The following is a 143,561-nucleotide window of genomic DNA, read 5'->3' as shown; positions in this document are numbered from 1 at the left end:
CATATTTCAAGTAAGGAATGCTGATGCAATAGACTTGCAAAAATAAGGAATGAACATGGCTACAAAAGAATTGAAACAAATCTGGAACAATGTAGTTGCAGTAGCAATCCTGGAACAACGACAGAGACAATTTCGCACGTAGAATCGCAATATGTAGTTTTCTAATCTGACTTATGCACGCCTTAAGCTTCTGTTTACCATAATTTTCAAGTATAAAATGAACACGCATCATATAGAAACGGGTGGTGAATTAACATCAAAGAAATCAAGAGAAAAAAAAGGAAGAAGCATAATTCAAGGAAGAACAAATTTAAACCATTGAAGAAATCTGCAGAACTATTTGGATTCAATTTTCATCATTCTTTACTTATTTCCTTACTTATTCTCTAATTGAGACGATGTATTTCATGACTGATATTTTATTGTTAGTTTTTCTTTTACAAGTTATAAACTAAATTTGATTGTAATTGAGTGACAAACAATCTTAATGGGTTCTTGACTGTTCTTTTGAGTTGCTGCAAGATTGCTGTAGCATTTTGCTTTAATGGATTATATTACAATCATTATTTTGGTTGACCTCTCATTTAATGGTTGAAGTTAAGAAAGAGCTGCAAAATGGCCTGTCTTGGTGGAAATTATTAGAGTAATACTTGATCTTAATTTAAGTTTTCTGGATTGAGTTTAACTTGAATCCCAAAAGGACCACACTTGAGTTAAGATTTGTGAAGAACTAGATATAGGGATTCACCTTATAGGATAGAGAGAGTACATGTTTGTAATGTCATTTCTTATGTGATATAACAACTGGTCATTGCTAGAGTGCATAAGGGTATAAGAAGTCCAACAAGCGACAGCTGAGGATGCAAAATAATTCTGCCAAGTGCTGTAGGAATTGCTGTAGCAACTGGTGCTAGTTTGAGCAAAACAGTCAGCCATGTTAGCCTAAAGGGCTACACATATTATAATTTTGATGATAACAAACATGTGTCTTAAGTAAATTTAATAGATATTGTATTTCACATTTTCACTAGTTTTTTAAGGGTAATATTTATGCAAGTGAATCAAGTGAAATCAAGATTGAAGACACTCAACGGATAACAGTGACATCAAGAATATAGTTTAGAGTTCAACGAATAAATTAGTACGATAAATTCTTGTAAAGCCGGTATGATTTAATTGATGCATGATTTAGCATTTGAGAAGCTCAAGAGATTAATTCAATTAAATACTTTTCATAAACTAAAATGTTTTATTTTTATAAAGTAAAGTATTTTGTGGATTTGAGTAATTTGGACTTAAATGTAAAGTTTTGAAATTTTTGATTTTAATAAGTATTATTATTAAATTTCAGAGTTGGACGTTTTTACAAACATTTTAAATGTTTTGGGCCATACTATAATTTGTGAATATTTTGGACTAAAGTGAAAGGTTTTGAGAACTTTAAAAAATATGGGTATTATGTTAAAAAGGACCTTTTTGCAAAATAATAATATCTTTGGGGCCATATCATAATTGCAAAAAGTTTTAGAAAGACAATTATTCTTAGGAAATTCTGAAATTGGACCTATTTGCAAAGTTTTATGATGTTTTGGGCCGTATTATAATTATAAAAAGTTTTAGGCTAAAATGTAATTTTAGTGAACAATATTACTGTAGCAAAATTCAAAAATAACGGTAATATCACTGTTCTTGAGCGGCTAGTCGGATAAATTAAGCGGCTAACCGCTTGGGCGCGGGAATTTACTTATAACGGCTAGTTTTCGGGCTTTAACTATAAAAACTCAACTCAAACTTCATTTTAAGAACTAATGCAAGCATAAACAAGATCATATAACATATATTGAGCTTCCATTTCGTAAATCATCATTTATTGAATCATCATTGAGCTATAATTTGTTATCTACTCTTAAAGTGAGTTTCATTGTTGTGATTTTCATTTCTCATCAAATTGTGAGTGTACAAGTGTGAGAAACACTTGCGGTGAAGAGATTGAGGAGATAATATCTTGTTGTAAAGATCAATTGACACATTGGAAGTCAATTGTAAACATTTAAAGTCTTGGGAGGCTTGTGTTGTGCAAATTTTAATGTACTCGCAAGCGCACGAATCTATTGTAGTATAGATCTATGGTGACGAGTGTCGATCCCACGAGGAGGTGGATTTTAATTATATATAGAATTAATTTTGTAAATGGGTGGTTGGAATTATGGTGGAAATGATTTGGAATATGCTAAAACTTAAATTAAAATGGCGAGAATAAATTCTAAAATTGGAATTGCAATGGAGAGAATAAATTGAAGAGAAAATCTATTAAATTGACGTACTTGGGTATCTGGATCCGTATCAACATGCATCATGGGCTAAATAATCCGTATTAATGTCAATTAAATCATGAGGGGGGAATCCACACCTCATGAACCACGTTCTAATCAATATGGTGCTAAGGGCTTATCGTGCCAAATAATAATAACCTTGTACTAGAGGGCCGGTGAAACCAAGGCGGTACTAGACAAGATTAGTATTATTTGTCGACGAGAAGTCAAAACATCCACAAAAACTAGAGGGGAAGAGAAAATAAATTTACCAAATTAAGCCCATGACACATGTTGAGACTTCACCTTCAACCCAAGCTTGAAAGAAAATTAGCCACTCATAATTGAACTAGGGGCAAAATGAGAATTTATTAAAATACGAAGAAAATACAAGATGGAGAGGGAATTACAGAAAATGGATCCCAAAAATGGATTCAGAGCTATCAAATTAGGGGGGGGAGGCCCCCTTTTTATAGATACATGGAGTAAATCATGGCCATCGGATTAAAAACAGTTTGGACGCTCAGGATTGCGCCACGTCATCAGTCAACAGTCCACGGTTTGACCACGCGGATGAACAGTAACACGGTTTGACCCGACTTTGAACAGTAACGCGGTTTGACCCGGATGAACAGTAACGCGGTTTGGTTGAAAATAATCCTGTGTGATGCATGCACCGTACACGAGATTTTTCGTCCACTGATATGCTGCCACGTCACCATCAACAGTACATAAGAATTTTAGTCCAACAGGATCGTGACACCTCATCAGTCAATGCCACATCATCGGTCAATGCCACGTCATCATCCGTCTATGTGAACAGTGTCGTGAACAGTAACGTAGACAGTACCGTACACGTGAATAGTACCGTACATGTGAATAGTGCCATTTTTCCTTTTATGCTCCTCCTAAGGTTTTCGACCGTCCTGAGTTCAAAAGTGATGTCCGTTTTGCCGTCTGATCTCTCCTTTATTGTGAAATGACTATAATGCCCCTAAAATACATAAATTACTTAATTAAAATAAAACACACGTAATTAAATCACAAGAATGTTAAATACATAAAAGTAAGGGTTGTTAGTAAGACTTGAAATGTAAAATGACGGTTTTCTCCTTTATAAATATGCATTTTCTAACACTCAACACACCCCCCAACCAGCTTATTGCTAGTCCCTAGCAAATAAAGCGAAAACAAAATTCAAATTCAAAATGATTTTTTTTTTTTAAAAAAAAACACTTGTGTTTATTCAATCAGATTAATGATAGCAATCAAATAAAAGTATAAGCATTATCTCCAGTCTAAAGCAACATCACACCCACATCAACCATCCACATGAATCAGCCCAGTAGACTTTGTTATAGCTACTTTCAAGAATGACATGTCAAACCCCAAAATCTCACTGGAAGTAGTGACACTCTTACAAATAAATTAAACCCAATAAAAATAATCACTCCAATGAATGGTAATTGAGAGAAAATAATGAAGAAGTGATATCACATGCTCTCACCAAGATGAAATAAATATGCCCTCAGCTTAAAAATAATACGATCTCAAGTCAAATAAAAACTGTTAGTCAACCCAATTTATTTATTTTTATTTTTTTTTATGCACCACTACATCTTTTTAGCCCATATAACTAGCTTCTACTTCAGATTATAGTTCCCTAAAATCAGGAAGGACTTTTATTAGGATGTAACGTAGGCTAGGGACATGGTTAACAAAGAAAGGAAATAAGGAAAACAAAGTGTATGTTTGAGAAAAATGTAGAGAATTTTTTTTATTTTTTGGAAGTTGCAAGGTGGATTTCACCTATTATTGTTATTTTTATTCTTTTGAAACAACAACTTTTGTTTTGTTGTTGTTGTTTTTTTTTTTTTTTTTTTTTTTTTTTTTTTTTTTTGGTATAACTTCACTGAACAACATAATTATTTACATTTTCTCAAACATAAATAGGTGATGGAACTTATAAGATATCGGATAATACTCCAAATCGGAGTGGGTCAAGATGATAAGTTGACAAAGAAAATGTTTTTTTTTTTTTTTTTTTTTTTTTTTTTTTTAAGGCTCAAAAGGGTTAACTATGGATATATCACAAAAGGGATGGCTAGAAAAGCTCAAACGGATCAAAGATGGCCTTTCCATCGTCTTTTAGGGCTCTAAATAATCATCCATATCTACTAGTTAGATGGGTCTCCCAATGTAGCAACACACATTTTTTTTTTCTCTTTTTTTTTTAATTTTACCATTTTTTTAAGGGTTAACTCAAAAGAAATCTAGAGATCGTGTATAAAATAATAAACTGCTAAGCTGTATAGAGAATGGGCAAAAGGGTTACTCTCCAAAAAAAATGATAGGCTCAAAAACTCACTTGGTATTTATTATGACATGTTCATTCCTTCAAGCAACTCATATTTGTCTCCAACATCAACATGTAGAGTAGCAAACATAATGTAACATCATTTAAGACCAAAGATAATACAAATACTAAAATTTGAAATTAATCATGTCATCCAATGTTAAAATAAATCATACAATTTTTTTATTTTTATTTTTAAAACAACATTCTACCCCCCAATCTATTCTAAGCATGAAAGGAAAATATGCATGCAGAAATGTGAAAATGATGCATAAAAACTAATTAGAAAAGTTACACGTAAAATGATAAAAAACGAAAATGATTTTTTTTTTTTTTTAAAGAAGATGCGTTTCTAGAGGAACTACACTCCATATTCAGCCATCTTCGACTCAAAAGTTAGAAAATATATATTTATAGAGGAGAAATTAAAAAGAAGAAAAATAAACATAAACACATAATAAAGAAAAAGAAAATGTCTGAATTTTTTTTTAAAGTTTTTTTTTTAATTTTTTTTTTAAACGATGAAGATGCGTTTCTAGAGTCACTACACTCCATATTCAGCCATCTTCAACACAAAAAGTTAGCAACAGTTAGTTTCTACAACAAAAAATTAGTAAAAACTTAACCAAAATTCCACAATTGTCGACTATTCCCTCCCCCCAACCAGAACGAAACATTGTCCTCAATGTTTGAAATGAAAGTAGAGTTTAGAAGACATCACCTGGGTGGTGCAACACAGAAGAAAATATTTACAGGCGGAGAGTTAAATCTAATTTGTACTTCTTACTGCGGCTACTGTTACCATCATTATTTGGGCGCTCCAACACAAAGGTCCAGGGGTCTGGCTCCGGTTTATAAGCTTGTAACATATCAAGTAGCTCATTAGCAGTGTGAGCACAAATAAAGAGTTTTTTCACATTAGCGGGAATGAAATAGTTTTTTATTGCATGGTTAAGAAATGCGATAAAGCCATCATAAAAGTTATTGACATTTAACAAACCGATGGGTTTCTGGTGGATGTGCAGATGGGCCCAAGATGCTAGCGTGATAAGTGCCTCTAATGTTGCAAGATCTCCTGGAAGGAAAATAAAAGCATCAGCATGATTAAGCATTTCAGTTATTCTTTCTTGCATACCTGAGACGACTAACTCTTCTCCAGTTGATGAGTCAGACGAACTGCCCAAAGGTTTTAGGGCTCTTGGGATGATGCCTAACACTTGACTTCCTCTGATAAAAGCTGCTTCTGAGACCATTTTGGATAACCCTCGGTTACCTCCTCCATACACCAAGTGTAATTTTCTCGCTGCTATGCTTCGACCAAGATCTATGGCTGCCTCAACGAACTCTTTATGTTTGCCATATGTAAATCCGGAAAGCACACAAATGTTCTTGAATTGTCTATTGGGAGTAGCTGCCATTGTGATATTTCTCAAAAACAATTTGTGAGTGCTTGACAAAAAAAATCACATTTAAGAGTCTTGGTGACAGTGGGTCATGGTTGTGTATGAGGTAATATGTCAGTGTCAAATAACGCGTAAAGCACGTGGCTCGCGAGTCAAAAAGGAAACAGTAAAAAGGAAAAAGTAAACAGTAATAAGAAAAAAATAAACAGTAATAAAATTATTAGAGACAATAATGCACACAATAAAACAAAAATAACAGTAAAGTAAAAGGATATTTACAGGTAGTTGCGACTGTGGCTCACATCTTCCTCTGGTTTTACGTCCAGAAACGGCTTGAACGCCCTCTATGGGTCGAGGATAGGCTTCCTATCCAGTTTTCTTATAAACTGGCAAACAGGGTCGTTTATAGTCAGATTCCCAAGACTATATCGTGCATGCTCTTTCTGGAATAATGACCATAATTGGAGAATCGCTCCTTGCACATATCCACTGGGATGCGTTTCAAGAGACAAAATGATATCATCCAATGACTCCTTATTCAAGCCATCCCTAATGAATTGAATCTTATCTTCCCTATTATCAGACACCATTCCTAAAGAACATGGGTTTTTATTGCAACTCATTCTGGCACACTTATGACAAGCGACAGAAATTCTTCGAGCTCGTCGTTTTCTTGCATAATTTCCTTTACCACAACCAGGCATGTATGCAATAAATTTTGGAGGTAACTCACCCGCCGATCGTACTTTAGCCTCGATTAACCAACGGATGTCAGCAGGTATGTTATTCCTCATGAGTAATCGCATGCGTTCGGACCGAGCTTTATAGATCGTAAGGAGGGCATTCTGAGGAAGTGAAGGGAATCGCTTGTGAAGCTTCGCTAGAATCTCGTTTCTGTCCATACTTTCGCCTCAGAATATCAGTTATTATGGGAAACTGAAGTAACCGACTTGATTATCACGGAGTACCGTTATCCGCCACTTCACCGGGGTAACAAACTAAAGCACACAAATAGAAAAACAAATTAAAACACACAAAGAAAATTAAAATCGTCCTCTTATTGAATTTACCTCAAGCTCCAACTGGATGTCGTAAACACTTCTCTCAATGTCTCTGAGTTGGCGTTCTAAACCCTCAACATAGGCTACTAACTCTGGTGGTTGTAGAGCCCAAATGCGTTGTGTCTTACAAAATTGAATCTGCCTTTTGAGATGAGTTTTGACACGTTGAAGTGGTTTAAGAATGTTCAGGAGGAACGGTCTAAGTATGAGACTCATGATTAAAAATGATAAGAGAAAACTTAATGGTAAGATAAACACACTTATGCAAAAACAATTTCAATTAGCAAAAGAATAATAATAAAAAGAAAGAAAGAAAAATCAAATCAACGAAAAGAAGAAAAAAAAAAAAAATCAATTCAAATTTGGTGGGTCACTCAAATTTATTTCGGTGTCTTCTTCATGTGGTTGGTACTCTAGATATGGCTTTAATCTTTGACCATTAACTTTAAACGTGACACCGTTCTTTGGGTCCTTAATTTCAATTGCCCCATGTGGAAAAACAGTATGAACAATAAAGGGACCAGACCAACGAGAGCGTAACTTACCTGGGAATAGGTGCAAGCGAGAATTGAATAAAAGCACTTTCTGACCTGGAGTGAACGTTTTTCTCATAATTTGCTTGTCATGAAAGACTTTCATCCGTTGCTTGTAAATCTTGGCATTTTCGTATGCATCGTTGCGAATTTCTTCAAGTTCTGCCAGCTGTAATCTTCTTTCTGAGCTGGCTTGCTGCATGTCAAAATTGAATTTCTTGATGGCCCAATATGCACGATGCTCGAGTTCCACAGGTAGGTGGCAAGCTTTTCCATACACTAGCCTGTAGGGTGACATCCCAATCGGGGTCTTGAAAGCCGTTCTATATGCCCATAAGGCATCATCAAGTCTTAATGACCAATCTTTTCTGTCTGGCCTCACCGTTTTTTCTAATATGTGCTTTATTTCTCGATTGGAGATCTCAACTTGGCCACTGGTTTGCGGATGATACGGGGTCGCCACTTTGTGTGTGATTGAATACTTTGTCAAAAGAGCTTTGAATGCTTTGTTACAAAAGTGGGCACCACCATCACTGATTATCGCTCGAGGGAATCCAAAGCGTGAAACAATGTTGCTTTTCAAAAATGCTATCACCACCTTGTGATCATTGGTCCTACATGGAATTGCTTCTACCCATTTCGATACATAGTCAACAGCAACCAATATGTATTGATGGCCAAAAGACGGGGGAAATGGTCCCATGAAGTCGATACCCCATACGTCAAAAATCTCAACCACTAAAATTGGATTTAGTGGCATCATGTTCCTTCGTGTAATGCTCCCCATTCGTTGACACCTATCACATGAAGAACAGAAAGTGTAAGCATCTCGAAATATAGTTGGCCAATAGAAACCACATTGTAAAACTTTAGTCGCTGTTTTCTTAGCACTGAAATGGCCTCCACAAGCTTGTTCATGGCAGAATGAAAGGATATTCGGAATTTCACTTTCTGGGACGCATCGTCTAACAATTTGGTCTGCACAATACTTGAACAAATACGGGTCATCCCAAAAGAAATTCTTTATTTCTGCAAAGAATTTAGCCTTGTCTTGCTTGGTCCAATGCTCTGGAAGTTTACCTGTAACAAGATAATTAACTATATCAGCATACCAAGGTAATAATTCCACACTCATTAATTGTTCATCTGGAAATGACTCATTCAATATTAATGGCTCTGTAATTGAGTCAAAATGGAGACGAGAGAGGTGGTCCGCCACAACATTTTCTGTCCCTTTCTTATCTTTGAATTCCAAGTCAAATTCCTGCAAAAGTAACACCCAACGAATTAGCCTAGCTTTTGCATCTTTCTTTGTGAGAAGATATTTAAGAGCAGCATGATCTGTGAACACGATTATTTTACAACCAATGAGATAAGATCGAAATTTCTCTAATGCAAACACTACTGCTAGCATTTCTTTTTCAGTAGTTGAATAGTTCAACTGTGCATCATTCAATGTCATACTAGCATAGTAAATAACGTGGGGAATTCGATCAACTCTTTGTCCTAATACTGCTCCTACTGCATAATCAGATGCATCACACATGAGTTCAAATGGTAAGCTCCAGTTTGGGGCCTGAATGATGGGTGATGATGTCAACAACTGCTTTAATTTTTCAAACGCCATAAGACATGAATCATTAAAGATAAAAGGTACATCCTTAGCAAGTAAATTGCATAAGGGTCTAGAAACTTTGCTAAAATCTTTAATAAAACGTCTATAGAAACCAGCATGCCCAAGGAAAGATCTTACTTCTCTGACTGTTTTGGGTGGAGGAAGATTAGAAATGAGATCCACCTTGGCTTTGTCAACCTCAATACCTTTGCTCGAAATGATGTGACCGAGAACAATACCTTGTTTTACCATAAAATGACATTTCTCCCAATTTAAGACCAAGTTCTTCTCGACACATCTCTGCAGAACTAGTGTTAGATGATGTAAACATTGATCAAACGAGTCACCAAAGACAGAAAAGTCATCCATAAAGACTTCAAGGAATCGTTCAACCATATCAGAAAAAATGCTCAACATGCATCGTTGAAATGTAGCAGGTGCATTGCATAATCCAAATGGCATTCTCCTATATGCAAATGTGTCAAAAGGGCAAGTGAAAGTAGTTTTCTCCTGATCTTTTGGTGCTATGGGGATCTGATTGTATCCTGAGTAGCCATCTAGAAAGCAATAAAATTCATGACCTGCTAATCTATCAAGCATTTGATCAATAAATGGTAAAGGGAAATGGTCTTTACGTGTGACAGAATTCAACTTTCTATAATCAATGCATACACGCCATCCTGTAGTCACTCTAGTGGGTATCAATTCATTATCAGCATTCGTAACTACTGTAACTCCTGACTTTTTGGGGACAACTTGTACAGGACTGACCCATGAACTATCAGAAATGGGGTAAATGATACCTGCATCTAATAGCTTAAGGACTTCAGTTCTAATAACTTCTTTCATATTAGGATTTAACCGACGTTGCATTTCCCTAGTAGATTTAGCATTTTCATCAAGGTGAATGTAATGCATGCAGTCTACTGGATTTATACCTTTAATGTCTGCTATGGTCCATCCTAATGCTCCTTTATGCTCTTTTAAAACATCCAACAACTTACCTTTTTGTTCGTCATTGAGGGATGATGAGATGATTACCGGCAGAGTACTTTCTTCCCCCAAAAATGCATATTCCAAAGTGTTGGGTAATGGTTTGAGCTCGAGTTTCGGTGGTGATTCTGATGATGGGATGAGTTTCTTCTCTGATGGTGCTAGTTGTTCAACTCTTGACTTCCATTCATTAGTGTCCATGGATGGTACTGAGTCAAGCAGGGCGCTGACCTCTTCGACCGATCTGTCAATATCAAAATTAAAACCAAAGTGAGTTAAACATGTTTGTAAAGGATCATCACTAAGGTTTGAAACAAAAGTATCATCAACTAATGCTTCAATTAAATCCACATCAACAATTCCATCATCTGCACTGTGAGGTTGTTTGGCAATGTTGAAGATGTTCAGTTCCATAGTCATGTTGCCGAAGGACAACTGCATATTTCCAGTCCTGCATTGAATGTGAGCATCCGCAGTTGCCAAGAAAGGTCGGCCTAGAATAATGGGGATGTGCTTCCTTGAATCCTGTATTGGTTGAGTGTCAATTACAATGAAATCAACAGGAAAATAAAACTTGTCTACCTGGATAAGCACGTCCTCCACAATACCACGAGGTATTTTCGTGGACCGATCTGCAAGCTGTAACACCACTGGAGTTGGGTGTAATTCTCCAAGTCCAAGTTTCACAAACACTGAATAAGGTAACAAATTTACACTAGCTCCTAAATCCAACAAAGCATTCTCAATTGTGTGGTTCCCTATGCTACATGAGATAGTGGGGGAGCCTGGGTCTTTGCATTTTAAAGGAATTTTATGTTGGAGTATAGAACTAACGTTTTCTGTTAAAAATGCCTTCTTTTGAACATGCATATTTCTCTTTTTAGTACAAAGGTCTTTAAGAAACTTGGCATAAGATGGAACTTGTTTAATAGCATCAAGTAAAGGGATGTTAACACTTACCTGTTTGAAGATTTCGAGAATCTCACCTGTGGATTTTCCCTTTTTGCCTTTTGCTAACCTCTGAGGAAATGGAGCTTTAGGAACATATTCTCGTGGGTTGGTTTCTTCTTTTTCCTCCGGTGGTGAGTCCTCAACATTCACAGGTACAATTTGATTTTCTTTTGTCACCGGCATCTCCACTTTGTTGTCGACTTCCTTTCCTTTTCGCAAGGTCATTACTGCTTTGACCTCTCCATGCTGTTGTGGTGAACTGGCACTTGCTTCATGTACTCCTTTAGGATTAGGCACTGGTTGACTTGGAAACTTACCTTTCTCAACAGTCATTGCCAAGGTCTGAACTGAAGAAGCAAGCTGTCCCACCATCTTCTCAAGGCTTGAAACTGATTGAGCTTGTGAATTGAAGCCTGTTCTCAACTCATTTCGTAGTCCATCAATAGTGCGGTTCTGTTGCTCAATCGTGGAGTGAGTAACATTCCTGAAATTCTGGAATGCATCCTCCCATGGTCTAGGTTGAGAGTGGTTCTGGTTTTGATTGTATGGTCTAAATGGTGGCTGAGAGGCTTGAGGAACTTGAGGAATTTGTTGCATTGGTGGAGCTGGAGCTGCTGGTCCATTCTGTTGGAATCCTTAAGACCATGAAAAATTGGGGTGGTCTCTCCATCCAGGGTTATATGTGTTGGAGTATGGGTTGTAATTTGATGGCTTTCTCATTACACCTATGGCATTGGCTTGATCTGAGTATGAGTCATGGTCATGTGGTTCTGTTGATTTAGCAGTTGATAACGATGCTATTTGTCGAGCAAGACCTTCAACCATCTCCTTGACTTCTTTGATTCCCGAAGTTGACTCGCCAATTTGAACCTCATTTACTCCCTTAATTCTTCTAGTATTCCTGATTGATCGACTCCGTTGTTGGGAATTATCCGCTTGTCGCTGGAAGAATTCCCAAATTTCTGATGCACTTTTTGACATTAGCTCTCCTCCACTTGTTGCCATTAGCCATTCTTGCACATTTGGCAATAATCCCTCCAAAAAGTATTGGCATTGGTGCCATTTTTCGTACCCATGATGTGGACACTTCAAGAGTAGCCCATTGAATCGCTCCCATGTTTCAAAAAACTGCTCGTCCTCTCTCTGAGTAAACTCTGAGATTTCCCTGCGAATAGCATTGGTTTTATGCACTGGGAAATATTTATTCAAAAATTTAGTTACCATTTGTTCCCATGATGAAATGCTATTAGCAGGCAATGTATTAAGCCATGAACGAGCTCTATCCTTTAAAGAAAATGGGAATAATCTGAGTTTAACATCATCGTCTGAAAAATTTTCATATTTAAAAGTTTGACAAATGGCATGAAAATCATTCAGATGATTATATGGATCCTCATTTTCTAGGCCATAAAATGTGGGGAGACAATTTAGCACACTAGGTTTTAGTTCAAAGCTCCTAGCAGCTACATTAGGGTATCTTATGCATGATGTGCTCAAATTAGCTAAAGGACTGAAGTAGTCCTTAAATGGCCTCTCCTGTGGTTGCAAATCCATTTTATTTTTAATATGTTTGTGTGTGCGAAGTGTTTTCTCAAGTTCAAGGTCTATAGGTTCAAGATTGGGTAATAATGACCTACGACCATGCATGCAAAACAAATAAAATAAAAATAAAGATGGGAACAAAACAAATAAAAATAAAGAAGAGGGAGAAATTACGATACTAACCTTATTGCGCTATTACAACCTTTCTATAAAAATACACAAAAATAAATACGTGAAAGAAATTAACTAAAAATTAAATTAATAAGATAAACAAAAAAAAAATTACAAAGAAAAATAAATGGAAAATTAAATTACATAATTTTAAAGAAGAGAAAAAGAAAAGAAATACTAACCTTTAAATGTAGATTCACTTTTTTTTTCTTTTTTTTTTTAATTTAATAAAAAAAATACAAGAAAACAAATAAAAGAAATTATTCACAAAAATTAATTCTATGAATTAAAATTACTTACCTCCCCGGCAACGGCGCCAAAAACTTGTTGTGCAAATTTTAATGTACTCGCAAGCGCACGAATCTATTGTAGTATAGATCTATGGTGACGAGTGTCGATCCCACGAGGAGGTGGATTTTAATTATATATAGAATTAATTTTGTAAATGGGTGGTTGGAATTATGGTGGAAATGATTTGGAATATGCTAAAACTTAAATTAAAATGGCGAGAATAAATTCTAAAATTGGAATTGCAATGGAGAGAATAAATTGAAGAGAAAATCTATTAAATTGACGTACTTGGGTATCTGGATCCGTATCAACATGCATCATGGGCTAAATAATCCGTATTAATGTCAATTAAATCATGAGGGGGGAATCCACACCTCATGAACCACGTTCTAATCAATATGGTGCTAAGGGCTTATCGTGCCAAATAATAATAACCTTGTACTAGAGGGCCGGTGAAACCAAGGCGGTACTAGACAAGATTAGTATTATTTGTCGACGAGAAGTCAAAACATCCACAAAAACTAGAGGGGAAGAGAAAATAAATTTACCAAATTAAGCCCATGACACATGTTGAGACTTCACCTTCAACCCAAGCTTGAAAGAAAATTAGCCACTCATAATTGAACTAGGGGCAAAATGAGAATTTATTAAAATACGAAGAAAATACAAGATGGAGAGGGAATTACAGAAAATGGATCCCAAAAATGGATTCAGAGCTATCAAATTAGGGGGGGGAGGCCCCCTTTTTATAGATACATGGAGTAAATCATGGCCATCGGATTAAAAACAGTTTGGACGCTCAGGATTGCGCCACGTCATCAGTCAACAGTCCACGGTTTGACCACGCGGATGAACAGTAACACGGTTTGACCCGACTTTGAACAGTAACGCGGTTTGACCCGGATGAACAGTAACGCGGTTTGGTTGAAAATAATCCTGTGTGATGCATGCACCGTACACGAGATTTTTCGTCCACTGATATGCTGCCACGTCACCATCAACAGTACATAAGAATTTTAGTCCAACAGGATCGTGACACCTCATCAGTCAATGCCACATCATCGGTCAATGCCACGTCATCATCCGTCTATGTGAACAGTGTCGTGAACAGTAACGTAGACAGTACCGTACACGTGAATAGTACCGTACATGTGAATAGTGCCATTTTTCCTTTTATGCTCCTCCTAAGGTTTTCGACCGTCCTGAGTTCAAAAGTGATGTCCGTTTTGCCGTCTGATCTCTCCTTTATTGTGAAATGACTATAATGCCCCTAAAATACATAAATTACTTAATTAAAATAAAACACACGTAATTAAATCACAAGAATGTTAAATACATAAAAGTAAGGGTTGTTAGTAAGACTTGAAATGTAAAATGACGGTTTTCTCCTTTATAAATATGCATTTTCTAACACTCAACAGCTTGGATAGTGAAATCCTCAAGCCGGGTGTACTTGGAGGCGTGGATGTAGGCGGGGATAGCCGAACAACGTAAAAATACTTTTGTTTGTTTTCTCTTCCCTTACTCTTTTAATATTGTGCTTGATTGAATTTATTGTTTTTTATTTGATTAAGGCAATAGATTAAATTGTTGTGCGAATTGTATTGCATAATTTTAAAATCTCAATTCACCCCCCCTCTTGGGTTGCATAACTTGTATTTCATTTGGCATCAGAGTAAGGTGCTCTTGTGTAGACTTAACCGTCTAGAGTTAAAGATCCATGACAACCCATAATGACTCAACCTTTAGGGAAGGACAATCTGCAATTAGACCACCATTTTTTTACGGTAATGACTACCCATATTGGAAAACTAGGATGAGAATTTATTTACAAGCTTTACATTATGAAATTTGGGAAATTGTTTGTGATGGTCCATTTATGCCTTTGACTAAAAACGAAGTCGGGGATGATATTCCAAAACCTTCACGGGAATGGAATGAATTGGAAAAGAAAAAAGCTTCTCTAAACTCCAAAGCTATTAATGCCTTATTTTGTGCACTAGATAAAAAAGAGTTTTATAGAGTATCTAGTTGTGAAAGTGCTAATGAAATTTGGCACAAACTTGAAGTTGTTTATGAAGGCACGAATCAAGTGAAAGAGTCTAAAATTAGTAGGTACACTCGACAATATGAATTGTTTCAAATGGAACAAAATGAGAGTGTGTATTCTATGTATACTAGATTTACAAACATAGTGAACACTCTAGGAGCCCTAGGAAAGACCTTTTCAAATAACGAGAAAGTTAAGAAAATTATTAGGTCGCTACCTAAGGAATGGAGACCAAAAAAGACTGTCATTGAGGAAGCCAAATATTTAAATATTTTACCTATTGATGATTTAATTGGTTCTCTTATTTCTTATGAGGAAGACTTGGCAGCCGAAAGAGGCAATGAGGAGTAGAAGAAAAGCATTGCTCTCAAAGCCTCGAAACATGAAAGTAATGAGGAAAGCGAGCTGGATGAGGAGGAGATGGATATGCTAGCTAGGAGGTTTAGAAAACTTTTTAAGAAACCCGGTGAGCGAAGAAAATTTAGAGACCTCAAGAACCGAAAGGAGAAAAAGGAAGTAATAAAATGTTATGAGTGCAAGAAGCCTGGCCATATAAGAACGGAATGCCCTTTTCTCAACAAGCTCAAGAAGAAAGCAATGGTAGCCACATGGGATGATAGAGATGAGGAAACAAGTGATGATGAAGAGCATCAAGAAATGACAAATCTAGCTCTCATGGCAATTGGAGACAAATTAGATGATGAACTTGATGAGGTAAATGATATTTCTACTTATGATGAATTATATGATGCTTTTAAAGAATTGCATGATAATTGGATAAAAATTGGTAAAAAGAATGCATGTCTTAAAAAGAAAATAGTAAAGCTCACAAATGAGAATGAATCTCTAAGTGCAAAGATTACGTGCCTAGAATTAGAGAATAAAACATTGCATGATAAAGTTGCATTATCAAATGAGAAACTTAGTACTTCACATGAGCATCTAGAATCATATGTAGATAACTTGAAAAATGAAAATGATGCTTTACAAAAATGCAATGATTCATTAAATAAAAAAATTAAAAGACTAGAGTTAGATAATAAAATGTTGCATGATAGAATTGCATCATTTAAATGCAAACAAAGTACTTCATATGAGCATGAGAAATCACATGTTGATGAATTAATGAAAGAAAATGAAGTGCTTAAGAAGAAGAGCAATGAGCTAAATCAAATTGTATTAAAATTCACAAATGGGCAAAAGATGTTGATAACTTGCTTAATTCACAAAAATGTGTGTTTGATAAAAGAGGTATTGGTTATAAGCCAAATTTAAAAAAAAAAATATTATAAGAGTTATTTTGTTAAAACTACCTCCATTAATGATAAAATTGTATGCCATTATTGCAATCAAAATGGTCACATAAAGCTTAGATGTCCGATTAAAAAAAATGCATATTATGGAGTAACATGTATTTGGGTTCCAAAAGGAACCATTGCTAACACTCAAAGACCTAAGAATATTTGGGTACCAAAGCACACAACTTGAATATTTTTTGTAGGCACCACAATCAAGGAATGGAGAAGAGTTCCTTGATAAAAGCTTATGAGAATAATCATTTGATTATGGTGTAAGCAAAAATGATGAAACAATATGATTTAATAGTTTTGGTAACAATTATTGCCTTATTGATTATAAATGATGGTCTTTTAAGCTTAGTAAGTATTTAATAATTTATTTGGTATCATGTTGAGTGAATCATGAAAAATGGATAGGAACTTGAATTTATGAAAGTATACTTGTATGTTTACATGATTGAATTATCATTGTGTTTAACATTGAGTGCTTTATCATGATGCATGGTTATATATATATGATGATAGCTTATCAACTCATCATGATGGATTTGTTTGATTTTAATGATTATGTAATGCCTAAGCATGATAAATGAGTGATATGCTTATTAATCTTTGAATGCATATATGTTTAATAATTGTGTAAAATATATGCATGATGGATGAATTATATGTGTGAATTAATCATGTTTTAAATGTTTATAATTCCAACCATAAAGTGTTATTGTATCTCATAATTGTGATGTATATGCATGATGAATATGTTATAAATTTGAATTAATCATCTTTTGAATGTTTAAAATCATGAATCATGCATTAAATTCGATCTTGAGAAGTTTCGGGATCACAAAATGGTCACGGAATTGACCGAAACTAGCCGGAAAGCAAGTATTGTGCAGATGGACAGCCACCAGGCAGCTAGCCGCTTGGAAACTATCCCAAACCCGAGAGCAAGCGGCTAGCCACTTGCCCCCAAGCGGCTAGACGCTTGGTCACGGGTTGGAGTCATTTTTTTTGCTTCTTCTTCTTCCTTCATTATTTTTCCGCACTTGTTCTTTCTCTCACCCAAACTGTGAAACACCTTTCCATTTTCACTTCCAATTTCTTCTTTTTTCATCCATTTTTATGCCCAAATCAATCATTCAAACTAAAACCCATACATCTCATCTTCATTAATCACTTCTCCATCATCTTTTCTTCACTTGTTCTTCACTCATTTCTTTTTCTCTCTCACGCGTGAATAGTGCCCCTCCATTTCTCTCTCAAATTTCTTCATCTTTCACTCATTCTCTTGCCAAAATCAATCATCCAACTTATTATTCATCCATTACTCCTTCAATTTTCACTCTCAAAACTTGATTTCATCATCTCTCCATATAAAACCCAAAATCAAAAACTTAACTTACCCATTTCTTTCTCTTCCAATTTAAGCTCTTTTTAGCCCACTTTTGATCCAATTAACACCATCCATTATCTTAAATCATCTCTTGGATCAATATAATCGGTTTAAAATCATCCATTTCACTCATTATTTTACAAAATCGAATTTGTGCATTTTGGGTATTTTAAATTACCACTTCCATAGTGTGCTCTCCTTACGGATTTTACCATAGTTCCTTATTATATTATGCACCTACATTTTCATATGCATAATTTTTTTAATTGTGGATTACGGATAATGGTTGTTTAATATTTGGATAATTTATATTTGGATGATATTTTCTGAATTCTTAGGATGAATATGACTCTTTGAATTAATTGCATGCTTTATTTTTATATGCTTCTTGATTAGTCATTGAGATGTTATTTTTGGTGTGAGCATCCAATTTATAGTAATTTTGATGATGAAGGGGGAGAGATCATGTATTTTGAATACGGAGACGTGTAATACGTATTTTGCATTTCAAGTATTTATGCATGGTTTTGAAATATTAAGGGAGAGCTTACAAATTATCATAAATCATATATTCAGGGGGAGTTTTTGTTTTCAAAACATGTGAAGTAGAAATAGAAAAGTTTGATGGGAGAATAAATTTTGGCTTGAGGTAGATTGAAGTCGATATATATATTGATCCAATATATGTTTAATAAGAAAATCAAGGGTAATGTAAATCTCAAAACACCTAAAGGTGTATAGACAATCAAGATAATTTAAAGAAGATTGTTGGAATAGAACTTGTTCGGCAAGTAGCTCTAAATTAGTTGATACAAATACTAATAGTGACAGCTAGCTGTATGACACTTTTCTCCATGAGAGACTAGTCTATTGTTTTTGGTGTGCTATAGAAGAGGATGTGTAACTGCTCGCGGGTCTACAAGGTTTGCACACAAGGCATAGTTTGGCATTTATGCAAAATGCATAGAGGAATTTTTATGTTAATGGTTGAGGGCGCTTAAGGAAGCCAAACATGAGAATGGGTATTTTTATCAATGTGATCGACATGAGCTGAATAAATGCACTTTGCCTACGATGGAGTATGATAATTCTTGATATGAAGAATTAAAGTTGCTGGATAAAGTATAAGATTTCATCCATAGTTGAGCGATTCTTATAAGCCCTATGCAAGTGTGGTTTTGGTGGAGTAAAGATGGTGGAGACAACATGGTTATGTGCATAGATGGTGGATCATGTTTTATTATGTAATTAAAAAAACTCGCGAAGGTGAGGATTGTTAGGAAATATGTCTCTTTAATAAGAATTTTTAAATCCTAAATTATAATATTTCCCAGATTTTTCTTATTTAGTGGTCTTCTTATTTAAAAGGATTCATATTTAAGGAATAACTAATTTTTTTAGGACTTAACTTATTCAAGGAAGAATAAAATTTAGAAAGAAATACTACTTGAACAAAAAATAATCACTATATATAAAGAGGTTGGGTTCACTCGGTAATTACTCAGTTTTCTCCATAAGTAGATAATTTCAGTGTGAGAGATACAACAAGTGTACTGCGAGCCTTGGGTATTATTAGGGTTTTGTAATAATTTTTTTCATGTAATAAATTTTTCTCTCGTCATCCTTGGCAACCACAACTTTATTGGTATTACTAGAATGTGGTGGTAGAATAAACTCATATGTGTCGGACGAAAGGATAAGGATCTAGCAGTTGTTTCAACTGGAGGGCATTGTTGAGTTATTTTGCTATTATTACTTTATTATTGTTATCTGAAATACTATCTAAGCAACCCAAGAGAGGGGGTGAATTGGGTTATTAAAACTTATACAAAACAAATCACACAACAATTTAAATCTATTGCATTAATAAGAGCAAAAACAATAAATTTAATCAAGCAAGATAATACAAGAGTAAGGGAAGAGAAATTAAACACGTGATTTTTATGTGGTTCGGCTAACCGTGCCTACGTCCACGCCTCCAAGCTCATCAGGCCTGAGGAATCCACTAAGCAAGTTTCTAAGGCTTCAACCGCTCTTACAATTGACTTCCAAGGTGTCAATAAACTTTTACAACAAGAGATTATCCTCAATTTCTTAACCCAAGTGTATCCCAACACTTACAATCTCTCAATTTGAATTTCAAGAATATTACAAAATAAATCTCTCACACAATGTGTTTGATTACAAATAAAAATCTAAAGTGTGAGTAAACGAGATGAATACAAGAATTTAAAGCTCAATGAAAGTTGTATGCTCAATAATTTGCTCAAATAATAATTGTTGGAATCGTTGTTTTTTGAATTTGATTGAGTTTATTTATAGTTGGAGCTGAAAAATATCCGTTATTGACTTTCTGCTCGAAGTCGGATCGCCGTTAACTCGAAGTCGGATTTCCGTTATGACTTGAGCAAGTTACCGTTGGACAAAATTTGAAATTGTTCGATCGCCGTTTTCAAGATGTCGGATCCCCATTAATGTCCAGAGGCTACTCTTCAATTCTGTTCGATGTCGGCTAGCCGTCATCAAGATGTCGATTAGCCGTTTGCTACAGTGAGTTATTTTCCACAATTAAAAGTTTTTAAAATTATACTATGACTCAAAACTTTATAAAACTCGTCAAATAAGTCCACTTTCAGAATTTTAATCAATACTTGTTAATTTCAAAATTCGCAAAACATTTTCAATTTAAACCATGGAAATTAGTAATATCATAAAATCACTTTTCATTGAATATAAAACCTTTATAATATGAAAATATATGAAAAAATAATTTGAGCCTTTAAAAATTAAATCAATCTTGATCAAGTTTGTTATCATCAAAATCAATATTGAAGAAATATTTATGTTAACATTATCTTGGTTATTATTATTTCATTACTTTTGGTATTGCAAAATAGCAAAAAAACACAAATAAATTATTTCTAATTAGTTAAAAAATTAAAAATTAAAAATTTATGATTTAGAAGATACTATATAGTTCCAAAAAACTTCTATCTATATATTATTTTAGTTTAAAATAAATTAAGTTGTGCTTCTCATCAACCAATTAAAAGTTGGGTTTGAAGTTATTGACCAAGCCAAAAATCAACCTTATCCCTTTAACCATATATATTAAACTAAACCTTAATTACTCAAAACTAAAAAGATTTACTGACATTTGGTAAATAACCTAAAACTAACGAATTAAATTACCAAAGTAAATTGCACCAGATGTCTCATTATTTTTGTCAGTTTTCTTTAATTTTTTTTTTTCAATTAACAAAGTAAATTGGACCAGGTATATTGTTATTTTCTTGAGGCGAATTCAAGACTGTTCAAATTGTAAAATCATCAATTACTGACATTGGTAAATGACCTAAAGCAATATGATTATAATTCAATTTGTAACAATCGTAAGTAGCAAGTTCATATTTCTTTAGTCATTGATAAACAATTTGTTGGATCATACACAATGCATTGATCCAAAAAATATAAGGGAAAATATCCACCGTCCATCCGTTTTTTCCAACTTTTTTTAAAATACACAATTCCTTTTTTTTTTTTACTGGAATCCACCTAAAGTTACATTATGTTTCACTTTTCCACTTCTGTTTGGAATCCGTTAAGAAAACTAACGAAAACTTTAAAAAATGACAATTTTACCCCCCAAAACGAAAATTACAATTTCACCTTAAAAATTATAAAAAGTAATCAGATTAAATCTAATTATTTTCCCCATCGGTCAATAAAGAAATTAATTGTACAACCATCAAATGCAGAGTTTTTTTTAATATGTCTATAATTAGAATACTAAATTATAACAGTAGTATTAAAAATAGCTCAATCTCGCAAACCATCAATTGAATTTAAAATAAGTAGAGTTTTATTATTCATTGAGTTATAATCTCTAGTAGTTAAGATTTTTTTGTACTTCATTAACATACCAATAATGATATTCATCATTAAATCTGATTATTTTTTGCATTTTTTAGGGTGAAATTGTAATTTTCGTTTTAGGGGTAAAATTGTCATTTTTTTAAGTTTCCGTTAGTTTTCTTAACGGATTCCAAATGGAAGTGGAAAAGTGAAATAAAATGTAACTTTAGGTGGATTCCAGCCAAAAAAAGAAAGAATTGTGTATGTTTGAAAAAGTTGGAAAAATGGGTGGACGATGGATATTTTCCCAAAATATAATTCCAAAATCAATTCTCTCAAATATCTATTTTAATTTTCCAATCAACAATACGCAAATCTATATGACATATGCCAATGCATACTTGAGAAGCAATACACTTACCGAATTTAAAATGGATTTGACCGAGAAAATAATCCAAGGTGGGTAAAACTTCTATGTTTATGAGTTTATGACTTCTTTGTTTGTACTTATGGTCCTACAATTAGTTATGTAGACCTATATATAACTAGTCAACAAAAATATAATATAATATTTTGTAAACATGACATAATTTTATTAGCTAATCTTATAAAAAATTTAAAAGAAAGCCGAGGAAAGTAAAAATACACATGGTCCAATTTACTTTGTTAATTTGAAAAAAAAATGATAAACGAACTGAGTGTACTGATATTTCTAACAGCTAATTAGCCAAATTTTATTATGGGTAATTTTTACTTTCCTTCCCTGAGCTTTGGGTCTTTTGCGCTTAGATGACCAAGATCCATTTATTAGTAAAGACCCTCATACCGTCAGTTAATTTTGTACTTGACTGTTAGTTGAATTCAAAAAGACTGAAATACCCCCAATTGGATTTTCAAGACTGAACATGCTATACATTTGGTGCGAAAATTATAACAACCATAATATTACCATTATACCCCTTCAAATTGGGTTATTTACAATCGCATTCAACAAATAAAATGATAATATTCACTGTTGCAATTTGGCTGTTGGATCCCAACGGTCACATTGCCATAGATTTGCCTATTTAAAGGCTTAAATACAAAGCTTTGTTTACAAGCATCCCTACCTCTTCTTAACACTTTGCAAACTCAACTACATTTCTCTCAATCTTTCAATCTCAACAACATGGATTCAGAGGGCTGAAGTACAGTAACTAACAAGAAGAATAGATATAATAAAGGCAGTATGAAATGGAGGAGTCAAGTTAATGGAAATCTGATCAAGTTCAGGAACTTGAAATGTGATTGCAGAGTATGTGCTGCTGTTCAGATTTCAAAGACTGAAGATAATCCAAACAAGCTATTCTACAACTGTCCTTATGATGTCTGTGACTTTTTCCAGTGGTGGTGTCCAGAACCAAGTGATTTCGACAATGGGGCATTCTTTGAAGGTCATAGAAGTGTACAGTACCACAACAACAAGTGCATGTAGAACTTGAAGAAATACTAAGTGCCCTGAATGAAGTGAAGATTCTACCAAAAAAAACTTATCAAACTCAAAATGTTTGTGACCAAGACCTAAGTGATGTGCATAAACTCACTTCAACGAAAACCGAACAAGGTGGAGTGATATGTGGGCTACTGAAGGCTGTGCTCTGTTTGAATGCCTTATTTTTTTTACTGAGTGTTCTTGTGGTTATTTTTCCTAAAGTGATGAACCTAAATTACTAGCATGAATTCTTTAATAAGTTGTACTCTAACTACTGCAATGAGTAATGATAAGATGAAAATGTAATGAACTTGTAATGCTCTATTTTCATAATGCTTATCTTTGCTAACTAAGTGTATATAATGTGAAGTATCATGTTTGATTTGAGCATACGGCCTAGTCTTCAATACTGCAATTCCTATGTAATAACTTAACATAAGCATTCTGCACATATAACTAAAAATAAGAGGGATTACAATACTTTAGTTATAATACTACCTACTAACAGTAGCAAAATTAACTTGTGAGTAAAACTTTAACACTAACAAGCAAACCAATCCAGAACGAGTGAGAAGAGAATCCATTAATTGCATTCCAGCATTAAAATTCTTAAGCAGTATCATACATAGTTACATTCAAGTGGCCGTCACAAAGCATGAAGCAGCTGAATATAAATAGCTTCCTATAAACTCATGTATAATTTGCAAGTATTCACTAAGCAAGCTTATCACATTACTTGTCTTTGGCATCACAAATAATATCATGTACAAAAAACAAAATAACAAAATGCTCAAACCTATAGTCAGTCTGAGTGAAAGATGATACGTCAGCTCCATTCTTCTGCCCATGACAAGATGTTGTATCATCTTATCCCTTCAAAAAATTAATTAGTGGGAATAGTCTTGATCTGCTTCACATGTTGGATGCCATCACTTTAATGGGTTCATTCTTGAGTAACATGTCCTGGCATGAATAAAACAAACACTTACATATGAAAATTAAAAAAATAGATGTTGATTACTAAAATTATTTAAAGAATTATAAATAAAAATCACAATTGTCATGGACAGTAAGTTGAGATAGTGCACTACAAGCAACCTTTTGAGTTATAGGCTGATTATAACTAGAATTACCTTCACCATTCACAGCCTATGCCACACCCCTTACATCATGAGCAATTAAATTAATTAAACTTAACTACTAAATCAAAGAGAGATGATAATTAACTTGTTTGCTAGATACTTTTGTTCTTTTGCATGTTTTCTTGTTATGACCCCAATGCTCACACTTAGAACATTTGACACTTGAACGCCTCTTGAATGCAACTCGTTCATCAGCTTCTTTCCTCCTCTTGATCTATGGTCGGCCAACAAACTTGATGATAATAGGTGGCTACAAATTATCATATAGAACCAGTGGCCACATCTTCTCATCAGGCAAAAAAAAGTATTGATACTTGTAGGTGTTGATAAAAGCTGGACATTTTAGATAATTATGGATATAATCTTTAATGTTGAGCCTTTTTGCATCAATGGAATAAACACTATGCTTACAAGGTAAGCTGGGTATCTGCCATTCCCCACAATCACAAGTTTTATTACCTAAATCTACTACAAATACTTTAGAGAGATCTTCCATCACTTCGAATGTGTTTTCATGACCAAATATCACTGTTAAACCTCTCGCTGCAGTTCTTGCTTCCACAACCTTTCTCCTAACAAGAGGTGGTAGATGTCCATTCAACTTCTTTGCATCCTTATTCCTTTTATGAATAAGTTTCATGATCTTTCTCATTATCTCTTCAAGCATCCTAACAATAGGCATGCTTCTAAAACTGTCGATCCAATCATTGAACGATTCAATCATGTTATTGGTCACATGATTGCACTTGGTGTGGTTAGGAAAAGTGTGTTAAGCCCAATCTACAGTTGGAATGTTCATGAGCCTTCGGTGAGCTGCATCACTAATTTTCTTTAATTCCTCAATGCTTTCACTAAATTCTAAGTAGTTTGGACTTCTACATGCCTTCCAAAAGACCTTTTTCAACAAAGTGCCAGGAAACTTTTGCTTGAAATTGGCATGAATATGCCTACAACAGTATCTTTTGATTGCATTAGGAAACACTCTACCAATTGCATTGATCACTCCTTTTTGCCGATCACTTATGAAACATAAGCCTTCTCCACCATTACAACCAATCTAGTCATATAGCTTTGCCATGAAAAACTCCCAAGAGTAAGTGTTTTCGCTTTCTACTACACATAAGGCTAGTGGATATATACCATAATTAACATCAATCCCAATTATAGTCAATAAAACTCCTTTATATGACCCCTTTAGATGGCAGCCATCAACCCCTACAAATTGTCTACAACCTTAAAAAAAAACCTCTCCTACTTGCATCAAGCATCATGAAAAATCTTTTGAATACTGGATGAGTGTTGTGCAAATTTTATTGAACTCACAAGTGCACGAATCTATTGCAGAATAGATTAATGGTAACGAGTGTCGATCCCAGGAGGAGGTGGATTTTAATTATGTGTAGAATTAATTTTCTAAGTGGGTGGTTGAATTTATGGTAAAAATGAGTTGTGATATCCTAAAATTTAAATTGAAATGACATAATAAAATTAAAGTGGAAACTATTATAATTAAAGCGCTTGGGTATCTGGATATCTATCAACACGCACCATGGGCTAAATATTCCTTATTAGTGCCAATTAAATCATGAGGGGGGTTATCCACTCCTCATGAACCACACTCTAATCAATATGGTGCTAAGGGCTTATCGTGCCAAATAATAATAACCTTGTACTAGGGAGCCAGTTAAACCAGTGCGGTATCTAGACAATATTATTACTATTTGTCGACAAAAAGTCAAAACATCCACAAAAATTAGAGGGGAAGAGAAAGTAAATTTATCAAATAAAGCTCATGGCACATGTTGAGACGTCACATTCAACCCAAGCTTCAAAGAAAATTAGCTACTCATAATTAAACTAGAGGCAAAATGAGAATTTATTAAAATACATAGAAAATACAAGATGGAGAAGGAATTACAGAAAATTAAACTAAAAAATGAATTCATGGATGCCAAATTAAGGGGGGAGAGCCCCTTTTTTATAGATACACTGAGTAAATCATGGTCATCGGATTAAAAATATTTTGGACGCTCAGGATTGCGCCACGTCATCAATCAACAATACGTGCTTTGACCACACGGTTTGAATAATGACACGGTTTGACCACGCGGTTTGAACAGTCAGGCGGCTTGAATAGTGACGCGGTTTGGTTGTAAATAATCTCGTGTATATACATGTACCGTACACACGATTTTTAGTCTACTGACATGCTGCCACGTCACCGATCAACAGTACATAAGAATTTTAGTCCAATAGGATCGTGACACCTTATCAATCAATGTCACATCATCGGTCAATGCCACGTCATTATTCCATATATGTGAACAGTATTGTGAACAGTAACATAGACATTACCGTATATGTGAATAGTACCGTACATGTGAACAATGTCATTTTCCTTTTATACTCCTCCTAAGGTTTTCGACTGTCCTGAATTCAAAGGTGATGTCTGTTTTGCTGTTTGATCTCTTGTTTATTGTGAAATGACAATGATACCCCTAAAATACATAAAATACTTAATTAAAATAAAACACACATAATTAAATTACAAGAGACTTAAATACATAAAAGTAAGGGTGTTAGTAAGATTTGAAATGTAAAATGACAATTTTCTCTTTTATAAATATACACTTTCTAACACTCAACAATGAGCTGTATCTCCATTCAATTCCCTCTCAATAGCTACTGTGGATCCAAGGTAACTTTATCAAAGCTTGTTGGTATCTATTCAGTTTGTTGTAACTTTTCTTCTAATCTTGGCCAAGTAACTCAAGTGCTTTTTGTTTTGCTCTGTATAACCTATGCACACTGCACTCAATGCCATACTTTTTCAAAAGATCAGCTGCTATCAACTTGACACTGACTTCAGGAGTTGACTTGAAGATATGATGATAAGTGGTTGCAATCCAAGTTGAAGTAGCTTCTCTATTATCATCATTAATCCCACCACATGTATGAACATCACATAAGGTCTTAATTTGGAATGACTTGCTGTTCCAGTTTGGACTAGCATGAATTCTCCATGTACATCCTGACTTTAGCACATCTAGCTGTCACTCTGGCTTTTTCATTCTTAAGTCTATAAAACCTGAACCCATTTCTGATGGCATATACCCTCAACACCTTCCTAAACTCATAAACATCTACAAACAGCTGACCAGGCCGTAGAACAAGGTTATCTCCATCTTATGTGAACTCAAATCCACCTGAATTGGTGTCATATCTTACACAAGCAGCAATTTCCTCATCAAACGAATCAAATTCATCACCAGTCTCATCACCTGACTGATAATCATTAAGAACATAGTCACGTTATTCATCATCTGATCTTGCATTCTCTTCATCACTTGAAGTTGATTTAAAAGTATAAATTGTGTCAATTGAACCTTTGCCATTTTTTCCAGAATTCTTAGAGCTAAAGTGTACTGCCATATCATCTTCGAGTAAATAACCACTCCCAATGCTGAATTGTGTCATATTATTCTCTTTGTTAATTTCTTCAACATCATCTAGTTCATTCCAATTAATTTCAGGATCAGCATTGAGGTTGACAGAAAATTGATTTTTAGGAGCTATCTCAGTCACCTTGCCATCAACTACTGCTTCAACATCATAATGCACAACATTGTAATGCAATAAAACAACATAAATAAATGCTATTAATGCTAAAGAAAAAGCTAAAATTTAGTAAATAGAAAATGCAAAGTGTAGTTGACTGGTAGTAACACAAAAATGCAGCATATCATCTATTTGATGCCAGCAAATTCAGTACATAACAAGACTATACAGATTCAACAACATCTAACTAATTTAAAGAGACTAATCATTCTATATGGAAACAATTCAAGTTGTCGAAATAACAATTTATCAATTATCTAATTAAAGACTATTGAGGCATATCTTACATTATGCAATTAAAAAAAATGATCATTAAGTGTTTTAAACTTCAGTTTTTGTAGCTCTGTATAACTGTCATTAAGACAAAAAAAATTGTTTATACTTTCATACATATTTCGGGCCTATTAAAACTCACTTTAAAAAGTACATCATGAATATTACAACGCATAAATCAAATGCATAATCTACCGTAACATAAGTTGAAACCATATGCTTGCAAAATACCCAAAATAGCGTTGAAAATTTTATTCTCGATTTTATATTTCACAGTTCCATAAACATTATCAAAGATGTGTCAATGAACAAAGAATGAAGGACAAACTTGATATTTACAAACAACTCACAATAATATCAATACGCTCTAAATGGAGCCCAAAAAAAGAAAAGTTTTATTCAAAACTAACATATTATTAGTTTCAATATAGCGATTCAAATATTTCGAGTATCGGTGAAATTCAGAGCGAAACATGATGCAGGTTTGGTGTTTCTTCTTCACTTCACACAAATAATAGATATTGCTTTGCTAGAAATAAAGAATTTTTTTGCCTTCTAAATAGAGCTTTCGTATGAGCTTCATGAAAGAGAAACGCTTAGTTTGAGAGAAAAGAGAAAAAAGTTTTAAGCTTTGATTGTTTTTATAATTTTTTATTTATATGAATGATCACAAGACATGATTTTTTCACAATGATTTGACAATTCATTGTACTCATGTCAATTAAAATATATAAAAGTTATGCTTGTCAAATTAAATTACTAAATTACCCATAACTAACCATATGAGATCTACCGTTGACATTCCGTAAGGGGGTCTTTACTAATAAATGGATCTTGGCTATCTAAGTGCAAAAGACCCAAAGCTCAAGGGAGAAAAGTAAAAATTACCCATTTTATTATCTCCCCGAAGAAATTTTCTCTCATTGTTTTAGTTTTTTTTTTTTCCCCCGACACATTTCAGCTGATGATGTTCCTGTGATGAGTTGAAGTTGCAAAATGAACCCGCACGAAATTTATTCCTTTACCAAGCTGTAAAAGGCATATGTTCGCACTAAATTTCGTTCAGACCTGCACAGGGATATCAATTATTATTAATAATACTTTTGTGTCATGTGATTTATTGAATGAGACATTTTAGAATACACTTATTGTATTTCATCACATATGACATGCGGAAATAAATTAAATATAATTATTAATTACATAATAACTTTTAAAAATAAGTATATATATATCACACATATATTGAGTCGGTGCAATACAATAGAATTACTTTAGAATATCTCCATCGCTCTGCTAATTAGTTGTGATTTTGTGAGAAATAATTTAGATTTTTTTTAGGATCTAGAAATCTCACATATTGCTCTGTTTTTTATTCTGATAGTGAGGCTTCTATGAAGCGATAATTCTGAGGACCTGATAGAATATTGTAAGAGTACGTTTTTGAAAGACATGACTGTCGCTTCTTTTGGTGACATGACGAGAAGTTGAGAACATCTGGTTTCCTTAGTTATAATGATTTGGAGAAAGCTCAATGTAAGTGTTTGATCAAATGCATTATATTACCCAAAAAGAAGAAAAAAAATCACGCTGCTATGTTTTAATAATGCTGCCCAATATTACATTCCTATTATTGGCTGGAAGAGTTATAATTGGTTACAAAACTTATCAAATGCATTATGCTCCTGAACCTCGTCGCACTCTATATTTTAAAAAAAAAAAACACACACACAAATACTGCCGATGGTTTTATAATTGGTTAAGTGAACAAAGTGGTTCTATGGCGATTACTGATAGTAATTGAGAACGAAAATGTCATCATACATATCATAAACAATCACTAAATTATAAATAGTTTTATAAATAGTAATACAAAAGCATACACAATATTTTTACACACTGAAGTCAATAGAAGGCATAATTAATTATTTGTCTTGATTTTTTGATTTTTATGCAGTGGGGTAAGAGGCTTGCATCGCAATTCCACAGAGGCCTTGCTTGGCATCAATATCCCTTTGCATCCTTATGTATCCTTCCTCTCCCCAGGTTGCGCCCCATGAATTTTTCACCAGCCAATACTTGGTCCCATCATCAGCAGCTCCATAACCAACAGCAGTGACACCATGGTCCAATTCAGTGCCACAGTCTCCGGTGAACACGCCGCTGGAGTAGAACTGGAAATCAAAGCCTCCGGCATCAATTGCAACTGAAACCGGTTGATTAGCAACGGCCTTCATCAGTGCTGTCTCACTGTTGGCCGGCACATCCTCGTGTCCATTAATCTTGGCCGCATGATTTGCTTCCTCTTTAGCGTTGCATTTTCCATCAACTCCCTTGTAAGGATAGTTTATCTCAGTTGTTATCCCCTTGTTCTTTTGAACGAATTGGAATGCATTGTCCATCAAACCACCGTTGCATCCTTCATCTTCACCCTTGACATCACAATCCACCAACTCTTGCTCCGACAGAGAGGCTAATTTTCCAGTTGTTAGCTGATTAATTCCTTCGATAGCTGCCACTGCCGAAAATGCCCAGCAGCATCCTGTATACACACATTTATATATATCATTCTGCAAAGTGTTTGATAAATATATAATATGCTCGTCCTTGTTATTTGGACGCAGCTAAAGAAAACGAACTCCAATATACTAAATGCCAAAATGAAAAAACTGACCGCATTGTCCTTGATCCTTGACGGGTGTGACAGCGCCTTTCTTCCGCCAGTCCATGGTGGAAGGCACCGCAGTAACATTTTCGTACTTGAATGGACCTGTTTGTTCGGAACACATGTGGCCCTTGAATCTGTTTCGTGAGGCTTTGAACTCTTCATTAGTAAGATCAGCAAATTCATTGACGGCTAGCTTGTAAGGTTTCTCACTAGCCTTGTTGAAAGCTTCAATATTTGCAACGTTTTGTTTGAAAATGGTGAACCGCTTCTCCTTCTCAGCGTTGTCCCTGTACACGCGTCCGTAGCGAGCCGTCCATTGCTCGTACCTCTCGTACATAGCTGCATCTTGCAGCGTACGAGACGACATGGCTTGTGGACTCCAAGCTCCTAATAAGATCAGGGCCAAACAAAGGCATTGCTGCTGGCTTGTGAATGCCATTTCAATTACTAGTATTAGTTTAGCTGCTGTGAATAGAGTAATTGATCAAAGTGAAGAGATACATGGAAACAAGGATCACTCCTGGGATTTATAGGCAAGTTCTTAGGCCCCATTGACGATTGTGATTATTAGTATCAAACGAAAGCTTCGATTATCAGCGTGGCTGAGAGGATATTCTGATTTTGACCCATAAAATTAACTGAGTTGAACCAACAAGACGTACAAACCGTTATGCAAGCTCTTGCCGTACCGTTACATTCTTTGTGTTGAAGGTTTGACATAAGAATTGGATGCAAGTTTGAGCAATATATAGATGATTGAGACGTTGAGTAGCTGAAGAATAAGTTACATATTCACAATTGCTGAAACGTACGTCTACATTTAGGCCCGAAAAGACAGACATCTTGAGATTGGATTGGTTTTTGCTTTTTGAAAACATTTTCAACGGTATTTAAAAAATAAAATAAAATAAATTTGAATCTGATGCCGTTTTTGTTTTGCCAAACTCAGCCAGGGGCCCAGGGCCAACAAATGAGCTGGGCCTGAATCCATCGGTAAGAAGTTAGCTTAGGTTCCGACATATATTACATTTTATATATAGATTAATATGATCCATATTTTTCAAGTAACAGTATGTTTAATTTATAATTTTTTTTTATGCCTTTGTTTATCACTTTATTGCGCTTCATTTGCACATTTGGGGTCGTTCGATTAAATTATTAGGGCGTGTGTATATATAGAATTTTGGATCAAAGTGCTGATGTTTATAGATATCGTGTCAAGTGTGTATTTATAAGAACATATACTTTTCATTTTTTTTAAGAACATACAGTTAATATTCAAATATATGTATTTTCTTTTCTTTTTTTTAATCATAAAAGGGCTCTTAAGAGAGTTAAGGCAACACTAAGCGGGAGTGTGCAACCCCATAAACATCATTATTCAATATGCTAAGCATATTTGGAGGAATATATTGAAAGCATTGTAAACCCAAAGGAAACGAAAAGCTGTATGAAGCAAGGAAATCTGCTGCTGCATTGCCTTCCGGTAGATATGGTCCACTTTGATCAGCCAATCACGATGGAGGAGATCTTGGATGGCCTAAATGAGAGTAAAATAGAAAAGTTTGATGGGAGAATAAAATTTTGGCTTGAAATTTTCAAAGCCTATGAACTAAAAAATAGAAAAGTTTAGAAGAATGAGTTTTGGCCTGAAGTTTTCAAAACATGTGAAGTAGAACTAGAAAAGTTTGATGGGATAATAAATTTTGGCTTGAGGTAGATTGAAGTCAAGATATATATACTGATCCAATATATGTTTTATAAGAAAATCAAGGGTAATGTAAATCTCAAAACACCTAAAGTTGTATAGACAATCAAGACAATTTAAAAAAGATTGTTGGAATAGAGCAGGTTCAGCAAGTAGCTCTAAATTAGTTGATACAAATACTAATAGTGTCAGCTAGCTGTATGGCACTTTTCTCCATGAGAGACTAGTCTATTGTTTTTGGTGTGCTATGGAAGAGGATGTGTAACTAATAGTGAGTCTACAAGGTTTACACTTAAGGCATAGTTGGGCATTTATGCAAAATGTATGGAGGAATTTTTATGTTGATGGTTGAGAACTCTTAAGGAAGCCGAACATGAGAATGGGTATTTTCAGCAATGTGATCGACATGTATTGAATATATGCACTCTGCGCACGATGGAGTATGATAATTCTTGATATAAAGAATTATAGTTGCTGGATAAAGTATAAGATTTCATCCACAGTGGAGCGATTCTTATAAGCCCTATGCAAGTGTGGTTTGGTGAAGTAAAGATGGTGGGGACAACATGGTTATATGCATAAATGGTGGGTCATATTTTATCATGTTATTAAAAAAACTCGCAAAGGTGAAGATTGTTAGGAAATATGTCTCTTCAATAAGGATTTGTAAATCCTAAATTATAATATTTCCTAGGTTTTTCTTATTTAGTGGTTTTCTAATTTAAAAGGATTTTTTATCTAAGGAATAACTAATTTTTTTAGGACTTAACTTATTCAAGGAAGAATTCAATTTAAAAAGAAATACTACTTGAACAAGAAATAATTACTATATATAAAGAGGTTGGGTTCACTCGGTAATCACTCAGTTTTCTCTACAAGTAGATAATTTCAGTGTGAGAGAAACAACAAGTGTACTGAGAGCCTTGGGTATTATTAGGGTTTTGTAATAAATTTTTTCACGTAATAAAATTTTCACTCGTCATCCTTGGCAACCACAACTTTATTGGTATTACTGCAATGTGGTGGTAGAACAAACTCAGATCTGTTGGACGAAAGGATAGGGATCTAGCAATGGCTTCGACCGAAGGGCATTGTTGAGTTATTTTACTATTATTACTTTATTATTATTGTTATCTTGGTTATTATTATTTCATTACTTTCAGCTAGAGCTGGCAAAATTTGACACGACCCGATTACCCGACACGAACACGACATAAATAAATGGGTATGGGTCGTCAAATTTAACACGATTATTAAATGGGTCGGGTCCGGGTCAACACGATTTCTTTCCGTGTCGAGTTTGGGTTAAAATTCTTGACCCATTTACCCGATCAATAACCTGATTATATTTTCTATTTTAAAATAATTTACATATTTTTATAAAACTCAAATATTAGAGATGATTTTCTTTTTTTTATTCTTTAAAAGGGTGAATATAAACACAATGTTTTATTTATAAAATTTTACATACATTTAGAGCTTCAATAGTGTAAATGTGTAAAAATTGATAGACATGTATATTTTATAATATTGATATATAATATTATATATATATAATTAAAACATCAATAGTGTACATGTGTAATATATTGGTAGATATGTATATTTTATAATATCGATAAATTATGTATGTATGTATGTATGTATGTATTTATGTACATACGCATATATGATAGTGTGTAAATATTTAATGTAACTTTTGTTCAATATATAGATATTAAACGAGTTATTGGGTAACCCGATTATTTTTCCGTGTTGGGTTTGGGTCTCAATATTTTGACACGATTATTAAATGGGTCGGGTTTGGGTCGACGTAAATTTGACACGACACAAAACTGACACGACACGAACACGACCCGATTACCCGTTTTGCCAGCTCTACTTTCAGCATTGCAAAATAGTAAAACAGCACAAATAAATGATTTCTAATTAGTTAAAAAATTAATAAATTAAAATTTGTGATTTAGAGGATAATTTTTCCTTCAAATTTTATTATAAATATAAAATGTTGGGAAAAAATTTAGTAAAAGTCATTCTTTTCCTAGTAATGTCAATATGATGTCAGCATTTTAGTAACAGGGTTAATGAAAATGTAGTAAAATCTATAATTTTTTAAAATATAGTAATGAAAAACTTTACAAAGGAGGACTTCTTGCACTGTTTTTTTTTTCCCCGCAATAACTTAAAATGGATGTGGATACAATTCTAGGATCAATTTTGTTTTTCGTTATTCTATATGACAATTTGAAATTGATGCTATCTAGTTTGAAAAAGCTTCTATCTATATATTAGGGGTGGGCAAAATATCCGACCCGACCCGATCCGATCCGACTTGATCCGAAAAATTTCGGGTTCAGATCGGATCGGGTTATAAAGAACACCCGATCGGATGAAAATGGTGAAACCTGATCGGGTTGTGATCGGATCGGGTCAAATCCGATCCTATCCGAAAACCCAATCGGGTTGCTTTAAAAAAAAAAACCTAAATCTAAACACACACGCCACACACAAACAACCTAAATGGCTAAACAGAACAGATACGAACACTATGGCTCACAGCCTCACACCAACACTCTCCGTGTTCTTTCTCTTCACTCTCTTCTTTCTCTTCTTTCTCACAACTCACACAAACAACTCTCTTTTTTCTCTTCATTGTCTTCTTTCTCTTCTTTCTCGCAACAACAAAACTACAGACGGTTAGCACAGCAGCGGGCCACATGCAGCACACCACTCGACTAGATCTACTGCACTGACGACAGGATCTGCTTGCTGCTGCATCGACGGTTGCTGCACTTCACTTCGATCTGATCTGCTTTTTCGGTAGCCACCGACAAAACCTGTGAAGCCATGAGCCATCGACGAAACCCGTTGCCGCTTGATCCATCGGCTGCCGCTTGACCCGCGCGAAGCGATCCATGGTTGTTCTTCCAACGAGACCGAGACTGAGATTCATGACACCAAGTCCTCCAAGCTCACAACTTTTTCGATTCTATTTCAGTTTATATTTTTTTATGACAGTCACTGGAAAGTGGAAATGGACTAAAATGAACTAGTGATCTTGTAATTATTAAATAATTATTAAACAACCCAAAATTAACACAAATGACTCTTTTTTGTCCTTAACCCGAATTAATCCGAAATTGATCCGAATTTTAGATCCGATCCGACCCGACCCGAATATAACCCGATCCGATCCGATCCGATCTAAAATTCGGGTTGAGTTCGGATGAGTTTCTCTCTAACCCGATCAACCCGAAATCCGATCGGGTTGATCCGAACCCGATTTTGCCCACCCCTACTATATATCATTTTAGTTTAATATAAATTAAGTTGTGCTTGTCATCAACCAATTAAAAGTTGGGTTTGAAGTTATTGACCAAGCCAAAAAGCAACCTTATCCCTTTATACCATATATATTAAACTAAATCTTAATAATTCAAAATTAAAAAGATTTACTGACATTTGGTAAATCACCTAAAGCTGACAAATTAAATTACCAAAGTAAATTACACCAGGTGTATCGTTATTTTCGTCAGCTTTCTTTAAATTTTTTTTTTCAATTAACAAAGTAAATTGGACAAGGTGTATTGTCATTTTCTTGAGGTGAATTCAAGATTGTTCAAATTGTAAAATCATTAATTACTGACACTGGTAAATGACCTAAAGCAATATGATTATAATTCAATTCGTGACAATCATAAGTAGCAAGTTCATATTTCTTTAATCATTGATAAATAATTTGTTGGATACTACACAATGTAGTTACCCCAAAAAATATAATTCCAAACTCAATTCTCTCAAATATCTATTTAAAATCTCCAATCAACAATACGCAAATCTATATGACATGCCAATGCATACTTGAGAAGCAATACACTTATCAAATTCAAAATGGATTTGACCGAAAAAGTAATCTGAGGTGGGTAAAACATCTATATTTATGAGTCTATGACTGCTTGTTTGTACTAATTATGGTCCTATAATTAATTTTGTAGATCTATATATAACTAATCAATGAAAGTATAATATAATATTTTGTAAACATGACATAATTTTATTCGTTAATCTTATAAAAAATTTAAAAGAAAGTTAAGGAAAATAAAAATACACCTGGTCCAATTTACTTTGTTAATTTGAAAAAGGAAAAATGATAAACGGACCGAGTGTACTGATATTTCTAACAGCCAAATAGCCAAATCGCCGAAACCCTAACGATCTGCTCGACGTTGGTGCAAATCTCCTTATAAGTCGAATGCTCCCTTTGCCTCAGCTGGATGCCGGTCTGGCGGCGGTGTCTAACTGGCAAACTTTTCTTCCTTTGTTCTATGGCTTACTACTCTCTTTGTTTCGGAGTTTCTAGTTGATGTTTGCACTTAACATTAATTTAGCTGCATTTATAAATCCATCTTACCTTGTTTTAAGCTCCACGTTAAGAAGCTATTTTATTATCTCTCTGAAGAAATTTTCTCTCTCATTTCTTAATTTTCTTTTTTTTTTCCCCGACACATTTCAGCTGATGATGTTCCTGTGACGAGTTGAAAGTTGCAAAATGAACCCGCACGAAATTTATTCCTTTACCAAGCTGTAAAAGGCATGTGTTCGCACTAAACTTCGTACGGACTTGTACAAGGATATCAATTATTATTAATAATATTTTTATGCCATGTGATTTATTGTATGAGATATTTTAGAATATATTTATTTTATTTCATCACATATGACATGCGGATAAAAATTAAATATAATTATCAATTGCATAATAATTTTTTAAAATAAATACATATATGTCACGGTGCAATACAATAAAATTACTCTTGAATATCTCCATTGCTCTGCTAATTAGCTGTGATTTTTGTGAGAAATAATTTAGATTTCTTTTAGGATCTAGAAATCTCACCTATTGCTCTGTTTTTATTCTGATAGTGAGGCTTTTATGGAGCGATAATTCTGAGGACCTGATAAGAATATTGTAAGAGTACGTTTTTTAAAGACATGACTGTCGCCTCTTTTGGTGACATGACGAGAAGTTGAGAACATCTGGTTTCCTGAGTTATAATGATTTGGAGAAAGCTCAATATAAGTGTTTGATCAAATGCGTTATATTACCCAAAAAGAAGAAAAAAAATCACGCTGCTATGTTTTAATTATGCTGCCCAATATTACATTCCTATTATTGGCTAGAAGAGTTACAAGCTCCTGAACCACTTCGCACTCTATTTTTTTTTTTTTAAATAAAAAAAAAAAAACACAAATACTGCCGATGGTGTTATAATTGGTATAAGTGAACAAAGATGGTTCTATGGCGATTGCTGATAGTAATTGAGAACGAAAATGTCATCATACATATTATAAACAATCACTTAATTATACATAGTTTTACGAACTCATGTCAGCAATCAGCTAGACGAATTTCTCCAGTTGTAATAATACAAAAGCATACACAATATTTTTACACACTGAAGTGAAATAGAAGGCATAATTAATTATTTGCCTCGATATTTTGATATTTATGCAGTGGGGTAAGAGGCTTGCATGGCAATTCCACAGAGGCCTTCCTTGGCATCAATATCCCTTTGCATCCTTATGTATCCTTCCTCTCCCCAGCTTGTGCCCCATGAATTTTTCACCAGCCAATACTTGGTCCCATCATCAGCAGCTCCATAACCAACAGCAGTGACACCATGGTCCAATTCAGTGCCACAGTCTCCGGTAAACACGCCGCTGGAGTAGAACTGGAAATCAGAGCCTCCGGCATCAATTGCAACCGAAACCGGTTGATTAGCAACAGCATTCATCAGTGCTGTCTCACTGTTGGCCGGCACATCCTCGTGTCCATTAATCTTGGCCGCATGATTTGCTTCCTCTTTAGCGTTGCATTTTCCATCAACTCCCTTGTAAGGATAGTTTGTTTCAGTTGTTATCCCCTTGTTCTTTTGAACGAATTGGAATGCATTGTCCATCAAACCACCGTTGCATCCTTCATCTTCACCCTTGACGTCACAATCCACCAACTCTTGCTCCGACAGAGAGGCTAATTTTCCAGTTGTTAGCTGATTAATTCCTTCGATAGCTGCCACTGCCGAAAATGCCCAGCAGCATCCTATATACACACATTTATATATATCATTATGCAAAGTGTTATATAAGTATTTAATATGCTCGTCCTTGTTACTCGGACGCAGCTAAAGAAAACAAACTCCAATATACAAAATGAAAAAACTGACCGCACTGTCCTTGATCCTTGACGGGTGTGACAGCGCCTTTCTTCCGCCAGTCCATGGTGGAAGGCACCGCAGTAACATTTTCGTACTTGAATGGACCTGTTTGTTCGGAACACATGTGGCCCTTGAATCTGTTTCGTGAGACTTTGAACTCTTCATTAGTAAGATCAGCAAATTCATTGACGGCTAGCTTGTAAGGTTTCTTACTAGCCTTGTTGAAAGCTTCAATATGTGCAACGTTTTGTTTGAAAATGGTGAACCGCTTCTCCTTCTCAGCGTTGTCCCTGTACACGCGTCCGTAGCGAGCCGTCCATTGCTCGTACCTCTCGTACATAGCTGCATCTTGCAGCGCACGAGACGACAAGGCTTGTGGAATCCAAGCTCCTAATAGGATCAGGGCCAAACAAAGGCATTGCTGCTGGCTTGTGAATGCCATTTCAATTACTCGTATTAGTTTAGCTGCTATGAATAGAGTAATTGATCAAGTGAAGAGATACATGGAAACAAGGATCACTCCTGGGATTTATAGGCAAGTTCTTAGGCCCCATTGACGATTGTGATTATTAGTATCAAATGAAAGCTTCGATTATCAGCGCGGCTGAGAGGATATTCTGATTTTGACCCGTAAAATTAACTGAGTTGAACCAACAAGACGTACAAACCGTTAAGCAAGCTCTTGCCGTACCGTTACATTCATTGTGTTGAAGGTTTGAGAGAAGAATTGGATGCAAGTTTGAGCAATGTATAGATGATTAAGACGTTAAATAGCTGAAGAATTAATTACACATTCACAATTGATGATACGTACGTCCACATTTAGGCCCGAAAATACAGACATCTTGAGATTGGATTAGTTTTTGCTTTTTGAAAACTTTTTTAACAGTATTTAAAAAATAAAATAAAATTGAACTTGTTGCCGATTTAGTGTTGCCAAACCGAGCCAGGGGCCCAGGGCCAGCAAATGAGCTGGGCCTGAATCCATCGGTGAGAAGCTAGCTTAGGTTCCGACATATATTACATTTTATGTATAGATTAATATGATCCATATATTTGAAGTAACAATATGTTTAATTAGTTAATATATTTTTTTATGCCTTTGTTTATCACTTTATTGCGCTTCACTTGCACACTTGGGGTCGTTCGATTAAATTATTAGGGTGTGTGTATATATAGAATTTTGGATCAAAATGCTGATGTTTATAGATATCGTGCCAAGTGTATATTTATAAGAACATATACTTACTATTTTTTTTAAGAACATACAGTTAATATTCAAATATATGTATTTTCTTATCAAGTACGTATTTACAAGAACATATAGTTTTCTTTTTTCTTTTTTAAGAACATACAGTTAATAATCAAGTGTATGTATTTTCTTACCAACAATTACAATCACAGTCTTAAACTCTGTTTTTTTTTTGTTATATCTTAAAAATTTTGGCTTTGTCAATTTTGTTTGTGTTTTATGTTTCAAATTTTATAACACTTATCCGTAGGAATATATTTATTTAAGAGGAATAGAGGGTGGGTTAATTCAGGTAACAACAATCAACCACCTAATAACCATTGCCTAAATGAATTGAGGTTTGGATCAACAAGATTTACAGCACCAACATTATAACAACATCATATGAAATCGCACACTACCCGGCGTGAGGCCTAACCCATTGAAGTGTTTAGCAGTCGGTTAGGTCTTAATCATTCCCCATTAATTACTCGTTTCCATAATGTGCCTACAAGTCAAAGTCCTATAACTGGAAAGTAGAAACTAATTCACGTAAGCGGAGAACAAGCACATACAGACAAAATGCTCAGTAATCGAGCAGACCGATTCATTGAATGTAACTAGAAAGTGTCATGAAGATCATGAAAAACACACTTCAAATAATTTGTACATACGTTTAATTAAGTTCTTCATTTCTTTTCAGTCTTTTCCACATTTTAACTTTGCCACAAATTTCAAAGGTCTTTTCCAAAGTCCTGAAACTCGAGAGATTTTAGAGAATATCAAAGAGGATCTCCATGTTACGTTTAAGTAACTTACACTCACATACAGTAACGGTACCTATCGGTGGAACTTATTATTGTTGTTGTGTGCTAACAAACGTAATTTAGTACTGGCCATATCAAAGATATTACATAGAAATTTTGGAATACATTAAAGATATCATATTTAATTAATGTATATATATTATGAGTAATAAAATAGTCACAAACTCTTGTATAAATTTATTTTATATAAATTAATGTGGCGTTAATTCATTAGTTGAATTAAATATTTCTTAACCCATTCTATTATACAAAATAAGTTTATACAAAAATTTGTGCATGTATCATCACTCATATATTATGTGTATTTATTTTAAAAATAATCCTATAATTAATAATTATATTACTTAAGTATAATATCTATAATGTACTCTAGTTCTTATGTTGATACTTTTTTCTATGCCGAATACAGAACACTGCAGACTCTACTCTTTAGGTCATGCGGCTGCCGTAGAGACAAACTTCATCTTTTTCATTTGTCGAACCAACAACCGTTCCTTAGAAAAGAGGGATTTATTAGGACTCAAAAGACATATATTTGATACTCTTTAACCGTTTCAGTCAAGAATTTAACCATAAGAGAGTATGAATACATACTGGAAGTACCTAAGATTAATTATTTCATATTTGAGACGGGACAATATTGACCATTAGAATTCGAATTAGAATTAAGTATCCTGCAAAACCCTAAATCTAGGCCCCCATGTGAATTAAAGAGAAACATTTAAGAATTTTGATTTGACCCGTCCGTCGATGCCCTAATCTTGCATGTTTTATGTTTTGGCTATTTTCTTTTTTTCGTATATAATATTATTTTATTTTTAAATTTTCTTAAAGAATTAAAGCATATCTAATCAGCACGCACCAACAATTCCAAAAGCCAGTTGCTAATAATAATATCCCATGGATTATATATATGGAAGCAGACATCGGTTCATGTCGAGGCAATAAATTAATCATCAATAGACCGATCACAAGTTTAATTAGTGTTAAATAATAATAATACATATATCATCAATATCTGATTATATTAAAATTAGAGATAAATTAAAAAATAAAATATACAGCACATCCCTAATTAAAAATATTTTCAAGGATTTCTGATGGGAATATATAAGATTTTCGCCTGTTTTATGCTTGCCATTGCACCATCTACCATTTTTTTTTCTTTGACAATAATAATAATTACAGTATCCTTATCAATTCCCCTAGTTAGATGATTTCCATCAGGGAGTGGGAAGTGTGGATTCCTTTAACTCCAATGTTTACTTTCTCATTTAAGGAAGGGAATGGGAGTGAGAATTTCCCACCTCCTTCTTTTATCCTTTTTTTTTATTAAATATAATATAATTATATTTATATAATTTCAATAGTATTATATTTATTTTATATTAATAATAAATAATAAAAAATAATTTGTTCTAAGAAAATATTAATTTTATACTATATTATTAATAATAATATTTCATTTGTGTTGCTCTTATCAAGAATTTTTAATTTACATAATTAAAATTAGTAAAAAAATGCTATTTACATAATTAAGAATATTAATAATTATTATTAATGTATATAATTAAAATAAATAATTTATTTTATAAATATACTTTTTTTATTCATTTTGTAATTAAGAACTACAATTCTTTAAATAAGGATAAAACGATAATCTAAAACAATTCATTCTTAATTCAAGACAAAGGAAACACATAAATAGGATTCTGATTCATATTCCATACTCCTATTCCAATATAAGTAAACAACATACACTCACTCTCACTCTACCCTCCCAATCTCTTAATTCCCACTCCTCATAATTCTCACTCCAATCCAAGAACTAAATGCTATCACAGTGGAGAGGAAGCAATGCATTGAGTTTAGGTACCCACGGCTCCATTGAAGTAACATAATTGCTTTCAATAATAATAACCTCAAAATACTATATCTATATCTATATCTATATCTATATTTATATATATATTTAGAATATTGCTAGTGGCGGATTTGAACAATATGTAATTAACACAAATTGCATAAAAAGTTTGTGATATGCTAGGAGCTTACAAATTCCCAAATTGCAGACAAGTTAAAAGAAAATCCGATTACCAATATTCCAGGAGAGTCGTCATATTGCATATCAACTCCCTTGATCACTTCTGATACCGTCGAGGTTCATAGAAAAATAAAAAAAGAAAATTCCTTGATCACAGACATAGTAGGAGAAGCTGAAATTAACGTAGAACTGAAACTGCAATAGCCGCTCACAAACCCTTCCACAGATTCATTAGCAATCCTGCAACAAAATAAATTATCATATTCAGAAGTGGCAAAAACTCACAAGGTAGTAAATTGTCAGATTTTTTTTTTTGTCCTCTCTCCCATGCATCTCGATTCTTGCAATTAGTTGATATACAGATCATTAATCATCAATATCCAATTCAATAAATGACTCTAACTAGATGAATATAGCAACCAAAATTTATGTAGTTTATAGCCTGTATGAATGCATAGAAAGAGTCCGTAATAAAAGTATTTGTATTAAATATTAGGAAAGAGTTTATTATTGGTGATTAATAAATAAATAAAAAATAAAGAAGTTAAGTTCTGTTCCTACATTACCGTTAAAAGACACAGGGTAAAAGAATTTTGAAAACTCAAGTAAGCTCATATAAGTATATGTATTAAATTTTTATGAAAATTACTCAATGATTTCAATATCTTGAAAATCATCACCCGTTGGTTAATGAAGGATGAGAAAATGATGAAGAACTATGGAAAAACATGCACTCATCATTTTCCATCATATATTCAAGGGAAAAATCAGTCCACTGCAAAAAAAAAAAAAAAAAAAAAAAGGTCAATTACACAGATGCATTAACTTGATCATGCACGATAGATAAGCCTCTCTTGAGGTGTATGTATACAAATAAAGAAAACAAAATGTGGATGCATGTAAATAAAGAAGACAACAAAATCTAAAGGACTATTTCATTTAAGATGATTCAGGTTCACTTAAACCACAAATAAGGTCTCATTTTCAATACTGGAATAGGAAATTCATTAACTATTTATATTTTTTTAGCTTCTAGTTCGGAAATCCTAGAATTTATAAAATTTGGGAACTCATTTACAATATTGTAAATAGGATCTGAACTTTATAAAGTCTAGGATTCTCAAATTATATATATATATCCCTGCACGCTTGCGCACACATTCATATACACAACGTGGGTAAGATCTTTTGGTTTAAAAACATTAAGTCTAAGGTTCAAACCCTGCTCACATGGATGGAAAAGGGATTGTGGCTACCACTAGGCTAAATAAAATGAAAAAATATATATATATGTAACTTTCCCATTATTGATCATTCATTTTATAAAGTAGGTTATTTGTCTTTTGGTGTATTAGAGTTTGTATATTTCTATCTTTTAATTTAATCTTTACTTTAATAAAATAAAGGGAACACCTCATTAGAAGCGGACTCATGTAAATCCTGGTCTCAAGGCTTTGAATACTCATTGTAAATTAAAGCTAGAGCATGCAACTATTTTCGTGTGTGATATGAGTATATTTATGATTCATACAAAAGAAAAATGAATTAGTAAAATTGATTGCATGTGTATTCTTTACGGAGGTTTTAAAGCTAAAGTGTGAGATTTTAAGATATCAAAGTGGTACAACTAAAGAAACCCTAGTTAACATGAATATCAAGGAACGTGAAAGTGAAGCCTTTCATCTCCACATGAAACTCCCAATCTCAATGCATGAATGTTCGGCTAATAGAGAATTTTAACTAAACATACACATTACAAACAGAAAATGCAATGTGGATATGACAAAAAAAGATTTGAGATGAATACAAGTAAACTAATTCTAGTCATTCAACACTATTCAAATTATTTTCGTCAGCTAATTAGAAAGGAAAATGGAGAGCACAATCATGAAGATCAGCGACAAGAACATGTGAGATGCAAAGGCTTTAAACATGATAGGAGCAGGAAAATGTGAAGCGAAAAATAAGAATTGTATTCTTTTAAAGCCCAAAGCTCATCACTCAGCCAGAATTTGATCATGACCCCAAGAAAAGGTCTATTTCCCAAACAAATCTGAGATCCAATATCAAAGCTGTAAGCTTACTGTCCCACAAAATCTGAATTAGACGACATGCAAAATCTAGTGAAGGTACAAAAGCCTACAACAAATGCAGATACAAATTTTCAAAACTGCCCTCGCAAAGTTCTTCTGCATTAAGGAAAAGCAAACAGTGGGGCAATTCTGGTTAACCAAACTAACATTACTGATATTAAATTAGGATTAAGTTTGTATTAAATAATGGATTTTTTATCATTAATAAGTTTGTTTATATTTGGAAAAGCAATCTTAAAGCATGAAAGACGACTACAAAATAATTTATTAATTAAGGAGATTTTTGAGAAACCTTAAAACTTTGATTAATCACTTTTAGTCAATCATTTGCTTATTTAACATATATATTAACATGAAAAAGTGCATACTATATCTTACTTGACCATTCATGGGGGCAGAAAATCTTCAGAATCTTAAAAAGAACCATATTAATTAAGGAAAAGTTAACATGAATTTAATAGATACTAAATTCAATCGCCAACATTACAATCTTTTGCATAATTATTCATGTACGCACGTATGTCTCTGTGTTGTGTAGTGCGTGTGTGTAACTACTGGTATTTGAGATCAGTTTTCCCGAGAAAATTAACAAGCACCTTCACTAGTTTCTTTTAGACCAAACAAACGTTATATAGGATATATACATTGTCAACATTGCATCTAATATCTTTGACAGTTGAAAAGTTACTACATGTTGCAATCGGATTAGGGTTTTGGCTAAAGGGGCAGTAGTGGTTTAGTGTGAAGAATTATTGAGCTCAGATGGTATTACCACACTACACACATGTAATATTAATGCTTATACTTAAATATATAAATCAAAATACTATTTAACAATTAATGAAAATTAATTATTACCAATGTAATCCAGAGGAGCTGGCAAATGATGATTCAAGAAAAATGCATGGCGGAGCTTGATTCATCGCTAGCCTTGCCTTGGCTCGGCTTCTTCTTCTTCTTCTTATAAGGGATCCCTCTAGCCTTAGCTTGGCACTCCCTCACTTCCCTTAAATAAACCCTTATCGCGCCACTAGCGAAAGGATTTGTCTCCGGCGATCCTCCATTCTCTTCATAGGCAGCTCGAAGCCGACCGATGAGAGCATCAAGGCTGCCCCAAGCTTGCCGTAGAGGGCAAGTACAAGGAGCCGGCGGCTCGGGCTGGCCATAAAACATGCAGCCTTGGAGATGAACCTTTGTCTTGCCAAATTGATCAAGATAGCGAAGAAAGTCAAGCACATGATTGCAACTGCACTGAGACAAAGGAACCGGTGGCCTCTGGTTCTTTAGATACTGCCCAAAAGTGTTCCAGTCCCTTCTCTTTTGTGACTCATAGCGGCTAGGAGTAGCTGGCTGCTGCAGCTGATGATGATGATCTGATGATCCTTCAGCTATTTCCTTGCCTCTATCACTGGACATGGCTTGAGATTGATGAAGATGGTAAGTTAAATTTTGGTTGGTTTTGCTAAATAAGGCAAGAAATGGAATTTTTAGTTCTTAATTTTATTATATATATATATATATATTTTGTGAGATAGGTGAAATGAATAGGAGAAAATCGAGAGTGGAGGAAGATGAATATCAAATCGTGGGGACTAGACTAGACATGCCATGGGGGCCATGTGAAGTTGCTTTCACTATGTGTGTCATCTTTTTTTTTTTTTTTCCTTCATCTTTCAAATTTATCTTTCTTTTTTTAATACGTTTTTCCCCTATTACATACAATTATTGTTTGTCCTTTTATTAACGTCAGCAATTAACAATTAATTGAGCCCAGTTGATGCTAATTTGTAATTACCATAGTACCATTAAACTTAATTATTGTTGGTGTGACAAATTCATACTTACTAGGTAGAAACTAGAAAGTGGGAATTGGACTAGGTTATTGCTATGGAGCCGTTCGAGGCATTTCATAGGTTGATAACAAAAACTTAATAAATAAAATATTATTGTACATACAACATGAATTAAAATAATGCATAACCTGCAGGTTTATAGTAGTTAGTAGAAGTAATTACCTAAACACAAATGCTGTTTAAATTTGACTCATTAAGGGCAAGAGATGGACGATGATGTGAAGGAGATCTAAAATTCAGATTTGTTGTTGATTTATTTTACATTTTAGTTGTCATTTTCTAAAACAGTAACTTCACGAATTAGGATCTACAAACTTATAATACAAAAGATACTAAATTATAAAGATAAATATACACACTAAGGCTTTTCTAGAACTGAGGCTTCTATATATGCCGGTTTCATGTCAGATTTTAGGAAGCAAAAGATCATGCAAGCCAAAAATTAATGGCCCTCTCTTGCTTGGATGCTTATTATTATTATTAATGCATGCATCGACCGATCACATCTATTTTCATTTGATTTCTGTTTTTAATTCCTTTTATTACTTACATTTTACAAGGACTTTATCGCTGATCAGGTACTGTTGATTGAAATTAGGTTGGCATGTGATGTGTGTATTATTTTGGCATTAATTTTTTTCATTTTTTTAATAAGATTTTGGCATTAATTAAACCTAATGCCGTTTGATTTTGCCATACATAATGCGGCAATTAAATTCTCACTAGCCATAATTTAAGAGTGAGGAAACCTGAGGCACACGTCAATTTTTGATGGAGATGACAGCTGACCAATCTCACTGGGTCCCATCAGAAGATACCCTTTCGCTGATCGCCGTTGATCGATGTCATCAAACTCACTGGTTCTTTCTGGCTATTAATTACTTGATAATATTATTACTATCATCAATAGTTAGATATTGACTCTAAATTTGATTAAAATTTAATCGAGCACTTATATTTGAACACCATCAAAGTAAAAAAATAAAATACTATTTATACCACAGTATTATTATAACACACCGTATGATAGCACTTTTTATATTACAATATCATCGTTTCTATCATGTTGATAATTTGTTGATAGCTGAATATCTTTCAATCAACTATATCGCTCGTGAAAATTTAAACCCTAAATCTTTAGATGGAGCAAATTATTAAAGTTGAAATCCAAACAAAAAACAATTGAAAAATCTAGGACGATGACTAAAATAATAATATTGTGTATAAACAGTGTGTTATTTTGGTGTGCTACAATATTACTATTCACTAAAAAGTGACTATTTTTCATCATCTTGGAATCTAAATATCAGTGCTCAAAACTACTATATCTGCCACTAAAGAAGAAAAGAAAATATACTCCAACACGCATATAGAAAGATTTGAACAATTGTTTTCATCAAGAATGAGATAATAAGATATCCACCACTCAATTAAAGAGTGATTTACCTATTTAAAAGTTAACAGACACAACCGGTAATAGTCCAAACAAAAAGGTTAAATACTCATTTAGTTTTTATATTTTAAGTTAACTGCTCATTTTATTTTTATATTTTAAAAAAAAATCTCAAAACACCTCTGTTGTCAAGTATGTAACACTCTTACTTTCTTTTTCTTTTTCTTTTATATAATAATACTCTTGCAACAATTATAGGGACATTAATTAATTTATCTATAAAAAATTTAATTGACAAATTAACCAACAATTATTTATTAAGAAATTAACAATCCTTGCTAATAATTTTTTTATAAAAAATTAATTTATCAAATTAACCTTAAAAGAAAAATAATAACAAAAAAGTTTGCAATAATTTTAATTTTACTAATGTCCCCAAAAATATTGTTGAAAGGGTATTATTATAAAATTCAAGAAAAAGTAATGATATAAGTGTAACATATATAACAATATGAGCATCTTAAAATATTTTTTAAAATATAGGAACTAAATAGATGCTTAATCCAAAATATAGAGTCTAAATTAGGATTTATCTAATAAAAAATACTGGATAGACTAATAGGACCAAGGACTTTCTCTTCATATAAAATATTAGATTGAATGCATCTTTCATCAAAACTAAATACTTAACTTATTTTCATCATTAATATTGTATGAGGAATTTTCAAAACTAAAGCCCTAATAACTTGGTTGAGTAATTTTTAAATAGTGTTCTTTGAGAGGTTATCTAAGTTTGAATTTTAAAGAGATATGAGACTAAAAAATTGATCTGTGAGTTGTTTATCTCCACATTTATCTATAAAAAATAAAAAAAATAAAAAAAAAACCAGATATAATGCTCAAACTGGAAAGATTCCATTTTTAAGAAATTTCTATTCTTCTTTTAAGTTAATGATTTTTTTCGGTTTTGGTCCCTCTTGTACCTTCTGTTCTGTTAGCTTGTATCAATTTCAAGGCAAGATAGGTTGAAACTCGGAACAGTTTGGCTAGTATAATTATGCCCGTAGTTTTGTTTCTTTCTGAAGTTTCTGTGTCGATTAATTCAAAATGCATGCACAGAAAAATTTAGTCACATCTGAATTGTACCAGGACATCGCACCAAATCTTGCCTATTTCACGTCATATAAAGCTGTAGATTCCATTACTGCAGCATTCAAAATTTCATTTTGTTTTTAACCCTATATATGTAATTGACATTTGTCTATAGCATACAGGAGTTAAAATGTTTCAAGTTTTGTGTGAAGACCTTTCAAAATTTGTGTTTAGTTTCAAGTAATCATTTAAATATATGAGTTTGGTGTAATTACCTATATATATGTGTACAGCAGTAGGAAGATGACTCTATACCAGCATAAATATAAAGAAAATCAAAGTCTTAATTAAGGTCATCCCTATATTCAGCAATATGATGGCTGCTTTTCTCTTACCTTGATAATGCAATTAAATATATTATCACAGTCGTCACAGTCGAATTGGCCATGACAGATCACCTTTGGATGTTTATTTCTAACCTAAATTTCTACAAGTTTATAAGATTCATCCGTGCATATATACTCTTTGAATGATAGATTAAAGGATTCGGGCAGTATTTCTTTCAGATGTCAATTGTTTTTACTCTCATCTTCACTTTCAATGTTTACATGATCCATTGTTGAGTAGTTAAGTTACTACATATTTTTTTAGGAATAAGAGTTCAAGCCATAATAGTAATTAAATTCTAACGAATCATTTTAAGTATGTTTGCACCATAGATGCATGCCTAATTTAAAATTTAAACTAATTGGTAAAGGTAGTAACAGCCTCTGATCACTTTCATATTTAACTATGTCATTTTTTTTTTCAAATATGAACAGAACTATAAAAATAACCGTTTGACCTAAAAACTTAAACTATTTAATATGGACCCAAATAATAATAGTTTTAATTAAGCTCTAAACCTCTCCCAATTTTACGGTTCACATAATAATGTAAGATAAAAACTAGCTAATTAATTGTTCAAATAATATAAATGATCACACATTCTGCATTTATCATTTATGTTCTTGTTTCTTCTCCGGCGTGTAGTGTGTAAATTTCATGCCAGCAGCCCCTACTAGCTATCCGCTAGTCAAAAAAAAAAAAAAAAAAAACTCTAAATATTGGTGGACACCAAAATCACAAGCTAACCATGAAAATGAAAGCTTATTAATATCGCCTACCATTCTTCCTCTGTTCAATGTTCAGTTCATATAATTAATGATGCTGGTGCTGAAATTTTTCCATCAAGTCCACTGATGGGTCATATTCATTCCATTCACATAATTTTTCAGTGTCCTAGCAGAAATATGTACGTATTACATAACCACCTTGAGGTTCAATTATTAAACAATAAGTAATTAATTGGTTAACAGCTTAACACTTTTTTGGCCATCGGGGTTTGACCGAATGGTTTCAAGTATGATCTAATGATTTTTAGTTATTTTTTTATTTAATTGATTAACCTAAAGTTTGAGAAATTGTTACGCTTCCTAATGAGTGCACATTTATTGATGACAAAAAAAAAATAACAAAAATAAACTTGAGTGGAAAATAAATTATTATATTAAGGTACGGATTAGCATTTTTAATTGTATCTTTTAACCCCGGTTTGATTTTTACATCATGCTCTAGCCATTAAAGGCAGAATATGACTATTGAGTTCGGAACTATTATTGTCAGCTAGCAATTGACATATGAGCAAATAAAATTAAAAAAAATTCTGGTTTCTCTTTCTTGTTGCTTTTAAAGTCTCAGTACGAACCAACTGGAACATGATTGCGAAGATACTGCCTGTCATTGTTCGCAATATTACCGGATTGCATATATTGTAATAATAATTAAGCTTTCTAGGTTATTCCCTTTGCCACCGTTTTTTTTTTTTTTTTTTTTCTCTTGTCAATCAACTTTTTGAGGCCTTAAAAGTCTTAAAGATACCTTGCTTATGTTGGGAGTTTTCAATTCGTTTATTGCAACCCAAATAGTCGAAATATTTAACAGCAATTTTTCACATAGAACGTGCAAGATAAAACGAAATTGTTGACCCTAAAAACCAAAAAAAAAAGTTCGATTGATTAGAGAGCCAAAAATTTCCATTTTGTATGATGGCTGAAATCAAGAAAGTATTTATACTTTCGTTTGACATGTGATACTCATTTAATTTGATTAATTGTGAGGGTAGAAACTTTACCCCATTAGCAGAATAGTCAATGTTTCCTTATAAATGAGTGTCACAATTAATTCACCAGATTTTAATTTGATTTATCCGATAAATCATTCCGGGGAGAGTTTCACATAACTTTAACTAAAATCATTGATTTTAAAATAATTCGCGCGAGTTTCACATGATTTTAGAAACACCAAAATCTGGGTAGAGTTTATCAGATTTTAATTGTGAGGGTAGAGTTTCTAATCGTTAAATTTAATTTGATTAATTGGGTAGAGTTCTCTAATGGGTAGAGTTTCTAAAATTAAAATCTGGCGAATTAACCTCAATGGTAAATCAATGTTTCATTAAAATTATTCTAGAAACAAAGCGCTCTTTGTTATGGTTTCTTACTTTTCTTTTTTGTTAAAGGAATAAAATATAATTTTTTTTTTTTTAAAAAAGCACATTATTTCGCATTGAGATAAGGAGTGAATTTGAGCAGACTCACGATTCAGTTCACTCAAATAGTTAATCATACGATGCAATATCTGTGCACATGCATTTTTCAATCATCCAAAAAGAAAAAGAGAGAAAGATGTGAATGATTATAGACATGTTTGTTGTTAGGTAACATCTAACTCCAAGCGTGCAAAAAAACTATGTAATTAATTATAACTTCATTGAAATTTTCCTTTAGATACATCATTGAGGTTAATTCTGATAACCGCAAAGGTCTAAAAAATTATCTTAAATTTTAAGAAAATGTGTTGTTAAAATGATATACCGACAAGTATTGACGCGCCGCTGATCTTTAACTCGTAAAAAGTCACCTAATTTAACGACAGGAAATGTTAATTATCAATTTCATTGTATAAATCAATAAATATATCATAATGATATTGCTGGTTGAAATGTATTCCCTTCTCAAATAATTCATCGGCATTTCAACGAAAGAACATCCAAAATTTTGCTCTCAATTCGTTTTCCCGACTTTTACCTTTAATCGAGCCAAAAGGGCAGGTGTCTTGAGTTAAAAAGGAATCTCTGGTGTAACGCAATATATATATATATGCAAAGCTAGCTTTGTCACTGGTTAGAACAGTAACTCAAAGATTAAATTTTTATTTTTAACAGTGTGTTTTGAATTGTCATCATCCCTACCGACTGGTGAAGAGACACCCCAATGTCATATTCAAATGTCGAGTGAGTGCTTAGCTTTTGTTTTCACAAAATAGCGTTGTCTGTTGGGCGTCCTTAAGAATATTTTCTCTTGACAGTAAGCAGGTAAGTTGGTGTAAGGCACATACCCCACAAATATGTTTTCTTCCCTTTTTGATGACAGTGAAGGCCTCCCCCACATTGACCCTTTTTCTTTACATGATTGGACAAAAATTGGACTGATGATGCCCATTTCACTATTTCTTTTATTGTCTTTTCTTTCTTGATTCTTGATTATCACAGTGATGGTGAGTTTCATTATTTTTTTTCCTATCTAAAATTTTGTAAATTCCGACAAGGAGGGGACCTCAAGAAATATTGCAACAATCACATGACACATGATGGTCTAGGCTTGGGAAGAAAAAAAAATTGTTAAGAATTGGATGGTGATTTCTCTTATTATCGTACTTTTGTGATCAATATTATTCCCAAAGCTTATTTTGCAATTTCACCAATAGGTTATCATTGGGTCTAAGAACAAAAAGAGTTTATAGCCTAACATAGGGCATTGAGAGATTTCACTTGGTAAAGTTTGTGTGAACTATTCATGGAAGTGCTTTTGTTTGTAGCTGCCGCTTGCTGCACAATTACATAGCCGCGGTGCTTATCCTAGTTCTGTGCAAAAATCCTTTTCAGATCGTAATACCCAGCATCTGATAGAAGCAGCGGATGCCAGAGATGCAAGCTTATCTAGTATATGGACCACACTCTTTCGAATGCGACGACAACTCTGATCACCAGTGTCACATTTACATATGCTTTTACAGTGCCCGGGCGCATACAAAAGGATTGCAGCTAGCAATTAGCATCATATTTTCCAGTAATCCATAGATGAATAATACGATGGTTAACTATTGCATTACTGATATTTATTGCGGTAAATTCAAGAAAAAGCAGCTTCATCTGGTATATCTGCAGTGTTTATCAAGAGGCCTAGTATAACAATTATCGGAAACTAGCAAATAACTTATCATACTTCTTATAGCTTACCAATCATCATTGAACTATAGGAAAACTGAAGAGAAAAAATAGACAACAGAGAAAAAGAAATGACAAAGAGCGACAAGAAGCTATGCGAACATTCAAAGTTTCCTAATTATGAGCACAATTCCCGACACATTTGGGGGCGGTTCACCTTGTAGCAGCTCTTGCACTCATGGATGAATGGTAGGTTGTGCTTCTTTGTTTCCGATAAGAAGTATAAACATCATCATATTGACTTGCCTCATTTGGATTAGCAGTTGCCCCAAGTCCTAATCTTCCTGAGCCACTGGATCCAGGTTTTCGCTCCACACTTCCATCAGCATAAGTTCCTGTTTCTGGGTCCACCTGCAGATTTGCTGGAGGAGGAATGCAAGCCCCTCCCTTGCGAACAGGAGGCTCTCTTTCATAATCATAATCTTCATCTCCTGAATCAGATTTCATTGGTCCTTCAGAAGGATTTACCTCTCCAATTTCTTTAAAGAACTTGGATACTCTTTCTAGAACCTCTGATGGTGATACATTGGATGGAGGAATAACTGTGGGGATGTCCAAAGGACTCATGGGAGAGTAGGGTACCCCACTGCCTATTTGCATCTTCCTGACCATCCCAGGAATAAGTCCTGGTGGAAACAAAGGATACGGGGGCAATTTTTCACCAGCGCTAGCAGCTGACAGGTTCGCTGGTGGAACAGAAGAATTAATGGGCATAGAACCTGGAAAAGTACCAGCCGGAACTGAATTAGGAAGAAATTGCTGGCTTGCAAGGGACGTCGACATGACAGATTGAATTTGTTTATCAGGATGCTCTTGCTCTAATCTAGTGGGCAAAGAACTTCTATTATCAGGGTGCCACTGTGGGATGTTATGGCTTTTTGTTTGTGTATCTGCTGTAGCAGCAGACATTTCTTTTGGAGGAACCGAAAAAGAATTGATTGGTGGTCCACCTAGCATATCACCCTCAAGTCCGTGAATGGTATCTTGATCATAAACTTCTTTGGAAGCCCAGAATTGCAAGATTTTCTGTAAGCGTGACTGATTTTCCTCCTTATTCTGCGGGTTATGGTAAATCCTTGCAAGCATTGAACCTAAAACAGGTCTAAAAGCAAGAGCCTCATTATCAAGGTCATGTGGGTTAGTCCTCCTTTGCAAACTGCAAATCAAGAAACAACGTTAGATAAAGACACAAATAAAATCAATGCTAGCAAAAAGCAAAAACTGAAGCCTTTTCAAGAAGGGGAAAATAAATATATTTAAGCTCTAGATAAGCTGTAAATTGCTAAGAAAGACAGGCGATGTTCTGCATGATGCACAGCACTTAAAACTCATTGGACATTAAAAAAACCAGATCCTGCCATTAAGGTTTAAAAAGGATCACAAGGATTGGTGCCAACATATATAAAATGTCTCATTCCTAGTCATTTCTGTATTAATTCAGATCAAATCAGCCAACTTTTTGCAGATAATCAAGTTTCTAAATAACGAAGGGAACATCTAAGCCAGAGGAATAATCATTTGAGAATATAAGGTTCAGTTACTTTGTTTCTTGCTCTAAGGGACAAGCTTCCGTTATCCTTCTTCTACTGAGGATAACCTGCCTTTTTATTCACATAAACTAAAAATATTCAGTTCCTTATGGAAAAAAAGGCCATGAAGCAACATGAAACAAACAGATAGGAAAGCTTCTGACCACATTTCATTATTAAAAAATAAATAACTAAATATCTTAAAAAGTAACTTCCCATGATCAAACCAAAAGCATGGTATTTAGAGTTGTGAAAATTCATTGGCCCAGACATCCATGAACTCAGAAGCAAACCGTACAAAGAGATCCATGCTACCAAATGATCAAGTGATTGGGGGCCGAAAAAATAAAGAAAAAGAAATTCAATGCAGATACAAAGCATCAATGAACATCCAACACTAGCCAATATTATGTTTTAGGAGATAAAAGAATCTATTATAAACAACAGTATATTAGAGAAGCACCAGAAAAATACCTGTCGAAGAGAATGTCATTGGCCAGGTAAATTATATGGAGTTGCCTCTCAGAATCATCTACAGCAAAAACCCTGTTTCTGAGTCCCTCAGCCAGAGCTGGTGCAAATGGAGACCTCTGCATGAACCAAGTCTTGGCACTTTTAATTGACTCTTTGGTACCATTCAGAGTGTTAAGCACATTATTAAGCTCCATAGCAACATCAGATGGAAGTGGACCAGAAAGACCCTTAAAGGGCTGATCATATTCTGGTCGACCATGACCCACAAATTGCTGAGTATGCTGATGACGCTGCTGCTCGTAGAACGGAGGAAAAGCAGGTTGGTGCATCTGAGTAGCACCCATATTCATCGGAGGAGTATTTGGAAGAGGATTCATCATAGCATTTGGAGGAGCGTGCATTGGAGGAATGGAAGAGGGTGCTAATGGATGATTAAAGGGGCCACCAGGGGCATGTGTAGATATCCAGAGCTTATAACGATAATAGCCATGCCCCTCACCACCAAAAAGGAAACTATAAGCAGGATTATCTTTCTGCTTTTCACGGATCATGGCTTCAAATTCTGGGCCATTCTTAGTAGCATACTCAACAAGTTTGTCAATACGCTTTTGAAGCTCAGGTTCAGATGGGGAAGGAACAGGGGGCGGAGGAGAATCATACAGCCCATGGAAAGTTGAAGGGACGAGGTGAGGGGGCAAATGTGAAGGAAAAGCTGCCGGTGGCGGCTGTTGTTGCTGCTGAATATGAAGAAGGTGAGGATGGGGAGGAGGATGTGGATGGAGTTGCATTTGCTGTTGCATGTGAGGATGGTAAGGAAATGGCTGGAGAGAAGGATGGGGTGGTCGGAATGGAGGAGGAATCGCTGACGGAGGTAACTGTTGATGTTGCGGAAGATACCCAAACTGTTGCTGCTGTTGCATATTAGCAACTGGTCGCTGCTGTTGAGCGTATGCCATTGCAGATGCTGCAGCATAATCATGAGCTTGTCGGTCCATAGACCTTCCAAATAAAATAGGCCACCCAATAATACAACAAAACCTCAGAAAACCTTTCAAGACCCTAGAAAACAAGAAAAAGGAAAGTCCATTCATATTTATAGCAAATATCACAAGCACCAGACCACCACAATCTAATTGATGCTTTCACTATATCATAACTCCGCAATGGATCTTCTTAAAAAACACTCAAATGCTAATTTTTTTTTTTTTAATTATTATCTACTCGATGGCAGCTTGCAACACTTGACAATCAAATTCAACTATTCGAACAGCAATATGTTAAAAGAGTTGGGGGGGGGGGGGGGGGGGGGGGGGGGCGCAACACCATTGTCTCAGTAACTAAGCTAACATTTGAACAAGCCGAAAAGAAAAAAAGCTAACTTTCGAAGCTTGCCAGATTCTTTCAACAATTAATTCTGCAAATTTTACAAACTCGAATACAACCCTAAGTTTTTTGGCTATTATATTAAACTAATCGAAATATTAAATTTACAATTCCAGATTGCAGTAGTGAGTAAGGTAAAGATTTTTACGTACCTTTTTTATCTTGTGAAAATTTTTCAGGGATTCAATTAGAGCTATTCTGTTTTCGTTGCCACTGAGTCGCTTATTTTACTTCAATCGCCAAGTCCGAAGAACACTGCCAACAACGACGTCGTAAAAGCAGGAGCCTTTTAACTTTTTATTCGACTTATGAAGGTAGGGCTGGTAAAATCGGATCCCAATTCGGGTTTGCCTTTCCGATTTCGGATCCGGGACAATTTATTTTACCGAATCAGGATCCTGAACCGGTCCGGATTATTTAATTCTTAGTTCGGTCTTGGTTCAACCCGGAAAAATCTGAATTTCTGGATTGGGGGTTTTAAACCCAGAGGTAAACTTAACGCTTGCCGCTTTTGGCTCTTTGTAATTGGAGAAGCATAAAATAGGATGACAAATTCAGGGGATCTCAACTAAATTTGCTTACTTCAATAATAAACTTTACAATTATATTGATATTATGTGCTAAAATGTGCATTTGGCTATTCACAACAACAAAAAGTTTAATAATTACTGAAATTAAGTAGAAGCAAAAAATTAAAAAAAATACATAAAAATGAAAGAAAATTACTTTGATTGAGCAGGTCGCAGCTAAGGCGGTGATAGGTGGTTAAGTCTAGTGAAAAATGTAATCACCAGCGAGAAAGGGTTAGCGACTAGCGGCAAAGCTTGCTCTTTTTGTGAGAGATGAGATCGAATTTGACGGTGGTGGAGCTTGGTTGTTGTTCATTGTTCTTGATGATGATGGATGGTGAACTGAAAATGATTTAAATTGATAATGTATTGTTAGGATCCTAGTCTTAGTTCTATATTATTTCCTTTTTTATTAAGGATTAGTTACTAAGTTATTATGTTATTAGGAATTATTATTTTAGTAGGTTTTCTTTGACTCTATATAAGGAACTGTTGTTCGATTAATAAATAATAACAATTGCTTCAAAAAAACTCTAGTTTCCCCTTTGGTTACCTCTCCTCATTATTCTTCTCGTTATTCTTCTTTTTAATTTGTTACTTCTAAATTGCTAATCTAAGAGGAGTAGCCTATCTTCTGGTATCATAACATACTTTTCTTGGGCATAATGACTGTTAAGGAACTTGAAGAAAAGGTGGAGCAATTATCTCATCAATTCAATGAGAAAGTTGTCTTATCCCAACAGTCTAATGACCTCTAAGAATTAATCCTCAGTCTCCGCGAACAATTCATCCGGCTTAAGAAGATAGAAACAACAACCAACATACACAAATCAATAATTAACAACCCGAACTTGCAGGGCATATTTGAGGAGCACTTGTGCAAGCCCATCATATTCGACTAGATTTCTTGATTTTCAACGGGGAAAATCCAATAAGCTGGATCTTTCGTTGTGAACAGATCAGCAAATGCCCACCTTATCTGAAACAGACGTGCTGTCACTTGCTATCGAACACCTAAATGGCAATACGATACCTTGGTATCATTGGTTATAGCAAACTATGAGTAATATGACTTGGGCACAATTCAAACAAGCTCTAGTTACTTAATTTAGAACATTCGAAGAAGGTGATGCAGTCGGGTCCATTACTAAACTACGACAGACTGGGACTGTTATTGAATATCAACGACAATTTGAAAGATTGGCTGATATAATCTGTTATTGAATATTAATGACAATTTGAAAGATTGGCTGATAGAACTTGGAATCTACCAGAACCATTCTTCATCAGTTGTTTTCTTTCAGGATTACAAGAGGATATTAAAATTAGGGTGCGGATGTTGAAACCTACAAGTCTCTCACAAACTTTTGAGCTTGCAAGATTCCAGGAAGAATACATGATTGTTTCTAATCGGAAAATTCCACCTAGGCCTAATGTGAACAGGCCATCGCCACAGATGCCACTACTCCTTAATTCATCTCCCACAAAAAGGCCCACCCCCTCTTGGATTACCGTCGTTTCGACGTCTATTAGTTACCGAACAAGCTGAAAGGTGAGCAAAAGGATGTGTTTCAATTGTGATGAACAATTTAAGCCAGTGCATCATTGTAAAGCTCTTCAACTTCTATAGCTAAATGCCGATATCGAAGATAAAGATGAACAAGCTGAGGCTTTAGAGGGATTACCAGAAACAATAGAAGTCTCTCTAAAAGCTCTCACAGGAGCAACCCCCACAAAACACCATGCGACTGAAAAGGAATTTAAAAAAATATGGCGTCACTATATTAATAGACTCTAGTTCTACTTACAATGTTTTGAATTTATCGTTGGCTAAGCAATGTGGGTGCCCTGTCACTACTACAACTCAGTTTCAAGTTACTGTGGTTGATGGTGGAGTGATCAACAGCTCAGGAAAATATTATCACGTTCCAGTGAATATTCAAAGCTTTATATTTCACTTGGACTTTTTCTTATTTCCAGTAAGTGGCTGTGACATTGTGTTGGGTGCTAAGTGGTTACGTTCATTGGATATTATATTGTGGGACTTCTTAAATATAACCATGCAGTTCTGATGCAGCGGAAGTTTAATGTTCAAAATATTCCGTTGATTCTAGAGAATACCGGAACAAAAGAACAATTAAATTCACGTTGATTCAAAAGAATACCGTGAATTTAGGGGTTAAGACTCGTTGATTCCGCAGAATACCGAGAATTAACTGTTCAAATACTCACAAAGAGATTTGAAAATTGAAATATTATTAAACTCAAAATTCTCTGCTTCAAAGGTTACAAGAGGGAGCTATTTATAGTAGTAGTAATTATCCTAATTCATGAAGGAAAAACAAAATCCTAAATTGAAAGGGAAACAAAATTCTAAATTAGAAAGGAATTTAAAAGTCTTAAACTTTAGTTAATAAGGAAACTAATCCTAGTATAATATGGATTCCTACATCCTAGTATAATATGGATTCCTACTCTTCATCATTCCCCTCAGGGTGGAGAGAATTCGCCCGCGAATTCGGATTGTCAGCAACATCTTCATCATGATCACCTCTGTAAGGAATAAGATGCTTAACATTAAATACATCTGCAGTGCGGATATGACTAGGAAGCTTTAATCTGTAGGCATTAGGATTTATCTTCTCTATAATCTCCAAAGGGCCGATTTTCCTGGCAGAAAGTTTGTTGTACTCACCAACTGAGAATCTATCTTTAGTTAGGACAACCCAAACAAAATCTCCCACTTGAAATTCCAAAGCTCGACGTTTTTTGTCTGCCATAATTTTATAACCTTCGGTCGTCTGCTTCAAAGACTCTTGCGTAGTTTCATGAATCTTCTGAAGCTGCTCAATAAAGTCTTCTGCTTTACCGCTTTTGCGAACTAAATTTGGAACTGGAGCCAAGTCAATGGGAGCTCGTGGATTATATCCGTAATTTATCTGAAAAGGGCTTAAACCAGTACTACGCTTAACTGCACGGTTATAAGTAAACTCCACTTGATATAACTTTTGATCCCACATCTTCAAGTTATCGCCAACTAGACTACGTAGATGGTTTCCTAAAGAGCGGTTGACAACTTCAGTTTGACCATCTGTTTGTGGGTGGTAAGCACTACTAAAATTCAGGCGAGTGTTAGTCAATTTCCATAATGTCTTCCAAAAATGGCTAAGAAATCGTGTATCCCGGTCAGATACTATAGAACTTGGTAAACCATGCAATCTATAGACTTCCTTGAAGAATAGGCGAGCAACAGTCAAAGCGTCTGTAGTCTTCTTGCAAGCAATGAAGTGAGCCATTTTCGAGAATCGATCAACAACAACAAATATTGAATCCATACCCCTCTGAGTGCGGGGTAATCCTAAAACAAAATCCATGCTAATGTCAGCCCAAGGTTGTGTTGGAATCGGTAGCGGCATATATAACCCAGCATTAGTTGCTGCGCCCTTGGAAACTTGACAAATGCGACAAGTCTCGACATAGTGATAGATTTCACGCCTCATAGTAGGCCAAAAATAAGTGTTGGCTATTAGAGCCAGAGTTTTGTCACGACCCATGTGCCCTTCATTATGTAACTCTGCAATGATTTTCAATCTCAAACTTGAGTCAGGAACACACAACTGATTACTCTTGAAAAGGAATTTGTCATGTAAATGATAATCTGAGCGAAACCCTGCAACAACGTCTTCTAATATAGGAGCAAAGTAAGGATCAGAAGCATATAACTCTCGAAATGTGTCAAATCCGAGAACTTGATTATGCATCTGTGTCAATAAAGAAGTTCGTCGACTAAGTGCATCTGCTACCCTGTTGGATTCACCAGAGGTATGCTTCACCACAAAAGTAAATTGTTGAAGGAATGTTGTCCACGTGGCATGTCTGTGAGAGAGTTTGTCTTGACTATTGAGGTATTTTAACGCGGCATGGTCAGTGTATAAAACAAAGTCTTTATGAATTAGATAATGTCGCCAATGTTTTAACGCTTAGACTACTGCGTAAAATTCCACGTCGTAAGTGCTATAGTGTGCCTTTGCTCCATTCAACTTCTCACTAAAATAAGCTATAGGCTTACCTTGTTGGCTAAGAACAGCTCCAATGCCGACCTTAGAAGCATCACAATGTACCTCAAAAGTGAGCGAAAAATCTGGTAGAGCAAGTACTGGGGCAGTAATCAACTTTTCTTTGATAATCTCGAATGCCTTAGTAGCTGCCTCTGTCCAAGAGAATTTTCCTCCTTTCATGCAATCCGTGATTGGTGCCATAATAGTACTGAAATGAGGAATGAATCGCCTGTAAAAAGAGGCTAATCCATGGAAACTTCTGGTGGCGGATAAAGTAGTTGGCGGAGGCCAATCTCGAATAGCATCCACTTTTGATTGGTCAACAGATATACCATCTTTCGACACCACATATCCCAAAAATAATACTTTCTCTGTTAAGAAAATACACTTGTTTACTGCTGTGTATAAACTTGCTGCTCTTAAGGCTGAAAGCACTTCTCTCAAATGTTGTAGATGTAACTCGTGGCTGGTGCTATATATAAGTATATCATCGAAGTAAACAACCACAAACTTTCCAATGAAAGGGCGAAGAACTTGATTCATGACTCGCATAAAAGTACTCGGAGCATTGGATGAGCCAAACGGCATTACCAACCACTCGTATAACCCTTCGCGAATTTTAAAAGCTGTTTTCCATTCATCTCCAGGTCGTATTCGAATTTGATGGTAGCCACTTTTCAAATCAAGTTTGGTAAAAATTGTTGCTCCACTGAGTTGATCTAACAAGTCATCTAATCGAGGGATTGGAAAACGATATCGAACTGTAATTTTATTGATAGCTCGACTGTCCACGCACATCCTCCAAGAACCATCTTTCTTTGGAGTCAATAAAGCAGGGACTGCACAGGGACTAAGACTTTCACGGATAAATCCCTTTTCTAGTAACTCTTCTACTTGGCGCCTTAATTCCTCATGTTCTGTAGGACTCATACGATAATGAGGTCGATTTGGTAGTGTAGAACCTGGTACCAAATCAATTTGGTGTTGTATATCCCGAAGAGGTGGTAAACCCTGTGGCAGCTCCTTGGGGAACAAATCTTGAAATTCCGCCAGAATAGGTGTCACAGCTTCAGGAATCTTTGAATTACCGTTACTCTCTTTTCCCAATAAAATGTAGATTCTCTTTGTCTCTGCTACAACATCTATAAATTGCTTCTTGCTTAACAAATAATTACCCAAGTCTTGCTGGAGAGTAAACTCCTTGTTAGGTAGGAGAACGATCTTGGTGTTGTTAAACATAAAGCTGTAGGTGTTTCTCTTCCCATCATGCACTACGTTTCGATCATATTGCCAAGGTCTACCCAGTAATAGATGACAAGCATCCATAGCCACAACATCACACCAAATTTTGTCTTTCTAAATTGAACCAATGGATAAGGAAACTAAGCAACGTTTCGATACTGTCACTTGATTTCCCTTCTTCAGCCATGTGAGCTTGTATGGAGTTTGATGAGGTTCTGTCTTTAAATTTAGCTTTGTTATGGCTTCTTCCGAAATGACATTCTCGCAACTGCCGGAGTCTATGACCATACGACATACTTTACCCCCAATTGTGCAAGTAGTCTGAAAGATATTTTGTCGTAGCCACTTGTCTTTGTCTTGACCTTTAGGAGTGAAGAATGCACGGTTCACGATCAACATTGGTCCGCTATCACCATGTTCTTCAACAGATTGAGCGCTACCACTACTATCAAAAGTTGGTTCTACAGCAAACTCTTCAGTTTCTTCCTCCTGGTAGTCTTCACTTTCCTCTGTGCCTACGAATAAGCATTTACCATATTTTCCTCCCTTTTTACATTCTGTCATTCGGTGCCCATTTTCTCCGCAATTAAAACAGCGTAATCCCGAACCCGAGGATTGAGTTTTGCTGCTTTGACCGATTTCACTAGGTTTACTAGTTTTATTTGGAGGATTTGGAGGAGTGAAATTACGAAATTGGGAAGTTGGGTTTGAATTATCACGAACAACACTTCGAGCACCCCGAAAGCTTGAGTCATTAGTACGTCGACTAAATTGCTTCTCCAACTGCAAGGCTTGTTGGTGTGCCTCTGAAACAGAGTATGGGTCAAGTAAATTTAATTGGTCTTGAAATTGAGATCGTAGGCCTCCAATGTAGCGGGAAACCTGTTGTTCTTCTGTCTCTGTCAAGTCATTGCGGGCCACCAACCAATGAAATTCTGTAGTGTAATCATCCACTGATCGATTACCTTGCCTTAAATTCTGTAGCTGTTGGTATAACAGTTTGGCGTAATTATGAGGCAAGAATGCTCCACGCAAGTGCTTCTTGAACTTTTCCCAAGAATCAATCTTCTTTTTGCCTTGCCTAATCCTTGTGAGCTTAGTTTGTTGCCACCAAGCTGCTGCTCTTCCACGAAATCGAGTTGCAGCAAGCGAAACTAGTTTATTTTCAGGAACTTCCTTGTATTCGAAAACTTCCTCAATGGAGTTAATCCAATCCAATAATTCTTCAGGTCGACCACTTCCTTGAAATTCGGGAATGTTAATTCTCAACCCAGATTCCCATCTTCTGTCATCAGTAGACTCAGTTCTAGGTCGACGCCCAGAGAATGGGTTAGCAAAGCTTCCACTTGATTTGTCTTCACGTTCTGGAGTACGATGGCGTTCGTCAAGTAACTCTGCCATTCGCGCCATTTGTGCAGCTAACATATCAATTCTGGCTGTCATACTAGCCAGGGATTCATCTTTCGAAACATCTTCTTGATTGTAAGTTGTAGTATGAGCATCACGAGCTTTTCTTGGAGGCATTTTTTTTTAAAATTCGGGTTTAAAAAGGTAGTGGGGCTAAACTGAAAGTAAATAAAAATTTTAGGCCGAAACTGTAATTAAGCAAAAGTTTTAGATTTCCGATGACAGTGGTCAGAAATCGAGTAAGGATGGGTGGATCTGAAAGATTTTGGGTTGGTAAGTATGATGGTGGTGGTGGTTTGTCTGAAAAAGTTATGTTTTTTTTTTTTTAAGCTAAACGAAAAAAATCAAAAAAGGAAAAAAGGAAAGGTTTGGTGGTAGATGGAGTTAGATTGGTGAGACCAGGTTTTGGCTCTGATACCAAGCTGATGCAGCGGAAGTTTAATGTTCAAAATATTCCGTTGATTCTAGAGAATACCGGAACAAAAGAACAATTAAATTCACGTTGATTCAAAAGAATACCGTGAATTTAGGGGTTAAGACTCGTTGATTCCGCAGAATACCGAGAATTAACTGTTCAAATACTCACAAAGAGATTTGAAAATTGAAATATTATTAAACTCAAAATTCTCTGCTTCAAAGGTTACAAGAGGGAGCTATTTATAGTAGTAGTAATTATCCTAATTCATGAAGGAAAAACAAAATCCTAAATTGAAAGGGAAACAAAATTCTAAATTAGAAAGGAATTTAAAAGTCTTAAACTTTAGTTAATAAAGAAACTAATCCTAGTATAATATGGATTCCTACATCCTAGTATAATATGGATTCCTACTCTTCATCAAGTTCACTTGGAAATGTTCAACTCACTGGATATGATTTTTTGCCTCTGGCTTTGGCAAATCACAGTGAAATTAATAGATTATTACTTCAAGAAAAACAAGACATTTTTTTTTCCATATTATGGCAATAACAACTTCAGTAGCCGATATATCATCACCTTCAGTTATTACTAAGGTTTTAACTTACCTATTCTAGCATCTTTTCAAAAACTATCGAACTTCCTCCTTAACGCTTTATTGATCACCGTATTCCATTACTTCCTGGAAGCTCCCCTATCAATGTATGACCTTATTGTTACCCTCATTTTCAGAGACAAGAAAGTGATTACCTAGTTCATGAGCTTTTGGATGCCAGGCTCATTCGGTACAATGTTAGTCCTTATTCATCTTCGGTTTTATTAGTTAAAAAGAAAGATGGTTCTTGGTGTATGTGTATCGACTATCATGCTCTCAATAAGATTACCATCAAAGACCGTTATCCAATTCCGATTGTTGACGAGCTATTAGATGAATTACATGGTGTATCATTTTTTAATAAACTAGACATTCTCTCAAGTCATCACCATATTCGAGTTTATCCCTCAAATATATCGACAACAGTCTTCCGTACTCATTACGGCCACTACGAATTTCTTATTATGCCTTTTGGCCTTTCAAATGAGCCAGCAACATTTCAGAACTTGATGAATGAGATTTTGCAGCCCTTCCTTCTCAAATTTGTCTTAGTTTCTTTGATGATATCTTTGTCTATAGTGCTTCTCTACATGAGCATGCTCGACATTTCTTTGTTGTCCTTCAATGTTTGCAACAAAATCGACTTTATGTCAAGCTTACAAAGTATTGTTTTGCTCAATCATTTGTTGAATATTTGGGCCATATTGTTTTTGCTACTGGAGTAGCTGTTAATTCTGAAAAAGTTCAGTGCATGCTTGAATGGCCTAACCATACAACTATCAAAGCTTTAAGAGGCTTCCTCGACTTGACGAGATACTATCGTAAATTTGTTGTTGGGTATGGAAAAATTGTTGCTCCCTTAATTGACATGCTTAAAAATGATTATTTTACTTGGAGTCCTACCACCGAAGCAACATTTGATGAGCTACTCCAAGCCATGGCTTCCACCCCAGTTCTAGCCTTACCTAATTTTGTCAAACCATTCTTTATAGAATGTGATGCTTCTGGTTGTGGAATCGGTGCAGTCCTCATGCGAGAGGGCTGTCAAATAGCTTATAGCCTTATCTGGAAAAAAACTTATGCATGTCCACATATGACAAAGAAATGCTTGCTATTGCTTTCGCCGTGTAAAAACGGTGTCTGTATCTTATGGGTCGGCATTTCAAAATTATTACAGACCATCACAACCTTAAGTATTTCCATGATCAACGTATTTCATCTCAGGAATAACGGCTGTGGTTGTTAAAACTCTTAGGTTTTTATTATGAAATTATTTATATGAAAGGAGCTGAAAATTCAGTTGTTGAAGCTTTGTCTCGTCACATCGAAGACTCACATTTCCATGCCATTTCTTCCCCAATATTTTCTCATCTTATTGACATTAAGCAAGAGTACCAAGCCAACCCAGCTCTGTCACTTCTTATCGACCGTCTTCAGTCCTACCAATTTGTTCTTAATTATTCCTATGATGGCTCTATTTTGTGATACAAGGGTTGGATTGTTCTTTCTTCTTCTTACAATAGGTGCCAGCAAATTTTATGAGAATTTTACGCCTCTCCAACTGGTGGCCATTTGGGATTCTTGCACACTTACAAAAGAATCAAAGCTAGTTTCTACTGGAAAGAGTTAAAAAGGGCTACTAAATTATTTGCTGCTGAATGTGATGTCTGTCAATGCAATAAGGCTAAAAATGTGCATCCTTTAGGGTTGCTTCAACCTTTGCTCATCCTTGATAAAATTTAGAAAGATATCTCCATGGATTTTATTGATGGTCTTTCCCTTTCTAACGACAAAATAACTATTTTTGTTGTGGTAGATCGTTTGTCCAAGTACGCCCATTTCAGTGCCTTATCCCATCTTTATACAGCTGCTATTGTCGCTAAAATTTTTGTGCAGGATATTGCTAAATTACACGAAATGCCTCACACCATTGTCAGCAATCGTGATCCTATATTTCTTAGTCAATTTTGGGAGGAATTCTTTTGATTACAGGGCAGTCCTTTATGCCACAGCTCTACTTATCATCCTCAAACGGATGGCCAAATCGAAGTAGTTAATCGCTCTTTGGAAGGATATTTGAGATGTTTTACTGGTCACAAACCTTTCACTTGGACTAACTGGTTGCCCTGGGCTGAATAGTGGTATAATACTACATTCCATTCTTCCATCAAAATGACTCCATTTGAAGTAGTATATGGTCGACCCCCACCTCGAATCGAATTTTACTTACCTGGCACAACTAATGTTCATGCTGTCAACTTGGCTCTCTGTGACAAAGATATGATTTTACGTCTTCTCAAAGATAATTTGGAAGCTGCTCAGTCACAAATGAAGTTTTTTGCTGATAAAAACCATACAAGTATTTGTTGAAGGGAATTGGGTGTATCTTCATCTTCAACCTTATCAACAATCCACTTTGCATCCTAATGGCACTCATAAGTTATCTCCGTGTTATTATGGTACTTTTCATATTCTTTCTCGCATTGGAACTGTGGCTTACAAATTGGATCTTCCAGCTACAAGCAAAGTTCATCATGTTTTTCATGTTTCATGCTTAAACTAGAAAGTTAGGGTTCATACACCATCACAACAGCTTTCCGATTCTCCTTATTTTGTGGCTTAAGAATGGTAGCCTTTGGCCATTTTAGATAGTGGACTTTTCAAATGCAACAATCGCCTTGTTACTAAGCTCCTTGTTCAGTGGTAGGGTCAATCTAAGAAGGAGGCTACTTGGGAGGAATATTATGAGTTTGTGGCTCGTTTTCCTTCTTTCCAACTTGAGGACAAGTTGCCTTCTTATAAGGGGAGGATGTTAGGATCCTAGTCTTAGTTCTATATTATTTTCTTTTCTGTTAAGGATTAGTTACTAAGTTATTATGTTATTAGGAATTATTTTTTTAGTAGGATTTCTTTGGCTCTATATAAGGAACTGTTGTTCGATTAATAAATAATAACAATTGCTTAAAAAAACTCTCATTTCCCCTCTGATTATCTCTCCTCGTTATTCTTCTCTTCAATTTATTGCTTCTAAATTGCTAATCTGAGAGCAGCAGCCTATCATGTATTGATGAACTATTGAATTGATGTTGGCCGATGGGGATGAGGAAGATGAAGATTGAGGTGGTGGCTAGGGCTTGTTTTGTGTTGCTTTAGTTTTTTTTTTTTTTTTTTTGTAAGGTGGCGGCTGATGTGATTGTTTTGTTTTGCTTTGGGGTTTTTGGATTTGTTTTCTTTGCTTTTATGTTTTTTTCTTTTTTTTCTAACTTATTTCTTTTATACTTTTAGTTAATTATAAAATTAATTAATAATTAAATTGTAAAAACAAGGTAGTACGGATCCGATTTTGGAAATTCAGGTTCACCTGAACCTGAACTTGAACCTAAGCATTTTACATCCAAATTTGAGAAAATACAACTGGTTCCGCATTATTAATGCATTCGGTATGGTTGAACCTGGCCCAGATCATCAGTATAGCTCTTTAAATGGTTTGATAAACTCAAATCCTTTTATATATAAAACCAATCCCATTATCATTAAAATATCAAATGAAAATTTAAGCAAGAATTTCCTAATTAATTTGGAGTCTTAGTAGATTTCATATCGTAATGCATTTATAGATGTAGTAATTTAAAAATAAATAAATAAATTGTAAGTGCCTTGTATTTTTGCTACTAGGTCATTGTTGCCTTCACATTAGTGAGACTGGCAGTTTAAATCCTAGGGGACTCAATTTTTTTCCTTAATTATATAACTAGATAGAGTTAGATTTTTCTCCTAATGTAAAGCGTATACAATTACACTCCTCTGATAATGAGGATAGAAATCTAAACTGTGATATAAAAAAAATATTTTAAATTATTTATAGTAAATTTCTAATAGGATATCAAGAATTAATTCTCTAATTGTAAAAATATCACTGTTTCATTCAAAAACAATTTCACCTCCGTTTATATAAAAAATTTAAACAAATTCAGTAAAAATAAATTGAAAAAATAATAAGTATGCTTAAATAATTGAGTAATGCAATTTAGGATGGGTCTATGGAGCAAAAATATGGGCCACAGCCCAGCACATTAAATCATCATAACGGATCAAATTTTGGGTCCAACCTATTTTAAGTAGACCGGTTGGGCCCAACTTGCAGACTTTTGACTATTATTCTTTCAAACTGTATAGTCCCAAATTTTTTTGCCTCATTTTTTAAACTAAAACTGATCTTGTCATTTAATGAAAGGGTAATTTTTAAAAACCTCCCCTGAGGTTTGGGCTTATTGCAAGTAGATGGTGAGAATTTATTTATTTGTAAAAAATCTCCTACCGTCAGTTAATTTTAACATTGACCGTTAGTTGACTGTGTAAAGACAATATTACCCTTAACAACAGTTTGTAGAAGGAAATAACTAAAAAAAAATTAAAATTGTTGGCTATTTTACCCTCTTTAAATTATTGATATTTTTTTAAAGTTCCTACAAAAAAAATAAAATTAAAAATTTGAAAAATCCTCTTTAAATTATTGATATTTTCTTAAAGTTCATACAAAAAAGATAAAATTAAAAACTTAAAAATGAAATATTTATAATCTTTACCTATGATATTGTAAATCTTTGGAATTGACAAAGATAAAATTGTCAAAAAATAGGGTTTATGCTTTTTGCGCCAACAATTTTAATTTTTTTTTTAGTTATTTCTGTCTACAAACTGTTGTTAAGGGTAATATTGTCTTTGCACAGTCAACTAACGATCAATGTTAAAGTTAACTGACGGTAGGAGATTTTTTACAAATAAATAAATTCTCGCTATCTACTTGCAACAAGCCCAAACCTCAGGGGAGGTTTTTAAAAATTACCCTTTAATGAAATTATGAAAATTCCATTTAAATTGGTTGTTATATACTTATTATTTTTTAATTATATTCATTATGTAGATCGAATTTGGAGTTCATATTGAGCTAGCTCTCTATTATTTTTGTTTTTCAATTATGAAATGTTGAATTTTAGGTACCGTCGATGCCTAGGACTACAGCGGAGATAAACGTATTCATTTTTTCTTTTTCACGAGAGCCGAAAGTCACGTGGCACTGGCCACTGGACACCAAAATGACCAAAATTGTTTTCAGCAACCCGCCTCCTTAGGAAATCAAAAGTCAAATTCCCGAAGCCACAGGTAACAAGAATCAATTGTCCTTTCAAAATTTGCGAGGACAGTGATTTTATTTTATTTTTTTGTTTTTGTAGTTAATATTTTTTATTTTTGTTTTTCTAGAGCAACAATTCTTTTATTTGAATTGTTGTCCTCTTTGTGTCCCTAGAAATAATAACTTTTTTGTTAATTGATAATTAATTGATAAATGACATCTAAAATATGTTGACATTTAAAATCTTTAGTGTGTGAGAAATGTATATTTTCTATTTATTTATTATTATTTATACAATCATTATCACGATTAATCGAAGTATACTCATAGAGCACCCAAGATTTTTTTTTTTTAAATTGAACAATTTATTATAAAATACATATGAATTGAGAAATATGTATCGATAAACATCTGATATCGAACCTTATTAATTCATTTAAAAAGGAAAAGCAAATAAAATGTTCTTTCCTACAATGAAAAAGTCATTTTGAGTCGTATTCAAATTCAAATTAGATTACAAAAGACAAAAAAAAAATGTATAACAAATTTTACGTTTTAGATTACTGGCATTTCGTCCATTCGCAATCTTGGTCCCAGAAAAGTAGGCTTCATGTAGCAAAATTGGATTTGAGCATCATTGGAAAGGACCAGTAGTCCATTACTGTTTACCAGTTGCTAGAAAGAAACAATATTGGTCCCTTGATATTGATTGCACCGTGTGTACTTGTTTGAAACCTTTTGTTAAATGCACGCTTTAAGTATGTGATCTAAATTATTATAAATCTTAATTTATCTCATATTTTTATAAAGAAAATAAAAATTTTATCATTAATGAATTTCAAGAAGTGTTGTCAAGAGATATTTATTTATATGTAGGGGTGTCAATTCGTTTAATCGTATCATGTTCGTGTCGTGTTAAATTTAAACAAATATAAATATCACTCATTTATTAATCGTGTTGAAATATTAAAAGACATATACACTTGCTTATTAATCTTGTTAATCGTGTTTACCCGTATAATATATTTAATATAAAAATTAAAAATTAATTGAAAAAATAATAAATATGTACGTCATGTTAACTTATTTATAACTTATTTTGAAAAATAATAAATATGTCAATATTATTTTTCAAAATAAGTTATAAATAAGTTAACATGACGTGAACAAATTTATAATATAATATGAATATGGCATGAATAATTAATTTAGTTTTCAGCATATATATTAGCTAATTTTTCAATAATATTACAACATAGTAATTAATATTCATTTCATAAATGTATAACCATGTTGAAGTATTCTAAGACAAATACAATAAGATTATTTATTCTATTATTCTGTCAATTTATTTATTAATCGTGTCAATATTTATCAGTGCGAATATAAAAAAATAATATCATATTTATATCGAATAATTATGTCGTAACTCATTTCACCACCTATATTTATATGTGTTGATAACATTTGAGGTTAATAACTAAAAATAAGTGTATCGGCACCATTCGGAGAAATCTCTCGTAGACAGTTTTCTTGTATCTTTTACTTGAGTTCCTAATGTTCGTGAAATAAATTGAAAGGGTAAACGTTTTTAATATGTATTACTTAAATCTTCCAAATTTAATTTAATTTTTTCATTCAAGTCTTTGACCGAATTTTATCATTAAAAAAAAATTAACAGCACAAGGCATGATTTAACAGAACTGTCCCCTCACATTTAACTCTATGACACGTGGTCAAGAGTTTAACCCTAACTAAGGTTACGGTTAGTTATATCCAAAAGAAAACCTAATTTAATGTTAGAAAAACAATTGCTTAATCTACTGAAATTATAAGCATCCTTCTACACTGATCAGTGAAAACAAGATTCGAATTCCATGTACTAAATTTAATTTGACATAACACAAATTCCAACTCCACTTGTTTCAAATGTAGAATCTACTTTTATACAAATATGAGGAGATGCTTCTTTCACAGGCATATTCCAAGTGTAAATAGGACCATTTCCTTAACTCAAAGAAGCTTTGCATCTTCCGCAGGTCCGTTCAATCAAAATATTGACAATATATTCTTAAAAAAAATATCGGAACATAATTATGTATTAAAAAAAAAGTGAAACAAATGGCAAGAATAAAACATGTTCATTGTTTAGCATCTAATTACGATTTATGTCCGATTCAGTCAATCTAACATAATCCTTTCTCCCTCTGTAGTAATTTTGTTTTAAATGCAAATAATTTTATTAATATGAAAAAAAGTGATGTCAAAAAAATTTTCAAGCACATTTACGTGAACCTATATCTGGCGATATTTCAAGAATCCTCAAGCATATTATTATAAATAGTAATAAGTGACCCACTAAAGATAAGTTGAGTTCAAGATAGCTGGCTCGGTTAAATTATCTATCGTCACCTTCTTGATTCACAAAAAATATGAGGGCATGACACTTTATTCCAGGAATCATTTCTAAACAATTTATTTAGATCTATAAATATTATAGAAAAATTATGTATACTTTTACGCTGTGTAGTAAAATTATTACATTAATATATTTAGTTACGGTCGCAAAACTTAATTATCATTTGTATGAAAAAAAAAATGTATACTTATATTGTGAAGGATAATAAATTAAATTTTTTTAAAATATTATAATAATTAGTCGATAACTTACCCTAACATAGGGTCCACAGTGCAGCTGCCCCGAACACTCTCTTAAGCATATCATGGTGCATGGTGCATGGTGCATGACATAAAGGATCGATTGGTGGGACTCATGAGGCATCCACTACAAGTTGGCCGTTGCAAAACAGGGATTACTGGAGTTAGGAGTAGGACCTATTTGATCAAATAGACAGACTATGTTCCTGTTTGAGAAAATAAACAAAATAGGGGAAATAAAATATTATTATCCTAACCATTTAAAAGTAATCTTAAATTAGAACAGTCTGGTTAGCTTATGAGAATCTCTCTCCCTCTCTATAAATAAAGTACAAAACAGTTTCAGTTCAAACACAACTCAACTCAAACGCGTGAGTCGTCTAAAATCTTCTGGTAACCGGTAAGTGGTTACATTCACTTTTTCCCGTGTAAAGCCGATCAGGATATCACGAGATGCTTTTCGTTTTCGACTTCTTTTTCATCTAGTTGCATTGAATTTCGATTTTTTAATTTTTTTTTCACTTTCTTATGCATTTTAGTTCATAACTGCGCAGGTTGCATTATATAAGAAGGAGGCGGGGGAAATGGCTGCTAGAAATTTGGAGAAGATGGCATCAATAGATGCTCAATTGAGGCTACTGGCACCGGCTAAGGTCTCTGAGGATGACAAGTTGGTGGAGTATGATGCTCTGTTGTTGGATCGCTTTCTTGATATTCTTCAGGACTTGCATGGGGAGGATATCAGAGAAACGGTAACGTTTCGTTATGTACTATTAACTTTGATTACGCTTAAGTTTTAATTGAACCTTGAAGTGATTGCCAAGTTTAGATTTTCATGGTTGTTACACATGTTGTTTGATAAAATTATGATTTTATGTGGTACCCATTTTATTTTATTATTATTATTTTTAACTAATGAACTTCACTTCGTTTGAGCTAATGCTGAAAGTTTGCACTCTAAAAAATTGAGATTTCTTATGGTTTTAGCTAAATCAAATGCATGGCCTTTTCATTTTAGCTTCCCCTGGCTCCTTTTTCTTTTTTTTTTTTTAATTTACAGTAGGCTGAAAGCCTTTCACTTTCATTTCATTTGCTAAATTCTGTTGGGAGCGAATTTGAGAGTGATTATTTTGGATTGCAACATCAATGGCATTGGGTTCATTTTAGTATATTGGTACTGTACAAAGCCATCATGCTGTCTGAAATTTGATGCATAGTTTCCTTCATTCTTTTCTGATGAACTGATTAAATGGGAATTCAGCAGTGAGATGTGTATTATTATTAATGAACTGGGTGATTTATTGTCTTTTACAATTGTATATGATCTATAGGTTCAAGAATGTTATGAGCTTTCAGCTGAGTATGAAGGGAAGCGTGACTCTCAAAAGTTGGAGGAGCTTGGTAATGTTTTAACAAGTTTAGATCCTGGGGATTCTATTGTCGTTACCAAATCATTTTCCCACATGCTTAACTTGGCCAACCTGGCTGAGGAAGTTCAAATTGCTTATCGACGAAGAATCAAGTTAAAGAAAGGGGACTTTGTTGATGAGAATTCAGCAACAACCGAATCAGACATTGAAGAGACCCTCAAGAGGCTCGTCGTGCAGCTGAAGAAGTCTCCAGAAGAAGTTTTTGATGCTTTGAAGAATCAGACTGTCGATTTGGTCTTCACTGCACATCCAACCCAATCTGTGCGAAGATCTTTGCTTCAAAAACATGGAAGGTTTGTTGTCCCTTAACCTTGATCAGTTTCTTGGTCAGTTTCATCATGTAATCTATTGATACTCAGTTGTGAAGATACTGTTTTGTGTTTCCATTCTAATCCATAGGTCTTTTGTTGACTTTTCAGGATCCGTAATTGTCTGACTCAGTTGTATGCTAAGGACATTACTCCTGATGATAAGCAAGAACTTGATGAGGCTTTACAGAGAGAGGTATGTTGTTCTTGTCTATTATTAATGGGTTTCCAAAGCAACATTTGGTTCATTAATGCTTCTGGACTAACTGTACGCTTTCTCCCCTTGCAATATCATGAGAAATTCCCAGTTCTTCTTTTATTTATTGGTCAATGTTGTAATTCTATGTATTGTCGTCAATTTTGATAGTTATTATCTTCAGAAAACTTAGCCATATGAATCATATGAATTGATGATCCCATATTTGTGTACTAACCACAAATAAATTTCTTGCTGTTGAATTATTTTTGAAGTAATTCACTTTTATAATGCCCAGCCAGTCCTAACTCTACTTGATAAGACATATTAGGTGTCAAAATCTCTTTGAAATTTAATCATGATTTTATTCATTGATTTTTCTACAACATTATTTGTTGAACAGTCGTGCTTATTAATACATATATCTTTCCTCCCATGTAGATACAAGCTGCTTTTCGTACAGACGAGATCCGAAGGAGTCCTCCTACCCCACAAGATGAGATGAGAGCAGGAATGAGCTACTTCCATGAGACAATCTGGAAAGGAGTTCCGAAATTCTTGCGCCGTGTTGACACTGCTTTGAAAAACATTGGCATTAATGAACGTGTTCCCTATAATGCTCCTCTCATTCAGTTCTCTTCATGGATGGGTGGAGATCGTGATGGTATTCTTTTCTATAAGCTTAATGATGATAATTGATGTTCTTATCAAACAATGATTATACATGTTAGCACGCTCCTAGGATTACAACATTGATCAATAAATACATAGATTTAACATTGATATAATACATTAGTATATAATAGAAGTATTACATTTGTTAATCAAATTTATATTGTCAGCCTTCTTTAGGTTATCGCGTCTTTGCTTTCATCCCATCTCTCTCTTTCTCTCTCTCCCCCCTCCCTCCCTCCCTGTGAGTCATACCTTCCATCTGAGGATACTTTTTAATGCTAATAGCTAATGATTTGGACTGCAGGAAACCCCAGGGTAACTTCTGAAGTTACAAGAGATGTTTGCTTACTGGCTAGAATGATGGCTGCTAACTTGTACTTCTCCCAAATAGAGGACCTTATGTTTGAGGTATCAAAAGGATGGACTTATCTTTTTATTTATTTATTATTTAGAGTATTACCAGGATTGTGCCTGAAGTGGCTGAGGTTGTAGGGTGGTGGTAGTAAATGCATTGGGTTTGGATGATGAAAATTATTATGCCTTTCTTGTTGCCATTCATCGGATTTGCTTTTGTGAACTATAAACCAAAAGAGAGTAAGAAATGAATCAATTAACAAATTTAATGTGTCTATGCAGTTATCAATGTGGCGTTGCAATGACGAACTCCGTGCTCGTGCAGATGGACTTCATAGGTCCTCAAAGAGAGATGCAAAACACTATATAGGTTTGTGTTATTGATCTAATTTCTTCTTTGGACTTCACTGTTCAAAAGTTCTTGTTATTTTCTTGAAACCTTGGCTTGGTTTATCTCCTTTGAATTCCATTGCGTTTTCGTTAATTGTGAAAGTCCAAATTTGTAACGATAATGTTAAAATGATATATCGTAGATGCTTTGGCTGAAAGCTATGGTCATACTTTTCTGGTTTGGAAAACAATTTGCTCTAGAATATTTCTTCTAGTTTGAGGAATCAAATTATTTTTTTCCCTTGTTTGTGGGTAAGCTTTAATGTCAATAGATTTTGGTTAGCAACTTAATTAATCTTGAATATCCTTGTCACTGCTTTGTGTATACAGAATTCTGGAAACAAATTCCACCAAATGAGCCTTATCGTGTTATTCTTGGTGATGTGAGAGACAAGCTATATAATACACGGGAACGTGCTCGTCAGCTGTTAGCCAATGGGATTTCTGACATTCCAGAGGATATAGCTTATACTCATGTGGAGCAGGTCTCTCCTTTATAACTAATTAACTCTCCTTGTCAAGTTTGAACCATAAACTGCCAATTATTGATCTATTTGTGATGTTCCACAAATGACTTTTGTAGGAACACTAAACCTCTGAAGTCCATTCTACCTTTAACGCCTTAATTAAAGAATTTTGAAAATTCTTTTTGTCTAAATGATTTTGAACAATCGGCTAATGGTAGATATTGTACCAACTTTTTATATGTAATATGAAATTTTGGTTATTTATGTAGCCTTATTTATTGGAAAGTGCATTTAAGAACTGAGAAGGCATAGAATATTCCATTAGGTTTGAAGAAATTCATTGCTCTTTAAGTCAGCTTTAAGTGAATATCCTTGTTATAAACTTTAGTGAGAGTGAATGCATTGGAGTCTCTCTTCCAGCAATTTGCTATTTTATATGAAGTTCTCTTTCCCACAACAGACTAGCTGAGCTTCAATTTTGATTTTCTTTTCTGAATGAGTTTTGAAAATATTCGATAGGACAATACTGAAATTTTTGCATTGTGGCTCTCACTTCTTATTTGATTTAATATTTAGAGACAATTTATTTTTATTAATTTGATTTATTTTTTCCTATAGTTCCTGGAGCCTCTAGAGCTCTGTTACAGATCACTCTGTGCTTGTGGTGATCGGCCAATAGCCGATGGAAGCCTTCTTGATTTCTTGCGGCAAGTTTCTACTTTTGGACTTTCACTAGTAAGACTTGATATCCGTCAAGAGTCCGAAAGGCACACTGATGTTATTGATGCTATCACCAAGCACTTGGGCATTGGATCTTATCGAGAATGGTCTGAGGAGAAGCGGCAGGAATGGCTTTTGTCTGAACTTAGAGGCAAACGTCCTCTATTTGGCTCTGATCTTCCTAAAACTGAAGAAATTGCTGACGTGTTGGACACATTCCATGTCATTGCAGAACTTCCTGCTGACAGCTTTGGTGCCTATATAATCTCAATGGCGACAGCTCCATCTGACGTACTTGCTGTTGAGCTTTTACAACGTGAATGTCGTGTGAAACAGCCTCTAAGGGTTGTTCCATTGTTTGAGAAGCTTGCTGACCTTGAAGCTGCTCCGGCTTCTGTGGCTCGTCTCTTCTCTATAGACTGGTATAGAAACAGGATCAGTGGGAAGCAAGAGGTTATGATAGGGTATTCTGATTCAGGAAAGGATGCTGGCCGTTTGTCTGCAGCTTGGCAATTATATAAGACTCAGGAAGAGCTTGTAAAGGTTGCAAAGCAGTATGGTGTTAAACTCACAATGTTCCATGGCCGAGGAGGGACAGTCGGAAGAGGTGGAGGACCCACCCATCTGGCTATATTGTCTCAACCACCTGATACAATTCATGGTTCACTTCGTGTGACGGTTCAAGGAGAAGTTATTGAGCAGTCTTTTGGGGAGGAGCACTTGTGCTTCAGAACACTTCAGCGTTTCTCAGCTGCTACACTTGAGCATGGAATGCATCCCCCAGTGTCACCAAAACCAGAATGGCGTGCACTCATGGATGAGATGGCTGTCATTGCTACAAAGGAATATCGTTCTATAGTATTCCAGGAACCTCGTTTTGTTGAATATTTTCGCCTTGTAAGTATTTCACCCATTCATCATCATTTTGTCTTTTCAATTTTTTAAAATTTGATTGTAGGAACAAATTCCTCTTAAAGGTACTATTCTTTTTTCCATTTTATCTGAGTACAGTATTTTGTAGTTCAAGTTTGTTAGTTCCGAGGTATCTTCTAATGGATGATTTCTTGCCATTACATCTGTCAATTTTTAAAGACCAAAGTTGTCCTTGAGTCCTGAGTACTTTACGATGATGCAAGAAAAATGCTAATATATATACATATGTCCTTGGGATGCTGCAGGCAACACCAGAAATGGAGTATGGTCGGATGAACATTGGAAGTCGACCATCAAAGCGAAAGCCAAGTGGAGGTATTGAGTCACTCCGTGCCATCCCATGGATCTTTGCATGGACTCAGACGAGGTTCCATTTACCTGTGTGGCTTGGCTTTGGGGCAGCATTTAAACATGTCATTCAGAAGGACATAAAGAATCTTCACATGCTTCAGGAGATGTACAATTTGTGGCCTTTCTTTAGGGTCACAATTGACTTGGTTGAAATGGTGTTTGCCAAGGGAGACCCAGGAATTGCTGCTTTATATGACAAACTCCTTGTGTCAGAGGAGCTGCAACCATTTGGAGAGAAACTTAGGGCTAACTATGCTGAAACTAAAAGCCTTCTCCTACAGGTATGTGGAGCAAATCACTGGAGTGACTTTAGGAAAGTAATAATAGTAATTTCAAAATTAAGATATAAGTCATGAATATTTCCTGGAACTACATTGTAAATTCTTTTTAAAAAGGTTTTGCACTGCAAAATTATGTTATTCATTTTGTCATGATTCTTCTATGAATTTGTTTGCGGCAGCCTTATTCCTTCCTCTCTCTCTCTCTCTCTACATGCATCAGTGTACGTGCACAAATGAAAAGAAGGAAAATGGAGCAGTATTAGTGTTTGTAGAATCTAAGTTCATTTTTCTTGTAGGTTGCTGGGCATCGGGATCTTCTTGAAGGAGACCCATACTTGAAGCAGAGGCTTCGCCTTCGTGATGCATACATCACGACACTTAATGTCTGCCAAGCCTACACTCTGAAGCAGATACGTGACCCCAACTTCCATGTTAAGGTCCGACCACACCTGTCGAAAGAATACATGGAATCAAGGAAGCCAGCTGCTGAGCTTGTGAGGCTTAACCCTACCAGTGAATATGCTCCTGGTCTTGAAGATACTGTCATTTTGACAATGAAGGGTATTGCTGCTGGCATGCAAAACACTGGTTAAGGCATCATTATAATCGTGTTGCTTTCACCAAAACCGACTTATCACGTCCTGTTAAATTCCAAAATTGTATGAAATGCATCTACTCTTTATCCAAGCTGTAATGAACATGTAATAAAGTAAAGTAACCACTGTATGTCCGATATAATGTATATTTTTTATTACGCTGCAAAGAAAGCATTCCTTTCTTTTTTGCCTCCATGGCTTTTTTCATATTTAGAATATATGTTCATGAGAAGCGAACAAAACTTCTTTGCCTCTCCTCTCAGTTTATCCTTTGCATTCTTTCAGGACGCAGGATTTCATAACTGCACCAAGCAATAAACATAACCAATAAATCAAGATTTTTTTCCTTGAATAATTTATTTAATCAATTGCAGTAGTCATCTAGAAATCACAATTAACTTGTATTGTCTCCCGTTCTGAAAATATCAGAACAAAGGGAAAAATAATTACAAGAATATTAACTTTCTTTTTCCTATTATATATGCCCATCAAAGCAACATGGTTCCAGATATTTCTGGTATTCCCTGGATTTCTGGTATTCCCTGGGTTCAGGCTATCCCATCAATCCAGAGCATTTGATTCACTGTGACAAAGTATCATTTCCCTTGGCCCTGAAGCTGGCAAGAAATTACCCAAAATTTTAGTGAAAAAATAATAATAGTAATAATCAAAGAACAAACCCCATCTTTTCATCCAGGAAAGTAATGAATCCATGACTTTGAAAATTGGACAGTTTCTGTAATTTTCTAGTTGGTTCAACTTAATGCCTCCTACAGAGGATTTATGGATTACTTCTCAAGGATAATATGCGGTAAATCATTAGCTTCTGGGGAACTCCATGATACCTGTCAGCTAACTAGAAACACCAATAAATAAGCAGAAAGGATTAGAATTCGGTAAAAATCACCTTGGCGACATTAGATAATCTCCTAATTCATTGAGAAGCTTTATACTATATCTGGGTCTTTTTTCTCAACTATTGAGACTGCCTCTTCTACAGCTTGAAAGAAAGTGGCAATCTTGTAGGTGAAAAATCCCACTAACATCGGTATCAATTCTAAGTGCAAAAATCCATATTCAGGAACAGTGATCCTGCACCCAAACATTATAATGTCAGCACAAACACGAGGAAAAAGCTGCCACTTGAAGTAATTGTCTTTTATCACACACTAAATTATAATCCACAAAAAATCTACTTTACACTGGAAATAAGTAGGCAAAAATTTGGTTCCCAGTGCAATCAGAATGTTGCCTTAAATCCAGGTTAACTCAATCAGAATGAGGATTTGAAAAATCAGCCTGTAAACTGAAAATTTATCCAAACAGACCAACAACAACTGACAAAAAAGGTGTATTCTACCAACAGAAGAGCCAATATTTTTCAAAGGGTTCATTATTGAGGGGTAAAAAACAATTAAAAAAGAATTTTTAAAAAAACAAATCACAAGGAACTTCATGACACTAATGTGCATATATGGATTTATAGTTAGGAGAAGTCATTCGTAGTGAACTAAAACAAGACACCAGCATAGATGCTTACTCATTCCACCGATTATAGATCATGACCAATACAACAGGGACTAACAGCCTTGGCTGCCCAACCGCTCCCCTGCAAGCAAAAGTTACTGAGTCAAAAACTGTAATGCAGTCTCCTTACTTGGTGGCCCAGGATTTACCAAAATAACTTGATACATCAAAAGTAAGTTCCGTGGCAAAACAATAATCAGAAAGGCCAAATGTTTCCACAGAAACTGGGCAAGTTTAATGCTTTACACTGACACGATCTGATTACTTTTAAAAGTTCGAAAATTAACTTTAAGTTTAAATTGAACTGGAACACAAAACTTTGGCAAGCTGCTGCAAAGGTGGAATGTTTTGTGAATATGCGTGTGTGGTATTAGAACAGGCTAAGGTACAATATGAAAAGGAATATTTTGCAAGCCTTACTTACAGCACCATTTTGTACTTTAGTGGTGGGATCATGGGATTATGTTGATCGAAGAATACAAATACAAAGTTCACTTTAATCTGCTTCAAAATAAAAAACAAAAAAAAAAACTACATTTTGCATTCTGCAGTTCATTACAGCCTATCCAGATAGTTAACATTTGGCTCAACATATAAAACAACTTTAATAAAAAATGCTAAGGTAGGCAATAAGTATGCACAAAATCATCAACAGACATTGGTTAGCAACTGAAAGTAAAGGGGTAATTAATTAGTAAATACTTACTTCATGAGCCCCTTGGCTCCAGCTGCCATGGAATCCACGGTACTTCCCAGCATTCGTATATACACCAAAGAACCAAGCAAACCAGCGGCAAAGCTGTATACAAGAAATAACCACAAAGAAAATCAAGTATCAGAGATTGAGCATTAGAAATCATCATTCAATCCATACTTGCTACATAGATACTTTGAAATAGATACAGACAATTTGCCAGCAACATCATGTTAAACATTTAGAAAGCTTCTCATATTGCAGGTCTGTTGAACGTATCAGACACCGTAATTTCCAGAATAAATGACGAAAAAACTAAAAACAATAAGGCGGAAAGACATTGTCTGCAAAATGCAACAAATTGCCAATTTCAACTTAATAAACCACATAGTAGCTGGGGTCAAATGTACTTAAAGGCTAAATCATTTGCAAGCATATACTCACCTAGCGGCAATTTCAGGAGAATAAGAAATATAAGCTGACACTAAACCAACACCACCAATTCCAAGTGTGAGGAATTGCAGCTTGCTCTTTAACTGCAAAAGAGAAGCCCAGAAGCTGAAAAATTAAATCCCTATAGGTTTCCAGTATCAGAAACACAAAAGTAGTGAACTGAAAAGAAAATGCTGAAGTGGATCCAAAGACTGAAACACTTGCCTTAAAATACTGCTCCTTTGACTGTGCAGCCAATATTTCTGGGTCCCCTCGAGGTTTCCTCAGTTCCCGAAACATTACATCCTACAATCAGTCTAGGGTTAAAATAGGCCATAAATTCCAAAAAGCAATCTTTGCAAAAGACATGGAATAGAATGCAAGTTTAAATGAAAGAACATGTAACTTACACTGCCACCAGTTGCAGCCTTAGTTGCTTTATCCCACTTGTCTTGCTCACGGCGTGTAGGTGCCAATCTCCATTTGCGTGGCACACTGCCACTCTTTTGCTGATTGTCCTATTAACAACCAAAAACCCAAAAAAGAAAAAAAAAAGAACAGGAAACTCTCATACGATAAAACAATATGACTGGAAATACCAAAACATTGATCTTACCTGAATGGCAGCCTCAACTGGCTGCTGTAAGGCAGTCTTTGAAGGCGCTGTAAGCTCTTTGCTTAAATCAACTTCCAAACTGTTAAATGCCCATAATTCAAAAAAAAAAAAAAACAGTTTCTAAAATAAGTAACTTTAATTAAAACCTTGTAAGTAAGAACAAACCTGTCAAGGCTCATAACTCTGTTTAAGCTTAGAAACCCAGAAGGCTCTTCCTGTTTACACCAAACCCAATTGAGCTCAAAACCAAATTCGAAAAGAGAAAAAAAAATAAAAAATCTCAATTGATATGCAAATGGAACATATTGAAAAAAAACCTGAACTGGGAACTTTTCAGCAGCAGAAGATTCATCGATGTCTTCAATCAGCCTCTTCATGCGAGGCATGAAGTCATTGTTCCAAATAAACTCATCAGAAGTCAAAGGGTCTTCTTTTTCTCCGCCCCAGAACTTCCGCAGCTTCGTGGTGGTCGGCGGGCCACCGTATTCGCCGGGCGCCACGCCGGTGGACCATTTCATTGGTTTCTTTTTTGGGAGTAAGATTTTGGTGGGTCTTGTGTTTGGTACTGATGATGATGTTGATGAAGAGTCTTGAGAAATTGGCGCGCTTGTTGCAGTCACTGGAATGTAATTCAGCACTGCCATTGCTATCTGGCAAGGAGAAGCTAAAATGGATGTTGTTATTAATTGGGTCGAATTTAGTGGGTTTTTTTTTTTTTTTAAATAGAGCGAGTTTAGTCTGATGAGTAAGATTGAGCATGCAAAGTACAGGTTCAGTTGATGATCAGTTTTGATAGAAGTATCTGCGTGGTCCCGATCACTCGTGTGTCCGTTCATTTTCCACGTACGTTCTTGTTTTAAAGTTTTTGTGTTTTCCTAAACGACATCGTCTTATGAATCCAGGATAATGGGTTGGGCTAGGTTGCGTCCCACCCCAGAAATATGGGCTTTGAACGCTTGATCGACCGACCCATTTATGGAATCGAGCCATTTAGCCTAAATAACCCAAAAAATGGGGAAAATAAAAGAAATAAGGTCCGTGGACCAACATCTGGACAGCACGACAAGTAGCCACGTGGGCACACGCATTCAGTGCCATCATACACCTCAACTTCAAGCCATGAAAATTCAACAGTTCTAATGATGAATTTTAATTGAAAAATGCTAAAGAAAGAGAAAGACGAGAGAAAGAGTATTAAAAAGGAAGAGAGAGAAAGTGGGTTGGGTAGAGAAAAATAGTAAAATTCTCTCATTTTCTCTCGTTTTTCTCTCTCTTTAGCATTGCTCATTTTAATTTCTCTACCAATTTTTTGCTTCCAAAAGTTTAACAAACAATATGTAGACGGGAGTGACCCCAAGTCAATTTTTGTTGGAATTACCATGCCTGATGAATTGTATTGGCTGAACGTAAACAGCAATCTAAAAAGTTTGTGAAGTTTTTTAATTGACTTTTTGATATGATGAATTTCTATATGAATATACTTATTGTATTTAAAATAAACACATGGGATACAGATGAGAAATACGTAGATACGTATTAATAAATACATAAAAATTTATAAAAGGCGTGTGTATATAAAAGAATGAGAGAAAAAAGATAGTACCATAGTAGGTTCTTACAATGTGATATGAGAGGTTTTTTTTTTTTTTACATTATTATCCTCTAAACATAAACAAACAGTGACATGAGAGCTTTCCTGATGATTATTTTCTATTTCTAACAAAAAACATAGTAATATAATTTTGTTGTGATTTGCTTCCGCAATCAAAGATTAAAAGGTATGCTTTTAAATCTTTCTATTAATTGTATATTAAGTCCTTAAGATTTGAATTTAGATGGCCAATTATATGAAATTGTTTAAAAATTATTCGACCACGCACTTCGAAGCAAACATCCACTAAGTAACATGTATTACCAAAAAGATTAATTTCACTAATTAGTGACATACTTTCACAATTTTGACAGCAAAATACAAGCTTTTTGAATTTGAATTTGAATTTCTACATTGCTTCTTTTATTCATTATTTTCTGTTATTTCATAAAGGAACACTTGTGTCCATGGAAAGCTACCTTCAAGTTGAAAATGAAAAAACTTAGACCTGAAGAGGAATAGCTATACAGCAATATTAGGCACGATCCGACAGGACCGCTCCGCCAGCATGTGCATCAATTCATTCTCCTAAGTGGCAAATGGTTATATATATTGAACTTATAAATTATTAAACATCTAGAAAGTCAAAATGCTATATATTGAAATTGGATTATAACGTGACAATGGCGGATGCCCCATGCGAGGCATCATGTCTCGACCTTGAAGAATGAGTAGATGTAAAATAGTCGGTGCAATAAATCATAAACTATACTAAATACTAATCCAGTCTCTACGCTCTCTCTATGTATATAAACATCACATTGTTATTAGCTTAAACGTCAACTCACACATATCACACTTCTATACATAACACACAAAGTTTTTAGCATAAGCTCCAAATTAGACGACGCAGATTTTTTATAGTCTCTTATTTCTCTCACACTTTCCCCCAGCAAAATGCCGACGGTAATTAAGCAAATTAGTTAAACATGCATACAACTTAACCATTTTTATTTTCTTTTGCTTTTATGTATATATATATTTGTCGTTGATTAGTTTCTTTTTCTTGCTCTTGCGTTAATATTTTCTCAGATCACAGAAATGCGAGTACACATGGACTGCGCCGGATGCGAAAGCAAGGTCAAAAGTAGTCTTAAAAAGCTAAAAGGTATCATATTTTTTCATCATTACTTCGTTATGTATCTTTTTTTTTTTCATTTTTTATCTCTTTTCACGAATGATTGCATTGGTGGGGCAATTAATTTTGTTGTTGTGCTCATCTGCAGGCGTGGATGACATAGACATAGACATGGCCATGCAAAAGGTGACGGTCACCGGATGGGCTGATCAGAAGAAGGTGCTGAAGGCGGTGCGTAAGACCGGCCGGAGAGCCGAGCTGTGGCAGCTGCCGTACAGTCCGGCAGAGCAACACGGTTACTATAACCAACATCAGTGCAATGGTCCTGTGACCCACTATGCACACCAGCCTTCATCTTCTTATAACTACTACAAGCATGGATACGATAGCCAAAATCATGCGCACTATCATTATCCTGCGGTTGCTTCCATCTTCAGCAACCAAACGGGTTCCACGTTTAGTGATGAGAATCCTCATGCTTGCTCTATAATGTGATCTCTTCAAAGTACATATCCAAATGTTCTAATGATGATATTGAACCATTTTCTTTTGATCCTTTTGTTTTGAAGCCAAAAGGTGATAAATGAATTTGTTTCTTAGGTTTTATCTTCGTAATCACTCAACTGCGTAAATAGTTTTATCATATCTCTTTTCATAATCAAAGGGATCATGAATTTTATTAGTAAGTATTGAGTAAGTTTATGTTTAGTATTAAGGTGTTGTGACTTTTACATAAGCCACACCTGCTATGAAAAAATAAGAGTTGTGCAAAATAAATTTGATAGTCCAAGGGTAAATATGACGTTTAAAATAATAATTTTGACAAAAATAATAAGAATTTTATAAATTTTTCATCATACAAGTCTTAGATGAAATTAACTTACATATTAAATCATAATAACAAGTGTTTATTAAAAACTTTAATGATGTAACTTAAAAACATAATACCAAATAGGCCCTAATTAAGTTTTTAAAATATATTTTTTTGTTATGTGGCTACCAAATTATAACAATGTTAATTCGATTACTCTTTTAACTTGTTTAAATGATCTTATTAGTATGTTAATTGTATACAATACATTCACAATTTGTATCTTAATTAATGTGAAACATTAAAGGTGGTCTTCTTATACATCACAATGTATGTGAAAAATAAATAAAATAAATAATCTCTTTAATAATAGCAATAGCTGAATCTCCATTGTTAAGGTACTTTATTTATTTCTTTCTAAAATTTTAACCAATATTCTTTTGTATATTTTGTCTCACACTTGAAATTTTCTTTGGATCTTGAAAGCTTGGCTGATAAATAAAAATAAAACTAGAGATGCTAGTGCCTACAATGGTAATAAATTTTATTTGTCTACATTTATGGATTTTTGTGGTTGAATATTTTTTGCTTTTGTATTGCATTTCATAAGCGTGATTTAGCTAAAGTTTGAATCCATTTAGCATGTGTTCCTACTTTTAAGTTTAAGAAATTTGAAACATTAGATAATTATTGTACTGGTACCTAGAAAGAATTAAAGAAGTTGGGTGTGGTTGATAATTCTTAAGTATCATTTTTATAGTGAAATGTTTGTTTTTAGTTTCTAAAAATTCAAAGTTAATTAGAGATTTAAGACTATCTACTTTGAAGAAGTCAATAACCATTTGCATAATTATTTTATATTTTTGGTTCTGATTGTAGCATGTATATGATTTGATTCAATTATAGATAGTTGAAAATATTGGAGTTTATACAGTGAACTGGATCAATCCTATTTAAAGAGAGCAATTGATTAATCTTTTCTCATTGAGGTAAATAATGGATTTAGATTAGAAGGAACATTAAAGCCAAGGGCTTGGCCTCGAATTGTAGGAAAAAAAGATATAAGACATTTGGAACAAAGTTAGAATGGAAATAAATTAAGAATGGTTGGTACTCTGTGAAAAAAATAATATTCGACATAGATTAAGATGATAATAGTATTGGGATATGTTTACAATCCCGTAAGCCAATTATTTGACTAACCAAATGGGAAGAGTACATACAGGTAATATATTTTTTAATTTATTAGAATGAGTATATAGGTGTTAAACTTTTTTTTCTTGTTAAACAAAAATATCCAGATACTAGATAATTTCATTATCAGCCTTTAGTTTATGTTGATGAGTTAGAGACTTTGTTCTCAGGAGTTTCAATTATTGATCTAATACTTGGAGTTCTAGTATGCATAACTTACCAGAAGTGTAATATTTATCATCTATATATTTAAACACATGCGCTTATGAAACTCCAATCAATGTAAAAGATGATGATAATGTACTGATAACTTTATGAAATGAGAGTTATCATGATACTTTTAAATTTGAATCAATAATACTTATAAAGTAAATGACATATTTTTATTGTATTTTAGTTATATTTTGCATGAATATCCATTTTAGTTTTTTTTTAAATAAATTTAGTTTGTTTTAAAATATTTTGTGTGCTTAGATCATATGCATAATTGTAGGTGACCGGAAGCTCAAATTTCAAGAAAAGAATACTGCCGCAATAGATTTGCAAAGACAATGAAAGAACTTGGCTACAGAGGAACTGAAACTAATCTAGAACAGTGAAGATGTTGTAGCATCATTGTTGTAGCAATCCTGGAACAATGACATAGAAGATTCCGCGCGCATCAACTAAAAAATTGCTATTTAGAGTTTCTAAAAATGGAAGATACACGCTTTAGACTTCTAGTTGCCTTAATTCTAAACTATAAAAGGAGCACTCGCAAAGAAAGAGGAGAGCCATCAGCCAAAGGGATAAACTGCAAAGAAACAACAAGAAAACAGAAATCAAGAGAGGGATTGAAGGCTGTAACTGAGGAGAAATCGCAGAAATCAATCGAAAATAAATTCTTCTTATTATTTTTTTGTTTTCTATTTATTTATAGGGATGTATTTGATGGCTAAAACTCTTTTATTTATTTTTCTATCACAAATCATGAACTGGATTTGATTGTAGTTGAGTGATAAATGATCTTAATAGATGTTTGACTGATATATATGTGTTGCTATATGTTTGCTATAGCATTTGTCTTAATTGTATTTATTTTAATTTCCTATTTCGGTTGACCACCTATTTAGGGATATTAGTTAAGAAAGAGCTTTAAAAAAAATCTGACTTAGTGGATCTCATTAAGATAATACTTGGTTTTAGATTGGGTTTCTCAAGTTGTGCAAATTTCAATTTGAATAGGGTCATGCTTGATCTAAAATTAGTAATGAACTAGACATATGGATTCACCTTATAGGGTAAATGGAACCTAGATCGTTTAATGCTATATTTAATGTTAGCATAACAATTGGTCACTGTTAAGTTACATTAAATATAAAATATCTAATATGCGACAGCTGAGGATGCATAGGAGATTCTGTCTAATATTGTAGTAGATGTTGTAGCAATGGTACGGTAATTGAAAAATAATCAATGCCATTAAATGAGTTTATTCACTCAACTACTCTATTCTCATTGGTTACATCCATGTGTTTGACGTGAGAATTTTGTTTATTGTATTTTTTTATTAGTTTCATATATTGTCTTATTTTAATTAGAACAAAATTACACTGTTAAGATTGTTGTAGCAAATCTGATAACATCAATTTTGTGGAGACACGACATGTAGCTATAACACCTACATTAGATTACAACTTAGATTAACCAAATATAAATAAGGTACAAAGTTTTAAGAAAAAACAAAATAAAAGAAAAATTATTGAACTTGTGAAGAAATTAAAAAAATTAGTGTAGGTATTGGAAAAGGCTGATGATCAAGGACCCTTAATGAAAGAATGCATAACAGTTCTATGAAATGTTTTACCTATCTGGAATCTCCTTTATTATATAACTATCAACACATTATGCAATAAGAGGGAGTATAGAGAGGTATGGATGGAGATGGAAAGTGATTAAGAACGAGGCTAAGGACTAGGCATGGATAAGGCACGATTCAATTTTTTTTAAAAAAAAATTTAACTTTTAAAATCTAGGTTATTTAGGTTTTCAATTCGGTTTTTTATTTATTTAATTAAACTAACCAATTTTTAGAACAAAAATGGTAGATGCAAAGTTTAGCAAAATAAGCTAGAAACCTGTCTAATTTAAGTTTACACTTGAATCTAAATTCTTGTTGTTATGCTTATTTAAGTTTGACAATGTGTTTTAATTAAAAAATATTATATGGTGATCTATGATTGATTTTTTTATATTTTACTTCATTAAATGTTTATTATTATCTTTTTATAAAGTGTTGTATTTTCTTTGATAGTTGGATAACTTTGTTGCCTAAAATTTTTTAATACTATTACTCTTTTTTTTCTTTTTTTTTTAAAATGTGCCTATGGAGAATTCGTCTTTGTATAATTCAAGTGAAAGAGATGATGATACAAAATGCAAAGTTAAGAGATTGCTACATAAACGAATGATTATATTAATATTTAATTTATTAAAGTGGTTGAATGTTGAAAGACTACCTGCATCAATGCCAATACTTACAGGCTCAGATTTTACTAAACAGCCATCGACTATATGTTATGAATTAATGCAAATGGAGATGAGTGAATTTATTTGATTATGTTAACTTTTCAAGGAAAAAAAGATGTTTATACCTTAGTAAACATGTGTCTATTAAACATAAAATAGCAATGTTCTAGATGACAATTAATCATAATCTTCGTAATCGACTTATAAGAAACATTTTCTATGCTCACCTCAAGCAGTTGAGAAATACTTTCATAAGGTTTTAATAGCCTAAAATGAAGCTCTCAAAAGAAATGACCACTCGTTCATCCTTTAATGACGATTTAAGTGGCATAATTAATCACAAGCAACGGGAAATATTTAAGGTCAACTTTCTTTTGTCAATGATAAATAGTAACATAATTTTTTAGTATATTTCTCGTATTCATAGTATTTGCTTATGTATAGGGTGTTGTTGGTGCAATAGATAGAACCCTCATTCATGCATGTATTTTAATAGAAAAACAAATACACTATACAAGTCGTGGAAGAGCGAATGTTTTTAGATGTCATGGCAATTTGTGGCTTTGAGATGATATTTAGATATGTTGTTGGATAAGAAGAAACAACACATGATTCAAGAGTTTTGACAAAAATAATTCATTGTTTAAGGACATCAATTTTCAATGCCACTAGGTAATCTTTTCTCTTTATATGATTATTAGACATTTTTTTAATAATTAACTTTTAGTAATTGCTGAACCCAAAAAAATACTATTTAGTTAATGTGGCATATACATATAACCGGGAGATTTATGGTGCCATATCACCATGTATATTATTGATTGAATGATTTTTGTTATGGTGGTCGGGCTAGAGGGAAAGAGGAGATATTCAACCAAAAGTCATGCCAAATTAAGGATTATTATTGAGTGTATTTTTGGCATTCTAAAAGCTTGCTTTTCTAATTTTAAAAATGGATGATGCTGCATAGACAAAGATAGTTATCGCATGCACTGCGATACACAATTTTCTTGGAAAATTATCTAATTCTGAAGCATTATAGTTAGAATATGACAATGAAGAAACTAAATTGGAAAAATTATAGTGCAAGTATGAATCAACCAACAAATACAAGTAACTTTTTTAGACCTTTAAATCAAGTGTTAAGCTACAAGATAAACTTGCAAATCGATTCTCTCAAGGTTGTAATAATTGATTTTCTTAACTTTTAGAAATTGTAGTTATTATAATAAAATTTATTAACTTTTGCATTTAGAGTGATATAGTAATATTTTTATTTAAAGGCCAATTGTTACCTAACCTATATATGTTTGATTTTAATTACAAAGTCCATGTATTTAACTCTTAAAATTTATAACAAACATACATAATACATATAAAGACGTAAATATCAAATAATCATATTTGAAATATTTGCGATTTATAAAAACAAACAAGATGCTACTATACTTAAATATTTAAAAAAAAAAAAGAAAGAAAACAAGCATATTATCAAACATTTGTTCTCATACCTATTCACAATTTAACCAAATTTAAACCCATTTATATTTCAAATAAAAAACAAATGTTATCTAAGGTAAACCTTGCAAATACTTAAAAGGAGGACTGGCCCATCAAGTGTAAGCAACACAAGATAGACCAACATTCGCAATCATATTACATTGTCGTCCCTAAAAAGAAATAGAATTATGCCACCTCAAGCAATTTTGTTATCGAACTTGCAAAGAGTAGGTCTGGTTTAGGATTTAGGTTAAAATGCTATAAGCAATACAAGATAAACTAACATTCATAATAATATGAATCACCATATTGCCCTCCGTAAAAGAAATAGAATTAAACTATCTTAAGTAATTTTGTCATCAAACTTGCAAGAAATTAGCCTGATTAAGGATTGAAGTTGAAGTGTTATAAGCGACTTATTTCATAAGTTTTGACAAAAATGGTATTTTGTAAATTTTTCAAAAACTGCTTATTTTATTATTTTTTCGATTTTGACAATAACTTTTAAAAGAAAGTAAAATATTACTTTTTATAAGTAACTTATCAAATAAGTCACCACATCATTTTATAGTTTCTATTATAACTTTAATATCTTAATAAAGTGATTACAATTATGTTTTATTTTCTGTAAACACAAATATATAAATAATATACGATTTAAACTTATATCTATTTTGGTAATTATCTAATAAAACAACACTTTCATAATAGGTACTTTGCTTTTCAAACTTATAGCAACTAAAACAATATAACTCACCAAACACGAAACTCCTTTTTTTAATCAGATTATTTGATCAACTTAGTATAACATAAACAACTTATTTTATCAGTCACCACAATCTCAAACTGATCCTTAGATTACTGATGTATTACATTGTCCGTGTTAACATTGAATAGTGATCTTATAATAAAACATTAGAAGATAAACATGTATTTATTGAATATGTAAATGGTAAAATAATACTTCAATTAATTAAAATAAAACATAATTTTTTTAATAACAAAGATTATTCTTACAGTAAGATAGTTATAGGTCTGAATATAAATATTTAAATGATATATTTCTTTTTTTTTTAATATCGGAATATAAGTGACATCTTATTTATCTTTATAAATAAAAAAATATTTTAAACATGATTATTTGATATTTATATCCTTCCAAATCAAAACAAGAAAATGAATATATTTTAGGAAATAAATATATTTTATGTAGATACGTTTGGAATATAGTATTTACTTTTAAAATATAATATTTACTACCATTCATACATTTTTTCCATTCAGATAAATGTCATAAAAGTTTACTTTTTGTATTCCAATGTAGATATTCAAAAATCAGATATAAGTTGCAAATAAAAAATAAACAAAATTTTAAAAAAATATCTGAAATTAATAAAATTTCAAATATTTAACAAACAACTTCTAAGTAAAATTAATTACAAAATCTGACACCAGAAGAAACAAAATGAAATATCTCTAGATCAGTGGTAAACGAAATAATTTTAAAAAAGAAGAAGTTACTATTAAACAGTAGAAAGTCAGTCTCTCTCACACTTATGCTTCTTCTCACGAGTCATTAAGCAAATTAAGCATTTACGGTGACTCAATACCTATCTGCGTATTTGATTGAGCTCTAGTTTCACCCCCCCTCTCCAAAGTAAATAAAATATACAAGAATAATATTATCAGATAATACCCACCTGCGTTTTTAACATATTACGCGTCACACATCTTTATATTGTATTATTAATTATTTTTGGTTTTTTTAATCACCGTGGCTCTTTTATCTTCTATCTAGTCGCATCATCACTGGCAGTGCCGAGAGTGGTTCGTTTTACAAGTGTGTATGATTTGATAAATAAAAGTCATTATGTAATAACTTAGAATATGTTTTTTTTTTTAAAAAAAAATGGTTACTCATAAATTAAACGGGTGAATTGTTAGAGAATAGCGATAAATGCGAGAAAAATATGAATTGAAACGTTATATATTCAAGTTTACGTTAATATAATTTATTTTTAAAAATTTTTTTTCTTATACATATAAATTGCCATAATTATTTGATTGTAACTCGTTGTAAAACAATTATTTTTACACTAAAAAATTATATATGTTTGTTATACATATTACTACTATCGATATTTAATTGTAAGACGTTGCGAAATAACTTTTTTCTTTTTTAAGAAAAGATACTCAAGATAATATATAAAATATTTCGATCTAAAGTATATTTTTGTACTCATTAAAAAAGAAATATTCAAATGATGATGATAATTGGGCCCCATTTCCATTTGGTATTGGACCATCCACTTGAGTGCACCACCGTATCCTACACACAAGCGCATAAGCCTTGAAAATCCTGACCAAACAATCGAAAAATAGATTTTTTTTTTTTAAAAAAAAAAAAAAAAGAGTAGAGTCTAATTCGGAATTTTAAACTGTTAACGAACGGCAACGTGCCGCGCTGTAATTGGCTTTACTCTTGTCTTAATTCTTAATTAAGACAAATCCAATTCCCTAATCTCAAAGTCTTATTGGACAAGTAAAATAAATTAACAGATTAATTTATAACAAAAGGTAAAATAAACTCGCGAACTCTAGTCTTTATGTAAACTGTTGTAAAGGCGAAGAAAGAGAGAGGAATCTATTGAGACTACAGTAAAACCCTAATCTCTTCCTCGGAGATCGGCCATGGCTTCCTCTAAAGAACGCGAAAACTTCGTCTACGTCGCCAAGCTCGCTGAACAAGCCGAGCGCTACGACGGTCAGAACTCACGGCACCTCTATTTGTTTCGTCTCTTTGTGTATTTCATTTGCTTAGTAGCTTTTTAGTGAAATATTCATCTTTTTTTTTATTCTTTTTGCTTTTTTTGTTGATTAATTGAAAGATAAAGTTAGTTCAATTTTGATCCTCGTAGTTTATTTTGTTTTATTTTTTCATTTTTTTTATTTGGTATAAAATTGGAAAATTAACCGATTTGACTGGATTGGCTGATTTGAAGGTTGTTATTTTGTTGATTTATTGAAGCTTTATTTTGTTATATATTTTTTTAATTTTATTTCTTTTATGGAAAATGAACAGAGATGGTGGATGCGATGAAAAATGTTGCGAAGCTTGATGTGGAATTGACGGTTGAGGAGCGCAACTTGCTCTCTGTTGGCTACAAGAATGTAATTGGTGCTCGAAGAGCATCGTGGAGGATACTTTCGTCAATTGAGCAAAAGGAAGAAGCGAAAGGGAATGAAGTGAATGCAAAGCGGATCAAGGAGTATAGGCAAAAGGTTGAATCTGAATTGTCGGACATTTGCAATGATATCATGACTGTCATTGATGAGCATCTTATTCCTTCAGCAAGTGCTGGTGAATCAACTGTGTTCTTCTATAAGATGTGAGGGCTCATACACCGCTGACCAATGTTTGGTTCGTGTGTGTGTGTGTGCGCACAGGGTTTTAGAGGTTGAGAATTTTTTTGATTGCTTGCAGGAAAGGAGATTATTATCGGTACCTTGCTGAATTCAAGTTTGGCGATGAGAAGAAAGAGGCTGCTGCTAATTCAATGAAAGCGTATGAGGTAGCTTATCAATCAATTTCTTAATTATTTTATGACGTTTACAACTTTAATTTTCCTATTATTTATCAAGGGAACTGTAATATTGCTCCTTGATCAACTAATCTCATCAAGTCTTTTGTGCTGTTGGTTTCTAGTCTCTTGTGAAGTTGTTATTGAATTTGAGGTCATTGGGCCTACTGTTTCCATTGGTGTAATATCGAGTTACTTTTTTCTGGGTGATATTATTTCCCAGTTACTTTTGAAGAAATTGTGATTGAACTTCAGTTTGTGTGTCAACTGAAATAATCAAAGCATCAAAGAGTTTTGCTTTATAGAGCTTTATATAGACCTGGTGAAGCAACCTGTTTTTTGAAAATTCATTATTGTATTTTTAATTTTTCAGTTACTTTTTTTCTTATTGGCTTTAACTATTTTTGAACTTTGTGGCTTTTATTGATAGATATCTCTATTTGCTGCATTTTTTTTAATTTTAATTAGATCAGATTACCTAACATTGAGAGAAAGCTGCATTACATACGCACTTGCATGAGCGAAATTATCTTTTGCCATTTTATCTATTTGCAGACAGCTACCACTGCTGCAGAGGCTGATTTGCCACCTACACATCCCATCCGATTGGGTTTGGCTCTGAATTTCTCTGTCTTTTATTATGAGATCATGAATTCTCCTGAAAGGTTTGTAAGATATTATATGCATTGTTGGTAGTAAACACTTTTTTGCATCATTTGATTTGAGATAGAAGCTGGTTATTTCTTCTTACTACCATTTGTATCTTCAGGGCTTGCCATCTTGCAAAACAAGCTTTTGATGAAGCTATTTCCGAGCTGGACACCCTCAACGAGGAGTCCTACAAAGACAGCACCTTAATTATGCAGCTTCTTAGGGACAACCTTACCTTATGGACTTCTGACATTCCAGAAGATGGAGGTGATTATAGGACTTAATCAAGCAGTTAAACTTTAATTTAGATGTGTGATTCTGTGCTGTTGGTTTCATTGTTAGATCAATTTTTCGCTGTGCATAGAAACAAGCTGATATTTTTTAATGGTTGCATCTACTTATGGCTCTTTGGCATGTCATGGATATGGTTCCTGAATAGATTTTTAAAGTATTTATGGTTGGAGATTTTTTGCATCCATACTAAATGTTCTTGATGCATTAGTCCTGGTGGAGAAAGGTCAGTGTTCTTAACGTGCATATATTAGCATATGTTCTGCAGCTGGGAAGTTCTAGTTTAATTTCTTTTGTTTTTCCTAAACTCTTCCATCTTTTTAATTTTATATTTATCTTTTTCCTCTTTTATTACTGTAACAGAAGATGCCCAGAAGGCTAATGGCACTGCCAAAGTTGGTGGGGGAGAAGATGCAGAGGTAGGTTTTCTCTTTTAAATGCTATTATCAGTGTTGTCATTTTTCCACTCACGATGTGATCTCATACTTTTTATGCAGTGACAAGGAGAGCATCGAGGAGTTGCTATGTGATTGGGGGAGAAAGGATGAGACTTGTTAATCAAACTTAGTGTTTGCTTAAAGTGCCATTGTCTTTTGCTTGCTGTATTTTCATTTTAATAGTGCCATATTGTGGTATGGCTTACTTTATAGCATGGTTGTCCAAACATGATTGGTCGTACTTGTCCTGCCTCCCATTGTTTCCCTCCTGTCATGATGGATGGAGTGTAGTAGAGGATTATTTGGTCTGATTGCACAAGGTGTTTTTCTTATTTAGCTGTAAATGCCACAGGAGGATTTCTGCTATTTGGACATCCTCTTATGTTTTTAATGTTTGAAGTTCACATTGAATCTTGCTTGCAGCTCAGTCCGTGATTATTTTGCAATCTGTATGAATGATATTGCTTGCTAGTTGCTATTAATTGTGAAAACTCTGTATTGTGGTCAACCGCAAAATCTCTTAATTGGGAGTAGGAATAATTCCTATCCTTCGACCTTCGGTATAGTTCCAAAGCTCTTGAGCATTAGTGAGAAATTACGATATGAAGCTAATTTCGAGTGGCAGGTGTTTGCAAATGGTTTGTTCTGAATTTGCATGATTGAATAAAGTGAAATGGGTTAACATTATGTGGTGTCCCGGGGAGGTGTGGCCAAGAATGTGGAAATGCTAGTGGGAGGGCCTACCTTGGGCAAAGTAGTTTCAGGCTGACTGTTGGATTCCGCAGGCTTCTCTAAACTTGGTGAGACTGACGTGTATATTGGGGAATATAAGGTTTGCCCTCATCTTAGTTTGGAGAAATTAAGTAAAACTGTTCTATTATTGTAAAATAGGTTTAAATTTCCATGCAGTTATAATGGGGTAAATTTTGTACATCATTTTATTATTTTACTCCTAATTTTGATGTTAATCATAAAATTTAAATATTTTAAGAAAATAAAGTAAAACAATTTATATACTTTTAATGATTAGATTAATTTAATAATGAATAATAAACTATGGAGAAATATTAGTGACCAAACAATTGACATCCTATACCTCTAAATCATTTTTCTTTCCACCAAATTTATACAAAATATTCGTATTAAGCATCTAAACACAGTAACAATGGACATTAACATCATTATTTCAAGAATGCATCAAATGAAATGAACTTGAATAAAAGTTTAAAATTTTCTTTTGTTCAAAATCATTTTATCCAGAAAATCAGACCCAATTTAGCAAAAAATTAGAAAGAACAAACAAAAAGTTCAAACTATTAATACCCATAAACCCATATGTCAAAATATAACAGAAATAAATTTTTAATAAAAAAAGCTTATATTTTAATAATACAAATGACTATAAAATTTTTTTAAAAAAGAACAAATAACTTACATTACAAATTAATTAATATTTCTCCATAACTTACAATTTATTATTATATTAATTTAATCATCAAAAGTATATAAAACATTTTATTTTATTTATATTCTAAAAATATTTAAATTTTATGACTAATATCAAGACGGAGTGAAATAGTAAAATAATACACAAAGTTATTACTGTTATAACCTATTTTAAACATGATCAGGTTTCACTTAGCTGCTCCAAACAATAGGAGGCTATCCTCAATTTCCCGTATATATTATAGGAGATTTATTGACTTAAAGAAAACATAATAAAATTTGTATTAAAAATTATAGAAAATTAATATGAATTATGAATAAACATTATCGTCTCCCAAAACCAGTCTCCTGGAAACTATGACGATGTGTAAATAACCATGCAACATGTCTGCTAACAAACTAATAGTAATTTCCTAGAGATGATATTTTATTTATTTAATTTTTTTAAAACATATTGATAATTTAGAATAAAAAAAATCTACTGATATTACAATTAAATATCTATTGAGACTACTATTTTATTATTGAAAAATCTAAAATTCTTCCTCCATTAAAAGTTGGGAGGATTAATATGATTGTGTTCCACCGATATTATGGGAGTGAGAATTGACTCCTACTAACTTTGACCATTCTATTGTTGAAGAACTAAAAATTCTTCTCCATTAATATAATCGGGAGGATGTTCGACCGATTCTGTAAGAGGGAGAATCTACTCGTGCAAGGGAATTAAGTCCCGTCAAAATCAAATACCAACGAGACTTGAAATGGTCAAACTTAAAGGTCTGAGTATGACTACTTTTGCTTCTCCCTCAAGGTCATGAATAGTAGCCAGGATTGCGTTTTGTGAGGTCGTTTTATTTTGTTATTTGTTTTTAATTTGTTAAGGAACTGTAATAATGTATTTAAGGATTTTGAATCAAGAGTTCATATTGTTAAATTCTTTCATGAATTTGGTCATAATTCTTTTATAAGAATATTTACTTATTACAATAATGTTTAAAAATATTTAGTAATACAGACTAGTTCTTTAAAAAAAAAATTCTTTTGGATTAATTGACATGAGAGGTCAGAGTTATCTCACTCTCAAAAAATGGAAAGTTATTATTAGTACATATTACAATTTTTAATTCAAATTTTCTAAAGATTGTATTCCATGAGTCTATTTATTTATTTTTATTTATAACTTATATGTATTACATTGAACATAAACTAAATTTTTATTTTCACAAACTCTAGAGGGATACATGTTCCACTCACTTCCAAAAGGGGAAGGTTATTGTTAATACATGCTTTGATTTTTAATTCAAATTTTCTAAAGATTATATTCCGTGAGTCTCTTTATTTATTTTTATTTATAACTTACATGTATTACATAGAACATAAACTAACTTTTTATTTTCACAAACACTAGAGGGATACATGTTCCACTCACTTCCAAAAAGGGAAGGTTATTGTTAATACATGCTTTGATTTTTAATTCAAATTTTCTAAAGATTATATTCCGTGAGTCTATTTATTTTTATTTATAACTTACATGTATTACATGGAACATAAACCAATTTTTTATTTTCACAAATACTAGAGGGATGCATGCTCCACTCGCTTCCAAAAAGGGAAGGTTATTATTAATACATGCTTCGATTTTTAATTTAATGTTTCTAAAGATTATATTCTGTGAGTCTATTTATTTTTTTTATTTATCACTTATATGTATTACATAGAATATAAACCAAATTTTTATTTTCACAAATATTAGAGGGATACACGTTCCACTCACAAATTAACGAGAGAAATATCTAATTATCTATTCCTACTTAATTTTGTAATTAAAACTTGATAATAAAAAAATTTTAATTAAAACAGAAATACAAAGAATTTCTGAGACCACTCGAAAGTGAGGGCACGAGTTCACCGTCCGACTGTGGGCCGAGAATGTGGGCCTACTTTAATTTAATTTGAGCAGAAGTGCTATGCGACAGCGAGAGTTCACGAGTGGAAAACTGGAGATCAAGTTTGGCCTCTGCGGCACGGTTGGCTGTAGTTTCATTGGTCGTTGGAGAAAATTAAGTACCCTTCGAGTGACGCAAACCTTTTTTATCAATTGAGGGAAGCAAAGGCTGAGTGGGGGACGCGAAACATCCCTTTGATTGATGTTAGCTTAAAATCTCCCCATTCACAAGTCACGAGAAAAAGAGGGAGAGGGAAAAAAAGACGATCGATTTCTGACTCATCTCTGTAAAATCTCTTGGAATTCCGATGGCTAGTGGCAACCTCCCTCGCAGAATTGTCAAGGCACCCTCCTCTATCTTTTCCTTTTCTTTTTCTTTTTTTAATTTCTCTTTTACTTTGCACTACACACGTTTACTGGGGTTTTATAGCTTTCAAGGTTTTGATTTTGGCTGTGTTTATGATTTATTAGGAAACCCAGCGGCTGCTCAGTGAACCAGGTTGCTCTTTACTCTCTTTTGGGTTTTTATTTTTTATTTTCTATTTTCTATTTTTTTTTGAAAGTGTAGTTCAACTTTGTACTTGAACTAATTGAACTTTCCAATTTAGCCGTAGATACTTTGTTATATGTCAAAATGGATTCTGGTAGTTGATGATTTGGGTGTGTGCTAGTTTGGAAATTGTGTATTGGTTCTGCTATATTGTTAATTTCATTAATGAGATATGTAAATAATTATTTGAAATCTTGTTCTGATGAGCAATTATTTGATAATAGTTTATGCTTTGTGATCTCTGTAAACACAGCTCCGGGCATTAGTGCTTCTCCTGCCGAAGACAACATGCGATATTTTAATGTAATGATTCTTGGTCCATCTCAGTCTCCTTATGAAGGTAAGTAGTTAGCTGGTACTGTTCATTGATGTGTTTGGGATTCTTTTCTTTTACATTTTTTTCACGCACTGTGTGGAATTGTGGTGTTGATTTACTGTAAGTATAAACTGTGATTTTTGTTTGAGGGGTTCTTTTCCTTATTGTTTCCTAAGTTTTCTTGGTAGGACCTTTTTTCTGGGAATGCTTTTTGAATGAGAATGTTAGTGAATGTGTTCCCAATGTTATGTATGATGGTTCATCGATGAAATTAAAGTTTGACATGGAATTTCGTTTGAAGTTATTGAACTTTAGGTAAAACTTGTTTTGTAGAATGAAACAGAACTAGGTATGCCACATATGAAAAAAAGAGGAGTGGTTTTATCATTTTCTTCTGTGAAGGGCATGTACTATATTGTTGATGAACCATATTGGTTTTGGTACTTCCATGATGAGAATTCTGTTTGGCTAATTTTCTCATTTTCTTCTTTAAGTTTTATAAAAAATTCCATTTAGCATTCTTGCCAGCAGTTTTATTGTTGTGGTTGTCATTATCACGGTGTAAATTCTGTTGTTGAATCATGCTGGAAAACCCAAAAAAAAAAAAAATGATTATCTTGAAGTATTTGGATGAGATTGATGTATTTTAGCACCAATTTGATGGACTTTACGCTTGTCACTGCTGAGATACTGTGAGATTATAGAGTATGTTATTTGTGTTTTATCTTGAAATTACTTTCAGAATTTTGCCCATGTGGATAATGAGAATCATGACAGAGTATCCTACTCTCTTTCTTTTCTGTTAATATTTATTGTGATCCTTTAATTAATTCTGGTATTGCTTAGGTGGGGTTTTCAAGTTGGAGTTGTTTTTGCCTGAAGATTATCCAATGTCCGCTCCTAAGGTATCCTGTTACTTGACTTGCATCTCATTATCCAATGTCTGGTCCTAAGGTATACTGTTATATGCCATGCCCTTCACTTTTTCCACATGCTCGTCATAGGTTTGAGATCTAAATTTATAATTGCAGTGTGTCTTATGAAGGAAATATTGTTTCATTGTTTTGATGTCAATTGGAAGTCATAACAATTTTCAACATGTGCCATATCTGGTTGTTAGTTTTCCAACAGAATATACTCCCTGTTGTTGAGTTTCTGTAAACTTTGACTTAAATGCTTATAATAATTTTTAATTTCATGGGAGTATAATCAGGTTTTGGTCTTTAGCTGTTCTACTTTTTGGATAATAGGAAGTTTTTTGTGAAGAAAAGAAACTAAAAATATAACTTTTACGTAAGAAGCGTAAGAATATAACTTGCGCAGCTTATCAAAAAAATGGATTGCCAATCAGTTTACACGATCAATATACATGCTTCTTTAATGCGTATTTATTCTTCAGGCACGTTATTTGGTTTGACCTTGGCAACTGCAGAACAATATCTTGTTTTCATGCTTGATTTTGCCCTTTAACTCAATTATGTTTTTTCGTGTATTGAATGTCTCCTGTTAACAGGTTCGATTTCTGACCAAAATATATCATCCTAACATAGACAAGGCAAGTTGTTCTTTCATTGCTTTTTCCAAATTGATTAAATCTCCTTGTGCCTATCTGTGAATAGAGAATTTCTTATTGCAGCTTGGAAGGATATGCCTTGATATTTTGAAAGATAAATGGAGTCCCGCCCTGCAAATCCGCACAGTCCTGCTGAGGTAAAGTTTTGGTGCTCCCACTATATACATACATGTTTGTTGACAACAAAATTTCTCTTAATCTAAATCATAACTGGGAAAAAATTGAAGTACAAGAGAATCATACCTAAACTCTGAATGCTGCTACTAACCCAGAACTATGTTGCTGTATATATTATTACATTGGATATTGACGTGTCTGTGAATAAACAAGGGAAGGTGGAAGAGTATTCTTAACACGGTGATGTTACTTTTAAGAGCTAATTTTGACTGATGACAATGATTGCATGATTCAGTATCCAAGCTCTTTTGAGTGCTCCGAACCCAGACGATCCACTTTCTGATAACATTGCAAAGCATTGGAAGGCAGATGAGACTGAAGCTGTTGAAACTGGTAACTCCTACTAAATACTAATATTCCATTAGGTGCAGTTCATTTACGCCTGCAACAGTTGTTTACCATGTGATTCATAAGAATTTTGTGCTTGGATTTAGCATATTGCTTTTCTTTTAAAAACCAAATTAGCAAGTGAGGTTACATCTACCTTCATCAGATTATTCTGATGTAGTGCTTTCAACAGCACGGATTTCTAGTTCATGTATTCATTCTTTCCACTGATCATGGTTTGTTTGGAACCTTGTAGCGAAGGAATGGACCCGGTTATATGCAAGTGATGGGTGAAGGCTAGAGCTTGTTCGAGAATATCTCTCTACAAGTTTATGTTAAAAACACTAATTGATGTATGAACAGATGTGTAAAAATGTTTCTCAATCGGTCTGTTATTTGAATGTTCCACTTGTATCGTCATTAATTGAAAGTGCATGCTTTTTAACAAATGAATAATGATCATAGGGAAAGAACTTCAGCATCATCGTCTCCTACAAAAAAATGTTACTTAAAAGACAGAAATACCCTTCCATGTGAACCAAATTTGCAGAACCACCATTAAAACTCCCGCCAAATTGACAATCGAAACAGAAATAGAATCAGGGAAATCAAATTAAAAATCTAAAAGCAGACAAATCTCTAAAAACAAAACTAACATGAAAAACACAATCACGAGTGCATCTCAATTCAAGCCAAGGAAAAAGTAACACCGACACGCTTGCTTCTCTTCCTCTTCGGAACCAACTCATTGGCCTTCTCATCACCAATCTCATCAGCTCCAGCGGCGCCATATAACGACGAAGTTGGAGCCAATTTGTTCGACCTCTTCTTCTTCGGCTTCGCGCCAACATCAAATCCAGCGTACAACGACGTCGTAGAAGCAGAAACAGGAACATCTTGCTTCGACGTTGAAACTTTGGAGGCAACAGAGAAAGCTTTTATGTTGTTGTTATCGTTGTTGTGATTAATATCCTCTGTGCCTTGGGCTTGGCGCGAGTTGAGGACTTTGATTGAAGTGACGCAGCACTCTTGCCAAGTGAGGTCGTTTAGGTCCTCCATCACCTGCTTCAGAGTCAAGGACATAGCGGGCGAGATGTTCTCCTTCAGCGTGGATCGCGATGGATTCATCAGATCGATTGTGCTCACCGCCTCGCTCAGCGCATTCTGTGCAACGAATTTTTACAAACGCGTAAGTAAGTAAACTCACAACTTATTTCATGTAGGAAAATACATTTTCTCTAGAAACAAACAGAAAATCGGTTTAGTTTCTCGTACCTTAGGAAGTCTGGGTCTCTTGAAACCGTGCATGGAGATGATCTACAAAATTGTGCTTATGATTAATATTTTGAAGAAAAAAATAGATTAAAATTGAAGCTACATAACAAAATGTTAAAATCAGAACTAAATTTATAGCAATGAAAAGTGAACGGACCCGATTGAGAAACTCGACTTTGAGATCTGATTGCTTGCGAGAAGCAAAAAATTCCAAGTACTTTTCCATGTACAATTTCTCCTTCTTTTCTTTCATTTTCACTTTCTTTTCTGTTGCTTGCTACTCACTCAACGTCTCCCTGTGAAGCAAGTAGCTGGCAGCGATCGATATATGTGTATATAAAAGCAGAAAGAAATACACGCCAATGTGTTTGCTGCGGTTTGTTAGCCGACGTGGCCGCATAGATTGTACAATCCATGAAAAATAATTTGGTAGGATGGGGGCGCACCACACTATCCGTGCGGCCATCCGTTCAATTTTGACATATGTGCATCAATTTTAAGTTTATGATAAGATCAGACGATAACAAAGTAGTGTTGAGACTTAAGAGAAGTAAAACAAGGAACTGCCACAAATAAACTGAAGCCAAAAGCTTATTGACGACAACATACAGGACGAAACTCACAACGCAACATTGATTAATTTTCTTTGGTTTGATCGTCGACACTGGGCTTTTTTTGTCACACACCTCTGGCTACGTACTCTCTCTTACAGTCCCCAAATTAATGAACTTAACTTGTATATAAACAAACCTCCCTCTTGAGTTTTCCCATCCCGAAATTAAAGCTTCAAACAAAATCACTAAATTAATAAATAAGCCATGGCAGCAGAGAAAGAAGGAGGCATTGTCAAGAAAGGCCATGAAGAAGGCCTGAAATTGGCGGTTTCTCTTCTCAAAAAATTTGAGCTCCCCGAAGGGCTGCTTCCCTTGGCCAACGTTGTCGAAGTCGGCTACGTGGAAAGCACGGGGTACATGTGGATTGTGCAGCAAAATAAAGTGGAGCACGAGTTCAAAATGATCAGCAAACTTGTGAGCTACGATACCGAAATTAATGGGTACGTAGATAAGATGAAAATCAAGAAGCTCAGGGGAGTGAAGGCCAAAGAGCTGATGCTTTGGCCTCCGGTGAGTGAAATCAGAGTCGATGACCCACCAACCGGGAAGATTCACTTTAAAAGTCTTGCTGGAATCACCAAGACTTTCCCCGTCGAAGCATTTGCTGCTGGCCAGTGATTTGAATTTGGCTTCCTGATTGCAACTATTTCTAATTTAGTTGGTTGTGCTCGTGTGTGTGAGACTCTGTGCGTTCATGTGCATGCCTTGTTCTTGGATCATGATGAGGCCCCGTTCTGTATATTTCGGGCCGGCCTATTTTCAAGACTTAATTTCCTTTCCAGACTTAAGTGAGAATAAAAAAATTGACGTGCTTTGAACACTTCCCAATTAGAGAAAGAGTGTTTCATAACCGGACCAAGGGCCTAGATGGCGGAAAAACTAACTATTAGCTAGTATTGCTAATTCGCTATCATATGGCTTTTGGTTGGACAAAAACTCATGCAAGTGTAAAATAAGCATATTCTTCCTTGGGCAAGAAATTAAAATATTTACGTCAATAATATTACATAAAGTTAGTCAATATTTACTGTGGACACCGATAATATAAAAATAGTCAATTACGAGGTAAAAATATAAAAATAGTCAATATTTACATGTCAATAATATAAAAGATAAGTCAGTATTTACATGCCGATAATATAAAGATAGTCAATATTTACATGCTAATAATATGAGAAAAAAAATAGTCAATGTTTGGTTGGTAATAAAATAAATATAATAAGCATATGTCTAGTTACAAAATTAGTTAAATCACGTGATATTCCGTGCTGATTTGTTTAACTGGAATGAATGTGATATTTTGAAAAAAAAAAAAGATACATAAACTAAAAATTTATTAATTTATTGATTAATTCTTTTTTCTAGTCCCAAAAGTGTTAATTTGTTTTGTTTTGCTATATACGAAGCCTTGGAAAAAAGAGGAAACTTATAGTGTTAGAGAAGGAAAAAAAGGACAACCACAAACAAACCCATCACTAAGCTTTTTGTTATACATCTCTACGCGCTCTTAATCTACTAACTTATATATGAAGAAACCTCCCTCTTAAGTTTTCGCTTCCGAAATTAAAGCTGCAAGAAAAGTCACCAAATAAATTTACAAGCCTTGGCACCATAGATGGCAGCAGAGATGGCATCAGAGAAAGAAGGAGGCATCGTCAAGAAAGGCCATGAAGAAGGCCTCAAATTGGCCGTTTCGCTTCTCAAAAAATTTGAACTCCCCGAAGGGCTGCTTCCCTTAGCCAATGTAGTCGAAGTCGGCTATGTGGAAAGCACAGGGTACGTGTGGATCGTGCAGCAAACTAAAGTGGAGCATTTGTTCAAAATGATCGGCAAACTTGTGAGGTATGATACTGAAATTAGTGCGTACATAGAGAAGAAGAAGATCAAGAAGCTCAAGGGAGTGAAGGCCAAAGAGCTTATGCTCTGGCCAGCAGTGAGTGAAACCACGGTTGATGATCCACCAACTGGCAAGATTCACTTGAAAGGTCTTGCTGGAATCTCCAAAACTTTCCCCGTTGAAGCATTTGCTGCTGGCCAGTAACTTGCATTTCGATCCCGAGGCATGGCAATTACTTCTAATTTAGTTGGATGTGTGTGTGTGTGTGTTCATTGTTCATGTGTTACAAGGATACGTTGGTTAAAATAAAAATTGTATGTGCTTTGAATTTATTTTTTATTTCTTCTTAAACATTATCACAAGCTGTTGGGTTCTATTGAGTACGTTGCTCGAAAATTTATGCTAAATAGATGCATAATCTACCCCTTATTTTATATATAATTATAAAAGAGTGATTTTTAAATGTCTTTTAGATTTAAATTCTTTCACGTGATTAGAAGAAGAGTACTTTACGATATGATCAATGATTTTGGATGATTTTTTTTGAAAAAAAAAATTATTAGCTCATACTAACTTAAGAGATATTTGAGGTTAAAGTACTGTAACTTTAAATTTACAATGTAGAACTAGAGATTCATCAATTCCATAAGACCTTAATAGTACTGATTAAGAACAATAACTAATAAGTTGGAGCGTGCAACAAATTATATCACCATTTCTTTTCTTATATATGCTTCTAACCCATATTTGTTATTCAATTACAATCGATGAAACATCTATTGGTTGAATTCAATTGTCATACGAATTGATTTATAGTGGAGATGTTCCAACACAACCAGACCTGTTAAGACAAGAGCGGAACCAGGCTTTAAAATATTTTCTAAGACACGGTTTGAATTGATTGAGTTTTTTATTGAACTCTGTTGCCATAAATATAATTAAAATTATGAACCAACCCGATATGGTCCAAATCTAATTTGGTTTAGCTTTTCGATTTTTTAACCTTTAAAATCTTTATTATCTCTAGTAATTCGATTTTGGGATTGACTTTTTCTTGCTTTACAAACTGAACCACTTGTTCGGTTCGATTTTTTTGGAACCACAGTTTATTTACCAACCCCTATCCATATAAGCCCCCTCTGGACTTTTGAAATTTTGTTTTCTAGAAGCCATATTCTTGTTTAATGAGTTTTTATTTTATCTAAACACTATTCATGTTTGAGTGGAGCTTTTAAACACTCCTAAAAAATCCTTATAACACCCCTTTTGAATCTTATTTCCTCAAAAACCACAGATTAATTTATAAAATACTAACTCACAAATTAAAATCAATTATCTCGTCATTAAATTTCACTCTAAAAAGTATAATTTTTTAAACTTTTTATTTACAAATGCATACAATCCTAAAATCTTAAATTATTTTTTATCTTATTACATAATATATGTTTCCGTATCTAATTTCAAAAATTTCTCAAAAAAAAATTAAAGTATAAATAAAAATATGAAATGGGGTAGGCGTAAAAAAATCATTAAAATAATAAATCAATACAATATTTAATTGAATTTTTATTCAAAACAAAGAATGAATTAATTTGTTTTTGGTTATTTAGGTAATTTCTATCAAAAAGAATTTTATCAGAAATTTTATAAGGATGTCAAAAGGCCTACTTTTCATATTTTATTAATGAGTGATGATATTCTATCTCACTAGTCCCTACTTTTCAATTTATCTTATTACTTTTCATAATTACCCTAATTAAATCAAAAGGTCATTATTTTATTTTATTCTCTCTATTTTCTCTCACTCTCTCTTTATTATAAATGTATAACCTTCATCCCTACCACTTCATTAACAACAAGTTCATCATTATCGCCGCCGCCACCGCCATCAACTATTTTCTTCACTATCAATTCATCACCTCCACCAGTACATGACTAGTTCCAATATTAGATTTTGTTAAAATTTATGAACAAGTGGTTTGTTTTGTTATTATTGATGATATTGGTTTTGGATCTTTTGATTTTGTGTAAGAATGTAAGATTTTGTTTAATTTCATTATGGGATTAGAATTAGTATTCTATTCAAATTATGAATCAATTAAAAAGATAGGACAGATGAGAAATTAATCTATTGAAAACTTGAGAGAGAAGAAAAAAAAATATTTTTTTAATTGTTTTTACTTTTCAATAAGGGCAATTTGGGATTAATATGAATTGAAAAGTGGGGGGATGGTAAGATAATTCAATGGGGTTAAATATCACCACTCTTTATTAATAGACAAAAATGTCAATATTAAATTATAAAATTTCAAAAGTGCCATCCTACAAATCCAGCTTCTTCTTAACCAACCCATTTTACTTGGGATGTCATATCAAACCGGACCAAAGAAATGCGGTCTAGGTAATACTTGATTCGAGAATTATACCGAGGTAGACCTGAACTTTACTTAATAAGCTCAGAATATTTGAAGGGGGGGGGGGGAGATAATGTTTCAATTAGGGATCCTTAACCATATTAAAATTAGAAAAAATTTAAAAGATAAAAAAATACATATTTCAATACAATGTATTTTTATTTTGTACTATATTAAAATCTGTATTTTTTATCTTTTACGTTATCCACAACTTTAATATGGTATATATATAATTATTCTCTAATAAAGATATTTTCATTTTAACAAAATGAAGAATTATAAAACATAAAATTCAAAATTTTTACTAGACTTTTTACGCCTAGGCCGGGTACTACAAAAATATGCCCACACCGGATCTCAGACTTGCCACACTCAAGACCGGCCCCATTTTTAACCATCCCTATTTTAACCCATCACATCCTTATTATCAATTTGCCCTCTTTCCAAACTAAAAGTCTAAAACTCTAGTGTTTCCATATATATATATATATATATATATAAAAGATAATAATAAAAGTAAAGATTAAGCTAGGGTGCCGCTTCTTTTCTTCTAATAATTATTATGAATTTAGCATTTTAATTTTAACAGAAATTACATCAATTGGAATATCGAAAGAAATTTGTTGACGCATTATTTTATTTTTGAAAATTTTTATATTTATAAAATTATTTGTATTAGGCACTTAAAAAATTTTATATTTATAAAATTTTTCTGGTCCGCCACTTAAAAAACGCCTGTCATTCTAGATTGCGTAAAATCTTGGGGGGTCACCGACTAGTTGAAGGAAATTATATATGATTTTAATAAAACAAGGTTACTATTTAGATCAGACGGCATGACATGATGATGTACTACCCACCAACCAAAAGTTTGTGACAAAACCCTTGCGAGTGGTAGAATATCGAGGAGAATCAAACAGAACAGAACGGTCATATCTACAAGTCTAACCCTGCACTCTCTGTCTCTGTGCCTTCCAACAGCAAAAGCACACTAGCACAGGCACAGTCACAGCACACCTATTTCCTGTACGTACTTACACACCGACACCGTACCATATTTTTACGAAACACATCACCCTTGGATCTCTCAATCAATGTGTTCACTCTCACCAGTCACCACGGCCTGAAAGCTTTGCCCAGTAACACAGTTCCAGTCCAGTCGCTACACTTTTGTTCTTTTCACATCAACTCAAATTTATTGCAAGTGGGAGAAATGAATTTGTAAATTCTCCGAACACTGCTGTAGGTACAATTGATGAGGGTTTTATGCGCGCGCGCGTATGCTGCGAGTGTGTTTTCTTGGGTGACAAGGGGGCCTATGATTTATTTTTTAACACTTTTTTCTAACTTTCCAGCTGGTGCAGTATTGGAGCTGCATCTGCCACTTCGGTAAAAGGAAACATCCAAAAAAAAAAAAGCTAGCCCATTCATTCAGGAAAGTACCGTACTAAACCAACCAAACGGGGACCAAGCTAGAGTCACCAGCGGAAGTTTGTAAACAGGGCTAGGAGCAAGATTTGCCTGTCCATGGGTTAAAAAATACTAGTTCTAAGAAGGGGTTATAAATTGTGAGAGATATCGACGTGCAAAAATGAGAGTTTTGGACTCCTTTTTTGGGAATTATTGGGTCCATAAAAAGTTGTATTTACACTTAGAATAGGAGGGACTTTTAACTTCAAGAACAGGAGGAACTTTAAAAAAGAACGAAGATGGTGATGAATACAACTCTAGACAATATAATTTAATTGCACAGCATTTTCCAGCTTTTCTTGGAACACAAAAATGAGAAAGGCCTTATATGTGACAAAAAGTTTGCCTTTGAAAGGAGAAGGACTAAACCAGAAAGCATAATTAATTCTGCAAATGTTAACTGAAGAAGCTATTTCCTCTGTATTGGTTCCCTGCCTTATAAAAAATTCTGAGAAAATTATATAGATGATTATTTCACAGGTAAAATTGGTAATCCTAAGGACTAAATGATGATGGACAATTACCATCAAATATGTGGTGGCTCGAGCCATGACAGAACAAGAATCAAGATGTATTTTACTCTATAGACTATAACCTCTCACCGAGTCCTCCAAGAATTGGTGGCTTGGGTTGATCATCTCCTTCAACTTTTCTCCATTCTTGTATATCTTAAAAGTCGGCACAGTTCTTACACCCTCAGATTTTGCTATTGCCAAGCTCTCCTCCACATCCACCTGCAGTTGGTTGAATGACCACAAATTTTTATATGTCAATTTGTTAAAAGATTACATCCATCTTTGCATGTTATGGATGAAGACTATTCCATAGAATGAAGTGGATTGATCTCATAATCAACTTTAGGTTGGTTGAGGACCATTAAATTGCCTACCTTAAAGAAATGCACATATGGGTATCGAACACAGAGCAGGTTTACGAATGGTGATATTTCTTCACACTTTTCACTGGATGCCTCTTTAAAATGAACTAATGAAACACCTGATATCAGTCATGACAAAGTTAAGATATGTACGTTGAAGAGCAAAAGAGAGATGAGACAGAACAATAGTCAAGAGAAACCCCACCAGGTGATGATATTGCAGCTTTGAACTTCTCTAGGTTTGAAATCTCCTCTACCTCACCACTCATTTTCATATTATGTACAAACTCTCCGCGAGATTTCTTTAATGCAACTTGTGCATTGTGCAAAGATTCAGCAACTTCGTTGTCTCCTGGAAGTTCCCTCCTCAAGGCCTCGTAATCTCTCACAGCTTCTGACCATCGCCCAAGCTACAATACCCCACAACAAAATATCCAACAGTCAACTACAAAATTAAAAAGAAAGTATGTGTTCCATCAACTCAGAAATACATATAGGTGCACAAAAGCATTATGCCGACTATTCACCTTTTCATTTGAGACAGCCCTGCGAAGAAGAGCCTTGGTGTAATTTGGTTGTATTCTGAGGGCTACATTGCAGTCCTCTATGGAATTTTCCCATAATCCCATCTTAGACCAACAAATTGCTCTATTGCAATAGAGAATGGAGTTGTAACTATCATATTTGAGGCCTTCACCATAAGCTGAGCAGGCTTCGGAATATCTTCTAGAACTGAAAAGATTATTACCACGAGTACGAGCCCTTACCACCATTTTCACATTGGTTAACACTGATGCAATCTCTACATTACTGTAATCAAGAAGCCCAGCTTTCTCTGCTGATGAAACTGCATTCTCAAATCTGCAACACATCTACTATCCATTCTCACTCACCCCAAATAAATATAAATTTTTGAATTTGAACTTCATAGTCCAGAGCTCACCTTCCTAGTGCCATCTCAACCTGAGCTCGGATATATTGAACATAAGCTTCAGCAACCATACCGAAAAACTTAACTTGTGAGGGAGGAGAGTAGTGTTCAAATTTAGGCATGTTTGATAGGCAAGAATCTGCATCCTCATTTTGGTGGAGTTTCAAATGAGCTTCTGCTTTACAAGCAACAAGCTGTAAAATACCATCCAGAAAAGTTCAGGCAGTCTGAAGTTTACTTTTATGTCAAGGAAAGCTAATAGAAGAAATTCAGGAGAAATGTTTGCACCTGAGGAGAGGAGTCTACTCCAATTGCTATGGCTGCATCAGTCTCCCTAAGTACAGTCTTCCAATCCCCAATCTTCCTGCTCTCGGCACATCGGTTTAGATGCTTCTCAAATGATTGCAACTTCAGCAATTCATTTGGATCTGGGTGATGCCCAGGAAAACAGAGGTGATGCCGAGCATTTTCAACCTGCCCTAATCTGAAGTGAAATCCAGTTGAAGTTGTGGATAAGCTATCATGGAAAATTCATTAATAAATAGCGAAAATCAAGATGTTCTTGAAAAACCCACGAACCTAAATTGCATAGGTGTGTTATGATCAGTACAATTTAAATTGAATACTAAAATATTATCAACTCTCAAATAAAACTTCAATCAAAGACAGAAACAACATAGAATGGTCGACCAATCTAAGCTAATAAAAGCAGACCAGTGAGAAAGAAACAAGAGATCTAACATCCTACATCACCAAAAAGATTTAAAAAAAAAAAATTCAACAATTGAAGAGAATATTAAACAAAACCCAAAACCTCAGCAAATCAAAAACCAACCACACAAGGGACTAATAGAACCCAATGAAACAGATCCAAGTTATAGCAAAACGAACAGGAAACACAACATAAAGACAGAGACTAATAAGTATTCACTTAACTTAATTACCTAAAATAAAGAGAAGCCAATCTCTGATGAGCCCTGTTATAACCAGGGTCCAACCTCACAGCCTCCTCGCAGTCAGACACAGCCTCAGTCAGCCTCCCCAAAGCCGTCAGAGTCGCCGCCCGGTTACTCCGATACGCAGCGTTTTCCGGCGACATGGATATAGCCTTATCATACAACTTCAGAGCCTCAACGAAATTCCCTTTTCTATACATCTCATTGCCAGCTCTCTTCACTTCCTCTGCATCCACTGCCACGTTACTCGTTTTTACATTATTGTTATTGTTATTGATATTACTGCTACAGCTACGCACAATACTGCCGTGTCCGTAGTTCCCGGTGCCCGTACCCAAAGTGTCCGTCCTGTTTGAAACGCGACACGTCATCCCAGTTTTGAGGATCTTCCCGGAGGGGCAAATGTTGCCACTTGGAAGCACGTTACTCGTGTTTGGATGCGAAGAAACTGAATGTGTTGCATTACCGTTACAGCTGCTGCTACCGTTGCTGGTAGTGCTGAAACTTGAGCCAGAGTAGATCAACGGAGGGCCAGCAGAGACTGATCTCCGATGACCCGGCTTCAAACTGCGTGGCGGCGTAGGGCCGGATCCAGAAAATCCCGAGAGCTCGCCGGAGTGGCTGCTGTTTTTGTCACTGTTAGGCAATTGGGCTGCGGTTGTTTTGCCTCCTGAAGCAGAACCAGAGGAGCTTGAACTGCTGCTGCTGCTTGATGTGGCCGCGGCTGCTGCACCATTTGCGCTACTGCTGGCTGAGCCGCCACGCGTCACTAGAGGTGAAACAGGCGAACCCAGATCGAGTTCTTTGAAATCCGGCTTGTTTTTGTCACTGTCGTTCAATGTGAGAGAGCCAAAGCCTGTGTGTAGTTTCTTCGAATGTGACATTGTCGTAAATCCACTTGAAAAAACTTGTTCTTTTTGTTATATCAAGAAGAAGAAGAAGAAGAAGAAGAAGAAAATTCGTAAGAACAAAGAGTTTGCGAATGGAACATGAAGAGAAGGAGATATGATGGGGATCTCGTGATTATTTAGAGAGAACCCAAAAAAAAAAAAAAGAAGCAAAGGATGAATTAATGAATGTGAGTGAATAGTGGTATGAAATATATGATACTGATGAAGTGATGCTGATGATACCAAAGTGCTTTTAAGGAAAGAAAGAAACTGCTTTTAATTTTCTTTCCTTTGGGAAATTAAAAAAAAAAAAAAATTTTGATCTTCACGAGACAAACAATTTTACAAACTCTTCTCTTCTCTCACTCTTCTTCTTCTTCTTCTTGTCGTTCTCTACCAAGTCTCAAATGGTCTCCCTCTGATCTTCTCCACGGCTATCCCACATTTGTTTCTCTTCTTTATATATTTTATTCATTTATGGATAAAATTTTGACCAGATTGTTATTTCTTTTTAACTTCTAAAATTCAGTCACTTACAATAGACAAGTAACAATGGTGCAACGTGCAAATAATAAGTACTAACTTTGATCGGTGATTATTAGATTATAATAAAGGCTTACCCCATTATAAATACATGCATAAAACTTTAAAAATTTACCTGATTTCAGATCAGAAGATGATCAACTAAAATTCATCACACCTTAATCTCTTTTGCATACTTTAAAATTATTGTTTTTATTGTTTTATTATTATATTATAAATTAAAATTTATTGAAATCAATTTTTATCCCTACAACAGTGAAAAGCTAAATCCAAACTGAAAAAAAAAAATCTCACTTGAAAATTATTCTTGCATGAAATGTTAAACACAAGATAAAACGGATTCTGAAATTAGAGTGAATTATTAGAGAGATTGAGTGATATTTGTTCTAAAAGTTTATGTATTTTTGGTACAATCTCAGCAATTTATTTTATTTTTATTTTTATTTTTTTTATGTTAGCCAGCAAATTACATTTGCATGAGACACCGCATTCATTTATTTTAAAGAAGAATTCTTACTCTCACACGACAAGGTGCCATGCGTCTTAAATTTTGTAAAAAATTAATAGTCATATTGGAACAACAAAAATTTACAATAACTAATGATGTCATGATAACAGAAATTTACAATAAATTTACATTCTAACTTGTAGAGATATATTGCGATAAATGTTGTTGATAATGAGTTTTAATGGGAAATTAATAATGAAAATGGATATTAATGAAAAGATGGTTAATTATGTCATCAAAATCTAGAATAAAAAGCCAGTAAATTAAATTTTATCTCAAAATTTGAGCTGGCTTTCGGGGCTTATGTCAGAAGCTACCATTTATAAAATTAATAGCTTAATTATGTGGCTTACGTGTACTTACCACAATTAACGTCTTTTTTTTTTTTCCCTCCATTCCATATGTTCCGTACTGCCGGAGGCCTAGTAAGCCTAACGCCGTTTCCCCTCGTTCGCTCGGCTTAATTTAATAGTCCTCTACCAAATTTACCAAACTACTCATGAACTATCATTACTATTATTATTTTTAACACTATTGGGGTTTGGTTTACACTTCACTCTTCTTTGTTTGGATTCTTTTTATACATATATATTTTAATTACACGAGACTATTACTCATATTACAACTCATATTATATGATATTACAATTGATATTACTTAGATTTAAGAAATGAATTAAATCGAATCACTACCCTCACAATTATGAGAGAGTAACTTTAATAGAGTAATTTAAAATTTTTTATATTTATTTTTACCCATAAATACTCGTTTTCCTTTAATAGAAGGATTACGTTTTGGAAACTTCTCAATTTTTGTCCTTCAATAAAAAAGAACTAGCTTGTATAAAGTGGTCCTCAAGTAGATATATACAGTGCAATTATGATCCCACTCCTCTACATCCATTCCTAGAATTAAAGAGCAAATTTTTGTCCTCAATTAGGACAGCAGTATGCAAATCCAATAATAAAGTCTTTGGTGGTACCAATGTTACCGCATCATTAAATTAAAGTTCATTAGCGTTCCTTCTTGTGTAAATACACACCTTTCATCAAATTCAAAATTATCATAAATGTATTGTGTATACATGACAAAATACACTTGGATGGTAATGTAACGGTGTGGTGGTGTCGTGTTATTTACTACTCATTGTGATAATTTTGAATTTATCAATAATTTTATGTGTGAAGAAATGCAAGTAAACGTCAGCGCGACGATGGTGATATATATTATCACTTAAGACTTTTTCCTAATGTCCCCACAATTGTTTACGAGTAATTATTTAGCATTTCTTGTAAAATTGTGGAAGAAAAACAATTATAAATAATATCACCAATAGCTTTTATAATTGACTTGAAGTGAAGCCACCTAAGGAACCCGTGATATATTTAACAAATTCCTCAATTGTAGCTTTCTAAAACATTTGCTTTACATAATGAGACATACCCATCTTATTAGATTGCATAATACCCTACAACTCCAAGTTGGCTCCCGAGAAACACATGCAGACACAATTATTTTCAATCAATTTATTCATTGAAACCACATGCCTCTGCTTTGTATATATATATATATATATATGCACTTTCATTATACATTGTTTATCAATTCTGCAAATAATTTTGATATCGACTAATTGACATTATATTTTCGTTAATAACATTACTTAGGAAAGAAAATTCAGCCATATAACGAAATTGAAAAATTTACATGAAGTGGATCTTTAAAAGAAAAAATAAAAAGGGCAGAGAGGGTGAAGATGTCAATTGGAAAATGAAGAGGGGGGATAAAATGGGAAAGAAAGACAGAAGTGATGTGGAGACAGGGAGGCAGCTGGCCATGTGCAAGGTGCCGTGCCAGCTGGGCCTAAGCACCAGCGGTCTCCAGCTGAGCACATGACATCATCACATTTGACGCCGTTTGCCATTTTTTTGACGGAATATTTTCATCATTTTTCATGAATATTTCGTTTTTTTGGCCTTTTTGAAGCCGAGCCGGATATGATGTTGACTTCGGAGGAACAGCCATGCCTCGGCCTCCCATACCGCCTCTGGCTTTTGGAATTTGGATGATTTTACCATCATTAGTCGTCACTGTGTCCATTAGCCACACTCGGGCTCCCGCTCTCATTTTTCCGGCTCGGCTCGGCTATAATTAATTTTTAGTTAAGTTTTTAACAACCGTGACCCCTGAGTGTTTAATAAATCCCCTTAACCTTAATTAATTCACATGTCATCACTTTGTTTTCTCTATCTATCCAAATGATTTTTTTAATTAGCGCTAAAATATGCATCGTGGCCACCGACTACCACTCATAGGCAATTACCCTTAAAATACACTAGTTTTAAAATATTTATATAGTGCAAGAAATTATGAAAAATATTTTGTTGTTCAAATTATTTTGATTTAAACGATAATCCCAATTTCCCCCCTTTTAAATCAAAATCCAACATTCTAATTTTTTTAAATATTGCATTAATTAAATAATATTGGAAATAAAAAATTTATCCGAAATCTCGTAAGTAATTCTATTATGAAGTTGCTCAAATATTTTAGTCAACATGTTTCAATGCTAAGATAACTCAAATTCTTTCCCATTAACATGCGAAATATTTAAGTTTATGTTTTTTTGTTTAATTAAGAATTATCATCTAATAGAATAACGCTGTAAGAGACATAGCATCTTGTAGTTTTGTACTTATAATATTTTTTTAAGTATCTATTTATTTATACAGTTGTTTGTATTATTTGTCTTTTTAGATTGGATCGACATATCAAATTGTGAACATAACTCATTAACATTACAAAAAGAAAAAACCAAGGATCCACTCTCTTCTCGTACTTCATTTATGAGGATGTGCGAAAATCACATTTTATCGCCCTCCATTTATAGCCCTTTCTCGTTCGTCTTTTTATTAATTGTTGAACATTTTGATAATCTTTAAATGAAATCACGTATGAGGAATACTCCTTACGAATTTTTTCACCCAGCAGAATGATTGCGATTGCTTTCTCGGTTGAAAAGTCAAAAAGTTCAGCAACTCATGGAATAGTCTTTTTAAGATAATAATTCTTTAATCTTCCTTTTCCTTTCACAAGCTTACTTGGTCATCAAGAATATTTTCCTTTTTTAAGATAATAATTCTTTTAACAAACTATTGCACCGGCGCGGTGGCTTGCGGTGACAACTTAGGGTTTCCTCGACAGTGGCAACTTAATTAATTATACATCTTAAAAGTTTAAGTTTGATTAGAAAGTATCTAACTTGAGTATTAAAGATTATTTTTAACGATATCAAACTTAAATTATGCATGCTAGTTGATTCACGGGATCCTCCTTAAATTGTATAAGGAGATCTTAGGTTGAATTCGTATCGCACACATGAGAAAGATTTTATACAATTGAAGCAGACCTTAAATTTATATCTATTTTTTTAATCTAACAAGGCTATCTCTCAAATAGTATCATCTTCACTTTTTAAACTTAATCTAATTGCAGCAAATTGAATGTATAAACAAGTGGGGACGATTCATTTAGATCTCGATTAAACGAATCAAATTAGATCTAAATAACTCGTTTTAATACATGTATACAAAATGGCACATAAATTATAATTGCCCCCACCACCACCAAAAAAAAAAAAAAAAAATTACCACCCTTTAAGTGCATGGCTTTGGGATCATTAAAGCCCTAAGAATTAATTTAAGCATTTGGTTTTCTCGAAAGACTAATTTAAGCATCTTAATTAATTGTAGGCGCTCGGTGCAACCATAATTAAAGTGACGGTGTCATCAACTTGCAGCAAGCCAGCTGCACCTTACTCCAGCGTATTGACAATTAAAAGAACTCAAATTATATATTATCAATTCATTTTCCAAAAATGGAAAGTAATTAGCAGAAAATGACGGTGTCTTTTCCTTTATGTGAATATAATATGTATTGATCTAATAAGCTTCTGCAAAAGGCGCCCAAGAAGACAAAATGAGTAACTTTGACAATTGTGAACCTTCGATGGGAAAATTAATTAACTTTTATTTTTAGCATTGGATCTACACTAGATGTGAAACTAGACAAGTTTGTTTTTCTTATTTTTCCAATTTTCGGAATAGATTAATGTTTTATTCTTATTATTAATCATTATGTTATTGTTAAATAAAATTTTATCAATGTATTTTTATTTTTCGGTTTAATATTTATTGGATGATGAAAGCCAGCACTATCATGGCATACAAATACATAACATTTCATACTTAGTGGATCCACAAAGCATATCTTAAGAAAATTGAGCTTAGATTATTATTATTATTATTATTATTATAATGCGGTTAGAAGATTCGTTAGTTGTGCTATATGGGACATAATGTTTCCCATTTACGATCTTGAAAGATTGTGAGGGTCCTATGTGACAATTTTTATTAAGATAAAAGTGATCTTTTATGATTCTCCATATTTGATATTTTTACGAATAAGGAATACTCAGGATTGCTTAAGGTGAAAAAGTTTGATTATGGAATCCTTGTACTGAGTAATTTTAGATAAATAGCCCTATATTATACCAAGTTCATCAAATATTTTTAACTTATATTATATTGAGTTCTTCTTTCATGTAGACTCCCTCATTTTTTTTAATGGTTTGGACATACTATTAAAGGGTAAAAGCTCGTTTCATCCCTATATTTTAAGATTAGTGCCCATGTAGTCCCTGTATTTTTTAAAATACCTGAAAACATCCATACTCTTAAATTATTGACATTCCTGCCGTTACTTTTTATTTCTTTTGACTTGCTTTTATAATATTACTCCTTTACAATAATATTTCTTTTTATGAAATTAATAAAAAGAAAAAAAACTATCAATTTAATCCCAAAAATAAAATAAAAACAAAAAGAATGTATATTAATTTTTGTGAAAGCTTACATGTGTCCAAAAAAAATTTATTGTAAAAATAATTAAATTACCTTTTTTTACATTATTAAAAAAATTAATATATTAACTCATCAGCAGTGTGTTCCAAAAAAGTAACATATATTAATTTTGTTTCTATTTTATTTTTTGAGATTAAATTGATAATTTTTTTCTTTTTACTAATACCCAAAAAAAATTATTGTAAGAGGGTAATATTATAAAAATTAAGTCAAAAGCAACAAAAAGTAAGAGGAAAGGTGATAATAATTTAATGTCAGGGATGTTTTGAGGTATTTTTAAAAATGTAGGGACTAAATGAGATTTTACCCTACTATTAAATCATATAATTTAATAGAATCAGTTTGATGTGTGGTTTAATAGAGTAATGGGTTGTTTGTTTTGATATTTCGGCTTGTATATTTTTGTATCTCAAGTCTTATTGCAAGACATTTTATTTGAATGAAAAAAATAAACTTTCTAAAGTTTTATTTGAATGATAAAATGCCTTAATGGAAAAGCAATTTCTTTTCTCACAAATACCCTTATTTAATATATTTATTTCATACTTAGCTATTAAATGTCATATTAGAATTTTTCTTGATTTGAAATGTTACTTAGTATAAATATTATTTTATAATTAGATAACAACTTTTTTATGCATAAATATTATGTTAAATTATATAAAAAAACAAACATTTTGTTCTAGTATATACATTTAGACTTATTTAGATTTTAGATAATAAAAAAATTACTACCTAAATGTTAAATTAACTATAAAACTATATGCTTTAATAGCTTGTCTGCATAAGAACGCCCACACATCAATATTTCTATATGTTATATTTTCTCAATATGTAGTCCATGTTAGAAATTATATTTGCTGAGTAGGTGAGAGCTGAAGATCATATACAAGGGTTAATTATGAAATTGAGAATAAAAAATGCTTAATTATTATTTTAAAATAAATCATAAGCATCACCCCCATTGATAAATGGGTCGTTTTAGTTGGCACGTTTAAAAGTAAATATGAATTTGAAGCTACATTCTTTTTTTTAGCTACATATTTTCACTCTTCAATTGTTTCCATATTAAGCACCTATTCATTCTACGACGGAATTTCATATTTGTGGATTATTTTGGTAGCACATGCCACTGAAGATGAAGGAAAAAAAAGAGAAAAAACAAAATAACTTTTTCTTTGTTGTGCTAGATGCAATCATACAAAACAGTAACAAGACAACCAATATGAACTTGAACTTCCAGAGTGTTTTTTTTTTTTTTTTGGGTTACTTTTGTATATATATATATAATTCGAAATAAAGAAGCTGCAGCTTGGAATTATCATAAGTATTGGAGCATGGCCTGCATTAGCATGTTCGCAAAAGCCCAAAAATAGGCACAAAATTGAAAGAAGATGCCATGGATTTTCGTTGAGAAAGAGACTCTACATTGCAGTGGGATGAAGCTCGCACATGTCATGCATGTGGTTCAAATCATTGTGATCGTATTGGAAGGCCATAGCCGGAGCCATGGCTCGACCATTATTGCCTTTAATGACTGACTACAGATGCTTGCCAACATCTCGCAATTTAGCAACTTGTGAGTTTATTTATTAATTTATTTTGTCTCCATTTTGAATTCCTGAATAATCAAATGATTAAATAGTGGGACTCATTTCAGAAGTAGCTTCGTATATCAATTTAGGACCCAGTAGGGGGATAGAAAATATTAAGTGAATTGGAATTTAGCCATTTTATTTAAGATTGTAATAAATTTATTTATTTATTCAAGACTTTTCATTCTCAACAGACGATTGTAATCTATCTAACAGACAATGCTAAACAGAATGCCCACCATGCGGCCCAGATGGATAAATCGGCACGTACGAGAATGTGATATGTCAGCTCGATTTGGTGTTGTGGCCTAAAAGTTATCGCGGTAAAAAAAATTCTAATTATAAAATAAAAGTTTATCATAATAATATATATAACTAATAATTTTGAAGAATCAATTATATAAATTTTTTACCAAACTGTAAAATAAAATCATATATTTATTTTTAAACTGTGGCCGCATGTATTTATTAAACACTTTAGAACTCTAAAAAGAACCTCAAACCATAGTGTATTGTCACAACTATCAAGTCCATAAACTGTATGGTATTGATAAATTGCTTTTTCAACCTAAAGCAATACCAATTGTGATAAATTGCTGCAGAGCAACGAAGCCCCCATGATTAAGTTACAGAATTCAAAAACCAAGATGATACCTCAACATTCCAATTTGTTCTGGCAGTGAGAATGACTAGAGTTTTTATGTTCAAGAGAGATAGCACTCATTCCCCACCAAATTCCTTGAAAAATAAGATCAACAAGCATCTAGTTTCATAATCAGTAATAATAATTTGAATCCAACTACGAATCCAAGCTTGTTTTGAAACCAAGCAGACATCCCATAGGGAGGCCCATTATATGGTAACAGGCTAAGTTAACATAGGCAACTATAGCTTGCCATCCACTCCCAATGGCCACACCTGAAAAATACAAAAGGAATGGAAAAGCTTAAACCTACGTCAAGATGAAGCATAACTTTCCATCATCACGTATCACATTACCTGAAAGTATAGGTTGAATGCCATTGAGAAAAACAGAGATGGCAAGCGAAGGTATCAAATTGGAAACAGCTTGGACAACCTCGGAATCACTCGCGAAGGGTTTTACTTAATCAGCTCGGAAGATCAAAACAACTGCACTGAAGACCACGCTGACGAAGATGCTATTTGCGTTGACTACTAAAACTGAAAATTTTGCAGCTTTTGGGTGAGCTGCTCCGAGTTCATTACTCACTCGAATGCAGCAATCAGTTTTAAGAATATTAACATTACACTTTCAGAGAGAAACCAAACTACTAGAATATCAAAATTTGCAGCATTATAACTAACCTGGCTGCTGCAGATAAGCCCAACATAACATTTATGTCCCAGTTGAGGTAATTCATAATGAAATTAATGAACCACCACCATGTCAGTATCAAAAGTTTGCTATCTGTAAAATGCAAATGTTGAAGAATAAGGGATGGATGAAAATACCGGACACTGACGGAGTCCAGTAAGATTGTCGGATTAGGAAGGAGTCCTGATATAGGTGCCAGTCCTTGATTGTACCAAATCTCCAAACTAAATCAATGAATATATAAATTAATATCAGAACTATATAAGATATGCAAGATCAATCATCATGATAAAGTCACAGCAACTCCCATGACACTGCTATTATAAAATGCCAGGCCAGATATTATGCAGGTCAATTATTTTGACGGGTAAAATCTCTTGGAATGCTATAAGAGGGTCTAGAGTTTGTAATTCCCTCATATATATATATATATATATACATATACATACACACAGATAACGTCAAAGGAGGGAGAATTTGTACAAACCAAAGCATGACAGTAGATGCAACAATAAGCTTGATGTAAGTCCAAATACCTGTAAGTGCTTTGATAGATAACCATTGATGATGAGAAGAAGCCACCAAGAGACCCAGAAGGGAAAGCTTGAAGACATAAACATCAATCCAAGTCAAAAGAATGTAAAGCAGAAACACCCTCACAACCATATACGCCAAAGGATTTACAATTTCTGTGCTTGAAGAAACCGCTACATTGGGCAACTCAGTGCAAATGCATATATTTGAGGGATCGAACCGCGGGAGAAAATTTGGCCTTTCTCTGCTATGCTTTCAGATTGACCCATTGCTCGAGGAGCTGGACCTGAGTATCGACATACGAAAGTGAGAATTACAGCTGCTCCCGAATGCACTCTCATTGCTCTTTGGCAGATGACGCCCATTGCTGCATATTTCTTTGCTCCATAAGCGTGGCCACAGACAGTTTGCACAGCGCTAGCCATACCCAACTGTTAAACAAGTAATAAGTTTGTATAGTCAAAATAACCAATATATTAATGACATTATGAAAAATAAAAATGTTACCTAGCAAATTAAGACATGATATACTTGAGTTTGAAAGTGCAAAGTGCTTGTGGAAGAAGCACTTATGATTGATGTTACTTGTAATAAAGTTACAGAAGCAAATGTAGTACGGATACTATGATTCCATGGGAGAGACCCTGAATCCCAACACTAGCTTTGGAAGCGCCAGCAAGCTCTAAAGCACTCAAGTGCAAGTAAACATCAATGTGACAAAAGTAAGCATGTAATTGAAAATGGAAACAGCAAATACAAGCCCCTGAAAGGAGCAGAGCAGCCTCCACTCCCACCCAAAAAGTCGAGGCCACCACCGAAATGCCATCCGTTGACGTCCCAAATACTCCTCAATCACATCAGATGGTAAGCCGGATAATATCCTGTTGGCTGTTGCTGGCATGCGAGTAGTCCAGCCTCCGTGACACCCTTGTTTCATGATCTGCAGTGCCCATAATATTAATTAATTAGGGCACCCTTTTCGACCACTCAGTGAAATTATTGACTGAAACTTAGAAGTGATCTGGTTTTGTTTCACAATGTTCTTGTCTTCTGTTGGGCTTTTTAAGAGACAATGTTGAGAAAGAGACAGATGCTTTGGTTGTTTAGTGGGTATGTTTAGGATTGCATTACATTCTCAAGAATATTACGGAACAATCCCTTTGTGTGGTCATATTTTACAATATTTAAAATAGTCAAGCGAAAAAAGAAAATTATTATAATGTAATGAATGGGACCGAATTCTTTGCCACAGGCAGCGGTCTATGAGGAGGGCTGCTCAAAAGGTTGCAGCTAGAAGTATCGAAGAGATGGCATAAACATTTGAACCTTGGTCATGATATTTGCAAAAGGGCTGAATCTAGTACGTGAAGATTCGGATTATAACTGTAAGATGCAATATTGGAGTAAACCTAAATTTTCATCCTCAAAAGAAGATTGTAATATTTAATGGCCAATGCTAAACAGAAAGCCAGCCATGCGGCCTAGATGGATAACTCAGTTCTGTGACTTCCTGAAATACATTGTTTCAATTTTTTTTTTAGTATAAAAGAAAAAAATAAATCCGGTTGATTTGCCATAGTCTCCATTATCTGTATCTATAACTCTTTAAAATTAAAGTTTGGTTATAAAATAAAAGTTGATAATAGTTTTTGACAATATATTAAAGATTATGTGAATTTTTAATAGAACACTTCACAATTTTATAAAGAACTTTAGGCCCGTTTAAAATTGAGGGGTGTTTGATAAACACTACCTGCTATAACTTAAATGGTAAGTTAATTTAATTTCACTTGTATAATAAAAAACTTATTATACCTTTACTAATTTTGTCAAAAATTATTATTTAAAAATCATATTTACTATTTACTATTAATTATTATTTTATAGGTACAACTTTTTATTACAGAACTACAGCTTTTTTTTTTTTTTTTTTCACTACAGCTGTGCCTTAAAATCTAAGCCAACTGAATACCAAAACCTTAGTCTATGTTGTTGGTTTTGAAGTGAGTGCTCATTAGCTAGTCGTGCTACCTTGCATTTTGCGTGAAGAATCATCACAAACAGGGATAAGGAGCAAAGAGATGTTAATGCAAGTGAAGACCTGTAACTAACCGTCTAACCCCATAATATCAAAATTACTATCTGTGTAGGGTAAGAGTCATTGTTTTACATATTAAATCTCTCTGGATACTTTCAGTTACTTGTTCGTATCTCAGTAACCAACAAATTGCCTACACATGTCAAATTAACAGAAATTGTGTAGAAACGCCACTTAAAAGACTGTTATCATTGCCTTTAAAATAGTTAAGCCTGGTGATGCACAAACTTAATTATCATTTTAAATTTATCAGATAGCTCAGTGGACTAACACATGCCCATAAATTCAAAACAAGACGTATTCTGTCAGCACATTCCTCGGAAACATACTATTATTCCACCAAATTCAAAAACCAGAAAGCATATTCTCATGTCTTCTTCAACGAAACCGGACATAGTGCAACACTCGCCTAGCAAACTAAATAAATAAGCGGCAACTCACACGACTAAGCAAAGTCTCTCCCTCCAATATCCCTAGGGGGAATTATTTTTTGGGCTAGAAACGAAAAGTTAAGGATTCACCAGGACTCAATTGCTACCCTGACGCAACTCTGGGCGCACAAAATCTGCATCTGGTGGCACTGAAATGTCAACAGTTGGTCCCAACTGAGCACAGACTTCAATGGCTCCATGGACTGGATCAGAAAGGAAGTTGTTGATGAGATCCTCATTGATGGGGGCATCATTGTCCACTGCCACCAAGGCTTGTTGTGTCAGGATGTAATAAAAACGAGGGGCCCATTTCCTTGATCCCAAATGGGCTGTGGTAGAGCAGTTGTCCACCACAAATGAAGCTCCACGAGCATGCATGAATGGATTCAATAAATCCACCGACTCAATCACACTTTCATTGATGATCTCAGAATAGGAGTGCCCTTTCTTCCTCAGGATCTCAATCTGGAATTTTTAAATCCAAAGAGAAGGGTATCACAAAATCGATGTAAGTGAAGGATTTCAGTCTACAAACTTTATATCCCACAAGAATCACTTCAAAAAGTTCAGTATATAAGGATTTGGTGAAACCACGGTGTTCAAGCAACCAGTGGGGATGAATAAATGCTTGAAATATTAAAAATGATATAAACTGATTTTCCTTTTTCAAGACTCAAGTTAAAGAATTATTTCATTGCACAGGGCAGATCACCATCATACTGTTGAGAATGTCAAATAAAACGGCATTGAATGAAGTTTTCAAAGACATAATCCGCACTTGTCAAAGAGATAATCTATATTTGTCAAAGACAAGATCCACGCCGAACGGATTGACGCATTTACTTCCGTATTCACATATGTAATCTTTGAAAAAATGTAGCCTCTGCATCTATAAATAACTCTTAGTGTATAATGTTTTATTTAAAAAATGAAAACAAGTTTCTTCATGGTATCAGAGCCATGAATACGCTCAAGTTTCTTCAAGTTTCGCTGCTCTGTTTGTAACAAAAATAGAGGAAACCAAACTCTTCCCACAACCATTTTTCTCACCATTTTCTTCCTTAAAACCATTCCTACCATTACAAAAATCCACGCCGATCAAGAAACAAGCCACCCATACATAAAAAAGTTGAGTTTACAAATTTATCAACAATCCCATAAATTTTCCAAGAGTATGTTCCTCAAAAACTAAGAATACCATCAAATTTCTTAGTTTCCAATAAGCAAACTGTAAAATTTTTGCATTTAAACACATGCCCACGCTCTTCCATGCGCCACCCGAAACCATGGCCAGTCAACCATGCGCCTCTGTCATCTTTCACGCGCTCCAGAGGTTAAAGAAGACTTCAATCGACATGTCGTTTTTATCTCCAGAGTGCAGCAGTCTTAAAACGACGTGTCGTTTTTTATTACATTAAAACCGACATGTCATTTGTAAAGTAGAGACAAACGATGTAACGTTTAATCTCCAGAAGTGCAGCAGTCCTAAAACGACATGTCGTGTCTATTTTATTAGAACCGACATATCGTTTCGTCAAGCAGAGGCCAAACGACTTGTCGTTTTTTGATCTAAAAATGTTATTTTTTTCTTATTTCAATCTAGATGCCAAAAAAAAAAAAAAACAAAAAAAAAAAGAAAAAAAGAAAAAAAAGAAAAAAGAAAAAGAAAAAAAAAACAAAAAAGGGAGAAAACTCCAATTGAATATGCTCCTGTTGTCATTCAATATGTTCAATCTGATGGAGTATTTAATGCTGGAATTATCCTCACTGAGACAAACTACGATGTTTGGTCTCAAATAATGGAGATGCATCTCATATAAAGAGAAAAACTCTCATATATTTGTAGCAATACAAAGCCATCTGAGGAATTTTCAAAGGAATATGAGAAATGGTATAGTGAGAACCAAAAAGTAAAAAGATGGTTACTCATATCCATGTCTCCGGAGATCATGAAGCGATATTTACGAATTCCTACAGCTTACGAAATCTGGGATGCATTATCAAAAGCCTTCTATGATGGAAGCGACGAATTACAAGTTTTCACTCTAAACCAGAAGGCGTTCTCTACCAAGCAAAATGAACAACCACTCTATAAATTCTACGGAGAATTGATCGAAATATTTTGAGAACTTGATCACTGAGATAAAGTGGTCATGAAGGATCCAGAAGATGTTGTAATATACAGAAGGTTTATTGAAAGATTGAGAGTGCACATTTTTCTTGCTGGGCTAAATGAAGAATTTGACCAAGTTCGTGGAGAAATTCTACGAAAAGATATTATCCCAGACTTAGAAGAATGTTATTTTCTGATCCGAAGAGAAGATGTACGGCAAACCAAACTAAACAAGAAGGTGACTCAAAAACGTCTGCTATGATAGCACGACAGTAGCCTCAAAGGAAGCTTGTAGACAAGTCATCACTCCATTGCACTTATTGTAGAAAGAAGGGTTATACGAAAGAACAATGTTTTGAAATCATTGGATATCCTGACTGGTGAGATACTCGAAAGAAGAACACTAAGCAGGGATCAAAAACTGCAGTAGCTGAATCCACATCCACTACAGATCTTAGAAAAGAATCTTCAGTGCAAATCGCAACCTCTGTCAGTCCAGGTAAGGCCCTTAAAACTCTTACACCTGTTATTAATAGTACATGGATAATTGATTTTGGGGCAACTGATCATATGGCTTTTGATTCTCGACAAATTTCTCAATTGAAACCATCTTCACAAAAACATATTTCCATTGCAAATGGAACCACAACCTCAGTTATTGGGGAATGATCTTTACGACTCACAGATGAATTCAATTTAGACTTTGTGTTAATTGTTTCATCTTTAGATTATAATCTTTTATTTGTGTCTCAATTAACCACTTACTTATCATGTGTTGTAGCAATTCTTTTGGTATTTTAGTTTGTTTAGATATCACATCAAATAGGTAATCAATTTTAGAAGTTAATAGTCTAATTGAAAGTATTTGTTTCTAAATAATTTCTTCAAAATTAGGGTGTCTAACAGCTTTTAATCAAGAAGCTCCATCAGTGGTGGTAGTATACATCTGAATCTGTTTAATTGAGCAAATAAATGATATTAAAAAATAAGGACAATGTCTATTTGTCTCATGCTATTATATTAATTATAATGTTAAGCACTCTGAAATAAAAGTTCACCTTATTGCATCCAACCCCTCCCTGAGATCTCAACCACTTCATGAACCACTTCACCATTGATTCATTCTAAAATGTGACAGGAGTTATAGTCTTGTCATGTTGAATGCAATTGTAAACAACATTATGAGGGTAAAAGTCTGTATAAACAACTTTAAGTTAAAAAAGTAATATAATTTATACCATTCATGGTCTGAAAAATGCTCAAATTTAGTTATGGAAATCATCTTACTTGTAGGAAAGGAAAACATCCTTTAACATATGTAGTTGGATGATTCTCATATTTGCTAGTGGACTTTACCAATCATTTATAACAATACGAAGCCTTATTAAGTGATTTAATATTGTGAACATCCTTGCACGAATGTAGAAACAAATGTGATATATAACCACTTATTGGGTATAACAACCTGGCTAGTGCAAACAAGGTAAAGGCAACTTGCTCATATCAAAACTACTATTTGTAAAATGAACAATAGCAAGCATGAATGAGTTCAATAAATAGCTAATGCGTGCTTATAGTTCATAGTAACTTCAAATTTTTTATACAATTACGCATGCAAATATTATAGAAAAATACGGATGGTATAAGAATAGAATATATTGTGAAAGAAATATAATAGATATTCATGATTTAATATAATAATGCATGTACGCATAAATATGCCAAAATGGAGTTTATTACAAACCTTGAAAATCCAATTGATTTCATCTAATTGCTTTATAATATCCTCAAGTGTTTCGATGTTGATTCCTCTAACTATTGATTGAAAAATATCTCGTAATTCAACAATATTTTCATTTAGTCCACCCAATTGTGTGGTATAACTCCATCTTTTATGCCCATGATGTCTGAAAATGTTATGTGGCACAGTTTTAAAATTTGACTTGTTGCATTTAGGTTTGAATTGATCAACTAACCAATGACATAACTGCATCTTTTTGTTTTCTTGCTTAATTTTATGAGACGTTCAAGAAGTTTTGATTTATTTCCTTTTGATCCAGAGATTGAATGTACTTGTAGAAGGCTCAATAGAGAAAAAAGAGAAGCTTTACAGGAGCAACAACTAATCATGGCTGACGAAGCATTACATGGAAATGAGGATGCCAAACCTTTAAGAGATTATGTTGTGCCTACAATGAATGCTCCTCGTTCAAGCATTGCATGCCCTGCTGTTCAAGCCAATAATGTTGAAATTAAGCCAGCCATTATCCAGATGATTCAGACGTCAATACAGTTTGCTGGGATGCCAAATGATGATCCAAACGCTTATATTGCAAATTTCTTGGAAATTTGTGACACATTTAAGCAAAATGGTGTTTCAGACAATGCTATCAGACTAAGGCTTTTTCCGTTCTCACTGAGGGATAAAGCAAAAGAGTGGTTAAACTCACTTCTTGCTGGAACAATCACGACATGGGATGGTTTAGCATAGAAGTTTTTAGCAAAGTACTTTCCTCTAGCAAAAACAGCCAAGTTGAGGAATGACATCACAACATTTGCTCAGTTCGAGATGGAATCATTATATGAAGCGTGGGAGAGATATAAAGACCTACTAAGAAAATGCCCACATCATGGTCTACCAGTTTGGCTTCAGGTGCAGACATTTTACAATGGTTTGGGATCCAATACCAGAACAATGATTGATGCTGCAGTAGGAGGACGTTATTGGGAAAAACAACAGAAGCAGCTTATGAATTATTGGAAGAGATGACATCTAACTAGGGATGTCAAAATAACCCGGACCCGGCCTGGACTCGGACGAACCCGGATAATCCGGGCCGGGTTGAACCCGTACCGGAGAGGAAACAAATCCAGATTCGGAATGAGTTTTAATAACCCGGATGAATCCGGGTCCGGGTTTGGGATAACCCGTGTATCCGGAACCCGGACCCGGATTCATTTTTTATATTATTTTTAATTATGTTTATTAGTAAATATAAATACAAACATAAAAAAAAAACCTAATTCTATTTCACAACTCAAACACACAAATCACGATTTACCCAAACAAGACAAACCCTAGCTATGCCGCCGCTGCTGCTGCTGCCTTCCGCCTTCCGCTGTCCCGCAAGCAAGTCAAACAACTCTCGGCTGGGTTCGCCACCGTCGCAAGGTTGGGTTCGCCGTTGTCACAAGGTTGGGTTCAAGAAGCTTGTGAAAATTACATTTCCTTTTACTGTTGATTTTGATTTCCTTGTGTGAATTTTCTAGGTTGGGTTTTATTCTGAGAATGTTGGGGATCATTCCTCTAGCTGAGCGTCTTGGTTTTGTAACTGAACATGTTTCCTTTGCATTTTTACTGACGAGAGAGATTATTGCCATCAGATCAGACTTTCCAAGCTCGAATTCGCATGTTGAATATAAATTAATTAAACTAATTATATTTAATTTATTCGCATCTTGGTTTTGTAACTGAGCATGTTTCCTTTGCATTTTTACTGACGAGAGAGATTATTGCCCTCAGATCAGACTCTCCAAGCTCGAATTCACATGTTGAATATGAATTAATTAAACTAATTATATTTAATTTATTTGCGTCTTGGTTTTGTAACTGAGCATGTTTCCTTTGCATTTTTACTGACGAGAGAGATTATTGCCATCAGATCAGACTCTCCAAGCTCGAATTCACATGTTGAATATGAATTAATTAAACTAATTATATTTAATTTATTCGCGTCTTGGTTTTGTAACTGAGCATGTTTCCTTTGCATTTTATATGTATAGTTCTCCATATGAAATTTCATTTATATGAATTTTTAGACTAGATTATGAAATTGGAATTTACCAAAATTTGGTTATGCTTCCATTTGATTGTATCAATATTGAAAGGATAAATGATTTCATTAGATTATTCTTCCACCCACCAAGCTCCTCTGTTCTTCAAGCTTCCAAATTCACGACAAGCTTTTATGTTTATTTCTCTAAAAAAAAAAGGTGAAAAATATGTTTGAGCATCAATTCGTTTACCGAGATTACTCAATGATAAAATATCCTCTTAATGCCATTTGCAGTTGGAGGTCTACTAAATACTACTTTAAGAAATTTAACAGAATTGATATGTGATTTGTGTTGTGTTATACTGCTGTGAACACCATTGATTTGTGTTGTGTACTTGTGTTATACTGTTGTGATTCCTGTGAACACCACTAAAAAATAGTTATAAGTGTAAGAAGAATGGCAAGTTGATTTTATTGTATTCGGTTAATACTCTTTTAGTTATTGAATTCTGATCTTCGTACTGTTTGCGGATATTAAAATTCTTACCAGATATAGCCTTTGTTTAATAAGTTCTAGCATTCTCTACAAAGCAATTAAATAGTGTATGATTTACTGTTTTCAAATTAATAAGTTTGCTTGCTTTGTTGTGTTATGTTGTTCCATTTACCAGGCTTTTGACGAGGCAATTGCTGAGTTGGATACCCTGGGTGAGGAGTCCTACAAGGATAGCACTTTGATCACCACCGTCGCATGCTTGCAGCAGTGCAGTTCCTCAATTCGTTTGATTCACCGGCGTGAGTTGCTATTATACTTTGTTTTATGTTTGAAATGTTGTTGTTGCTGTTACAATTAAAAATAAATTGTTGATTGTGCTTGAAATGTTGTGCTGTTATACCACTGATTTATGCTTGAAATGTTGTTGATTGTTGGTGTTAATAGATTCGAAATTGTATATTTCAAATGTTAGAAAGCTGTTACAGTTAAAAATAAATTGTTGTTGTTAATGGATTTGTTGCTGTTAATAGATTCGAAAATGTATTTTTGAAATGTTAGAACTTAGAACATTGTTACAGTAAAAAAAATAAATATAAAATGGAAGAAATTGGAGGAATGATGGGTTAGTTTAATTTGTTTTGACATAATTCTTGTAGGGTGTTAAATTCGTAATGGAAAATGAACAAAGAGTTGATTTAGATGTTTCCGAGACTGATGAAAGTGTGGGTGTGAGGGTTGGCATGGATATGGCAGCAGAAAATAATGATACAGCTGCTGAATTAGAACCTGATTCAACAACAGTAGAGCAGGGGGGTGGGAGTGGGAGTGGCCGTGGCCGTGGCTGTAGGGGTAGGGGTAATACTACTGCTGGCGCTTCAAAAAAATGAGGCGTTGGCAGCGAAGGGAGTAGTTCAAGTAGATTAGTTTCTGATGCTTGGAATCATTTTAAAAAAGTTAAGTTAGGCAAGGAAGTTCAAGCGATTTGTAATTATTGTGGGTTAGTTATGCAAGGGCATTATTCTCAGGGCACTAATCACTTGATTAATCATGCAAAACGTTGTCCTAGAAGGTCAATCAAGAATGTGCAGCAAATGCACCTTTCTTTTTCTTCTAAAGTAGATGGAACTACTGCTCTTAGTAATTATAGTACTGAACCAAAGTGGGATATGGCAACAGTGAGGGTTTTTATAGCTAGAATGATTGTAATGCATGAGCTTCCGCTATCATTTGTTGAGTATATTGGGTTTTACGAACTGTTAAAGCTTCTCCAACCTTCAATTGAGACTATTAGTAGAAACACTATCAAGGCTGAAATTTTGAAACTTTACGATATTGAGAAGACGAAGGCAATGAGTGTTTTGGAAGCTTGTGACAGTAAAATTGCAGTGACTACGGATATGTGGACTGCTGGTAACCAAAAGAAAAGGTATATGGTTGTTACGGCACATTACATTGATAACTCGTGGGTGTTGCGAAGTCGTATTATGAGGTAATATTCTCGAGACTTTTTTTTTTGTTTCAACATAAATGAATGTTTGCATTATTTAATATTTTGATTATTTTTTTACATTTTTAGGTTTATATATGTGCCGGCTCCACATAGTGGTGAAGTTATGTGCAATGAGTTGTATGAGTGTTTGATGGAGTGGAATATAGATAGGAAGTTGTCTACTGTAACTGTTGATAATTGTTCTGCAAACGAGTCCATGATTGATTTGTTGTTGGGGAAATTTTCAGCTAGTTTAATGATTATGGGTGAGAAATTCCTTCACATGCGCTGCTGTTCACATATATTAAACTTGATAGTTAAGGATGATTTATCCGTGATCCAAAAAGAAGTTGAAAAGATTAGAGACAGTGTCCATTACTGGACAGCAACACCTTCTAGATTTGAAAAATTTGAGGCTGCCAAAAAATAATTAGGTGTTAAAGAAACTAAAAACTTAGCACTTGATTGTAAAACTAGGTGGAATTCCACTTATTTGATGCTTAGTACAACTTTGTTGTATAAAGATGTATTTATTCGTTTAAAGGAGCGTGATAGAAATTATACATCTTTGCCTAGTGAGTTGGAGTGGAATTTTTCAAAACTTATGTGTGATTATTTGAAGAGTTTTTATAAGTTAACAGAACTTTTTTCGAGGACACGATATCCGACATCTAATTTATTTTTTAGCAAGATTTGTGAAATTAGATTGTCAATGAATGCATGGTTACAATCACCAATTGAGGGAGTAAAAAATATGGCCACTAAGATGATTGCGAAGTATGACAAATATTGGGATGTTATTCATGGAGTTCTTGCTGTGGGTACTTTGTTAGATCCTAGGCGTAAAATATTGTTAATTAACTTTCTATTTCCCAAAATCTATGGAGAAAGAGCTGAATTTGAAATTGAAAGGGTGCACAAATTATTTGTTGATTTAGTGCATGAGTATGAAGTCAAATATTCATCAAATGCAAATTGGGGGGTTAATGGTTCAGCTAGTTCTGAAGGTGCTGTAGCAGATGATTCTATTATGGTAGACTTAGACTTAGATGAGATGGCTGATGAGTGAGAATCATTTAGAAATCAGAACTCACAAAATAATCATTTCAAAATAGAATTTGAGCTTTATCTTGAGGAAAGTACTTTGCCTTCAACTAGTCAATTTGATATTTTGTCATGGTGGAAGAATAATCAAGGCAAATATCCTATACTTGCAAAGATTGCGAGAGACTTTTTGGCCATTCCTGTATCAACAGTTGCTTTCGAGTCCACCTTTAGCACTGGAGGCAGACATTTGAGTCCTCATCGTAGTAGACTTCAGCCATCTACAGTGGAAGCGTTAGTGTGTACTCAAAATTGGTTTTGGCTTGACCACAATCTAAAAGGTATGGAAAATTTATTTATTACATAAAATAAATTAATTTGTTATAGTATCAATTTATTATTAGCTTATATGGCTATAAATATTGATTTTGATGATAACAAACCACATGTATTTATTAAGTAAAGATTTATGAATTGTGCTTTTATAATAAGAAAATGATGTTATAGAATTAAAGCATTTTGGACTAAAATGAAAGTAATTTCAAAATCTTTGATAGTGTTTTAAATTTCGGATTTGGACCTATTTGAAACTATTTAAATATTTTTGGGTCATTCTATAATTTCATAAGTTTGGGCGAAATCATAATTTCAGAAAGTTTGGGATTAACGAAGAATTATTTAGAAATTCTGAAATTGGACTTATTTGTAAAGTTTCATAACGTTTTGGGCCATACTATAGTTTTATAAAGTTTTGGGGTCAAACTAAAAATTTAGGAAAATTTTCACTGTAGCAGGTTACTGTAGCAAGCGACTATCCGGATTCTAAAAATCAGAAATCCGGATACGGGCAGCAAGCGTCCAGAACGAAAACGGCTTACCGGATTTCGAATCCGGCAAGCCGGTTAGGCAAAATTTTTAACATAAATTCGGCTTACCGGATACGCCTAGAATGTGAATAACGGCTAGTTTTTGAGCTCTGACTATAAGAACTCAAATCCAACTCATTTTGAAGCTCTCCAACAAGCAAAAACAAAAAGCACACGAGATATCTTGAGCCTTCAAACTTGCAAACTACATACATTGAATCATTCATTATTCTTCATCTTTGAATATCTACTCATTGAGTGAGTTTCATTGTAACTTTCATTTCTTCATTTCAATTATAAGAATTTAAGTGTGTGAGACACTTGATTGAAGAGATTGGGAGATAATTTCTTCGTTGTAAAGGTTTATTGACACCTCGAAGTCAATTGTAATCGGTTGAAGCCTCGAAAATGCTTGGATAGTGAAATCCTCAAGCTTGGATTGCTTGGAGACGTGGACGTAGGCGGGGATTGCCGAACCATGTAAAAATCCGTGTGTTTGTTTCTCTTTTCCCTTACTCTTTAATTATTGTGCCTTTATTAAACTTATTGCTTTCAATTTTTATTAAGGCATTAGATTGTTTGTTGTGTGGATTTGTTAGGATAATTTTTAAATTTCCAATTCACCCCCCTCTTGGGTTGCACACTTATATTTCATTTATTACTAACTAGCTGTTTTATTTCTTATTTTTATGATTTATTCATGTTTTTTAGATGGAATTCCAGAGGAAGCAATACTTTCTGCAGAACAACTTATTAATGAAAGTTTGATGAGTGAGTTGTGAACAACAATGAATCAAGTGAAGAAGAATAGAAAATGATGGAGAAAAGTTTAAACTTTGGATTTGTGGTTTTTAATTTGAACTTTGAATTGTAGACTTGTGTAATTGTGTTATGGATTTATATTTGTGGCTGTTTTATTACTTGAAACAGCTGTTTGAATTGTAGAGTTTGCACACTAGCTGTTTGAATTGTAGAGTTTCCAGAGAGTTGATTAATTGTGATTTGTGAGCACTGGATTATTATGCCATTAATTGTGATTTTTTGTTTAAGTCTTAATTATTAAGTGCTGGGATGGCATTTGAAACATTGAGAATTTGAGATAGGTTTAGAAACTTCATGTGGTAGAGATGATATTGAAACATCGTGCAAAATATGGATTGTATGGTTATCTTGATGATGTTGGTGGTAGACAATTATATAGGTTTAGAAACTTCATGTGGTCGAGAAAAGCTTGGGGACATTCTCCAATCCTTTACGCAATGTTGCAGGGGCTGTTTGTCCAGTGTAAATCTCATCTTTTTGTTTCTATTAATATTTCCTTTAGTTACATTAGTTGTGTTTTGGTTCTATCACTAATAATGAAAGTGAAATTTGAAATTTCATTATTGATCCGGGTTCAAAACCCGGAATCCGGGAACCCGAATTTTTTCGGGTTGAACCCGGACCCGGACCCGGATGGAAAAAATTGGGTTTTAATTCGGGTCCGGGAAAAAGAAAATGACGTCCGGGTCCGAAACCGGGAAGGCTAATCCCGGACCTGGACCTGGATTTTTGCCATCCCTACATCTAACAATTACCAGTGGTCTTCAGAGCGATCAATGCCAAGGAAAACTGTAGGAACCCATAATATTCATGTTGTCACTGCTTTATATGCACAGATGACTGCTTTATTTAATAAGTTAGAGCACCTAAATGTCAGTGTTATTCAAACTCAAGTGTGTGAATTATGCGGAGGGAACCATACCAGTGTCAACTGCCAAGTTGGAAGTCCTTTTGCGTCGTCATCTGCTGAACAAGCTCATTATGTGTCAAATTTTCAGAGATAACAACATAACCCATATTCTAATACCTACAATCATGGCTGGAGAAACCATCCAAATTTTTCATGGAACAACACTTAAAATACATTGAAGCCACCTCTAGGGTTCCAATCACAAGAGAAGAAGTCAAATTTGGATGATACTCTTATCCAACTTACAACAAGTATGTCTCAATTCATGACCAAAACAGAGATAACTTTTCAGAATCAAGCTGCATCAATCCGGAACCTCGAGGTGCAAATGGGTCAAATTGCAAACTTATTTTCCAGCAGACCACAAGAGTCTTTGCCGAGCAACACAGAGACAAATCCAAAGGAACAAATGAATGCAATTACGCTTCGGAATGGTAAACAACTTGAAGATCCGCCAAAGGAAGTCAAGGAAGTTGAAGAAGATAATATGGAGCAAATTAAAGACACCACTAGAACATCTAAGACAACAAGTGCAGAAATTGTCTTTCCAAAACTTTTTGAAATTATGCTATGGCCCCAAATATATTATTATTTCTCAAAGATGTCCTTTTTAACATAATACCCCTATTTTTTAAAGTTCTCAAAACCTTTCACTTTAGTACAAAATATTCATAAATTATAGTATGGCCCCAAAAATTTCAAATGTTTGTAAAAAGATCCAACTCCGAAATTCAATAATATACTTATTAAAATCAAAGATTTCAAAATTTTGCATTTAAGTCCAAATTACTCAAATCCACAAAATACTTTACCCTATAAAAATAAAACCGTTTAGTTTATGAAAATTAATTATTTAAATTAATCTCTTGAGCTTCTCAAATGCTAAATCATGCATCAATTAAATCATACCAGCTTTACAAGAATTTATCACACTAATTTGTCCGTTGAGCTCTAAACTCTATTCTTGATTTCGCCGTTGTCCGTTGAGTGTCTTGAGCTTGATTTCACTTGATTCACTTATATAAATATTACCCTTCAAAAAATAGTAAAATGTGAAATACAATTTTTATTAAATCGCTTAATACATATATTTGTTATCATCAAAATTACATTATGTGTAGCCCTTTAGGCTAACAATCTCCCCCTTTTTGATGATGACAAACATCTCATGTATTTTGACATTTATACTCCCCCTTAATACATGGCATATATAATTAAACATATAAATCAAATTCAAAATAAAAACTCCCCCTGAAAATATGGTCTATAACAATTTGTAAACTCCCCCTTAATATTTCAAAACCATGCACAAATACTTCAAGATCAAAATAGAATTCAAAATACATGACTTGTCCCCTTTCATCATCAAAATTACTATGAATCCATGCTTATACAAAAAATAACACCTTAATGATTAATCAAGAAACAAATAAGAATTAAGCATGCAATTAACCAAAGAGTCACAACATTTCAAGAATTCAGAGAATATCATCCAAATATAAAACATCCAAATATCACATAACAATCATCCTCAATCTATAATTAAAACAACAATGCATATGAAAAATGTAGTGTAGAATAAAACTAAGAACTGTAATCAAGATGAATATGGTGGATGTGGAAAATGAGTTAATATGAACTTTGGATTGTCTCTATGATGTTCCTCTCACCTTTTGGCTGTTTGTTTTCCTTTGGATTTTTCATAACCAACTATTACGGAAAACAAGAATATGCTTAAATACCCAAATTCGGATGTTCAAGATTTTGTGTGAAATGGAAGTGTTTGAGCCAATAAAATTTGATCGTAGAGATGATTTAATGCAATATATGATATTAATTTGATTAAGATGAGCTAAAAATAGCTTGAAATGTAGAAGAAAGAAATGAGGAAGCTTAGATTTTGATTTTGAGATTTGGAGAAACAAGTGATGATTTGAAAGTTAGAAATAATTTGAATGAGTACTTTTGGCATAAAAATGGGTGAGAAATGAAGAAAATTTGAATGCAAATGGAGAAGAGGCCGTGGGTAGAGAGAGAGTGATGAAAGGTTGAAGAAACCAGGAGAAAGGAGAAGAAAAAAAAACCCTTAAACCCGTGACCAAGTTGCTAACCGCTTGCTCTCGGGTTTAGGACAGCTGCCAAGCGGCTAGCCGCCTCATGGTTGCCCTTTTGCACCATGTTCACTTTCCGGCTTATTTGATCAATCCCGAGGTCATTTCGTGATTCTAAAACATCTCAAAAGCCATTTTAATGCATGAATCATAATTATAAACATTCAAAATATGATTAATTCAAATATATAATTCATCCATCATGCATATATTTGACACAATCATTAAACATATATGCATTCAAAGATTAATAAGCATATCACTCATTTATCATGCTTAGGCATTACATAATCATTAAAATCAAACAAATCCATCATGATGAGTTGATAAGCTATCATCATATATATATAACCATGCATCATCATAAAGCACTCAATGTTAAGCACAATGATGATTCAATCATGTAAACATACATGATTAATCAATATAATTAATTCAAACATATAATTCATTCATCATGCATATATTTTACACAATCATTAAACATATATGCATTCAAAGATTAATAAGCATATCACTCATTTATCATGCTTAGGCATTACATAATCATTAAAATCAAACAAATTCATCATGATGAGTTGATAAGCTATCATCATATATATATAACCATGCATCATCATAAAGCACTCAATGTTAAACACAATGATAATTCAATCATGTAAACATACAAGTATACTTTCACAAATTCAAGCTACTATCCATTTTAATGATCCACTCAACATGATACCAAATGAATTATTAAATACTTGCTAAGCTTAAAAGACCATCACTTATAATCAATAAGGCAATAATTGTTACCAAAACAATTAAATCATATTGTCTCATCATTTTTGCTTACACCATGATCAAGTGATTATTCTCATAAGCTTTTATCAAGGAACTCTCCGCCATTTTTCGATTGTGGTGCCTACAAAAAATATTCAAGTTGTGTGCTTTGGTACCCAAATATTCTTGGGTCCTTGAGTGTTACCAATGGTTCCTTTTGGAACCCAAATACATGTTACTCCATAATATGCATTTCTTTTAACCGGACATCTAAGCTTCATGTGACTATTTTGATTGCAATAATGGCATACAATTTGATCATTAATGGAGGTAGTTTTAACAAAATAACTCTTATAATATTTTTGTTTCAAATTTGGCTTATAACCAATACCTCCTATATCAAACACACATTTTTGTGAATTAAGCAAGTTATCCAATATCTTTTGCCCATTTGTGAATTTCAACACAATTTGATTTAGCTCATTGCTCTTCTTCTTAAGCACTTCATTTTTTTTCATTAATTCATCAACATGTGATTTCTCATGCTCATATGAAGTACTTTGTTTGCATTTAAATGATGCAATTCTATCATGCAACATTTTATTATCTAACTCTAGTCCTTTAATCTTTTCATTTAATGAATCATTGCGTTTTTGTAAAGCATCCTTTTCATTTTTCAAGTCATCTACATATGATTCTAGATGCTTATGTGAAGTGCTAGGTTTCTCATTTGATACTGCAACTCTATCATGCAATGTTTTATTCTCTAATTCTAGGCATGTAATCTTTGCACTTAGAAATTCATTCTCATTTGTGAGCTTTATCATTTTCGTTTTAAGACATGCATTTTTTTTACTAATTTTTATCCAATTATCATGCGATTCTTTAAAAGCATCATATAATTAATCATAAGTAGAAAGATCATTTACCTCATCAAGTTCATCATCCGATTCATCTCCAATTGCCATGAGAGCTAGATTTGTCATTTCTTGATGCTCTTTATCATCACTTGTTTCCTCATCGCTATCATCCCATGTGGCTACCATTGCTTTCTTCTTGAGCTTGTTGAGAAGAGGGCATTCCATTCTTATATGGCCAGGCTTCTTGCACTCATAACATTTGATTACTTCCTTATTCTCTTTTCGGTTCTTGAGGTCTCTAAATTTTCTTCGCTCACCAGATTTCTTAAAAAGTTTTCTAAACCTCCTAGCCAGCATATCCATCTCCTCCTCATCCAGCTCGCTTTCCTCATCACTTTCATGTTTCGAGGCTTTGAGAGCAATGCTTTTCTTCTTCTCCTCATTGCCTCTTTCGGCTACCAAGTCTTCCTCATAAGAAATAAGAGAACCAATTAAATCATCAATAGATAAAATATTTAAATCCTTGGCTTCCTCAATGGCAGTCCTTTTTGGTCTCCATTCCTTAGGTAGTGACCTAATGATTTTCTTAACTTTCTCGCTATTTGAAAAAGGTCTTTCCTAGGGCTCATAGAGTGTTCACTGTGTCCGTAAATCTAGTATACATAGAATACACACTCTCATTTTGTTCCATTTGAAACAATTCATATTGTCGAGTGTAGCTACTAATTTTTTACTCTTTCACTTGATTCGTGTCTTCATAAACAACTTCAAGTTTGTGCCAAATTTGATTAGCACTTTCACAACTAGATACTCTATGAAACTTTTTCTTATCTAGTGCATAAAACAAGGCATTCACAGCTTTGGAGTTTAGAGAAGCTTTTCTCTTTTTCAATTCATTCTATTCCCTTGAAGGTTTTGGAATATCTTCCCCGACTTCGTTTTTAGTCAAAGGCATAAATGGACCATCGCAAACAATTTCCCAAATTTCATAATCTAAAGCTTATAAATAAATTCTCATCCTAGTTTTTCAATATGGGTAGTCATTACCGTCAAAGAATGGTGGTCTAATTAGTCTCAAAATTCCTTAGGTAGCGACCTAATGATTTTTTTAACTTTCTCGTTATTTGAAAAGGTCTTTCCTAGGGCTCCTAGAGTGTTTACTGTGTCCGTAAATCTAGTATACATAGAATACACACTCTCATTTTGTTCCATTTGAAACAATTCATATTGTCGAGTGTACCTACTAATTTTTTACTCTTTCACTTGATTCGTGCCTTCATAAACAACTTCAAGTTTGTGCCAAATTTCATTAGCACTTTCACAACTAGATACTCTATGAAACTTTTTCTTTTCTAGTGCACAAAACAAGACATTCATAGGTTTGGAATTTAGAGAAGCTTTTCTCTTTTTCAATTCATTCTATTCCCTTGAAGGATTTGGAATATCTTCCCCGACTTCGTTTTTAGTCAAAGGCATAAATGGACCATCGCAAACAATTTCCCAAATTTCATAATCTAAAGCTTGTTAATAAATTCTCATCCTAGTTTTCCAATATGGGTAGTCATTGTTGTGTAAATTTTAATGTACTCGCAAGCGCACGAATCTATTGTAGTATAGACTAATGGTGACGAGTGTCGATCCCACGAGGAGGTGGATTTTAATTATGTGTATAGAATTAATTTTGTAAATGGGTTGTTGGATTTATAGTGGAAATGATTTGGAATATGCTAAGACTTAAATTAAAATGGCGAGAATAAATTCTAAAATTGGAATTGCAATTGCGAGAATAGATTGAAGATAATTCTATTGAAATGACGTACTTGGGT

The 143,561-nt window shown here is 33.9% G+C and overlaps 15 protein-coding genes, 2 non-coding genes and 1 pseudogene across 24 annotated transcripts; 7 read left to right on the top strand and 11 right to left on the bottom strand.

Annotated features, from left to right (window-relative positions):
• The first annotated feature begins 12,293 nt into the window (after nt 1–12,293).
• On the top strand, nt 12,294–12,397 carry LOC112101244. The gene has a single exon (XR_002907371.1). It is a non-coding gene; the product is annotated as a small nucleolar RNA R71 (small nucleolar RNA).
• A 17,880-nt stretch (nt 12,398–30,277) lies between these two features.
• Nucleotides 30,278–31,435, bottom strand: LOC18051944 (senescence-specific cysteine protease SAG39). Its single transcript, XM_006446730.1, has 2 exons — nt 31,003–31,435; nt 30,278–30,870 (listed from the first exon to the last, which is right to left on the bottom strand). The coding sequence occupies exons 1-2, from the start codon at nt 31,433–31,435 to the stop codon at nt 30,278–30,280; spliced, it is 1,026 nt and encodes a 341-aa protein (XP_006446793.1).
• A 6,776-nt stretch (nt 31,436–38,211) lies between these two features.
• LOC18051943 (senescence-specific cysteine protease SAG39) lies at nt 38,212–39,361 on the bottom strand. Its single transcript, XM_006446729.1, has 2 exons — nt 38,929–39,361; nt 38,212–38,804 (listed from the first exon to the last, which is right to left on the bottom strand). Exons 1-2 carry the CDS (start codon nt 39,359–39,361, stop codon nt 38,212–38,214), a joined length of 1,026 nt encoding a protein of 341 aa, XP_006446792.1.
• A 3,346-nt stretch (nt 39,362–42,707) lies between these two features.
• LOC18051942 (protein LIGHT-DEPENDENT SHORT HYPOCOTYLS 10) lies at nt 42,708–46,597 on the bottom strand. Its single transcript, XM_024191530.1, has 2 exons — nt 45,973–46,597; nt 42,708–43,261 (listed from the first exon to the last, which is right to left on the bottom strand). Exon 1 carries the CDS (start codon nt 46,528–46,530, stop codon nt 46,006–46,008), a length of 525 nt encoding a protein of 174 aa, XP_024047298.1. The 5' UTR covers nt 46,531–46,597; the 3' UTR covers nt 42,708–43,261; nt 45,973–46,005.
• A 7,051-nt stretch (nt 46,598–53,648) lies between these two features.
• Nucleotides 53,649–57,435, bottom strand: LOC18051941 (calcium homeostasis endoplasmic reticulum protein). 2 transcript variants are annotated; one of them, XM_006446727.2, is made up of 3 exons: nt 57,318–57,435; nt 55,783–56,841; nt 53,649–54,935 (listed from the first exon to the last, which is right to left on the bottom strand). In XM_006446727.2, exons 2-3 carry the CDS (start codon nt 56,775–56,777, stop codon nt 53,933–53,935), a joined length of 1,998 nt encoding a protein of 665 aa, XP_006446790.1. In that variant the 5' UTR covers nt 56,778–56,841; nt 57,318–57,435; the 3' UTR covers nt 53,649–53,932. The 2 variants fall into 2 exon arrangements, with proteins under 2 accessions (XP_006446790.1, XP_024047283.1); XM_024191515.1 differs by having other exon boundaries at nt 55,783–56,781.
• A 5,713-nt stretch (nt 57,436–63,148) lies between these two features.
• Nucleotides 63,149–64,558, bottom strand: LOC112100881. Its single transcript, XM_024190746.1, has one exon. It carries the CDS (start codon nt 64,556–64,558, stop codon nt 63,149–63,151), a length of 1,410 nt encoding a protein of 469 aa, XP_024046514.1.
• Nucleotides 64,559–73,549: 8,991 nt separating this feature from the next.
• On the top strand, nt 73,550–79,962 carry LOC18052001 (phosphoenolpyruvate carboxylase 2). 2 transcript variants are annotated; one of them, XM_006446726.2, is made up of 11 exons: nt 73,550–73,643; nt 73,798–73,995; nt 74,575–74,966; nt 75,093–75,177; nt 75,619–75,841; nt 76,157–76,260; nt 76,489–76,576; nt 76,927–77,081; nt 77,682–78,680; nt 78,962–79,348; nt 79,645–79,962. In XM_006446726.2, exons 2-11 carry the CDS (start codon nt 73,828–73,830, stop codon nt 79,939–79,941), a joined length of 2,898 nt encoding a protein of 965 aa, XP_006446789.1. In that variant the 5' UTR covers nt 73,550–73,643; nt 73,798–73,827; the 3' UTR covers nt 79,942–79,962. The 2 variants fall into 2 exon arrangements, with proteins under 2 accessions (XP_006446789.1, XP_024045870.1); XM_024190102.1 differs by having other exon boundaries at nt 73,783–73,995.
• A 205-nt stretch (nt 79,963–80,167) lies between these two features.
• On the bottom strand, nt 80,168–84,022 carry LOC18052000. 4 transcript variants are annotated; one of them, XM_024190103.1, is made up of 10 exons: nt 83,531–84,022; nt 83,379–83,428; nt 83,214–83,292; nt 83,008–83,115; nt 82,823–82,903; nt 82,610–82,701; nt 82,178–82,270; nt 81,485–81,553; nt 80,852–81,036; nt 80,168–80,246 (listed from the first exon to the last, which is right to left on the bottom strand). In XM_024190103.1, exons 1-9 carry the CDS (start codon nt 83,855–83,857, stop codon nt 80,892–80,894), a joined length of 1,044 nt encoding a protein of 347 aa, XP_024045871.1. In that variant the 5' UTR covers nt 83,858–84,022; the 3' UTR covers nt 80,168–80,246; nt 80,852–80,891. The 4 variants fall into 4 exon arrangements, with proteins under 4 accessions (XP_024045871.1, XP_024045872.1, XP_024045873.1 ...); XM_024190104.1 differs by lacking the exon at nt 80,168–80,246 and adding an exon at nt 80,283–80,555; XM_006446725.2 differs by lacking the exon at nt 80,168–80,246 and adding an exon at nt 80,284–80,561.
• Nucleotides 84,023–85,905: 1,883 nt separating this feature from the next.
• Nucleotides 85,906–86,437, top strand: LOC18051999 (heavy metal-associated isoprenylated plant protein 28). Its single transcript, XM_024190083.1, has 2 exons — nt 85,906–85,972; nt 86,091–86,437. The coding sequence occupies exons 1-2, from the start codon at nt 85,906–85,908 to the stop codon at nt 86,435–86,437; spliced, it is 414 nt and encodes a 137-aa protein (XP_024045851.1).
• Nucleotides 86,438–94,538: 8,101 nt separating this feature from the next.
• LOC18051998 (14-3-3-like protein D) lies at nt 94,539–97,342 on the top strand. 3 transcript variants are annotated; one of them, XM_006446720.2, is made up of 7 exons: nt 94,539–94,719; nt 95,038–95,344; nt 95,440–95,527; nt 96,092–96,201; nt 96,306–96,454; nt 96,845–96,897; nt 96,976–97,342. In XM_006446720.2, the coding sequence occupies exons 1-7, from the start codon at nt 94,647–94,649 to the stop codon at nt 96,976–96,978; spliced, it is 783 nt and encodes a 260-aa protein (XP_006446783.1). In that variant the 5' UTR covers nt 94,539–94,646; the 3' UTR covers nt 96,979–97,342. The 3 variants fall into 3 exon arrangements, with proteins under 3 accessions (XP_006446783.1, XP_024047063.1, XP_006446782.1); XM_006446719.2 differs by having other exon boundaries at nt 94,540–94,719; nt 96,842–96,897; XM_024191295.1 differs by lacking the exon at nt 96,976–97,342 and having other exon boundaries at nt 96,842–96,930.
• A 3,042-nt stretch (nt 97,343–100,384) lies between these two features.
• LOC18051997 (ubiquitin-conjugating enzyme E2 36) lies at nt 100,385–103,676 on the top strand. The gene is made up of 8 exons (XM_006446718.2): nt 100,385–100,653; nt 100,781–100,808; nt 101,113–101,199; nt 102,022–102,080; nt 102,689–102,730; nt 102,812–102,885; nt 103,161–103,258; nt 103,509–103,676. Exons 1-8 carry the CDS (start codon nt 100,618–100,620, stop codon nt 103,544–103,546), a joined length of 462 nt encoding a protein of 153 aa, XP_006446781.1. The 5' UTR covers nt 100,385–100,617; the 3' UTR covers nt 103,547–103,676.
• A 103-nt stretch (nt 103,677–103,779) lies between these two features.
• On the bottom strand, nt 103,780–104,827 carry LOC18051996. The gene is made up of 3 exons (XM_006446716.2): nt 104,685–104,827; nt 104,528–104,569; nt 103,780–104,416 (listed from the first exon to the last, which is right to left on the bottom strand). Exons 1-3 carry the CDS (start codon nt 104,778–104,780, stop codon nt 103,940–103,942), a joined length of 615 nt encoding a protein of 204 aa, XP_006446779.2. The 5' UTR covers nt 104,781–104,827; the 3' UTR covers nt 103,780–103,939.
• Nucleotides 104,828–105,345: 518 nt separating this feature from the next.
• Nucleotides 105,346–105,759, top strand: LOC18051995. The gene has a single exon (XM_006446715.1). The coding sequence runs from the start codon at nt 105,346–105,348 to the stop codon at nt 105,757–105,759; it is 414 nt and encodes a 137-aa protein (XP_006446778.1).
• A 997-nt stretch (nt 105,760–106,756) lies between these two features.
• LOC18051994 lies at nt 106,757–107,182 on the top strand. The gene has a single exon (XM_006446714.2). The coding sequence runs from the start codon at nt 106,757–106,759 to the stop codon at nt 107,180–107,182; it is 426 nt and encodes a 141-aa protein (XP_006446777.2).
• A 3,877-nt stretch (nt 107,183–111,059) lies between these two features.
• LOC18051993 (inactive TPR repeat-containing thioredoxin TTL3) lies at nt 111,060–114,938 on the bottom strand. Its single transcript, XM_006446713.2, has 7 exons — nt 113,615–114,938; nt 112,959–113,154; nt 112,683–112,864; nt 112,267–112,600; nt 111,945–112,149; nt 111,752–111,858; nt 111,060–111,596 (listed from the first exon to the last, which is right to left on the bottom strand). The coding sequence occupies exons 1-7, from the start codon at nt 114,508–114,510 to the stop codon at nt 111,444–111,446; spliced, it is 2,073 nt and encodes a 690-aa protein (XP_006446776.1). The 5' UTR covers nt 114,511–114,938; the 3' UTR covers nt 111,060–111,443.
• Nucleotides 114,939–117,430: 2,492 nt separating this feature from the next.
• On the bottom strand, nt 117,431–124,891 carry LOC18051992 (annotated as a pseudogene).
• A 1,688-nt stretch (nt 124,892–126,579) lies between these two features.
• LOC18051991 (ketol-acid reductoisomerase, chloroplastic) lies at nt 126,580–127,554 on the bottom strand. The gene is made up of 2 exons (XM_006446711.2): nt 127,534–127,554; nt 126,580–126,948 (listed from the first exon to the last, which is right to left on the bottom strand). The coding sequence occupies exons 1-2, from the start codon at nt 127,552–127,554 to the stop codon at nt 126,580–126,582; spliced, it is 390 nt and encodes a 129-aa protein (XP_006446774.2).
• A 3,572-nt stretch (nt 127,555–131,126) lies between these two features.
• On the bottom strand, nt 131,127–131,233 carry LOC112101235. The gene has a single exon (XR_002907362.1). It is a non-coding gene; the product is annotated as a small nucleolar RNA R71 (small nucleolar RNA).
• Nucleotides 131,234–143,561: the final 12,328 nt, after the last annotated feature.

Source organism: Citrus clementina, unplaced genomic scaffold, assembly GCF_000493195.1.
Source record: "Citrus clementina cultivar Clemenules unplaced genomic scaffold, Citrus_clementina_v1.0 scaffold_2, whole genome shotgun sequence".
NCBI classification, from domain to species: domain Eukaryota; kingdom Viridiplantae; phylum Streptophyta; class Magnoliopsida; order Sapindales; family Rutaceae; genus Citrus; species Citrus x clementina.
The sequence above is the reverse complement of the archived record's forward strand: the minus strand, read 5'-3'. Positions and strand labels throughout refer to the sequence as shown.

Bases quoted from the DNA above. Each gene is read 5' to 3' on its own strand.
- LOC18051944 (XM_006446730.1), bottom strand. From the start codon at position 31,435: ATGGCATTCACAAGCCAGCAGCAATGCCTTTGTTTGGCCCTGATCTTA. The intron at 30,871-31,002 runs GTCAGTTTTTTC...GTGTGTATACAG, and splicing joins CAAGGATCAAGGACAATGCG to GATGCTGCTGGGCATTTTCG.
- LOC18051943 (XM_006446729.1), bottom strand. From the start codon at position 39,361: ATGGCATTCACAAGCCAGCAGCAATGCCTTTGTTTGGCCCTGATCCTA. The intron at 38,805-38,928 runs GTCAGTTTTTTC...GTGTGTATATAG, and splicing joins CAAGGATCAAGGACAGTGCG to GATGCTGCTGGGCATTTTCG.
- LOC18051942 (XM_024191530.1), bottom strand. From the start codon at position 46,530: ATGTCCAGTGATAGAGGCAAGGAAATAGCTGAAGGATCATCAGATCAT.
- LOC18051941 (XM_006446727.2), bottom strand. From the start codon at position 56,777: ATGGACCGACAAGCTCATGATTATGCTGCAGCATCTGCAATGGCATAC. The intron at 54,936-55,782 runs GTATTTTTCTGG...CTTGATTTGCAG, and splicing joins AATGACATTCTCTTCGACAG to TTTGCAAAGGAGGACTAACC.
- LOC112100881 (XM_024190746.1), bottom strand. From the start codon at position 64,558: ATGCCTCCAAGAAAAGCTCGTGATGCTCATACTACAACTTACAATCAA.
- LOC18052001 (XM_006446726.2), top strand. From the start codon at position 73,828: ATGGCTGCTAGAAATTTGGAGAAGATGGCATCAATAGATGCTCAATTG. The intron at 75,842-76,156 runs GTATTCTTTTCT...TTTGGACTGCAG, and splicing joins GATGGGTGGAGATCGTGATG to GAAACCCCAGGGTAACTTCT. The intron at 78,681-78,961 runs GTAAGTATTTCA...GGGATGCTGCAG, and splicing joins TTGTTGAATATTTTCGCCTT to GCAACACCAGAAATGGAGTA.
- LOC18052000 (XM_024190103.1), bottom strand. From the start codon at position 83,857: ATGGCAGTGCTGAATTACATTCCAGTGACTGCAACAAGCGCGCCAATT. The intron at 83,116-83,213 runs GTAAGATCAATG...GGTTGTTAATAG, and splicing joins CAGTTGAGGCTGCCATTCAG to GACAATCAGCAAAAGAGTGG. The intron at 82,702-82,822 runs GCAAGTGTTTCA...TCTCTTTTGCAG, and splicing joins CAAAGGAGCAGTATTTTAAG to TTAAAGAGCAAGCTGCAATT.
- LOC18051999 (XM_024190083.1), top strand. From the start codon at position 85,906: ATGCGAGTACACATGGACTGCGCCGGATGCGAAAGCAAGGTCAAAAGT. The intron at 85,973-86,090 runs GTATCATATTTT...GCTCATCTGCAG, and splicing joins TAGTCTTAAAAAGCTAAAAG to GCGTGGATGACATAGACATA.
- LOC18051998 (XM_024191295.1), top strand. From the start codon at position 94,647: ATGGCTTCCTCTAAAGAACGCGAAAACTTCGTCTACGTCGCCAAGCTC. The intron at 95,345-95,439 runs GTGAGGGCTCAT...GATTGCTTGCAG, and splicing joins ACTGTGTTCTTCTATAAGAT to GAAAGGAGATTATTATCGGT. The intron at 95,528-96,091 runs GTAGCTTATCAA...ATCTATTTGCAG, and splicing joins ATTCAATGAAAGCGTATGAG to ACAGCTACCACTGCTGCAGA.
- LOC18051997 (XM_006446718.2), top strand. From the start codon at position 100,618: ATGGCTAGTGGCAACCTCCCTCGCAGAATTGTCAAG. The intron at 100,809-101,112 runs GTTGCTCTTTAC...CTGTAAACACAG, and splicing joins GCGGCTGCTCAGTGAACCAG to CTCCGGGCATTAGTGCTTCT. The intron at 101,200-102,021 runs GTAAGTAGTTAG...GGTATTGCTTAG, and splicing joins ATCTCAGTCTCCTTATGAAG to GTGGGGTTTTCAAGTTGGAG.
- LOC18051996 (XM_006446716.2), bottom strand. From the start codon at position 104,780: ATGAAAGAAAAGAAGGAGAAATTGTACATGGAAAAGTACTTGGAATTT. The intron at 104,570-104,684 runs GTCCGTTCACTT...ACAATTTTGTAG, and splicing joins AAGTCGAGTTTCTCAATCGG to ATCATCTCCATGCACGGTTT. The intron at 104,417-104,527 runs GTACGAGAAACT...TTCGTTGCACAG, and splicing joins AGAGACCCAGACTTCCTAAG to AATGCGCTGAGCGAGGCGGT.
- LOC18051995 (XM_006446715.1), top strand. From the start codon at position 105,346: ATGGCAGCAGAGAAAGAAGGAGGCATTGTCAAGAAAGGCCATGAAGAA.
- LOC18051994 (XM_006446714.2), top strand. From the start codon at position 106,757: ATGGCAGCAGAGATGGCATCAGAGAAAGAAGGAGGCATCGTCAAGAAA.
- LOC18051993 (XM_006446713.2), bottom strand. From the start codon at position 114,510: ATGTCACATTCGAAGAAACTACACACAGGCTTTGGCTCTCTCACATTG. The intron at 112,150-112,266 runs GTGAATAGTCGG...GGGGTATTGTAG, and splicing joins GGGCTGTCTCAAATGAAAAG to CTTGGGCGATGGTCAGAAGC. The intron at 111,859-111,944 runs GTGGGGTTTCTC...GACTGATATCAG, and splicing joins AGCTGCAATATCATCACCTG to GTGTTTCATTAGTTCATTTT.
- LOC18051991 (XM_006446711.2), bottom strand. From the start codon at position 127,554: ATGGTTTTAAGGAAGAAAATG. The intron at 126,949-127,533 runs GTGAGAAAAATG...TAAAAATTCCAG, and splicing joins TGGTTTTAAGGAAGAAAATG to ATTGAGATCCTGAGGAAGAA.